Here is a 144,179-nt window from a genome sequence, read left to right as displayed (position 1 = left end):
GATAGATAGATAGATGTGAAAGGCACTATATAATGGATAGATAGATATGAAAGGCACTATATAATGAATAGATAGATAGATAGATGTGAAAGGCACTATATAATGAATAGATAGATAGATAGATAGATAGATAGATAGATAGATAGATAGATAGATAGATATGAAAGGCACTATATAATGAATAGATAGATAGATAGATGTGAAAGGCACTATATAATGGATAGATAGATAGATATGAAAGGCACTATATAATGAATAGATAGATAGATAGATAGATAGATAGATAGATAGATAGATAGATAGATAGATAGATAGATAATGAAAGGCACTATGTAATAGATAGATAGATAGATAGATAGATAGATAGATAGATAGATAGATAGATAGATAGATAGATAGATAGATAGATAGATAGATAGATAGATGTGAAAGGCACGTCTTGGGCCGGAAATAAAAGACAAAGAGTAGATGACAAAGTAGAACGTCGTAAAGAATTCAAAAACGTTGGTGTGATACACATGCAGAGCAGGTTAGAGAAAATGAAAGTACTAAAATTCAAAAGTCTCAAAAAAATTATAGTAAAGATAAGTAAGAGCACATTAGCGGAAACAAATGGAAATTATTACTAGTGAAATACAATTCACTACAATTAGTGAAATAACAGAACAGTGAAAAAGAGATCAAATATATCGTTCAGATTTACAGTTTTAGTTGGAGACTTGTAGATCGTTTAATTCGTGTTGCCATCAGGGAAAAAAAAGTAGTGCTTCTTCCCAATGAAGAGGCGCATCTGCAAGAATTAAAAGATTTGTTGTTTGGTGAAAGTGAAATCCACATACGCAAGCGGCAGAGAAACAAAGTGGCTGGTGTGTAGCGAGGGCACAGGGGTTGGTGAGTGAAGCCCCCTAGTAATATAATATAATATAACTTGTCATTTGGCCCGTTACAATAACGGGCGCTAGAACAGTAGTGCATAAACATTAGTAGGAACAGTCTATATTAAATGGCAAGGGACTTTGACCTCATTCTTTTTGTTGGTCGTATTTTTCTTTCTTTCAGCCTTTCTTTTCTTGATGTTTACTTGCTGAGCTGACCGTTCTTCATGGGCTGCCGCCGTGTATTGTGTGTCTTTAATTTTCTGTGACAGTAATACTGTCTTGTACGGCTCTATTCAATAAGGGCGCGAACAAAAAGGCGAGCTTCAAAAGGGCGACCTCAATTGAGCGCGGCGAATAAAGCCGTTCGTAGATAATTTAGTTCAAATGGCTCTGGAATATGTGAAGAGAAAGGTGCAGATCTTTATTTACACGCGCCTTTATTCGTTGCGCCCAATTGAGGTCGCCCTTTTGAAGCTCGCCTTTTTGTGCGCGCCCTTATTGAAGGATACCGTCTTGTACGTCCGCTGGCTTGTACGTCCGTAATATACCTTTAATTTTCTCTGGCGGTAATACAGGCGTGCGCGTCGGTAATATGCCTTTAATCTCCTCTGACAGTAATACTGGCTTGTATGTGGCTGTAATATGTTTCACTGTATTATGTACCTTTAATTTCCTCTCGCAGTAATACTGGGTTGTATTTCCGTAAAACGCCTCTAACTTTCTCTGACAGTAATATCGCACATCGCAATGTGCCCCGCGCATGCGCACTTCACCAGAAGACACACACACAGACACCTGGACACACATAGGGATTTTATATATATATAATATAATATAATATAATATAAAATATATAATATAATATAATATAAAATATATAATATAAAATATATAATATAATATAATATAAAATATATAATATAATATAATATAATATAATATAGCCTCCCAACAAGTCTTGTTGATCCCTGTGTGCAGGAGTTTGCATGTTCTCCACATGTCTGCTTGGGTTTCCTGCGGATGCTTCAGTTCCCCCCCACTGTCCACAGACATGCTGTTCAGGAGGAGTTGCGATGCTAACTTGTTCCCCGGTGTGTTCGGTTCCCACCTCCACCTCACTGCATTACCCTGACCGAGCCAATTAACCAATCTGTGCTCTAACTGTAGGCATTATCTGTGAAAATGTATAACATATTCTGAACTTGTAAGTTTCATTAGTAAACGTAGCTACCGCATACACGATACCCCAGCAGCGCTAGGAGTGAGACAGGAGTAAATTCTAGATAGGGTACCAGCCCACTACTGGGCAGACTCACACCGTAGCTTCTGTTAAGATGGAAATCTGCAGTCCATACTGGTCTAGATGAACAATTCAACATTAAGACACTCTTTAAAGTTAACATTTATATTTTTTATAATGGTTGTGTGGAGCACTCCTGTAGTTCAGGGTCCTGGCTTTAAACCACTGCCATGTGCAGTCTGTATGAGGGTCAGGTTGGGCAGCATGCACTGGTACAGCACTTTAGGGCAACCACTGCATGACAAAACAGCTCAGGATCCTGGTTAGCAACGCCCCCGGGCAGACACGCAGTCCAGTCCCACTCCATCTATCTGCTGCTGCCAGGTGTTACATTGGCGTCCCCTTGGCCTGGTCCAGCTTCTCGGTTGGGCCCAAGTGCTGCTGTGTAGCGGGTGACGCCTCAGCACCACACCAGTTCCGATCCCCAACAGTCAGAATGAGATTAGTACCGATTCCAATGCAGCCACTGACGTAAATTGAATGCTGAGGTGGAGAATTTTAACTGTAAACTGAAAGCAGCAGCCAACAAAGCAGCCCCAGAAAAAAAACATAAGTGAGTGGCAATGCGATAAGACATTGAGAGAGAAAAGGAAAGAAGAGAACAATAACGGCACACCATGAAATTCTACAGGATAGTATAACGTAACATACAAAAGGGGTGCAGCATGACAGACAATCTTATTTTCTAAACTCATAAATGAAAAAAATGGGGTACCGGCCCCCCTGATAAGGACTGTTCAGTCCCTGTACGATCGGTGCCAGAGCTTGGTCCGCATTGCCGGCAGTAAGTCGAACCCGTTTCCAGTGAGAGTTGGACTCCGCCAGGGCTGCCCTTTGTCACCGATTTTGTTCATAACTTTTATGGACATAATTTCTAGGCGCAGCCAGGGCGTTGAGGGGGTCCGGTTTGGTGGGCTCAGGATTGGGTCACTGCTTTTTGCAGATGATGTTGTCCTGTTTGCTTCATCAGACCGTGATCTTCAGCTCTCTCTGGATCGGTTCGCAGCCGAGTGTGAAGCGGCTGGGATGAGAATCAGCACCTCCAAATACGAGACCATGGTCCTCAGCCAGAAAATATAATGAATAGATAGATAGATATGAAAGGCACTATAGATAGATAGATAGATAGATAGATAGATAGATAGATAGATAGATAGATAGATAGATAGATAGATAGATAGATAGATAGATGTGAAAGGCACTATATAATGAATAGATAGATAGATATGAAAGGCACTATAGATAGATAGATAGATAGATAGATAGATAGATAGATAGATAGATAGATAGATAGATAGATAGATAGATAGATAGATAGATAGAAAAGGGTGGAGTGCCCTCTCAGGGTTGGTAGCGAGATCCTGCCCCAAGTGGAGGAGTTCAAGTATCTCGGGGTCTTGTTCACGAGTGAGGGAAGAATGGAGCGTGAGATCGACAGGCGGATCGGTGCGGTGTCCACAGTGATGCGGGCTCTGCATCGGTCTGTCGTGGTGAAAAAGGAGCTGAGCCGCAAGGCGAAGCTCTCAGTTTACCAGTCGATCTATGTTCCTACCCTCACCTATGGTCATGAGCTATGGGTAGTGACCGAAAGAACGAGATCGCGAATACAAGCGGCTGAAATGAGTTTCCTCTGCAGGGTGTCTGGGCTTTCCCTTAAAGATAGGGTGAGAAGCTCAGTCATCCGGGAGGGGCTCAGAGTAGAGCCGCTGCTCCTCCGCATCGAGAGGAGTCAGATGAGGTGGCTCGGGCATCTGATCAGGATGCCTCCTGGACGCCTCCCTGGTGAGGCCCCGGGGAAGACCCAGGACACGCTGGAGGGACTATGTGTCTCGACTGGCCTGGGAACGCCTTGGGATTCTCCCGGAAGAGCTACAAGAAGTGGCCGGGGAGAGGGAAGTCTGGGCATCTCTGCTCAAGCTGCTGCCCCCGCGACCCGACCTCGGATAAGCGGGAGACAATGGATGGATGGATGGATGGATAAATGAAAATTCAAGTAAATCCAAGAGGATTATTTTCTAACATCGATCATCTTTTAAACCCAGCTCCTACTTTAGAGACATCAAAAGCCAATGGTGATGCTTTGAGAGTATTTTTTAAGAATAAAGTTCATCAGAATAAAAAGTAGAGAAAATAATCCTTGTGTAAACCACAGCCTTTTCATTTCAATCAGGCAGACAGCTTTGCTTTAATAAATTAATAATGATAATAATAATAATAATACATTTTATTTATTTGTAGGCACCTTTCTAAACACTCAAGGACACCGAACAATAGATAAAACACAGATTATAAACAAAACTAAAATATAAAAATTAAAATCAGACAGAGCAATTGTAATCAAAGAGAAAAAGCTGTCTTAAACAAATGAGTTTTAGGTTTAGATTTGAAAAGTGAAAATGATTCAATATTTCTAAGCTCAGGTGGTCGTGAGTTCCAAAGCAACTGAATGCTCTGCTCCCCATGGTGGTAAGACGGACGAAGGGGACAGTCAAGTGGATGGAGGAAGAGGATCTAAGGGTACGGGAGGGAATGTCAACATGGAGGAGGTCAGACAGATATGAAGGGGCGAGGGTGTGGAGAGCCTTAAAAGTTAACAGCAGAATTTTGAATTGAATGCAGAACTGAACTGGAAGACAATGAAGCTGCTGCAAGACAGGAGTGATATGGTGAGTAGAGGGGGTTCTAGTAATGATGTGGGTGGGCAGCTGAATTCTGGACCAGTTGAAGCTTATAAAGAGATTTGTGAGAAAGACCAAAGAAAAAGGGAATTGCAATAATCCAGACGAGAGGTGACAGGGCTATGAAGAAGGATAGCAGGGGAGTGGGGAGTGAGGAGTGACGGAGGGGCGAATACGATTAACGTTACGCAAGTGGAAATATGCAGACCAGGAGATGTGGGACTGAAAAGATAAGAGTACTGTCAAGGATGACACCCAGACTCTTAACCTGTGGGGAAGGGGAGACGGAGGAATCATCAATAACAAAGGAAAAATGATCAGTTTTGGATAATGTTGATTTTGTACCAATGAGGAGGACCTCAGTTTTGTTACTATTTAATTTAAGAAAATTTGAAGAAAACCAGGATTTGATTTCTGCTGTGCAATCAATAAGTGAGGAGGATGGAAAGGAAAAAGTACGTTTACTAGTGAGAAAGAGCTGGGTGTCATCAGCATAACAGTGGAAGCTAATGTTATATTTACTAAAGATATTACCAAGGGAAAGAAGGAGATAAATAATGAAAAGAAGAGGCCCCAGGAAAGAGCCCACCAGAAGTAACAGCGGTGGGTTGGGATGTGAAAGTTTTAAGCTGAACAAACTGAGTGCGGCCTGAGAGGTAGAATCATTATTCATATGAAATGCAGAAAATAGCTACCCGACTTAAGTCGTCTACCTGTGCGCTTGACCCAATTCCTACAAGATTCTATTAAAGAAGGTCAGGAGGTGTTCATTGACTTTGGATATTTTTCACAGCTCTTTAGATCCTGGTATTTTTGCAGCTTCTTTAAAAGACAGCGTTAGTTAAACTTTTTCTTAAAAAAGAACACTTAGACTGCTCTGATGTGATACATTTCAGACCAAGCTCCAACCTGATGTGGTCAATGAAGGAACTGCATGTCCACAAGTAGAAATGTTGGAGCGCCAACACAGTCATCCCCATTTAATCAAATGAAACATACAAACAAAATAGGCACATGATGGCGTTAAAATGAACAACAAAAAAAAAGAATCTCTCTCAGATTATAATATATATACTGTATATGGCTAGGAGCTCCATGACACCTCCTGTCCAGGAACTGCGGGGTATCAGCTTTTAAATCCCGGCTGAAGACTCACTACTTCAGTTTAGCACACCCTGACTAGAGCTGCTGATTAACTGTACAGACTGCATCTCTGTTGTTAGTCATTAGCACTTAAACATAAGTAACATGACAGTTATAATTGTATACTAACCCTCATTTATTCTGTTTTTCTTCTCGGTACTCAAATGTGGCACTTGGTGCCACGGCCCACCTGCCAAGTTGTTTTGCCTGCCTAAGGTAAAGTCATCCCAGATGGAGGATCACAGGAATCGTGGGAGAGAGGGGTCCTTTCATCGGATTGGCTGGCCCAGCACTGTTTCAGCCGTGGAATGGCCAAATGGGGGAGGCAGCTTGAAGGATGAGGTCTCCAGGACTCTACACAAATCCAAATCTTATTATGGGATATATCATCTACTGTTAAATTCTGCTCTGTACTTCTAAAATTTATATTTTTTATTTTTTACTATATTGAGGATTTGTTCTGTTCCGTGTATTGTATTGTATTCTATTGACCTCCTTCTTTTGACACCCACTGCACGCCCAGCCTACCTGGAAAGGGGTCTCTCTTTGAACGGCCTTTCCCAAGGTTTCTTCCATTTTTTCCCTACAAGGTTTTTTTGGGAGTTTTTCCTTGTCTTCTTAGAGAGTCAAAGCTGGGGGCCGTCAAGAGGCAGGGCCTGTTAAAGCCCATTGCGGCACTTCTTGTGTGATTTTGGGCTATACAAAAATAAACTGTATTGTATTGTATTGTATTGTATTGTATATAGCTGGGAGACCGGAAGGGGCGGAGTCAAATGGCCAGCCTCATTTGGCGTCTTCTCAGCACTGGGAAGGGAACACAGGGAACACTCATCTGGAGTCCTGGGTGCAGTTTTGGGCTCCAGGCTACAAAAAAGGACATAGCAGCGCTAGAAAAGGTCCAGAGAAGAGCGACTAAGGTGAGTCCAGGGCTACAGGGGATGAATTATGAGGAAAGATGAAAAGAGCTGAGCCTTTAAAGAGATAAAGATGAGACCTGACTGAAGTGTTTAAAATTATGAAGGGAATTAGTGCACTGCATCAAGACGGTGATTTTAAAATGAGTTCATCAAGAACACGGGGACACAGCTGGAAACTTGTGAAGGGGAAATTTCAACACAAACATTAGGAGGTTTTTCTTTACAGAGAGAACCACAGACACCTGGAATAAGTGACCAAGTAGTGTGGTAGACAATAAGACTTTAAGGACTTTCAAAACTCAACTTGATGTTATTCTGAAGAATGAAGTGGACAGGACTGGCGAGCTGTGTTGGGATGAATGGCCAGTTCTCGTCTCAAGTGTTGTAATCAGAATACACAAGTCCACCTTATAAGAAGGATTTAGGAGTCATAGTGGACTCGACACTATCATCTGACCGACGGTGTTCAGAAGCCATTAAGAAGGCTAACAGAATGTCAGGTTATATAGCGCCTTGATGTGTGAAGTACAAGTCACAGGAGGTTCTGCTCAAGCTTTATAACACACTGGTGAGGCTTCATCTGGAGTCCTGGGTGCAGTTTTGGTCTCCAGGCTACAAAAAGGACACAGCAGCACTGGAGAAGGTCCGGAGAAGAGCAACTAGGCTGAGTCCAGGGCTACAGGGGATGAGTTAGGAGGAAAAATTAAAAGAGCTGAGCCTATTGAGACAAAAGATGATTAAGAGGAGACCTGACTGAAGTGTTTAAAATTAGGATGAGAATTAGTGCAGTGGATCGAGACGGTGAATTTAAAATGAGATCATCAAGAACACGGGGACACAGTTGGAAACTTCTTAAGGGGAAATTTCACACAAAAATTAGGACATTTATCTTTACACAAAGAACCACAGATACTTTGAATAAGTGACCAAGTAATGCAGTAGACAGTTGGACTTCAGCAACCTTCAAAACTTGACTTGATGTTATTTCAGAAGAATTAAGTGAACAGGAACGGCGGGCTTCGTTGGACTGAATGCCCTGTTCTCGTCTAGCTTGTTCGGACACTTGCAGTCATTCCAGACCCGTTTTGGGTCGCTAGTTTTCCTAACAGACATATCTTTAGGGATAAGGGAGGAAAAAATGGTCAGATGTGTCAATAAGAATTTCACCGTATGCCGTACACAAGACGATAAACGTGAATCTAACTGATCGTTTGGTCTCAGGCCTGTAACAAATAGTAGGGTGTGATAGAAACAGCACATGGGAATTGTTCAAACAGGTACATACTGTATTTACTTTGAAGTGCACAAATATATTATAGCATACAGGAGCTTGAAATCACCGGTTTTGCAGTCCCTTCCCCAGGGTCATGTAAAGTCTGCAACATTTTGGAAAGAGCTCAAGACACTGTGGTAAAAGAGGATGCCAGTCGGTGAGCACCGTTCATCAGGGTAAACATAATTAAGTCACACAAGAAACCAAAAGAATGCAAACGGGCAACTTTCTTCTCATCTGTTACACTGCCGCAAACCACAAAAAGAAACGTACCTCGGGGCTCACAGATTGCATTTTTCTTTTATCTGGTTTTGGGGTGGGGGGAGGCGGGGAGTCCAAGAGGGGCCGCCTGGCGTAGTGGCTGAGCAGTCCGGCCATAAAAAATGTAGAATTGCATTAAGTGATGAAAAGAAATAAGGGTAGAGACTCGAAGACCTTTGTGCTCTCCAGGCAGCACCACGTCACTCATGTCACCTGTGTGGGGAGAAATGGGACACAACATGATAAGGTGTTGAGGGTCTCCCCGAGATTCACATTTATTAGCTGTAACACTAATAAAGAAAACATCTGAATTAGCGTAAGCCGTCCCAATTTGGGGTGTTCGTAAGAAATGTAATAATATACTTTATTAGGTGGAAGTACATTACAAACAAGAATAGTTGTGTCATACATTTAAAAGCGCTAAAACATGGGTTTCATTTTAAATGTCCATCCATCCATCCATTCATTATCCAACCTGCTACATCCTAACTACAGGGTCATGGGGGTCTGCTGGAGCCAATCCCAGCCAACAAGGCAGGAAACAAACCCCGGGCAGGGTGCCAGCCCACTGCAGGGCACACACACACACACACACACACCAGGGCCAATTTAGGATCGCCAATGCACCTAACCTGCATGTCTTTGGACTGTGGGAGGAAACCCACGCAGACACGGGGAGAACATGCAAACTCCACGCAGGGAGGACCCGGCAAGCGAACCCGGGTCTCCTAACAGGTCCTCACAGGTGGCGCAGTGGTAGTGCTGCTGCTTTGCAGTAAGGAGACTGTGAAAGATTGTGGGTTCGCTTCCTGGCCCCTCCCTGTGTGGATAGCGCTTTGAGTACTGAGAAAAGCGCTATATAAATGTAATGAATTATTATTATTAATGAATTATTATTATTAACTGTGAGGCAGCAGCGATACACACTGTGCCACCGTGCCACCCATTTTAAATGTTTCAAGTCCGTCGATTAGGTCACTACTCAAAAAAGGAATTCATTACATAATCGGAAAACTTTTAACCTGATTGGTTACACCCAGTTGCTAACGGGTAATGACAAGCATTGATACCTTAAATCACCACAAGTTAACCTCGTCCACTGGGTTGATTGATAGTCCTGTTAGCTTAGGGTGTACGTGACTTTTTAAATGTATTATTTTAATTCTTATTTTAGGAGACGTGTGAGTTCCCCTACAGGTTTATCCTGTTTTGAATGAAAAGGACAATGCTCTATTTTTTTATGATCCAATCTAGGTACAAAAAATATGGAAACTTAGTACCAAGTAAAATATAGAAGAATAATTACCGTATTTACTCGTATATAAGTCGGGTCTTGAAACCTGAAAAATCGATCATAAAATCAGACCCCGACTTATACGCCCGTTCAAAAACGCGGCACTTAATTTTTTTTTTTTTTACATCTTCTTGCCTCCTCTAATCTCACATCAGTTTGTCAGACACATCGAATTTTGTTGCAGCAGCGCAGTCACCAATTTGTTTCGCCACTTCAACGACGTTTAATTTAAAACCAGCTTCATATTTTCTTCTGATCGAACGCTCCATTGTAGATTAGGGATGCTCTTACGATAAAGGTGTATGAGGGGGTGAGATACATAAATCAGTGCAAACATTGCTCCGGAATAGTTTGGGTATTACCGTGTGGTCACGTAGTCACAATAGAGACAGAGAGAGGTGAGGAGCACACGCTGATATAGCGCAATGACGCACCCACATAGAAAACAAAGGCCGTGTGCTCGGTGGTTACTCTCTCAGGTGGGCATTAGCATATCGTAATCTCTTGGACCAATAGTGGGAGTTTTTTCTCATTTGACTTATACGACCGACATTATAAAATACCAGAAATTATACTGTAAAATCAAGTCCCGACTTATCCACGGGAGAACTTATTGATATAACATGAAATATAACATTTTCTATTAGGGATTATATAAAATAATAAGAAATGCATTTATCACAGTGAATAATAAAATAACAGCATCAGACTTTAAGCATACTACAACTGAACACCAGCAAAACCAAGGAGCTGGTGGTGGATTTTAGGAGGCCCAGACCCCTCCTGGACCCCGTGATCATCAGAGGTGACTGTGAGCAGAGGGTGCAGACCTATAAATACCTGGGAGTGCAGCTGGATGATAAATTGGACTGGACTGCCAATACTGATTCTCTGTGCAAGAGAGGACAGAGCCGGTTATACTACCTTAAAGGCTGGCGTCCTTCAACATCTGCAATAAGATGCTGCAGATGTTCTACCAGGCGGTTGTGGCGAGCGCCCTCTTCTATGCGGTAGTGTGCTGGGGAGGCAGCATAAAGAAGAGGGACGCCTCACGCCTGGACAAACTGGTGAGGAAGGCAGGCTCTATTGTTGGCATGGAGCTGGACAGTTTGACATCTGTGGCAGAGCGACGGGCGCTGAGCAGGTTCCTGTCAATCATGGAGAATCCACTGCATCTACTAAACAGGATCATCTCCAGACAGAGGAGCAGCTTCAGCGACAGACTGCTGTTACCGTCCTGCTCCACTGACAGACTGAGGAGATCGTTCCTCCCCCACACTATGCGACTCTTCAATTCCACCGGGGGGGTAAACGTTAACATTATACAAAGTTACTGTCTGTTTGTATACCTGCATTGTTATTACTCTTTAATTTAATATTGTTTTTTATCAGTATGCTGCTGCTGGAGTATGTGAATTTCCCCTTGGGATTAATAAAGTATCTATCTATCTATCTATCTATCTATCTATCTATCTATCTATCTATCTATCTATCTGTTATATAGTGCCTTTCACATCTATCTATCTATCTGTTATATAGTGCCTTTCACATCTATCTATCTGATATATAGTGCCTTTCACATCTATCTGATATATAGTGCCTTTCATATCTATCTATCTATCTATCTGTTATATAGTGCCTTTCACATCTATCTATCTGATATATAGTGCCTTTCATATCTATCTATCTGATATATAGTGCCTTTCATATCTATCTATCTATCTGTTATATAGTGCCTTTCACATCTATCTATCTGATATATAGTGCCTTTCATATCTATCTGTTATATAGTGCCTTTCACATCTATCTATCATACGCTCAGAAGGATATGCTAGGTGCACATGTTCAAATTCAGCTCTTACAGCGCACATGGGAGGCACGTCCGGTTCCAACCTCACTAATGTCACTTCTTCTGCTTGCCCTTAAAACCGCCATCTTTACCTCAGCAATTCAGTTCTGTTTTAGACTCCAGCCTGTACACATCTATACATCAGTTCTATCCATTTTGCAGCCGGGAACAATATACGGGTGGATGCCCCAAACCTTTTTGTTTGTCTTTGACAATTGGAATAGTCGGGGCCTGAACCAGAAGTGATGTCGTCAGGCCCGGAAGTGGAAGCGATGCCATCAGGGCCAGGCCGAATTTCCCGTAAGTGGTCTGTAGTTTAAAGAGAGAACGGATTAGTACACTTTGCCACCCCCTGGTTTTGGCATAGAATTGCCCTCATTCAGGCCCTTTAGCTGCCTCCCATGCGCACGTGTGTGACAGTGTCACGATCAAGTATTCACAATGCGTCAGAGGAGTTTGTGCAAAAGCCTGTAGGTATGCTTTGTAGATTTTAAACAGGCTTACAATTCAGTATGAAGAGAGGGACTGTGGGTGATAATGAGAAGATAGGGAATACCAGAGGAGATCGTTAAGATGGTAATCAGACTGTACGAGAACACAGAAGCATGTTGAGACATGGAGTGAGACAAGGATGAATTCTGTCGCCATGATTGTTCAAGTTGCACCATGTCCTGAGATGAGGTTGCTGAAACAGATACTTGTAATAGCGGCGGACTAGATATCGACGGAGTACCGGTGAGAGATCTTCTCGTAGTAGAATTAATAGAACTGTTGAAAGTACTTGGATTGGAATCAGAGAAGCTTTGATTAACTATAAGCATAGCAAAAAAACAAAAGTGTATGAAGATTGGACAGCAAGAAGAAACTAACAGATTGGAAGATAAAGGTCAAGAGCTGCAAAGAGTAGAGAGACTTAAATATTTGGGAAGGCGGCTGTGAGATGGACGTGACAAAGTGGTTAGGTTTGACAGGAACAACATTTGTTAAGTTTAGAAAGGGGACTTTAAGGTGGGTGGTGCAGTGCTAGCACTCCAGCCTCACAGTGAGGAGACCAGAGTTTGTATCCAAGGACCTCCCTGTGTGGAGTTAGCATGTTCTCGACATATCTGCGTGGGTTTCCTCCGTGTGCTCCGGTTTCTTCCCACAGTCCAAAGACATGCTGGTTAGGTGTGTACAAAAAGTGTGTACTTGGGGTGTGTACCATCGATAGTCTTGTGTGGAGCTGAAAGCTGGAAATTTACCCAGACTGGACATGTTTGACCAAAGATGCTTGAGATGGATTGTGGGAATAAGATGGCCAAGAACAATTAGTAACGAGGGTTTGAGAGAAAAGGCTGGTCAGATGGAGCTGAATGAAATTGGCATATCGAGAATGATAAGATGGGCAGGACCTGGTACAACACATGGACGAGTCAAGGACAGCAAGATGGATTTCTTTTTTTTTTATATTTTTATTTTATTAATTTTCATTGTAATCATTCCATACAAACAGATCCATTTATAACCCAACAAATTTGAAAACAAATCAAACCCCATCCCTGAGAAGGAGAGCTTAGCTAAAGGAAAATTTCTTTAAGCTTTTTAATAAGGCAACATTAGACAAAAGAAGGGGAGAAGTAAATATCTATATAAATAAGAGATGGAGAAGGGAGTTAAATACAATAATAGTTAATTCTCTTATTCTAAAATAATATTGATTAAATCCTGCCAAGTTTTGAAAAAATTTTGTACAGATCCTCTAACTGAAAATTTGATTTTTTCCAATTTCAAATAATATAAAACATCGGTTTCCCACTGACTTATAAGAGGAGAATTAGGATTCTTCCAATTTAACAAAATAAGTCTGCGTGCCAAGAGTGTAGTGAATGCAATCACCGTTTGCTTGTCCTTCTCCAATTCAAGTCCATCTGGAAGGACACCAAACACAGCTGTTAGTGGGTTAGGAGGGATTGTGATACTAAGGCTGTCTGAGAGGCACTTAAAAATCTTTGTCCAAAATGATGTTAGTTTGGTGCAGGCCCAGAACATGTGACCCAGTGAGGCAGGAGCTTGGTTGCAGCGCTCGCAGGTCGGATCCTGGCCTGGAAACATTTTGGACAGTTTTAAGCGAGACAGATGGGCTCGATATATAATTTTTAGTTGAATAATTCTATGCTTTGCGCATATAGAACTCGAGTGAATTCTCTGCTTTGCTACCTTCCACTCCTTTTCTGATATATTGATTAAGAGATCTTCCTCCCAATGTCCTCTTGGATCTTTGAAAGGTAGGGACTCTAATAAGATTTTATATATTGCGGAAATAGTGTTTGTTTCCTCGGAATTGAGCAGTATTTTTTCCAGCATTGTGGAGGGTGCAAGGTGGGGGAAATCGGGCAATTTCTGTTTAACAAAATTTCTAATTTGAAGATAGTAAAAGAAATGTGTAGCTGGGAGGTTAAATTTTGAACGTAATTGTTCAAAAGATGTAAATATGTTGTCTATATAAAGATCTCTGAGCATTTTAATCCCAAAACTTTTCCAGGTATTAAAAACTGGATATACTTGCGAAGGTTGAAAGAGGTGGTTCCCTTGCAAAGGTGCCACTGATAAAAGATTTTCCATCTTAAAATGCTTCCTAATTTGGTTCCATATTCTGAGTGAGTAAAGCACAATTGGGTTATTAGTATATTTGCGATAACTTTCATTTATTGGAGAGCAAAGCAGGGAATATAAAGAAGTACTACAGGATTTTACTTCTATTGCAGACCAAGCCTGTGTATGTGCATTTATTTGTGTCCAGGTTTTTATGGCTTGTATGTTTGCTGCCCAGTAATAAAACTGAAAATTAGGTAAAGCCATGCCACCTTCTGCCTGAGGTCTTTGTAGGGTCGCTCTTCGGATACGTGGGTGTTTTGAGTTCCAAATGAATGAGGTTATTATTGAATCTAACTGTTTAAAAAACGATTTATTGATATATATTGAAATGTTTTGAAATAAAAAGAGAAGTTTAGGAAGGATATTCATCTTAACAATGTTAATTCTTCCGGCTAGAGTGAGATGAAGGGTTGACCATCTATGCAAGTCTTGCTTAATTTTTTCCATACAGACGCCAAAATTTTGTTGATAAAGAGCTTTATGTTTACTAGTGATATTTACCCCTAGGTATTTAAACTGATCTGCTATGGTAAAAGGTAGGGTGTCTAATTTAATATTATATGCTTGTGAGTTCACTGGAAAGAGTATACTTTTATTCAGATTAATTCTAAGACCAGATATCTTTTGAAATTCTGTTAGTGCTGTTAAAACAGCAGGGACAGTGTTTTCTGGGTCCGATATATATAAGACCATATCATCTGCATATAGAGAAATTTTCTGTTCCAGTCCTTCTCTGACAATCCCCTTTATCTGATGAGAATTTCGGCAGTGAACCGCCAGTGGTTCAATAGCGATTGCAAACAACAGTGGCGACAAGGGACATCCTTGTCTGGTACCACGTTCTAGTTTAAAGTAGTCTGAGCAAATTTTATTAATACAAACTGAAGCTTCTGGACTGGTATACAGTAGTTTAATCCAAGCACAAATATTCGGGCCAAACCCAAATTTCTCCAATGCAGTGAAAAGGTAATTCCATTCGATCATGTCAAATGCCTTTTCTGCGTCTAATGATAGTAATATCTCTGGGGTGTTTGATTTTGCTGGTGAATATATAACATTAAACAAGCGTCGGAGATTTGAAGATAGATGTCGGCCTTTAATAAATCCAGTTTGATCTTGTGATATTACCGAGGGCAGCACTTTCTCCATCCTTCTAGCTAGGATTTTTGAGAGTATCTTAACATCATTATTCAGGAGTGAAATTGGTCTATATGATGCACATTGTAACAAGTCCTTATTTTGTTTAGGAAAGACGGTGATTAATGCTTGTCGAAATGTTTGAGGTAGTATTTGGTGGTCTTTAGCTTCTGTAAATGTTACCAATAAGAGTGGAGCTAGCTGAGTGGAGAATTTCTTATAAAACTCTACGGGGTAACCATCAGGGCCTGATGATTTCCCGCTTTGTAGTGACTTTATAGCGTCTAGTAATTCTGTTAGCGTTAGAGGTTTATCTAGTTCCTCAGCACTTAAAGCATCTATTTGTGGTATTTGTGAATTATCCAGAAATGCATTAGATTGCGTGTTGTTTTCTTTGGGCTCAGTGGAATATAAAGACTTATAGTAATCTCTAAATGTGTGCATTATTTTATTATGGTCGATGATTTCTTCTCCATTCTTGTTGGTGATTACTGGTATTGCATTGTGAACTTCTTGTTTATGAATTTGTTGAGCTAAAAGCTTATTAGCTTTTTCTCCGTGTTCATAGTAATGCTGTCTAGACTTATAAATAAGTTGTTCAGTTTCTTTAGTTGTTAAGATGTTAAGTTCTGTATGCAAGGCCTGCCTTTTCCTGTGAAGAGCTTCACTTGGACGCCTGGCTTGTTCTTCATCTATTCTAGTAATTTCATTTCTTAGCTCTGACACTTTCTTGGTTTCTAATTTATTTCTATGGGAAAGATATGAAATAATCTGGCCTCTTAGGAAGGCCTTTAGAGTTTCCCAGAGTGTTCCTGCAGAAACCTCTGTAGACATGTTTGTCTCTAGGAAGAAGCTGATTTGTTTGGATATAAATTCTGTGCAGTTCTCGTCTGCCAATAAAAGAGGGTTAAGACGCCATCTGCGAGGTGAGTACGAGGGGCTTATTGATTTTAGCTCCAAGACTAGAGGGGCATGGTCAGAGATAACAATTGTGTCATATTTGCATAATTTAATTGTAGGCAGGAAATTATTATCTATAAAAAAATAATCAATTCTTGAGTAGCTATAATGCACTGGTGAGTAGAACGAATATGTTCTTGAGTTTGGGTTAAGAAACCTCCAGATGGATTTCAATTGGAAGGGCAAGAAGAAGGTAAAAAGATGTGGTGATAGATAAAGCAAGAGACAGAGGAGCAAGAGGAATAAACCTGGAATAACGTTGACCCCACGTATCCCATTAGGGGGTTCGGTTGATATGGCAGGCACAGCTTCAAATCCTTCCGATTCTTTTTCTGATGACACCTCTTGGTGTACTCAGTCGAGTAAAAGTGTAAGGTCCTGCATAAAATATGGGCCAAAAATACTTGTAATAAATGGGATGGTACCCTAAAAAGTCAATGTCTTACAACAACAACAACATTCAGTTCTACAGCATGTTTCCATACAAATGATGGAGCTGAAAGTGCTTTAGATAGATAGATAGATAGATAGATAGATAGATAGATAGATAGATAGATAGATAGATAGATAGATAGATAGATAGATACTATAGATAGATAGATAGATAGATAGATAGATAGATAGATAGATAGATAGATAGATAGACATGAAATGCACTATAGATAGATAGATAGATAGACAGACAGACATGAAAGGCACTATAGATAGATAGATAGATAGATAGGCACTATATAATAGATAGATAGATAGATCCAAGTTCAGTTCCCGTGGTCCCCAAAGCCACCAGGATGGTCGCCCCCTTGTGGTTTGGAGGAGGCGTAAGCTCTCCTCCAGTCCTTCTGGGCATCCCGGCTGGGTACCACCCCCAGCCACCTGCCACAATAGATAGATATGAAAGGCACTATATAACAGACAATAACAAACCCACCCCTACTCCCACACACAATACACCCAAGAGTAACACAACTGAAGTAGCAGAGAAGAGAATGAAGACAAAACTGAGTGCCATTATGACCAATGCTGCACACCCTCTCTGTGACGCAATAACACTGAGGACTTTCAGCTAATGAATTATTCAGCAGAAGTGTGTCAAGAAAGGAGACTGGGGTAGATAGATAGATAGATAGATAGATAGATAGATAGATAGATAGATAGATAGATAGATAGATAGATAGATAGCACTATATATCTATCTATCTATCTAAGATCTATCCATCTTTATACCAGCAGCAATGCCCCTGTATAGCACCTCACTGGGACTGTGGCTGCACTATGCCATCATTATTCAGCTCTCCACATTCTTTTTGCAGTCATGCTGATAGGTGTACCATCTGTTGGAATGACAGAGACATAGACATTTATCCTTGTATTCAAGGAGAAATGTTATCTCGCCCCAGCGGTTTGTTTGTGTGATCTCACTCTACTGTACGTTGACACACTGAAGAAGTTACCAAGTAGCGGAGCTCAAAGTGTTCCTTTAGGGACTTTCAAGTTTCAGTTCAGTTTCATTTGAAACATTTTTTGGTGAGTATGATATGATGGAGAGTTACAGCCTTAGTGGTGTGTTTTGGAAAATTACGTATTATTATTCTCCAGCCTGCTTACTCTGTTTCAGGGTCATAATGGAGCTAGAGCCCACCTCAGAAGCACTGGGTTCAAGATCGGGAACAACCTTGGACATCAGTTCATATTGAATTGCCAGATAATTTAATCTTTATGTCTTCAGCAATGAGGGGGGAAATCCTTACGCAGTGTGAACATTTAAACTCCATACACGTAACATCATGTGAAGGACAGCAGGAGCAGCATGAATCACCGCATGTCTGTGCCACCTTCTCAATAAATGTGTTTCTTGTAAAGTTCTAACGGCCCAACGGTGGAGCAGCTGCAGTGTCCTGGACTTGAATCAGGACCTGTGTGGAGTTTGCATGTTCTCCCCATGTCTGTGTAGGTTTGTCTCCCACCCCACACCCCCCATATTCACCTTCTGTGAAGTGCCTCACTGTCCAGGGCTGGGTCACACTTTGCACCCTGGATAGGCAGGAGTGTCCCGTGACACTCTAGTGGAGAAGCAGACTGAAGGATGGATGGATGGACCCTGCAGATCGTCCTCCAGCCAAGCACCAGGTTTCCATTTTTTTTGTGCAGCCGTCCGACTCATCTTTGGGATTACGAAACTCACATGCAGGTGCTGAGCTTGAAGGAACAGGAATGACGCGGCAGGACATGCAGGTTCCTTCATGTTGTGTTGTGGAAGCTGAAGCCCAATTATGTTTAATACCAAAGGGCATGTTGGGTGAACGCCATACCAGACAGCAACGAGACAAACAGGAGGCGGCACATGCCAACTGCGCAGCTTGCTCTGCCCACATAAAGTCACAGGGGTCTTTGTGTGAGTGCTTGGATGATATTTGCTGCTTCTTTCCTTCCACCTCATACTTCACTTGCACCACCGAGTCTTTTCAGCAACAGAAGTTCTCTGACGATACAACAATATTGGGGTCTTTTACCACCATTGACGGTGACGCGGCATAGCTGGCTGAGGACCTTTAAGCAACCAGAGGAGCAAACTGGAGTGGACCACCATTACCGGGGCTCTCTACAGAAGGGGTCGGCGTCACCTCTGTATTTTGAGGCGGTTCAGGTGTGTTGGAGCAGATGGGAGGTTTCTGGTTTACGTTTTCTATCAGTTTGTAGTAGCAGGTACAATCTGCTATGTCTGCTGTGGACAATGCCATTAAGAATGGAGTGGCCAGTACATTGATGAGTAGAGCTGACTCTGTCCTGTGTGACCTGTAGGGGGGGGACGCCACTGAGCCCTCAAACCTTCAAGCACACTAGCACTAACACAAGTCCCATGTTTAAGAACAATACCTTGACAAATGTCTTTCTCTCAGCGATAGAGTCATCCGAGTACAATTATTGTCCTTCTCTCCATCTCCTTCTTCTTCTCCTCCTCCAGGTGAGCTTCATCCTCCACTTCCCGACTCTGACCCCCCTGAGGTGAGACGTCTTGGCCCTTTTATGCCAGACCTGGGAGGACTTCCGGTGTTACTGCACCACACGTTGGAAAAACTTCCGGGTCAGGCAGATGGTCTGTCCCAGCAGCTCCCCTTGGCAGCCTAACGGGGCTGCAATTCCCAGCCCACCCTGCGGGTATCCATGCAGGCACCGTAGCCGACTCCCACCTATTGTATCTGGGGAGGAAGTGGTCCACGTGAGTGGTCTCTTCCTGTCCTTCTGTTAAACTGGCCTCCCAGCCGGGTAAGGGAGCCTTACTCCATCCCACCCAGAAGGCCATCTCCATGCCCGGGGTCCATGACACCTGCAAGTCAGTTTGAGAGAACTTGAGATTAAGTGACCCTTAATAAAACATCGGCCACCGAGGACAATGACACTGACACTGACTGTCTGCAAGTCAGTCAGGCTAAAGTACTTGGACCCTCGTTACTTTTTCTGATGTACATTAATGGCACGGATTCTGGTGCAGTTAGTGAACTTGTCAAATTCACAGATGACACAGAAACTGGAAGAATGGCAGACACTGAGGAGGAGGCAGCAAAAAGAACTCAGAAGGACCTGAGGAAGCTTCAGAACGGGGCGAACGCGAGGAGAATGGAGTTTAATGTAGAAAAGTGCAAAGTGCTACATAAAGAAACGTCAATTAGAAACACAAGACGGGAGACACGGAGCTACAGGAAGAGACCTCTGAGAAGGACTTAGGGGCTAAACAAAGCACAGAAGCAACTAAAAAGGCAAATAAAATATTAGATGATATCATAAAAACTGATGAATGCAAGTCCAGGGATGTTATGCTCAACAGGGACGTGCGGTCAGAGGAGGCACAGGAGGCAGAGACTCACCTGTCATCATCATCTTCTTCTTCTTCTGGCTGCTCCCATTAGGGGTCACCACAGCGGATCATCTTCTTCCATATCTTCCTGTCCTCGTCATCTTGCTCTGTTACACCCATCACCTGCATGTCCTCTCTCACCACATCCATAAACCTTCTCTTAGGCCTTCCTCTTCTCTTCTTCCCTGGCAGCTCTATCCTTAGCATCCTTCTCCCAATATACTCAGCATCTCTCCTCTGCACAGGTCCAAACCAACACAATCTCGCCTCTCTGACTTTGTCTCCCAACCATCCAACTTGAGCTGACCCTCTAATGTCCTCATTTCTAATTCTGTCCATCCTCATCACACCCAATGCAAATCTTAGCATCTTTAACTCTGCCACCTCCAGCTCTGTCTCCTGCTTTTTGGTCAGTGCCACCGTCTCCAACCCATATAACATAGCTGGTCTCACTACCGTCCTGGAGGGCCGCAGTGGCTGCAGGTTTCCATTCTAACCCTTTTCCTAATCAGTGACCAATTTTCGCTGCTAATTAACTCCTTTTCCCTTCATTTTAATAGCCCTGTTTTTAAGGAGTCAGTCCTCTGAATTGATTCTTTTCTTCATTACATGGCAGCCAAACAGAAATGAGACATGAAACAAGCCAACAGATGACCAGCTAAACTGGGATTTCAAACTTCAACCAATTTCACTCCAACCAGTCTCCTAATGAGAAGCCGATTCTTGCTGTTAATTAAACTTGTTATTTAATTCCATGGTTTGTTGCTGCTCTCATTCTGCCACAGCAGACATTTCCAAACTGTATTCTGTTTTTTTCTAAGAACAACATCAAAATGTTTTTGTGACCTGAGAGATCAGCCTTACTGAGACCTTCACCTTTGTTTATTTTCAGATATTGTGTGATGGGCACACGTGATCTGGTCATATGGTGGCTTGTTTGATGTCTCATTATTGTTTAGCTACTAATTAAGGAAAAAGAGACAATTAAGGGGCCTGAGTCAAGTTAATTAAAACTAAAGCAAAAGTTAATTAGCAGTAAAAACGGCTCACTAATGAAGAAGATGGTTAGAATGAAAACATGCAGCCACTGCGGCCCTCCAGGACTGGAGTTCGACACCTGTGATATAGATCTTCTCTTTCACTATTTCTGATACCCATCTGTCATAAATCACTTCTGACACTCTTCACCCATTCCACCCTGCCTGCACTCTCTTTTTCACTTCTCTTCCACAATCCCCGTTACTCTGTACTGTTGATCCCAAGTATTTAAACTCATCCACCTTCGCCAGCTCTACTCCCTGCATCCTCACCATTCCACTGACCTCCCTCTCATTTACACACATGTATTCTGTCTTGGTGGTCCTACCGACCTTCATTCCTCTCCTCTCATATCTCCACCTCTCCAGGGTCTCCTCAACCTGCTCCCTACTCTCGCTACAGATCACAATGTCATCAGCAAACATCATAGTACTGGTCTGTGCTATAAATTTGTTTTCTGTGTGATTCCAATCATTTTGATCGTTTTTACAGTCAAAATCGCTGACTTTGCTCATTTCCTGATAAGATACAGAGGAGAAACGCAAGGTGTGACAGTGACGAGCCTCACCTCCCCTCGGACTGCGCTGTCCCTCACACACTGACGGGGCTGATTGTCACCTGCCTGTCGCTGTCTCTCTGTGTGTCGCCAATATAAGGTTTGCAGACACGTTTATTACACACTCTGACTTTCTAATATCTTTAGTGAATGTGTGTGACATATTTAGTCTGCTGATCGGACATAAAACCGCACACGGTGAGTGAGGCAGACAGTACGGTGTCTCCCTGAAGGGGGCGCCTGTGAGCCCAACAGGTGCTCGTTGCTGCTGTTCTTCTCCGCAGAGGCGCCAATAAGTTAGTGACATCAGAAAGTCAAGGGCACTGCAGCGGTCCATTTATTTTTATTTTTTATTCTGACTGACTGCTAAAATGAAAGATTAAGACTTAAAACTAAAGGAAAATGAGGAGGACCTTTACAAGAAAGTGACGGAGATTTTCATGGGGAAGGACAGGCGCATGGACTTCATTTACAGATAAAGGTAAGACCATACTGCGGTGGGCTGGCGCCCTGCCTGGGGTTTGTTTCCTGCCTTGCGCCCTGTGTTAGCAGGGATTGGCTCCAGCAGACCCCCGTGACCCTGTCGTTAGGATATAGCGGGTTGGTTAATGGATGGATGGATGGTAAGACCATAAACGCTTTTCAATTTTATAAAAAATGGGATCAGATTAAGAAAAAAAAAACAATCCAATATTTAAAAACTAAATTTTGACCTTAAATAAAATATTCCTTTGGTTTTCTTGTTCTCCTTTTGTTGAACAGTCTGTATTAACTCTTTCAGGGTGGATGTCGACTTTTGTCAAAAGGAGGAGTTGACGATGGTAATCAACTGTAAACTGTGACAAAACCAGCCGTTATGTTTTAGTTGGACTTTGATTGCTAGAAGGCATAGGCCACACTAGCACTGAGACAGCCCTTTTGATCACACTTTTTAAAAATTTTGAAAACGCTGACACCTGAAATTTCCTGAAATGGTTCTGAAATTTCCGGTTTGTGGTCTTATCTGTGGGGACAGGGGCAAGCCCAATGTCCGCCTGGGACAAGTAGACTGGTACACTGTGAAAAATGTGTGGCAAAGGCGCTATAGAGGCGTCGACCCAACACAGACTGACAGCAGAGGCACGTATAAAATGGACCAAAGAGATTTATTTTCTTCAGCTTTTTCTTCTGATTGAACGCTCCATCGTAGGTAAGGGATGCTCTGACGATAAAGGTATGTGAGGGGGTGAGATACTAAAAGCACAAAATATGGCAATCATCACTTCGGAATAGTTTGGGTATTACCGTGTGGTCACTTAGGCACAATACATAGAAAATAAAGGCCATGTGTCCCGTGGTTACTCTCTCAGGTGGGCGTTCGCATGTCATAATCTCTTGGACCAATAGCGTGAGTTTTCCACATTTGACTTATATGACCAACATTATAAAATACCAGAAATTAAACGGTAAAATCAAGCACCAACTTATCTGCCGGAGAACTTAAACGCGAGTATATACGGTATGTCAGTTAAATAACACTGGACGGTCACACTGAAAAATGTTTGGCCATTATGACAGACACCTTCAAGCTGAACGAACACAAATATAACCTCAGATTGACCGTTTCACAAAGGAATTTGGAGAAATGTCAAACAAACGTGTATTGAGTTTAGTGTGTTTATCCACTTAATGATGCTAACATGTTGTATGTCTTCAACTGAGCTGAAAATGTTTCGCTGCTGATTTCCATTTGTTCTTGGGGTCTGACGCTGCTTGTTTCAGTGTCCAGTGACAGTCAGCCAACTGATGGATTCCATTTGCCCTGATGCTGCGTTTCCGCCATTAGTGAAGTCTTTCCCCATGTACGTCACTGACTGCACCAAGATTAGCAGGGATCAAGACCCAAGCGTGAATGCAGAACACGAATCTTCAGCGACACGTTGCACTTCATGCTCTTGGATGCCTGAAGCGTGTTGTCAACCAGCTGGACGTGTTCTGGTGGAATTGCCAAGGAAATTCTTGACAACATCCTTGAATGCCTTTCCTGTGGTCCCACTAGCAAACCTTTGAACCGCATTCTTCATTGATGACGTGTCTCATCTGTGGACCTTCCTTAATCTTGGCTATCAGTTATTCATGGAATGATCGAATATCGAAATCCTTCACCTTCCTTGTTCATCACTTTCACAGAATTGCTAATCAGCCCAAGTTTTATATGAATGGGTGGCAAATATTTGTGTGTTGGGTCGACAAGCGGTTTATGGGCCACCTGGAGTGTCCAGTTTGTTTTTAACGTAACGAGACTGTTTTGCACAACTCTCCCATTTGCAGTTCTTGGTCAATCCGAGATGCACTCCTAGTCGCAGTGCCACGACTTTTAGATCAGCACAGATGTTCCAGCTGTAGATGTTGTAGTTGGGTCAACTTAGCTATGAGCTAAACAAATGGGCTATATGGACTGAGTGGTCTTGTCTTATTTGCCAAATTTCATATCCTTCTTCCCCATAACTCTGGAATTCTCTTTCTCAGTCTCTGAGAGTTTATTCCTCTTTCTCGACCTTTAAATCTCAACTCAAAACTTTCCTCTTCGAGAAACTTTTGTCTTCTGTGTGATTTTTATTTTTTTCGTCTGTATGTAAACCGAACCTGGGTCTTTTAATATTAATAATACGTACGTACGGTATATGTTTACTTAGAAAATGAGAGGAAATCACAAAACCAGGCAACTGCAATAAAACGGTACATGACAGAAAAATTTAAAGGTGACTTTTTTGTGATCAACGGGCCACGAGAAACACCCCAAGGTGTTCAGGAAGCATTATCTTGTTTGTCCAGTGTGATCAAACACTTACTGTAAATTAAAGAGAACTGCATCTTGGAAACAACTTGTACATGTAAAGAGAGACAGGAATCTGAGGAAACCACCAAGTCATTCAGCCAGAACTGGGACTGTCACGATGTGACGAGATGCTAGAGGATGTTCAGGTAAGCAAGCAAGCTTAATGGACTGGATGATCACTTTCTGTATTTTCTGGAAAAAATAAATAAATCTGAAGCATCTACTAAATACGCTATCAAAAACATCTGCAGTGTGGTGAGCACACAGTGAAGGCTTCCTACGCTTCCGGTCAATTCAAACCTTGCGTTGTGGAAGAAGATTAAAAAAGAAAAAAAGTGCGACGACCACCACGCACGGTCATCCTGACTCCGTAAAAACATCGGCTACCCGGCTCTCCGACTACGCAGTCACAGACAGCACTCACTGAAATCAATACGACGAGCAAAGATGTATGGAAAACAAATCCTTTTTTTGGGTTCTTTGAAACTTCTTGACATGTGTGCCCCATGTTACTGTACAATAACTTCACATTTTTTGTTCACAGTCACATGAAAAGGTGATCAGCGTCTGAATGCCCGGCTCTCTTCTGGACCTGCCATCTGCTCCGCTGTACTTGAAGTGATCTTCTTCAGGAGGGGCGTTCAAGCACTTCCACCATTTTGGACCATTTCCAGGTACTCCTTGTACAGTTTGTCCTGAGCTTCATAGAGTTTCTTCAGCTTTTTGGTTTGACCCTTGCTTATCTCTTTGCCCTCTGCGTCATGGGTGGGAAAACCCTAGAAAAAAAAATATAAATATCAAAATGAATCCCTGGTAATTTTTCAGCATTGTCTTATTTAATTCTTTACTTCAGTGGTCACCAAAATGTCAAAGATCACATGAAGGTCAACCATGACATAACATTTTCAAACAGACTTAATGCAATTTAGAGTCATGTGAGAGCCTGAGCCCACCCTTTCAGTAGGGTGTCAGTCCACTGCAAGGCCCAGTCACGTATGTACACACCCTCACCGGCTTATCTGCCACATGCACGTTCTGAACAGGGAGGACAACTGGAGCCCCCAAAGGAAAAGCCATGTAGACCACAGGAGAATGTGCAAACTCCACATAGGTGAGGCCTGGTTGGGAAGTGCCAACACAGTAAGGCTCAAATGAATCAATCAGAATTAAAAAAAAAATTAAACGCACGATAACAAGTAATAAAATGTATGCATCACATATGTGCATTCACTGAACTGTTTTGAAACACATCAGATTTTTATTTATGAAATATTTCCCATAATAAAAGTCAACAGTTTGACATCTGTAGCAGAGCGACGGGCGCTGAGCAGGCTCCTGTCAATAATAGAGAATCCACTGCATCCACTGAACAGGATCATCTCCAGACAGAGGAGCAGCTTCAGCGACAGACTGCTGTCACCGTCCTGCTCCACTGACAGACTGAGGAGATCATTCCTCCCCCACACTATGCGACTCTTCAATTCCACCCGTGGGGGTAAACGTTAACATTATACAAAGTTATTGTCTGTCTGTTATACTTGCATTGTTATCACTCTTTAATTTAACTCTGTTAGGGCTGAATATTTTTTCCAAAAAACATAGTTTCTGAAAAGCAATGGTTTCACACAGAAATCAACATTAAACGTCTGTTGCTGCATGCTGTGGCTGCCAGTTTGACAAAAATGGGCGACAGGCTTGTCTTCACGAGGCTGGGGTAGCAGCAGCAGCAGCGATCACAGTCTCGGTGCATTGCAATGTCGTTTCTATCTCTTATCATTGTTAAGTGGCAGTTCTATCTGGTGAACATTGTCAGCACCACAACTAGCTGGGGACCAGTCAGCTGAAGCTGGAACCTCACATTCGTTTTTGGTCACTTGTATCAAAATCGGAGTCCAGCAAGTCATAGTTCAGTTCAGAGATAACAAGCAAAATGTCGTTTGCTTCGCATTCGCTTTGATCTCTTGCCATTATGTCAGTGCCATTTTTGCCATTGTTTGCGCCTTACTACTCACACGAGCGCAGGAAATCTCAGTCAAACCAATGAAGCTAACTTTCCTTCTAGCAATGAGAGTCCAACTGAAACGTAACGGTGGGTTTTGTCACAGTTTACAGTTGATTACCATCGTCAACTCCTCCTTTTGACAAAAGTCGACATCAGCCCTGAAAGAGTTAATATTGTTCTTTATCAGTATGCTGCTGCTGAAGTATGGGAATTTCCCCTTGGGTTTAATAAAGTATCTATCTATCTATCATATAGTGCCTTTCTATCTATCTATCTATCTATCTATCCATCTAAGAGCTTCACACTTCCACTTCTTGAACGATAAAAGCCAACTTTCTAGAAAAAAAAGTCTTAAAAACTCACTAACGAAACCTACACTCATTTAATGAAGACTTGTGCACTGATAATAAATGTCAAGGCTAAACACCGTTTTTGTGACAGTGGGACATACTTAGCCAAAGTGTGGCAGTAAGATCAGCCTGGCAACTGTTGTCCAAAAGAAGGGACCAGTGACCTAAGCAGTAGAGCGGGGATTGCCAGGGACTAAGAAGGCAGACACAGTAAACATCTCAAACCTCAAGCCTTGGTTCGGCCATACACCACAGCCAGGGGGTGGGGATTGTAGCAGTACTACTAATAGTGAGAACTGCATCTCCCAGCAGTCCCTGCAGGGGCTGTTGAGGTCAAAGGTGGTCAGAGGGGTTTAAAAGGAGGGCAGGTGTCCGAAAGAAAAAAAAAAAAGGCGTTTTTTGTTGTTGTATTTTGTGTTTCGTTTACCTGTCGGACTGCCTTCTGTTGATTAAGCCGTATTTAGTTTTTGTGTCCTGGATTGTATCGTTGTTGGGGTTTGGGTTGTCTTCTGTCCACCGGTGTGCTGAGGACTGATTGTGGATTCACTGGCTTCCCCGCAAGAAAAGGAGCGCTCCTGAACCATCCATCCGTCTTCATCCTTACAGTGTTTACCGATAGGACTGTTTTTTCATTCCCTTACAACATACAGATCTCTGGACTTACTCGCGTCATCTCTCATTACATGCGGTGTGATATTCCATGGACTTTGCTGTGTGGAGTTGTGTTTTTGTGTTTAATGTAATATCGCTGTAGGGCTACTGGGGGTGGTATTATTTATACAGTATTATTTAATTAATTTCATTACATTCTTTAATTGTTAGTTCCCAGTGTGCTTCATTTTGTCTCTGTTTGTGAGTGTGTGCGGGTCAAGCCAAGGCTGGGTGCGTCCCTGGGATCCTCTATAAAAATAAATAAATCACCGTCATCTTGACGGTGTGAATCTTAGCAGCACCGAACTGCTACAAGCTGACAGATGGGAGCCACACATTCAGCCAAGTCAAACTACAGTCCCAGAAAGGTCAACAAATTAATTTCTGCCGTTCACTGAAGACACACACCCATCATTGAGATATCGATGTTTTCGATATCAGGGGACCCAAAAACGCTGAGATCATTTGAAAACCAGAGATCAAAATTTTGGACAAATCTAAACCTTTCGCTGCTCCACCATAGACGATAAATTATGGTTGGGGAGGGCAACAAAGCAAAGCAGACAAAAAAATACAACAATGTCTCCGTATTCGTGGGGGTTATGTGTCAATACCACTTGCGAAAAATGAAATCTTTGAATATTAGGGTTTTCACTTAAATAAGCAAGTTTGAATGTTTTTCATGTAAGTGAATCCAACTAGTGTACAGTATTTAAAAGAGAAAAATGAGATCTTTAATGTTATGATAAAGAGATATCGATCTGTAATTAATAGGTAAATTTTAAATTATACATTTACATACTTGTATGCATTTTATAAACCAAAAAACAAATAAAAATTCTGCTAAACACTCTTAACAAGTACACATATAAAACTTAAATAAATGGAGGGAAAAAAAAGTTTAACACAAGCTTAGTTGCTTGCTGTTGGTGTTTCTGCTCCCTCAGATGAAGAAGGATCAGTTGAGGCTGAGATTTCTGGTTGTGGGGTCGGCGTGTTTTTACATTGAAGTAACATTGTGATAGGAAGTTGAATTTTTATTTTTAACTTATTCGGTAGCAGCGCTATATGAAAAGGACTTCAATTCCCAGCAGCCTTGGGATCACTATGCCACTAGGCAACTTCTGCTGTTCACACTCTTGGGCTGCTGGGAGAAAGAAGATGAGGTGCTGGATTTAAAAAGAAAGCTGTAAGAACATTAGACGAGAACAGGTCATTCAGCCTAGCAAAGCTTTCCATTCCAATCCACTTAATTCTTCTAAAATCACATCAAGTTCAGTTGTGAAAGTCCCAAAAGTCCTCCTGTCTACCACACTACTTGGTCACTTATTCCAAGCATCTGTGGTTCTCCGTGTGAAGAAAAACTTTGTAATGTTTGAGTGAAATTTACCCTTAAGTTTCCAACTATGTCCTCATGTTCTTGATGAACTCATTTTAAAGTCACCGTCTCGATCCACTGGACTAATTCCCGTCATAATTTTAAACACTTCAGTCAGATCTCCTCTTAATCTTTTTTTTCTTAAACTGTAAAGGCTCAGCTTTTTTAATCTTTCCTCGTAACTCATCCCCTGTAGCCCTGGACTCAGCCTATTCACTCTTCTCTGGACCTTTTCTAGTGCTGCTGTGTCTTTTTTGTAGCCTGGAGACCAAAACTGCACCAAGTACTCCAGATGAGGCCTCGCCAGTGTGTTATAAAGCTTGAGCAGAACCTCCTGTGACTTGTACTCCACACATCAAGGCGCTATATAACCTGACATTCTGTTAGCCTTCTTAATGGCTTCTGAACACTGTCTGGCAGTTGATAGCGTTGAGTCCATTACGACTCCTAAATCCCTCTCATAACGCGTACTTTTGATTTTCACACCTCCCATTGTGTATTCATCAGGGTCGGGAGGATTGTGATCGTTTGGTGTGACTGTTACTGTATCATTTTCACAGCTATGGCCACCCCATTCATTTGGATTACAGTTCCCACTACCCTAAATGATTACAGGTTTTGTCCTGGATTTGTGTTCTGTGTCCTGTGCCTGGCTTGTTCGTGTGGAAGTAGTTGTCTGACTAAGAGATGTCAACTCGGCAATTGCCATCCACGAATACTCGAATCCATGAAAAATGGAGAACCCAACTGTAGAAACTGAAAAGGTTTAATGGCAGTGACACAGTGTGTGTTAAGAGCACTCCTCACTAACACCAAACAATGCATATTATCACCTGACTAAACCCAAAAAAATGAAGATCATCCATCCAGCATTCGACTTACATTTTCATCAAAGCTGGAATACTTGTCGCTTTCTGATTTGAACATTTCACTAGGTGGGATTTTCATCTTTGCCAACTTTGCCATCTGTGTAGAAAAAAAAAAGAAAATTTTGAAAAGTTCATTTTATTTTGGTATTAGAAACTGGCACACATTGTATCTTTATTTTATCTCCTCGTGTCATGGTCTTCAGGCTACAGGATTTTCAATGAAAGCGAGAAACAACCAAGACCACCTAAAGCAGTTTGGCTCTCATTTTTATCAGTTAAAACTATAATGGGAAGTAAACTTTGTGAAAAAAAGAATTAAACCAAAAATTTGAAACAGCAGAGTGCATTGCAAACAGACACAGCATTTCATTAGATAGACTTTCCTTTTCAAAACAGATAAGGCACAGCGTAGCTGGCATAGATCAATCAGTTGACGTGCTGTTAAAGTTAGCAGAGGAGTCAGAAAAGCCGTCTGGTCTTTAATCAGGTTCTCACAACGCGGTGTTTTAACAGATAAACTCTCACTTACTTCCTGTTCTTGTTTCTTTTTAGCAGCTTCTTCTTTCTTTCTTCTTTTCTCCTCTTCCACCTGTATGGGAAAAAAAAACAACTTAACAGGGAGGAAGACTAATTATACACTAAAACATGGACTATGGCATAATTTTAGATTAAAAAAAATTAGCATTTCATAACTTTTGATTTTACAGATGTGGAAGTAGAAAAATGCCAATTTGTATTGACATAAATACGAGGGACGTTCAGAAAGTTTCTGCACTTCTGTATTTTCGTTGGAAATGATGAAGGTGGGACGAGAAGTAATTGGGCATTAAAAATTTGGCACGACGCTGGGAAAATTGCATCACAAATGAAGGTGACTGTGTAGAAAAATGATGTCATTGGTTTTTGAAATTTTTAATAAATAGAGTTAAAAAAAGTGTGCAAACTTTTTTAACGTCCCTCATACAAAAGTAGCATCAATTATCCATTAACACTAGAATCCCTGAAGCCTACGAAAAAAATCGTAATTTATTTGAAAAACAGCAATGTCAGATCAGGGGGAGCGTGAACGTGACCAAGAGAGCAAAACATCATGTCATGTCAAGTTGGGGAGCATGCACTGGTACAGTGCGTTGCCGCACCCACTATATGTCGAAACAGCTCGGGATCCCGGTTGGCAAGCCCCCAGGCAGACACATGGTCAGGTCCCACCCTCCGGAAATGACCCTCTTTTTGCCGCAGCCAGCTGTTACGTGGGCGACCCCTTGGGCTGATACAGCCAGTTGGGTCCCCAACAATGAGGATCTTATGAGCCAGATCACCCTCGGGGAAATGCACCACATGGGACAGCATGGGGGGGTCATGAGGTCGCTGGAAAGGGGTGTGTGGCGCTGGTGCTTCCTGTCTTGCTATACGGTTGCGAGACATGGATGCTATCCAGTGACCTGAGATGAAGACTGGACTCCTTCTGTATTGTGTCCTTTCAGAGAATTTTTGGGTACCCCTGGTTTGACTTTGTGTCAAATTAGCAATTGCTCATGGAGTCCCGAATGAGGCACATTACCTGCATTGTGAGGGAGCGTCAGTTATGGCACTACGGTCATGTGGCACAATTCCTTGGCTCACAGGATCCTCATTGTTGAGGACCACAGGGGCTGGACCAGGGCCAAGGGGATGCTCACATAACACCTGGCTGTGGCAGATAGACAGTCATTTCCAGAGGGTGGGACTAGATTGTGCGTCTGCCTTGGGGGTTGACAATCAGGATCCCGAGCTGTTTCGTGTTGTGTGGTGTACCAGTGCATGCTTCCCAACCCATCCTGACCTGACACCTGGCATTTGCAACATGTCTCTTTATGCCATATGCTGAACAAACTTCTCCCTCAGGAGACTCAAAATGTTTAAATTATATTTACCTGCTAATGAACGATTCACTCTACTTTTAAAGTCATTTGGATGAAAGAAAAAAAAATTCCCATGAAAGAAAACAACACTCAAGTCAGAGCTGTTCTACTGAAATAACAACACAAGGCAAAAACAAACTGGCAGCAAGATAGGACTTGCATGAAACGGATGGCATGTCTAAGATGTAATGTCAGTAACCAAGTATATAGCAGTTGTCACTAAAGAGATGGGACAGCACATTCCTCTGAAGTCACCCGACAAGATTCCAGAAGCTCGGAGATGATTGCCAGCAGATCTGACCTTTGACCAATCAGCTTGAGCTCAGTCAAAAAAAAAAATATCAGGAGAAGGAGAAAGTGAAATACGCAAGGGAGGTGGAATTAAAGTTAAGAGTTGAGCAAATTGAGGAGATGCCAACTGTGCATTTATATTTGATGTCCACAAGACTTTCGAGAAGAGATTTATTTAACAATGTCCACGTACACTTCTAACAAAGATCTGAATGAGAAGCAGCAACTCGACTGACATTTCCTTCCCAGTCCTTGCACCCCACTGGTGAAACACATGACCTCTGCTTACACAACTAGAAATGGATTTGTATCAAGTTTTTGGAAGAGCGAACATCTTTAGAATTTATTTAATACCGAGACAAGACACCTCTACTGTGAATAATTTTGCAATATCACAATGATTATACACTACCACCCTTAGAGCAGCAGCAATAATAACTGGAGAAATGGCTGACCAACGCTACTTCCAAGTGGTCCCTCACAGTAAATAACACAAAAGACAGTAAATGACAAGGACTATATATACAGACACTGACAAATGTTCTGGTACACCTGCATGGAAAAAGAAGAACCCAGAATTTTTCTTTCTTTTGAATTTTCTTGCTTTATAGTCATTCAAATGTGTGTTTAGATCAAAGTGTGTGTGTATATTTAATTACTTACTTATCTCTGTTTGTTTAAATAGCTTCTGTAAAAAGCCAGACTGCCCACTGGGGACAAACAATGTCTGTCTATCTATCTATCTACTGTATCTGTCCATCTGTCTATCTCTGAAACAACTTGAAACTGACAAACATAATGCCCCCCCATCCTTGGTTATTTTGTATTTAATGCAAATCAGAGTTTGCTTTAGAGTTTTGATTCAACAGAATATTTCAAATAATAGCATAAATGAAAACGGTGTGGACAAAAATGATGGGACCCTTAACCTCAGATTTTGTTGCACAACCTTTAGAGTTTGCAATCACTGCACACAACTAATTCCTCAAGGTCTTCACGAGACTTCTTTTCCTGTCCACAGGTTGTTCGGCCCACTCATCCTGAGCAAACTGCTCCAGCAGTGTCAGGCCCCTTCAGAATAGTCCAGTGTTTTGTTCTTCGCCATTCTTGGGTCTTTTTGTTGTGGGTTTTAGCTCCTTATCCTGTTGGAGAATCCATGACCTACGACTGACAGAGCGCTTTCTGACACTGGCAGGACATTTCACTCCAGAATGTTTTGATAATCTTGAGATTTCATTTTTCCCTGCAGACTCAAGGCAGCAATGCAGCCCCACAACATCAACGAGCTTCCGCCATGTTTCACTGTTGGTCTGGTGTCCTTTTCTTTCAAAGCTTCATTTTTTCGTCTGCGGACACAGAGCTGATGTGACTTGCCAATAAGCTCCAGTTTTGTCTCATCTGTCCAAAGGACATTCTCCCAGGAGCACTGTGGTTTGTCAAGGAGCATTTTAGCAAATTCTAGTCTGGCTTTTGTATGATTTTCTTTCAACAGTGGAGTCCTCCTGAGTGTTTTTTCATGGAGCCCACTGTCACTCAAAAAGAGATGGATGGTTTGATCTGATGGACCTCGACCTTGAAGTTCAGCTTGTATCGCTTTGGAAGTCGTCCTTAGCTTTTCTAACTTATCCTTCTGCCCATTCTGAGGTCGATTTTCCTCCTGCGACCACGTCCAGGGAGGTTGGCTACAGTCCTATGGACCTTAAACGTCTTAACTGTTGTCACAAGAACATCAGGCTGCTTGGAGATGATCTTCTAGCCTTTGCCTTTCACATGCTTAGCCGTCATTTTCTTTCTGATCTCCTCTGACAACTCTCTGCTTTGCTTTCTCTGGTCCATGTTCAGTGTGGGATACACGATGACATCCAACAGCAGACTGATGGCTTGTCTCAATTTAAAGAAGCTGAATGATTGACTGCACGACTGGAGACGTGTGGGACACAAATTCAAGAAAACTTGTAGTTTGAAAAATCACTCCAATTCAATAATTTAGGATCTTTTCTAGGGGCCACAACGAAAGTGTCCAGGTCATTTTGGAAGACCTGTGTAGAATAAGCAATACTTGATGCCTTGTCACACTTGTGTTGCTTTTCTTGATGCCACATCTACAGCATGCAGGTACACAGGGGACAATTGCTTTTCATTTCATCACTTTGATGAGACACACAGTACTTTTTCAATGAGCTATAATGGGGAGGGCAACAAATTTGTCCACATCCATATCAGAAGATAGAAAAATAATTCTAATACATTTAACTATTTACGGACCCAACCAAGACATTAATCCAAATAGAAACATACATTACCCCTGATGATTAATTCAAAAATAATAATAAAAAGAAACAAACAAAAGTGCAGCAAACACAGTTTTAAATGATTTTAGTTCTTACAAATGTCCCAGTAGAATAATATTTCGATTTAAGATTGATGAAGAATGGAAAGGATAGTAGAGACCATTTTCAACAGTGATAAACACCGCTTGAATGGCCTACCAGTACACGTCTTCAGGCACCACTGAAGCCCACTCTCCGCACTGTATCCCTTGACAAAGATGGCAGATTTGAGGTCACCTGGATGTGCTGAAGTTGTCATCACAGACTAAATACTCACGCCTCCCGTGCCTCTGGCTAGACTCCACCCCTTTGTACCCTTGACTGTATGGACACTCCCCCATCACGTCTTTCACACAGCCAACAAGACTGTAAGTTCTCACTTAGTCAGTTAGAGATAGCGTTACAGAAACAGCACAGATATTTGGTACACCGCATTAGAGTTAGATATTATAAAACATGAGGCACTTGTTACAATTTGTGTACTATAATATAAACACTTCACCTGCACTTTAAATCGTAACTTGTGCTGAAAAGAATGTTTGACCCCATGTAGTTTATAGTAATGGCGAAGGAAAATGTTTAATCTCGAGTTTCATGCAGAATGGAGATAACAAAGCTTCAGATAGATAGATAGATAGATAGATAGATAGATAGATAGATAGATAGATAGATAGATAGATAGATAGATAGATAGATAGATAGATAGATAGATAGATAGATAGATAGATAGATAGATAGATAGATAGATAGATAGATAGATAGATAGATAGATAGATAGATAGATAGATAGATAGATAGGCTGAACAGGACCGGAGAAAGTACAGTCCCCTGTGGCGCTCCTGTGTTGCTGACCACAATGTCAGATGTGTAGTTCCCAAGATGCACATACTGAGGTCTGTCTGTAAGATAGTCCACGATCCATGCCACCAGGTATGAATCTACTCCCATCTCTGTCAGCTTGTCCCTAAGGAGCAGAGGAGAGGTTGGTTTGAAGGTGCTAGACAAGGCCAGGAACATAATTCTTACAGCACCACTGCCTCTGTCCAAGTGGTAGAGGGATCGGTGTAGCATATAGATGATGGCATCCTCTGCTCCCACCTTCTCCTGATATGCAAACTGCAGAGGGTTGAGGGCGTGTTGAACCTGTGGTCTCAGGTGGTGAAACAGCAGCCTCTCCATGGACTTCATCACATGTGATGTCAGAGCAACAGGCCGGAAGTCATTCCGTTCACTAGGACGTGATACCTTTGGGACTGGGGTGATGCAAGATGTTTTCCAAAGCCTCGGGACTCTGCCCTGTTCCAGGCTCAGGTTGAAGATGCACTGTAGAGGACTCCCCAGCTCCGATGCACAGACCTTCAGCAGTCGTGGCGATACTCCATCTGGACCCGCTGCTTTGCTGGCACGAAGTCTCCTCATCTATGCTGATGAATACTTGACAACAACAAACTGTATCAGAAATGTCCATGAAAAAGTCGTGTTTCATAATCCACACACACACACCAATGTGATGACTGGGTTTCCCACAGCTGGCATACTCCTCTTCCACCGGGGGCAACAGAAGGATGGACTGGGCAATGAGGACACACACACACACAGCAAGAGATGGAGCAAAGAGCGTATATTTTTAAACAAAATGTTCAAAATGTACAGTGCAATCTTTCCAAATAAATAATCCTCTTTAATAAAACCCCTGTTTTTCGTCCATGTGTCCGTGTGTGTGTCTTCTGGTGAAGTGCGCATGCGCGGGGCACTCTTTAATAAAGCACATCATTGCTGGGGAGAGTGCTGATTGGGTAGTCGTGGTCGCGCACATAAAATCCATTGCTGGGGAGACGCCACACATACAATAATCAGTTGCACGCCAGCACAGATTCAAATACTTGCTGGGGAACTGCACAGTACTTGCTGGAGAGACACTACAGCCACGATTATCAGCTGCACGCCACACATTATATCAGTTCCTGGGGAGACTCTGCTGATTGCCCACTGTTGGGACAGAAAATTAAATGCATATTACGGACAAGGCGGAAGTACAGGGAAGGGCGGAATGAGTGGCAGAGTCACCGGCCTCTAGCAGATGCTTCAAAGGCCGCCTGACGCGTCACACAAGACAGAGAGGGCGGGACCTATAAAATATCGCGCGGCTGATCCAATCGGATTTCGGTAAATGAGGTAAGACCTAAAACATAAGGCACGAAAAAACCAATTGGGTACTGAGACGCAGAGACCAGCTCCCCCAAAGAGGTGGGATTAGTGATTGTTGCTGTGCAAGTGTTCACTCCGACGATGTCAGATTTACAATTAAGAAGCTTGGCCCAGTAAAGTGTAAAGTGTCAGTCGTTGAAGGGGTTTTCCTAAATATACAAATTTTCATGATATTACAATATGACTTTTAAAAGTACATTTATTTTCGCACACATAAAATCCGTTGCTGGGGAGACGCCACACATACAATAATCAGCTGCACGCCAGCACACATTAAAATACTTGCTGGGGAACTGCACAATACTTGCTGGAGAGACGCCACAGGCACGATTATCAGCTGCACGCCACACAGTACATCAGTTGCTGGGGAGACTCTGCTGATTGCCCACTGTTGTGACAGAAAATTAAACGCATATTACGGACATCAAAGCCAGTATTACTGCGAGAGAAAATTAAAGGCACACAATACAGTGACGCAGAGAAACAGAATGAGGTCAAGGTCCCTTGCCATTTAATATAGACTGTTCCTACTAATGTTTATGCACTACTGTTCTAGCGCCCGTTATTGTAACAGGCTTAATGTCTAGTCCCAAATAAAATCAGTGCATTTGTGGAGGTTAAAATGAGTAACAGATAATCCCATAAATGCACTAAAATGCAAGGTTAAAACAGTTTGGAGTTGTACCTTTAAAATCACTTATAAGCTTTGGTGGCTCCATTTAAAATCACATCCCTGCTGCTCTACCCTCCTCTGGTCAGTCCACCTTCTGACTAACTTGTGCCACCGCTGTTCGGTGGGGTATCCTGCGAGCCCTGCTCCCTTCTCCCACAGCCATCCCTTGGCATTCTGTGGGATTGTGACTGGTCATTCTGCTCCTTGGGCGCTCAGGAAGAGTGACCCTTGCCCCATGAGCGCCGTTTGCTCGCTCCACCCGGAGCCATCACCCACCCTGTGTCCTCACTCCACAGCATCAGCTCAGCCATGATCCCGCCTCACCTCCTCTGTTCCTTATTTTTTCCCCTAACCACCATCTTTTCATTTCTTGTTTGTTCGTTCTTTCTGTCTTATTTTCCCGATCTACTCAGGCTCTCTATGATACTCCAGTGGATGCGCCTTCCTAATGACTATCTGCGGAGTGCCGATGTGGAACAGCTGACCAAGCGATCAGCTCACCTCCACACTGAACACTCCGCAGTTGCTCCCACTGAACCTGAGAGGCACTGTTTTTTTATTTAAAACCCACACACTGCCAGAGACCCCCAAAATGAGTGTTATCACAGGCAAGTTATCTGGTCATATGATCGCAACACTCCAAACACATGTATGTTTGCTAAAATATTGTTAAATAAACCACTTCTGCAAAACACTCCAAAGAACAAAACCAGAACACACTAAAATGCGAACAAGTATTTGAATTGCAGACCCGCCTCTCGTTGTTACATTAACATTGATGGACACAAATGGAGTACTTTGGGGTTATTAAGTGGTGGTTTGTGAAGCTGCACAGGTGAACTGACTTTCTGCTCACTGAGGCATCTTTGATTTGAATTCTCGTCCTTAGAACAGCTTAGTTATTAGCTAAATATCTGAGCTTCATGGACTGAATGGTCTCCTCTCTTGTCTCTCTGATAATGTTTAATTGGCTTTTCTTTAACTTTTAACCTTTATTTGTACTTGTTGATATCACATGAAGCAGAATATTAGCCAATAAATAAGCTGTGCTGGACCCCTGACCAATAAATGAGGTGGGAGGCAGGTCTTCAGTTCAAATGCCCATTTGTGTCTGAACGTGTTCCTAATCAGTTCACAAGAGCACTTTCCCAGAAGAGGTTTATTTAAAAATATTTTTGTACAAATCCATGTGCTTGGGACATTGTGAGCATATGACCGGATGACGTCATGTAGATTACGTGACACTAGTAACACCTGATTTTTTTTTCATGGATGTTGACATTAGAACAATCTACACGAGAACAGGTAATTTCACTCAATAAATCTTAGCAGTCTTGTCTGCTTCATTCTTCTAAAATAACATAAAGTCAAGGTTTGAAAGTCCCAAAAGTCCTACTGTCTACCACACTACTTGATCGCTTATTCCACATGTCTGTGGTTTTCTGTGTGAAGGTAAACTTCCTAATATTTGTGTGAAATTTCCCCTTAACAAGTTTCCAACTGTGTCCCCGTGTTCTTGATAAACTCATTTTAAAGTCAACAGTCTCCGTCCACTGCACTAATTCCTTTTATAATAATTAATTGTCATGTCTCCTGTTAATCTCCTTTTGATCTTTTATCTTTCCTCATAACTCATCCCCTGTAGCCCTGAACTCAGCCTAGTTGCTCTTCTCTGGACCTTCTCTAGTGCTGCTGTGTCCTTTTTGTAGCCTGGAGACCAAAACTGTACCCAGTACTCCAGATGAGGCCTCACCAGTGTGTAGTAAAGCTTGAGCAGAACCTCCTGTGACTTGTACTCCACACATCAAGGCGCTATATAACCTGACATTCTGTTAGCCTTCTTAATGGCTTCTGAACACTGTCGGGAAGTCAATAGCTTAGAGTCCACTACGACTTCTAAGCCCTTCTCATAAGGTGTACTCTCAATTTTCAGACCACCCATTGTGTATTCAAACCTTTCATTTTGCTTCCAATGTGTAATACTTACGTGTAATTTCATCTGCCACAAATCTTCCCAAGCTTGTCTGCTGTCTAAGTCCCTCTGTGATGATTCGTTGGAACATTAAAGCAATCTGGACAAGAAGAGGCCATTCAGCCCAACAAAGCTAGCCAGTCCTATCCACTTAATTCTTCCAAACAACATCAAGTCGAGTTTTGAAAATCCCTAAAGTCCTCCTGTCTACCACACTACTTGGTCACTTATTCCACGTGATTCTCTGTGTAAGGAAAACACTCTAATGTTTGTGTGAAATTTACCCTTAACAAGTTTCCAACTGTGTCCCCGTGTTCTTGATAAACTCATTTTAAAGTCAACAGTCTCCGTCCACTGCACTAATTCCTTTTATAATAATTAATTGTCATGTCTCCTGTTAATCTCCTTTTGATCTTTTATCTTTCCTCATAACTCATCCCCTGTAGCCCTGAACTCAGCCTAGTTGCTCTTCTCTGGACCTTCTCTAGTGCTGCTGTGTCCTTTTTGTAGCCTGGAGACCAAAACTGTACCCAGTACTCCAGATGAGGCCTCACCAGTGTGTAGTAAAGCTTGAGCAGAACCTCCTGTGACTTGTACTCCACACATCAAGGCGCTATATAACCTGACATTCTGTTAGCCTTCTTAATGGCTTCTGAACACTGTCGGGAAGTCAATAGCTTAGAGTCCACTACGACTTCTAAGCCCTTCTCATAAGGTGTACTCTCAATTTTCAGACCACCCATTGTGTATTCAAACCTTTCATTTTGCTTCCAATGTGTAATACTTACGTGTAATTTCATCTGCCACAAATCTTCCCAAGCTTGTCTGCTGTCTAAGTCCCTCTGTGATGATTCGTTGGAACATTAAAGCAATCTGGACAAGAAGAGGCCATTCAGCCCAACAAAGCTAGCCAGTCCTATCCACTTAATTCTTCCAAACAACATCAAGTCGAGTTTTGAAAATCCCTAAAGTCCTCCTGTCTACCACACTACTTGGTCACTTATTCCACGTGATTCTCTGTGTAAGGAAAACACTCTAATGTTTGTGTGAAATTTACCCTTAACAAGTTTCCAACTGTGTCCCCGTGTTCTTGATAAACTCATTTTAAAGTCAACAGTCTCCGTCCACTGCACTAATTCCTTTTATAATAATTAATTGTCATGTCTCCTGTTAATCTCCTTTTGATCTTTTATCTTTCCTCATAACTCATCCCCTGTAGCCCTGAACTCAGCCTAGTTGCTCTTCTCTGGACCTTCTCTAGTGCTGCTGTGTCCTTTTTGTAGCCTGGAGACCAAAACTGTACCCAGTACTCCAGATGAGGCCTCACCAGTGTGTAGTAAAGCTTGAGCAGAACCTCCTGTGACTTGTACTCCACACATCAAGGCGCTATATAACCTGACATTCTGTTAGCCTTCTTAATGGCTTCTGAACACTGTCGGGAAGTCAATAGCTTAGAGTCCACTACGACTTCTAAGCCCTTCTCATAAGGTGTACTCTCAATTTTCAGACCACCCATTGTGTATTCAAACCTTTCATTTTGCTTCCAATGTGTAATACTTACGTGTAATTTCATCTGCAACAAATCTTCCCAAGCTTGTCTGCTGTCTAAGTCCCTCTGTGATGATTCGTTGGAACATTAAAGCAATCTGGACAAGAAGAGGCCATTCAGCCCAACAAAGCTAGCCAGTCCTATCCACTTAATTCTTCCAAACAACATCAAGTCGAGTTTTGAAAATCCCTAAAGTCCTCCTGTCTACCACACTACTTGGTCACTTATTCCACATGATTCTCTGTGTAAGGAAAACACTCTAATGTTTGTGTGAAATTTACCCTTAACAAGTTTCCAACTGTGTCCCCGTGTTCTTGATGAACTCATTTTAAAGTCAACAGTCACCATCCACTGGACTAATTCCTTTTATAATTTTTAATTGTCATGTCTCCTGTTAATCTCCTTTTGATCTTTTAATCTTTCCTCATAACTCATCCCCTGTAGCCCTGGACTCAGCTTAGTCGCTCTTCTCTGGACCTTTTCTAGTGCTGCTGTGTCCTTTTTGTAGCCTGGAGACCAACACTGCACCCAGTACTCCAGATGAGGCCTCACCAGTGTGTTATAAATAATAATAAATAAGAAAAAACATGAGACATTGGGAAAATGTCAGCAAATTTACTCCTCAAATCCAAAAAAAAAAAAATCAATGGGCAAAATGCACATCGGCAGTACCTGACAAAAGGAGAAAAAGATTTAGATGTATGGATTGTTTCTGAAGCATACTGCTGCACTTGCTATAGTTAGTGACATTCGTTTCAGTTGTGTTCTTATAAAAAATAAAAGTGTGAACTGTTGAAATAGCTGGTGCATAACCAGAAACTCAATCAATAAATAATATTTTAGCTTTAATACTAGGGTGTTGTACCGTGTTAGCCATTATGAATGTAGAGAAAAGCCAAGCAAAATGACAACTTTTATTGGCTAACTAAAAAGATTACAATATGCAAGCTTTCGAGGCAACTCAGGCCCCTTCTTCAGGCAAGATGGAATCAATTGATTACATCTTGCCTGAAGAAGGGGCCTGAGTTGCCTCGAAAGCTTGCATATTGCAATCTTTTTAGTTAGCCGATAAAAGGTGTCATTTTGCTTGATTTTAGCTTTAGCAAATACTAAATGACTCTTTCCTCTAATGCCCACCCTAACAGCCACAGCTGCTCTGCTGTACTTCTTAAAGCCACACAATTCAAACAGGATGGGCTCCACGCTATCATCAGTGTGAAACCCAACCCAGCCTAAGCAATGAATGGGTGGAAGAAGAATCCTCCCAAGTGTCTCCTCGACAAAGAGACGGACAACGACGAGGCATTAGAGCGACAAAAAGGCTCCCATTCATTTTTAATATCTGTCTGCTAATCACATTCTTTTCCTTTGTGTTTCCCACCTCTCCTCTGTTTGGTTTTAGCAAGAAAAGAAGGGATCAGCTTACCGCACAGAAGGAAGTTTCTCAATGGAGTATCTCTAAGGACAATAGGTAAGTGCAATCTAAGGGCCAGGCCCTGCTTTTGATAACTTTAATGAAAGGCGTGGCATACGCACCTTCTTCTTTTCATCTCTCTCCTTTAGGAGTGTCTCACGATCAACTAATTTCACAACTGTGGGCAGTCCTGTAAAGAGATGGGATAAAATACTTGACAGCTTATAAAAAATGTATTTACTCACCACAAACAAATAGAAGCTGCACTGTCAGTCTGCAGAGCTTTCTGAAGAAATTTGGGATGTGAATGAGTCATGACAGCAAATATAACTAATATGATTGAACTGTGAAGTCAGAACTTTTCTTTCTTTTAAGGCATTCTTTATGTGTTTGTTATAATACAAGAATATTTATTATTTGTCAAACTTCTGTAAATAGCCAAACTTACCTCTACAGTAAAGATATGTAAACTGATATCTATCTATGTAAGAATTTGACAGTACTCTATTGTTATATAGTGCCTTTTCTATCTATCTATCTATCCATCCATCCATCCATCCATCCATCCATCCATCCAACTGCTGCTACTTCTATTATTACTACCATCACCACCTGGCGAGGCACCCGCTTTGAAAGGAAAACATCAGGGGTGAACAGGACCACTTTATTAGCCAAATACATTTAAACATACAAGGTATTTGAAGAGGGTCTGACGTGCTTATTAACACTGGGCCAGTTCACCAGCACCCTAACATCAAACCAGCCATGTCTCTTCCAACCATTTCCACAGTAAGAGACGTGTATGGCCCAGTGTATGGCTTCTGAAAAGAACTTTTTCTCTGCTGTTGCCCCATTGCACCAACATGATGGCAGCTTTTATTGGAACTAACTAGAGATCTCTGTAGGGAGTTATTTCTATTTATGGCCCAGACCTCAATTTCTGGAACTGCCCAGCACCATTGGTGGACCACTCCAAAGGACCTGTCCATCAAAGTTAGAATTCTGGACAAAAAAACATTTTGAGCTGATATGTTTCCAGTGCGTTATTCATAAAGGTTGTGCTGTCTGTAACAACACACAAGAAAATGAAGAAAACTAAAACTGTATTATGTTGGTTATTTGTGTTCTTAATTCAAATGTACTTTATTTTGATATTTATTAACAAATTTTATTTTGTTTGTTTAGTGTGCTAATAACAATAATACAAATTTGAATTCTTCTACAAACACATTTTGAAAACAGTGCTCAACTTTCCTCCCAACGTCTAAAGACATGAAAGCTAATTGGATTGGCAAAGCTAAAATTGGTCCCAGCTCTGTGTGTATGTGTGTGTGTCACCCAGCAGCCATACCACATGCATTTTAGAAGAGGACATCCACCTGCAGCTAAGCACTTCAGGCCTGGCCAGTACTTGGATGGGAGACCATGCAGGAAAAGCTTAGGTTGCTGCTGGAAGAGATATTGTTGAGGCCAGCAGGGGGCGCTTACCCTGTGGTCTAAATGTGGATCCCAATGTCCCAGTGCAGTGATGGGGACACTCCATCTGATGAGATGTAAAACCAAGGTCCTGACTCTCTGTGGTCATTAAAGATTCCTGGGCATCCTTTGTAAAAAAAAAAAAACAAAAAAAACATGGTGTTTCCTGATGTCCAGGCTAAACTGCCCACCACGGTCTGGTCATTCTGGCCCCCCTAATCATCCCCTGTCTCTAATTGGCAATCTCTCTCACCACTTCACCGCCTAATAGCTCACAGGTGCAAAAACGGCTGTCATCGCATCATGCAGGTGGGTGCTACTCATTAGTGGTAAAGCACTTTGAGTAGTGAGAAAAAAAAATTATTATTATTATTACTAGCTGTGTAAGCCCGTGCTGTAAAATGCCCAGGCTCCCAGAAACCATGGATTCTGGCACTTCAATCAATCGCCACGCTTGTGTATTAGCGGTTAAGCGAGTTTCTCTTTTCTTGGCGGTTTCACTTTGGCAACAGAGCCTCTTTGTTTGAGCTTCATGCTGAAGCCTCGCACTTCCGGGCCGGACAGACAGACACACACTTCCACACATAAACGTTTATATATAAGATTACTATTATTATTAATTGCCTGGTGCTCTGTCCAGGGACAGTTCCTGCCTTGCATTGAGTCCTTGCTGGGATAGACTCCAGATTCCCTTCAACCCTACTCTGTATAAACCAGTTAAAAAAAAATGGATGACCTGATGTTTTAAAGTCATATTTACTAAAATTTTATGTTTTTCATTTACCGTTTTTGTAAGAAATGCTATTTATATATTTCTTTGCACATAACTTCCACTACATGAGGTGATACTGACAACACAACAATAAAAAGAAATGGAGCAGCACCAGTATAGCCTCTCAGGAATAAACATGAAAGCATTCAAATATGATCTGAAAGGACATTCCTACAATGGATCTTCTTCAAAATAAATGGGTGCAGTAAAACTAACAATGACTCTGAATTTTCCAAGTTATTTGGAAGATGGCTTATATTTTGTAACATCATTTCATGTGTATTTTCCTCTGATTGTGGGTCTCCTGTAATTGAAACTTTGCAGTTTTATGTTGTCCTTTCACTTTAAGGTTTCTGTTACTCTGAAGTGGTGGTGTGTATTGAAAAGGAAATGAGTGCAAGAAAAGTGAACACACCATAAAACTTGTATCAGTAACAAACAAACAGAAATAAAAAAATACTGTAAGGGATAAACACGCCGAGAGATAGTAGGAGGGCTGATAAATATTTTGGAAGTTGAACAATGGCAAGAATTATAATTGATTTATATTTACCTTCATGGTCTTCAAAACGCACTCCAAGTTCTGGGAGGATGTCATCACGCAAAGCATCACAAAGCTGCAGGACTTCTGTCACTACATACAAATTAGAACATAAAACAATATTAAGATTAGAAAAGGGAACTCAAGTTCAGTTCATATATATCTTCTTCTTTTTCCACTTCTAAGTGGGGTCAAAGTGCTTGATCTGCCTTCTTCATACAACTAATTCCAGCACCACCTCCTCAGTCAAGCCCTTCTACTTCAGATCTTCTTTTACTTCACCCATCCACCTCTGCTTTGGCAGAGCAACACCTGCACCAGGAGGACTGGTCTTTTATCCCATGACTTAACACATCCATAACCAGATTAAAGAGGTGAGGACTTCAAGAAGATTCCTGGTGTAGACTTCCTCTAACTGAGATCTTGCCTGTTATTCCAACACTGCTTTGAACTCGATTCCTCACTCCCTCATATATATATCCTGGACAATCCTCACACACTTCTCTGGTCTTCATTTCTCTCTCATGCACCTCCAGACCTCTTGATATGACCCTCTATCATAAGCCTTCTCCAAATCACTAAACACCATATGCAGTCCTTTCTGTTTTTCTCAAAGCTTCTCTATCAGCTGTCTCAAAGCAAAGACTACATCAGTTGCTCCCTGGCATAAAACCAAACTGCTCCTCCCCCATGGTGGTCTCTTCCCTAAGCGTTCTCTCTATAACCATTTGACAGATTTTCATTGTGTGTGACATCAGGTTTGCCCCACTATAGTTTCCATGATCCTGAATATCACCCTTCTCCTTATAAATGGGTACAATCACACTGTTCCTTTTTCTCGGTATGATGCACACTTTATGACATGGCACAGTTTTCCTGTTGGAGGTATTTGTGTGAAAACATGGCTAGCAACAATGCTCAGGTGTACTGTGGCGTTCAAATTAAACTTATTTGATATTAAATGAGCTAAGAAAGCATTGTTCATTCTTTTTTGTGTCTAGACTTGTGGATAAAGCAACACATGCGGAGCCGTACTGCGTCTCCTTGAATGAGAACTGCACATCTGGTGCAGACTGTACTGTAAGTGTGGAGCTCTGACTGTTTGAAGTTGATGCTTAACATTACTCTGTACTATGTAGAGACAACGTGAAAGTGTTTTGCACTGTCTGTTCAACTCATTATTTTTGTCTTTGGCAAAGTTACATGTTACAGTACCAGTGATAAGTTAAATCATTAACCACAGGAAACTTCAAGCACAGGCAGTTTTATGGCTTCACTAAGGTTACATCCACACTACTGCATTTTTGTTTAAAAAAATGTTGTTCAACTAAAATGACCTCCGTCCATATTAGTGTTTTCATATCATTAAAAAAAGTATCTGTGTTCACATTAAAACGACCGAAAACACGTATGATGTACACGTTTGCCTACGCTGGGCATGTGTGCATCAGTGGAAAAATCTCTAAAGGGAAAGTGATAGCCCGCCACAGGATTTATTACAAAACTCTAGCAATTGGTAAATTATTTGCCTTTTGTGCATGTAAGCGGCATTCAAACTACACAAAATACAATTTGAGTGCTTGCAGGTAAGCAACACAACGGGCGCCATGGAAAGCAACACTTTTATGCCTGCTATGTTGGAATCCGTCTTTCTTCCATAAAGGGTGACCAGTCAGGTAATGGAACACTGTAATGAGCAGGACTCAATCAGGAAAGGGCTATGAAATTAGCACAAACCAATCAAAACCGCGTAATGAGCCCCAACCAATCAGAGCTAATAATAAGCCCCAACCAATCACAGCCAAATAATAAACCCAAACCAAACAGAGCCATGTTATAAGCCCAAACCAATTAGAATAAATAATAAGCCCCAACCAATCAGAGCCAAATAATAAGCTCCAACCAATCAGAGCCACGTTATAAGCCCCAACCAATCAGAGCCAAGTTATAAGCCCAAACCAATCAGAGCCAAATAACAAGCCCCAACCAATCAGAGCCACATTATAAGCCCAAACCAATCAGAGCCAAGTAATAAGCCAAAGCCAATCAGAGCCACGTTATGTGAATGTGAATTTCCCATTGGGATTAATAAAGTATCTATCTATCTATCTATCTTATAAGCCCAAGCCAATCATAGTATGAGTCTGCGTTTTCAGACCACAAAGAAACTCTGAGCTGCCGTTTTCAGAAATATACGGCTGTGGACAGCGTTTTTAAAAGCCTTTCTTTCATGGGTTGAAAACACAAGGGTAGTGGGGACAAAAAACAGAAACAGACTGTGCACTTTTAAATGAAAATAGTTGTGTGAATGGGGCCTAATGGTCCTGTACAATCTGAATTTCCCATTGGGATTAATAAAGTATCTATCTATCTATCTATCTATCTATCTATCTAATCCGTTTTGAAAGTAAAAGCATAAAATACACAAGCGGCTTTTGTAAAAGTGGCGTTAAATAGGCTTGTATGGATGTGCAATGATCTGCTTGAAAGCTGTTCGGGAAATGGATGGATGAGGCTAAGAAAGAAGTAAGGAAAAAAAAAGATACTGACAACAGGGTTTTGAGGTGACACAAAATGAATGGGTCTTGGTCCTGTGGATAACCATGTCTGAAGTAGCTGGAGGAAGACAAGCCAGTTTTTAATTTTTCAGTGCCTATGACAGGGCCTGAGACCCCGACTCTTATAGGACTGTACAGCGTCACACATGTGTGCCTAGAAGACGGTTTACAGGCTCAAAGACTGTTCTTTCCCAGTCGGACCAGGGGTTGTCGCCATTACCTGATTCTTTCTCTTTTTGTCCCTCTGAAGACCAGCCAAAAAACCTGCCTCCCAATGACATCACCACCAGTCCAACCCCTGTTGATGTCACTTCTGGCACCTTTTGATGACACCATATCCGGTACCCAGAGCCACTCTTCCTGCCACGTCAGTTCCTGTTCCGGCCTCCCTGACTCCATTTCTTCCTCCGTTCAGCCATATTTATAGAACAGCTGTTCTGCCTGTTAGCCAGTTCTGTGGACTCCTGTCTGTAAAGACGTGTTTATTTTTGCCAGTTTTTTCAAGTATATGGGGTGGCCATACACAAATCTTTTTGTGACTCCAATCATCCTTATTAGAACAGATAAACAACTATGGTCCTGCAAAGCGCCCTGATGTATGGAGTCCAAGTCCAAGGAGGTTCTGCTCAAGCTTTATAACACAGTGGTGAGGCCTCATCTGGAGTACGGTGTGCAGTTTTGGTGATTATGAGGTGACATTATTGAAGTGTTTAAAATAATGAAGGGAATTAGTCCAGTGGATCGAGACAGTGACTTTAAAATGAGTTCATCAAGAACACGGGGACACAATTGGAAACTTGTTAAGGGTAAATTTCACACAAACATTTAGCCGTTTATCTTTACAAAGACAACCACAGACACTTGGAATAAGCGACCAAGTAGTGTGGTGGACAAGTTGGACTTCAGCAGCCTTCAAAATTCGACTTAATGTTGTTTGGAAGAATTCAGTAGATAGGACTGGTGAGCTTTGTTGGGCTGAATGGCCTGCTCTCGCCTCGACTGTTCCATCGTTCTAATACAGGATGTCGGTTCACTAATCCCACATCCACATTTACAACACTGTCTGAATTCTTTAGAAGCTTTGCTCTGGAGAAAGCTATTTGTGCAGAAGTAGTGCTGATGTTTACTGAAGCTGAGCCTGCCACAAATTTCTGAGCTCAATCTCATTGTCTTTACATATAGAGGGAGATTACATAGTGGTTGAAATCATTTAACAGTGTAAAACTCAGAATGTGCTGGATGATTGCACTTCTCTTGGGGAATGTTGTGTCTCGGTGAATATAGTAGTGTAATAGATCTTCATTTTCAATAATATAAAATGCGTGAAACAATATCAGATTAATAGGTTTATTAACGATGATTTCCCAAATGGGTCATGGTTATGAAAATCCCTGATTTTTAATACAGAGCACATTTCAAATAATATAACTTAAGATAAGATGTCTAGAGGGTCCTACCTTTTTTTTCTCTTGCGATCCTCCTCACACCTTCCCTGAATTCTGACAGAACATTTAAATATGGCAACACAGTGGCCTCCAGCTTAAAAAAAAGTAAGAAAACAGAAATCAGTTGTGATGGAGCCTACAATGAGTCATGCATCTAGAAAGCAATCTGTCAGTTATGTTGGCAAAGGCTCATAGTCAAATCGAGCAGTACAAGCAATCACAAGCCATTTGTCTACAATTTTTATGTGAGGAATGTTTAAAGAAACTTTCAGCGCACATGTCCTGCTGACCTTGTCGGTGCACATTTCTATGTTGACCCCATGAAAACAGCATGCAAACAAAGCTGAACCTCCAGCTGGCATTTTACAGGTCCCAACTAAAAGTATTAAATGAAGGAATCTGTCACTGATTTGCCAGGATCCAATTAGTACTGTCGCAGATGGCTGGAAATCTTACCCAGCCGGGACACCTCTTCGCTGGAAGGATCGGGGGACTAAGCCTGGTCAGAGCGTTACCTCCCCCGGGATGCTAGAGGGCAGCCCCCATGGCTTGCAGTGGTGCCTCAGACACCCGCAGGGCTTCATGGGAGATGGGAGTTGTCTATAGCCCTGTTGGGATCTGGAGGTGCCGCCAGGGGGCGCTGCAGCTGTTCCTGAGTGTGCTGCCGGAAGTGGGGCAATGAGCACCTGGAGCACTTCCGGGTGCCTTATATAAGGGGCCAGCGGACAGTACTCGGTGAGCCAGAGTCGGGTGGACGAAGCTTGTTGAGGAAGAGTGTAGGTGAAAAGAGAGAAAGAGAAAGAAAAGAAGGTAAAGAGGAATATTGTGCTTGTGGACTCGTGGGAACAGGGAAGACGTTCTCCATGAGTGAAGAAAAATAAAAGCACTCATGTTTTTATAAGTATGCCTCCCCTGTCTGTCTGTGTTGGGTTGGGTGGCTGGCACGCCCCCTAGTGGTTCTGTCACAGTACGTATCTGGGCTTGCTTTTCTGTAGCGTCACTGTAGTTATTTTGTGATTGATGGAATTAGGAACAAACTACCAAAGCATATGTGTTGAAGCAAAATCCGTGACAACCTTCAAGAAGCATCTGGTGAGATACTGGGATAGCTTTGTCATTAGTTAAACAAATTAGTCTGATGCCCTGGATGGTCTCCTCTCGTTTGACAGTTCTCTAATTACTAGTTATGATCCAATTTGAATGTGTCAGGGTTTGTTCTATTTAATTTGATTTATTTCAATCAAATTTCATTTGAATATTGTTATTTTTGTCGTTTTAGGTTGTCTTCCTTTTTGTGAACACTGCTGTGTTGTTGACAGCAATGGCACTGTTCTTAAACCAAGAGAGACTGGAGCTCAATTACAGTGTGGCACATTAAATCTTTAGTTTCATTCAAATCAGTAGCTTCATTCCCATTTTTCCACTCACATCTGATCTTTCTAGAGATGTGTGATCCACAAAAAATGATATGGAAGCATGTTTGTTCATCCAAATCCTTGACATGTTACAACTGCCTGTCCAGGTTTGTCTGTCGTGTCCGCAGGTTTTCACGCACAGATAAGGTAGTGATAACTGCACACAACCCAACAGCTACGATCTTTTGTTTCCCATTTCTCTTCCTTACCATCATGAGCTGATGAATTCTCAAACATTCCACACTGAAAACACTGAAGTAGCACAGCAACCAGCATTCGTCCATTAGTTCGCATCTGTCGTGATGAAATTGTTTTTATTCGGCTAGGTACTGATTCTATACACACTCGTATCAGAGTTGGATCACTTGCAAAATGAATTTGAATAGTCAAACAAGTAAAAAAAAATATCAAAAACGAGATAGAAATCTAAATAGCAGTGGTGTGAACATTACAGTAAAATACAGGTGCTTCTTCATACAATAGCATACAGAGATCAAGGAAGAATTTGTTTTTCGCTTCAGTGTCTCCTAACATTATGTTGGTCCTTCCACATCTCTGGTCCAGCAGGTTTCTCTTACTATCCTCGGCTGTAGTGTGACTTCCAGGCTCTCTTCATTAATACCTCAGGCATTCTCATTTCATCGGATTGGCCGGCCCAGCACTGACTCAGTTGTGGAATGGCCAATAGGGGGAGGCAGCTTAACGGCCGAGGTCTCCAGGACACTGAACAAATCCAAATCGTATTATAGGATATCATCTACTGTTGAACTCTGCTCTGTACTTGTAATATTTCTATTACACTATTATATTGTATTGAAGATGACTTGTGTTCTGCTCTGTGTATTGTGTTTTATTGACCCCCTTCTTTATGACACCCACTGCACGCCCGACCTACCTAGAAAGGGGTCTCTCTTTGAACTGCCTTTCCTAATGTTTCTTCCATTTTTTGCCCTACAAGGTTTTTTTTTTTTTTTTGGAAGTTCTTCCTTCTCTTCTTAGAGAGCCAAGCCGGGGGGCTGTCAGGCATGGTCAGTTAAAGCCCATTGCAGCACTTCTTGTGTGATTTTGGGATCTACAAAAATAAATTGTATTTTATTGTATTTCAAGCCAGTGACACATGCAAACTTCTGAACTCATTACAAGGTTGTGGACAGTTGGAGTCTATTCTAAAATCACACGGCTGATCCACAGCAGTCTGTGTGATAAGGTCCCACATGAGAGGTTGGGCAACACACCAAAAGAGGTGGGTGCTCAGGGTGTTGTGTGTGGATGAGTGCAGAATTAGATATAAAAATAAAAAAAAAAAAAGTAGAAGGTGATGGGTGCGGGGAACCCTATCAGAACTGGGTGATGTTAAATGTGGCATAAAGAAGGGGACAGTGCTAGAGTTGTTAATATGAATAAATGATTTGGATAGGAATATTGTGACTCAAAGATCACTGACAGGCTCTCTTCATTTATAACTTAAGACATTCTCATTTCATACCATATCTTCTCCTACTGCTTCTGCACTGACGAGACACACTGATCTTCATTTTATGTATTTATTTATCTATCCTTGATATCCAGCTACCTTCAGATATGCCATAACAGGTAGGTGAACACAACCTGAAACTTAAGCTTCTTCAAGTCTGAGATCTTATATTTGCTTTCTGGTTTTAATTTGTATCCTCATATGTGGTTGATGATCCTGACATGACACTGGCTTAAACACAATTGTACCAATGACATCACAAGTCATAACTTGCAGAGGGCAGATCCCTAGCAACGAGAGGGGCACTTTGACAACAGTAACTTAAAATGGTACCATAAATAAATGTCAATGTCGTTGTTGTGGAAAAACTTTGTTGGCAATGATCTGTCCTGGTCTTGGATGTTTCCATCCAGTTGCTGATTGTATTTAGTACAAGGACACCAGCAGATGCGTCAGCCTCAACTACAGTGGTCAGAATGCTGGAACTCTCCGTGTATGTGACAGCAATTCAAACAGGATCAGATATGCATTTATTTAAGGTCAAACTACGCTAAACCATGTGACCTGACTGGTACTTACATCTGTAGTTTCTCCACTTCCTCCAACTGGGAATCCAATTTGCTCTGTTCCATTTATTGCCCCAAAGATCTGAAATAAGGCAAATACATTTGAGGGGAAAGATAAAAAATCAAAACAAAGACAACAGGAAAACAAAAAATAACACCAAAAGACAAAAATGAGTGGAATCATATGCAAAATGATTTTGTGCAGATACAGTTGTGCTTGAAAGTTTGTGAACCCTTTAGAATTTTCTATATTTCTGCATAAATATTGATCTAAAACATCATCAGATTTTCACACAAGTCCTAAAAGTAGATAAAGAGAAACCAGTTAAACAAATGAGACAAAAATATTATACTTGGTCATTTATTTATTAAGGGAAATGATCGAATATCATTCATTGTCTATTGATTTTTAAAGTTTGTCCTCTTTCACAACTATGTGGGCGCAGCCGCAAGGGACAGCTAGTATATATAATATATAAATAAAACGATAATTCATTACATTTATATAGTGCTTTTCTCAGTACTCAAAGCACTATCCACACAGGGAAGCGAACCCACAATATATACTGATGTCCTGACCTCGATGGATGATATTCTTGCTCCTGGGCAGGACTATAAAATGGATGGTGAGGGGGGGGAGACAGGTTTCCAAGACTTTATGCTTCCTAGATATGCTAGGTGGCAGCATTCGAGGGCCGGTACGTCCAGGAATACTGGGAACTACAGTTCAGTTGAACAGCCCTGCTGGGTTCCGTGGGTGCTGGAAATGGCTGTCCCTACTTTGAGGGGCTTTTGCCTGACCTGGGTGCTTCCATTGTGCAGTGTCCTGGCACCAGAAAGTACTTCAGGGCCTAGCATAAAAAGGGCCTCCTACTAAGACAGACAAAAAGACAGCAAGAAGAAAGAACAAACAAAGAAACTGATGAAAGAAGAATTGTGTTTTTGCAGAAAACCCATGAAGGTATTGCTGTGAATATATTTTACATATTATACTATTCCATAACAATTTCAAGCTTGGATTCATAAATGATTTTCACAATAGGCCCTAATTCTTAAGCAGATTTGTGACTTCTTGATTTAATATCTTTACCCCATCGTAGCTTGCTGGTGAGTAAAGCAGCTCAAACGCCTGCTGAAAGAAATCTCTCAGTCCAAAAGTTCGTTTGAAAAGATTTAGTGAAAATTCAAAGCAAACAGTCCACACAAGAATAAAGAACAAGGAATGTTACACACATCGAATAAATGGCAAAAAAAAAAAGGGAAAAAATGTTTCTTCTATAAACTTAGCATTCTTGTGAAACCTGTTGTTTCTATACTTAAAGATGCTTTACTTCACCTTCAGTACGCTCTAAATGTACAGAACTGCACGTTTAATAGAGCTTGTTAACTTTCATACTATTGGGCACGTTAAGGCACAGTTTAAAACTGTGTGCCCTCCATGCCTTACACACAGCAAGGCAGGTCACTAACTGAGACTTTCTATAGTCAGAGAGACAAGAAATAGTTAGAATATACCAATTCAATTCAACTTACGCAGGATGTAAGAACCTCCCATAGAAAAAGCACTAATATATAGGCAAAAATTTAATATAACTTAAATAACTAGCAAATGGCTCTTGCACCCATTTCAATAATGCTCCATTATATTTCCATGGTGTTTATCTAACTTGTTGCTCGGTTTACACATCTAACCACATCACTGTTGACCCTTACCTGAAAAGTTTGACAGGGTTTTATTGAAAATAAAAACTAGATAGAGGTCTGGGGATTTTCACAGAGACACAGTAATAACAAGTCTGTGATAAAAAATTTTGAACCTGAACTAGAAAAATGGTATTCAATGGCACCGACTCTGCAAAAGGGCCAAGATTAGCTCCCGAGTTCAACAATATGTGACTCGCAAGTGTCCTGCATTTGCGGATTAACAGTGAATGTTGTCATTTTCATTCACAGTTTAAGTTGTTATTTCCCAGTTTCTGTGTTTTGGTGTCAATCCACAAATTACAAAACTGAGGTTGTTACATTTTTATTTATGTTGTTGTACAAATATAATTAAGTATTTTTGTCTCACTTTTTATTATCATGTTGACTTTCACTCCATTTTTCTATCTGTTGTGGTTATTTAAGTCTTTATTTACTAGTGTAGGACAAAGTGGGCATTGCCCATTCCGCTAGGCTTTAGTGGCACACCAGGCCTGTTAAGAAAGCCCATTTAACAGGGTTCACCCAGCTTGTGTTCCAAAGTGACTGAACTCTTCGTATGAAGAGACCATGCCGTACTTCATCTGATAACCAAAGATGTACATCAGAGTTGCACAAACATCTTGGCAGAGGCTTCTTTGCAGAAACTTTTTGCATCAGAAAGTGTAAAATGGACTCAAGCAAGAACAAAGACCTACAATTCAAAGAATGACAACTTCCTGTTGAGTGAAAGTTGGGGCTACTGGATGCCTTTGTTTAGTTTTTATTTTATTAGTTAAGTTTATTTAAGTAATCTGCTGTCTAGTCTAATTGACAGTAGTTGTTACTGTGTCGTTATCTGTTGGAAGTTCGTTTTGTTGGTTTTTTATGACATCTGAAAAATCCGGTGTTTATCTGGTTGCTGACGATCTGCCTTCTCTAGCTGGCAGCTTTCTGCAATGCAGATTAACCGACTGCTTCTTTGGAGCATGTTTATCTGGATTATCCTGTTTTTCATACTTCATCCAATTACATCGATATTCCAAAAATGTAGCGACATTTCTTGAACTTTGGTTTCACCCCTTTGAGCCACCAATGGCACTATATCAGCACCTGGATATTCTCCGTCATTCTCGTCATTCACAGCGGGTCTCGATGGAACTTCAACTATCATGACCAAAAGCCGATATGATCTTTCTTCTTTGCTTTTCCTCGACCTTCACGGAGATCTACACAAGCTGTTGACCACAGTGTTCTAGTGAACCTGGTGAGGTTGGCTACGGCAACACCTGGTAAAAACAAACGTGCCTTTGTGCCGTTTAAGTCCGTTCACTCACCAATAAGGGTCCCCTACTGTAAGATCTGCTAAATGGCTATAAGCTTGATTTTCTTGGACTAAGAACTGGCAACAAGCCAATGATTTGTCACAGCTTAATCAAGCTGTTCCTCTGGGGTTTGTTCATCTGTGTCAATCCCCGTGCCTCTAGTCGGGGTGGCAGCCTTGCGATACTCTACAATGAGAAGTGGGGAGTATCCTTGAAGACTAGGCTTCATTTGAGTCCATTAATAATAATATTTTTCTCATCAATGGACCTACTTCCACTATACTTGTCACTGTTTACTGAGCTGAATAAGGACTTTTTAAATGAATTGTCGGAGTTTGCAAATTCCCTTTATTCCATACCCTCTAATGTTATTTTTCTGGGTGATTTTAATATACATACAGTTAGGTCCATAAATATTTGGACAGAGACAACTTTTTTCTAGTTTTGGTTCTGTACATTACCACAATGAATTTGAAATGAAACAACTCAGATGCAGTTGAAGTGCAGACTTTCAGCTTTAATTCAGTGGGGTGAACAAAACGATTGCATAAAAATGTGAGGCAACTAAAGCATTTTTTGAACACAATCCCTTCATTTCAGGGGCTCAAAAGTAATTGGACAATTGACTCAAAGGCTATTTCATGGGCAGGTGTGGGCAAGTCCGTCGTTATGTCATTATCAATTAAGCAGATAAAAGGCCTGGAGTTGATTTGAGGTGTGGTGCTTGCATGTGGAAGATTTTGCTGTGAAAAGACAACATGCGGTCAAAGGAGCTCTCCATGCAGGTGAAAGAAGCCATCCTTAAGCAGCGAAAACAGAAAAAACTCATCCAAGAAACTGCTACAATATTACGAGTGGCAAAATCTACAGTTTGGTACATCCTGAGAAAGAAAGCAAAAACTGGTGAACTCAGCAATGCAAAAAGACCTGGACGTCCACGGAAGACAGCAGTGGTGGATGATCGCAGAATCATTTCCATGGTGAAGAGAAACCCCTTCACAACAGCCAACCAAGTGAACAACACTCTCCAGGGGGTAGGCATATCGATATCCAAGTCTACCATACAGAGAAGACTGCATGAAAGTAAATACAGAGGGTGCACTGCAAGGTGCAAGCCACTTATAAGCCTCAAGAATAGAAAGGCTGGATTGGACTTTGCTAAAGAACATCTAAAAAAGCCAGCACAGTTCTGGAAAAACATTCTTTGGACAGATGAAACCAAGATCAACCTCTACCAGAATGATGGCAAGAAAAAAGTATGGAGAAGGCGTGGAACAGCTCATTATCCAAAGCATACCACATCATCTGTAAAACACGGTGGAGGCAGTGTGATGGCTGCCAGTGGCACTGGGACACTAGTGTTTATTGATGATGTGACACAGGACAGAAGCAGCCAAATGAATTCTGAGGTGTTCAGAGACATACTGTCTGCTCAAATCCAGCTAAATGCAGTCAAATTGATTGGGTGGCGTTTCATGATACAGATGGACAATGACCCAAAACATACAGCCAAAGCAACCCAGGAGTTTATAATTGATTAAAGCAAAGAAGTGGAAAATTCTTGAATGGCCAAGTCAGTCACCTGATCTTAACCCAATTGAGCAGGCATTTCACTTGTTGAAGACTAAACTTCAGACAGAAAGGCCCACAAACAAACAGCAACTGAAAGCCGCTGCAGTAAAGGCCTGGCAGAGCATTAAAAAGGAGGAAACCCAGCATCTGGTGATGTCGATGAGCTCAAGACTTCAGGCTGTCATTGCCAGCAAAGGGTTTTCAACCAAGTATTAGAAATGAACATTTTATTTCCAGTTATTTAATTTGTCCAATTACTTTTGAGCCCCTGAAATGAAGGGACTGTGTTCAAAAAATGCTTTAGTTGCCTCACATTTTTATGCAATCGTTTTGTTCACCCCACTGAATTAAAGCTGAAAGTCTGCACTTCAACTGCATCTGAGTTGTTTCATTTCAAATTCATTGTGGTAATGTACAGAACCTAAATTAGAAAAAAGTTGTATCTGTCCAAATATTTATGGACCTAACTGTATGGACACCGTTACTAACACTTTTATTAGGAGTTTTATATCATTTTCTCGGTAGTATTGGTTTGCAGCAATTTATAGATTTTTCCCACTCACTCTGAAGGCTATATTCTTGATCTTATCTGTTGCTCTGGTGTTATTTCTTATAACTGTACAGCATCTGACCTGTTGAACTGGTGTCCTTTAATGTCAACTTAATATTATTTAAATCAAACCTACTCTGTTCTATTGATTTAATGGCCTTCTCTGATGGAGTTGACAGCCTGCCCAGCAGCTACACTTTATTTAACCCCAGATGAAATGGTTTCCCACTGCAGTGATGGACTATACAGTCTTTTAGATAACTCTGCTCCTTTGAAAACCCGGACTCTCTTTCACCCACTCTGTCCCCTGGTTTACCCTACAATGACTCTGTCTTAAAGCTAAAGGTTGGAAGGCCTTTATATAAAGACGGGCCTTGCTATCCATAAGAATATGTATGATGAACACAGGTGCTATTATAAGGGTGCTCTGTCTGCAGCAATAACTGCATGTTATGCAACACTAATTAGGTCTCGTGAAGGGAATACTCAGACTTTATTTTCTACTGTCAACAACATCCAAAGCCTACCTAACAATCCTCCACCTCAATTCTATTGCACTGATCAATGTAGCTCTTTCATGACCTTTTTATTTTTTCTCATATAGGGAAAGTATTGTAATCATCCAAAGATTCGATGTCGATATTTTGATGAATCTCGACGTTTTAGATCTCCCTGACTTTCTCGTATGCGAAGAATAGGGAAAGTATTGGAATCCTACAAAAATTCCATTTGAGTATGAAAATACCATTTTTGGAATTATGTCTGTGTGTGTATACGTAAACACGATTAACTTGAGTACACTTTCATTTAGGTTAACCAAATTTTGCATACAAGTATTAGGTAGAAAACATAGTATTCTATCAACTTTTGGGCTATTTCTCTTAACTGGAAGTGGTACTTTACCTTTTGTTCATGCTGCTGCAGAGTCCGATTTATTCAACTTTACCTTTATAATAAATGTTCACTATATTATTAATTTGATTTGTTGTTGATGGTTCTTTAATGTATATAATACAAAAATATAATCATTGTCTTGCGGTTTACTCCTCAAACATCCATCCCCATATCTGAGTATACGAGAATGTCAAGGGGAGACCAGTCCTGATTTATTTAATAATACAGTTGGAAACATCCACCAGAGGCTGACCTCTTTATGAAACTCTGCACATGGAACATTTTATGATCCCCCTTCTTCTTTTCTTTCTAATTTTAAACTCCAAACTGTGGAGGAAATATTATAAAATCTAAACCCTCTACCTGTCAGATGGATCCACTTCCTACTCATGTGGTTAAATCCTGTTTGCCTTCTCTTTCTTCTTTAATAACTAGCTTCACACAATCTCTGGTCTTGTTCCTTTATCTTTCTAAATGGCTGTGACATCTCCAATCCCAAAGAAATCTGGTGCAGATCCCTACAACGTAAATAATTATCGTCTGATTTCAAATTTACTATTTCTTTCAAAAACACTTGAAAAAACTGCTGCCATGCAAGTTCATTTTCACCTTACTGACAACTAGGGAATCCATTCCCGAGAACTTGGGAATCCCGCATGTCATTCCCGGGAATGACACAGTGCACGGGCATCTCACATGTGAACGGCTTTAGAACGACTGACACTCATTTTTAATAAAACTACTGCAATATGTTGACACAAATAAAAGACTAACCTCATCTACAAGCAGTTCATCCTGTCATATAAGTACATGTATCTTTAGTTGCGGTAATAAGAGCGTAGAAAGCACAATGTGTCCAGCATGTGGTCGTCCAGGCGAGAGCGCACCTTCATGCAGAGTACGCCAGCCGCTGACAAAGCACGCTCTGCCTCCACTGAAGTAGCTGGCACAGTCATCAGATACTGATACACTTGTTCTAAACAACGCCTGCGTTTGCCATTTGCTCTGAAACACCGCCATTTCAGCTTTTACTGATGCATCCAGTTTCTTGTCATCACTCTGTGATGGCAAGTTTCTTGGCATAGATAATGTGGATGCAACAGACTGACGCATTGCAATTTCAAGTTGCTGTTCAAAGCTGTTGTGTGATGAAGTACAAGCTGCAGCAATGGTGGCACCTTAATTATTTTCAACTATAACTCTGTTATTTCTTGATCGATTTTTACACTTTTACACGCTATATATGCGAGCTTGGTCGTTCCCCTTTTTCCGAGAATGAAAAATGTCCGGGAATGGATTCCCTACTGACAACCATTTGTTTTCTCGTCTGTTTCACAGTACAGAGACAGCCCTTGTTAAAATCACCAATGACTCTGGGCTGTTAACCATTCTTGTATTCCTTGATCTGAGCCCTGTGTTTGACACAATCTCTCACGATATTCTCCTAGAGAGATTAGAATCAATTGGAATCACTGGCACTCCACATGCCTGGTTTAAATCTTATTTCTTGGATTGTACTCAGGTTGCACATTTAAAAAAAAATCACAACTCTGCTCAATTTTTAGTGGTATACCTCAAATCTCCATCTTAGGCCCCTTCTATTTATTATTTACCTTTTGGTCATATTTTTAGGAAATCTGACATTCATTTCCACTGTTATGCTGAAAACACCCAGCTTTATCTGGCCGGATTCCACTCTTCCCCTCTCTTCCCTGTTTGACTGCTTGCAGGAAGTTAAGTCATGGTTGTCTACTAACTTTCTCAAATTAAACAGTGATAAAACAGAGGTTCTTCTGGCAGGAACTAAAACTGTTTTGGCCAAAGGTGACAATATTTCTGTGACTATTGATAATTCTGTAATCTTTTCTTCCTCTCTGGTTAACAGTTTAAGTGTCACTCTCGATAGTACCTTAACATTTGAAGCACATATTAATATTACTCAGTCTGCACATTTCCATCTACGCCATTTCTTTCAGCTAATAGCACTGCCATTCTTGTACATGCTCTGGTTACATCTCGTATTGATTATTGTAATTCTGTGGTCTTTACTCACAAACTCGTCCATGGTTCAGAATGCTCCTGCTCATATCACTACCAGAACCCCTTCTATAGAATACTGTACATCACTCTTGTCCTTGCAGATAGATAGATAGATAGATAGATAGACAGACAGACAGACAGACAGACAGACAGACAGACAGACAGACAGACAGACAGACAGACAGATAGATAGAGACTTTATTAATCCCAAGGGGAAATTCAAAATATGTTTAATCAATTACCAGCATTGCCGAATGCAAAACAAATGATTGGATTAACCAAGTTAAATCTTTCCTCCTTCCCACCTTATTATGACTGTCCCTGGGTGGGCAAGTTAAAATTCATTTTCATCGTCCTACACTAGTGACCCAGCCATTCAGCATCATTTGCCCGGGAGTCTTCAGTGCCCATCATATCATTATTAGGATGCAAAAATGGAGAAATCTCCACAAAAAAAGGCAAATTAATAGTACAAACAGCAAAATGAATTAAACTTTAAAAGCTACTGCAATAATACAATTATTTATAATTTTTTAATGTAAATTTCACACTGCTGTACTTTTCTGAATGTACAAACATGAAGTTAGCAAAAAATTAGCTAACTAAACAATAAAATGAATTAGAGATAAAAGGATGGGGTCCCCCAGGACTCCTATGGTGGTAGATATGAGTCCAATCTTCATGAACAGTCAAACATGCGTGAAGTTTGTGCATGTCAGTTGCCCAGAACCATAACGTCTTAAATGAAACCATCACCCTGACTCTTCAGGTAATGTATATAGACCAAGAAAAATTTTAAAAAGTGTTTCATAAATGGGGATGAATCGTGGGTTCAACACTATAGCCCAAATAACGACTGAATCAACAGAAGTAGGTCGATTCTTCAACACCAAGGTCCAAGCCAGGGCCAGCAAGCATATGATGTTGAGGGTTTAGCTCATATCGACGACATAATTTACTTTGAGCTTTGCCACAATGAATGTGTGAAACGTGTCGATAAAACCAGTCAGACGCCCACTCCTTCTGCTTCACGACAAAGCCTGGGCTCTCACAGCGTGGATTACAAAGGCTGCTCTGCAAAACTAAGGTTATGAGGAGGTGTTACACTTACCGTCTGCTGCAAAACAGGCCGACCCTATGAGACTCCCATTAAGTCCTCAATCTGAAGAGCAGCCTTTGTGGGACATGTTGTGTCAATTATGAAGTCAGCTACTGAAGAGCGAGTGCACAAGCGAGACAAGATGAGTGACATATAAAGTGTAGTGAATGTTAAAAAAAGTTGGTTTACTCGCGTGTCTCTTAATAGGCCATGCCCAGAACTTTTGCATCACCCCTCATAGTTCTAACTGATGTCCGAATTGCTTTTGAATCCCCCTCTCCCAAACCTACTAACCTTCAACATGTCTGTCAGATAGGTGGCAATGCTCTTCAGCACCATTCTGTTGGGATTTTGCTTAGTGTTCTTCTTTGCTGCAATGTAGTAATTGGACTGGCTCACCAAAGCTCTCATCTCTTCCATGGCACTACGGGTGTCAATGTTGTCACACAGGGCTGCATGTACTGAAGCTTTTTTGTCATAAAAGCTGGCAAAATAATCAAAAAACAGAAGAAATTAAAATGGGAGGCTATGCCGGCAGTGCAGCACATGACTTACTACAATCAACCCGACCATGATCATTTTCATCAGGGCTCGTGTGTCTGCAGCATCAAGATATGAGCCCACCAAACTTCACCAGTATGGAAAATGAAAAGTCAAGCAAAATGACGCCTTTTATTGGCTAACTAGAAAGATTCCAATATGCAAGCTTTCAAGGCAACTCAGGCCCCTTCTTCAGGCAGGATGTAATCTATGTAATGACATCTTTTCTGAAGATGGGGCCTGAGTTGCCTCAAAAGCTTGCATATTGGAATCTTTCTAGTTAGCCAATAAAAGGCGTCATTTTGCTTCACTTCTCATTACATCCATAACGGTACAACACCCTATTACTACCAGTAAGGAAAACAAATAATTTAACAAGTACAAGTCTAAGTAATATGGTAAATAGCGCTGTAGCTATACTCCACAAATCTTCTGGGGGCATTTTGACTTCCACCCATGTTGCAGTCACACCCATTATTACTAAGTGTTTTGGGAAGCTGGTCCTGGCCCTAACACCCCCACAGAGAAGCTCAACCCTGCTGAGGCCTGTGACCACTGCCAGGAAGGCGCATGGACATTTGTGGGGCTCTATTTGGCAGTACTTCTGCCACACCCGGAAGTGCTGCCGGAAGAAGCTCGTTGGACACCTGCGAGTCCTTCCGTGTGTCCTATAAAAAGGAGCCAGCATCCAAGAGCCAGAATCGTGAGGTGGAGGACTGAAGGCAGCAGCAAGGTGCTTTAGTGCACTGTGTGAGGTGTGTTGTCAAACTTTATCGGGGTGCATTCGGGGTCTTGTGGTGTACCATCACTTGTAGGTCACTTATTAGTTTGTGCTCTTGTTCTATGATATGAAAAGAATCATGGATTGTGCGCACAATGGTCACCTGTGAATGAGCCGCAGAAATGCCCGTTCTTGCTGCAGGCATAGCTTTAATAAAAGACAAAAAACTATATATTTTTTTTTTTTTGAGAATAGAATTTGATAGATAGAGAAAGACAAGGTCTCATATTGATTTCTGTACAAGCCTCAATCATGAAACGTCACTGATTTTGAGGTTTGATTGACATTTTTGCCAAGATGTGGGGGTGCAAGGTGGGGCTGAATTGGATACACCACCTGCTGCTTACTCTCAGCCCATCTCTCCTGCTGGCAGTCCTGGCAGTAGTGCAGCAATTTGAACTGTGCGGCACATCTGTTTTTGAACTGCAGTACAGGTGTTAATGGGGGACAAAGCTCATCGACTGGGTTTCGTTACTTACAGTAGCGGTATGGATTTTTGGGGCAAATGCAAAGCTGTTACTGATTTACTACTCAATCTAAATAAAAAAGCATCTGAAGACCACCTCTAATATATTTTTGTGAAAATAAAAAGCAAATGAACTGCAGTACATCATTCCAAACAGAACACAACTGAACTGGTCTTTATTTTTATTCTAACTGTTAAATTGAGGTGAGGGCAATGTGTCACAACTATGCAAACGCTGCCACCAAAGTTGTCTCTAAATTGTCCCTTTGGGGGTCTACTACATGAAAAAATGTTCACATAACCTTTTCCAACTGATAGATGTAATATTGGAAATACAAGCAATGTGATATTATTTTATACATGAAGTGCCTTCACTTTACAGTTTCAGCTTTCTATAACCTGTGACAAACCAGCATTTTATTCACTTTGATTTTGTCACTGCTTGGTGGGCTTAGTGCCCATCATAACATATTTTGTGTTGCACTATACTCTGATTTAAGTATCGTGTGTCACAAACCACTGATCTACACAAGAGCAGCTGCACAGCACTTTACAAGCGTGTCATTATTTACACAAAGCACTTTTCTCTGAGGTCTTGAGATTAGCTGCTTGCTGCAAAGAAATAATCATTAACTCCACTAATAGACATTCAACAAGTCATAGTGTCCTTAAGACAAGTGCTCCAGCAAAATGCCTTTCATGCATCAGATAGCAAGAAAATACACTTTGCACAGATGGCTGCTACTTGTCTAGAGGAGATAAAGAGGCACTGGGATAGCACTGACCTGAACAGGAAAGGCTGACTGCGGCACTAATGCTCTCTAAATTATAAACACTTTCTGCACACTTTAATTCTAAAAGATAAAATTGCCAATTTTACCCAATAATCTAAACACAGTACAGTAATCCCTCACCTATCGCGGGGGTTACATTCCAGAGCCCCCCACGATAGGTGAAAATCCGCGAAGTAGCGACCTATATTTATTTGATTATTTATACATATTTTAAGGCTTTATAAACCCTTCCCACACTCTTATAAATCTTTCTCACTCTCTTGTTAACCCTTCCCACACTCTTATAAATCTTTCTCACTCTCTTGTTAACCTTTCCCACGCTCTTATAAATACTTCCTATGCTCTTAAACACTTTCTACATTCTTAAACACCTCAGACCAACACTGCACACTGCACGCAGCGATCAGACGTCAATGTGTCTGCACTCGCTTTGTGAAGGGGGGCAGCTGAACTCACTCTGAGCAGAAATGGACTTTGTGCTGCTTCTGCCAAAATGCCTGCTTGTCGCTCTGCGCGTTTAGAAGGAGGAGGAGTGTGTGTGTGTGTGTGTGTGGGTGTGTGAGAGCTGAACGCACCTTCGCTCAAACCCCCCCTCCCCGGAAGCGCAGTACGCTCCTGCCACTTCGCATTGTCAAGGGGGTGGGGAGCTGAATGAACGCTAAGGAGAAGTGGACTTTGTGCTGCTTGTCGCTCTGCGTGTCAATAATTTAAAAGCCTGTACATCACCAATTTTCCTGTCTCACTGTCTTGTCTTGCGTGAAGCTAAAATGTTTTATAATAGTGAGATGTTACTCATATCCTTAGCCCGACATCCACATATCATATGTGTTAACAAAGTGTGTTTTATAAGTTTATATGTGTTTAAAGCATGTGGGATGGGTATTTTAAGGCTTAAACTATAAAAATGTTTATTTATATGGTCTTTCTATATCGCGGATTTTCTCCTGTTGCTGATGGGTCTGGAACATAACTTCCGCGATAGGCAGGCAATCACTTGTATTTAAAAACCCGCGAAGTCGTGAATCCGCGAAAAGTGAACCGCGAAGTAGCGAGGGATTACTGTAACTCATAATGACAAAGTAAAAGCATGTTTTCAGAAAGGTTTACAAATTCATTAAACATCAAAAAGATCATTCCTAGAAGTATTCAGACCCTTACGTCAGTACTTTTTAGAAACTTCTTTGGCAGCAATTCCAGCTTCAAATCGTCTTGGGGAGGTCTGTACGAGCTGCGCACACCTGAAGCTGGGTAGTTGATCCCATCCTTCCTGGCAGATCCTCTCAAGGTTTGTTAGATTGGTTAGGAAGCGACTGTGAACTGCCATCTTCAGGTCTCTCCACAGATGTTCTATGGGGCCACTCAAGGACAGTCATACATTTGTCCTGAAGCTACTCCAGTGTTGTCTTGGCTGTATGCTTTGGGTCATTGTGATGTTGAAAGGTGAGCCATTGCCCCAGTCTGATGTGGTGTGCACTTTGGAGCAAGTCATCTTCAAGGATCTCTCTGTATTTGGCTTCATTCACCCTTCCCTCAATTCTGACCAGTCTTCATGTTACTGCTGCTGAGAAGTACTCCCATAGCTTGACTGTTTCGCCACTACATTTCACCATAGTGTTGGCATTAGGCAGGAGATGAGCAGTGCCTGGTCTTCACCAGACATAAGGCTGGGAGTTCTGCCCTATGTTTTGTTCATCAGACCAGAGAATCTTTTTCCTCCTCCACTCAAAAGTCTTTTATCACGAGGTATGAGTTAAGTCGTATCTCACTGAGCCTGTCAAGGTGTGATGTACGAGAGAAGCCATGTCTCAGTATACAGCCTCTACAGAAGCAGCCAGCTTCCTGGTAAGCTTTGCTGCCAAATCTCAGTGATCTACTAATGTGCTGCCATCTAGTGGATAGCAATAGTTGTTATTTTTTTTTTTTTTTGGTGGGAACAGTTTGCAGAAAATAGTGTTATCTACTCTCTATATAAAAAATCCTAAGCCTAAAAGTGAAACAATTTTGTGCAGTGATTTTATGTGATGTTTTTTGTCACGCCTTAAATCTGGCTTATTTTAAAACCTACATACCTATATATGTTTGGTATCATTCTTTTCAGGATTTATCGAACTTTAATGTGATGATGTTAGCTTTTCAGATTTCTTATTCTGTTTTTAAATTATAAACTAAAAAATATCAAGAACTCACATCTCGCGAGATGAGACTTAACCAAGAGTGCCAAGAGATTTAACCATGCCCGGGGCCCAAAATAAAAGACAAAGAGTAGGACAGCTGCTGTACTGGCTTTTAAATGTTCAAAGCGCCGCACGAGGTGCAGATCACGTGGCACGGCACCAGCAGCAGCAAGCCAGCACCTGATCGAGCAAAGTGGAGGTAAAAAAAAACTATTTGTTTCCCAGTGTATCACCATTTAAGAGGGGGTTTCGAAGGATGACTGCGCCTCTTTGGGGTACGCTCAGCCACCCTCTTCAGAACAACAGCGGCAGACTGGCCGCAACAGGGGGTTGGGCACTGAAGGCACCAGGAGGGATTGCCCCCATAGTAAATAATAATAATTATTCTTTACATTTAATAGCATTAGAGCTGAACACGATCAGATACAGTGCCAACATTTGACTTTGAAGCATACCTACCTTCTACTTGGCCAGAGATACCTTGGAAACTGTTTACATTTTTGGCAAACAGATCACAGCTACATTCTCGCCCCTGAGAGCAAAACCAAAAATATTGTATATCAAGAGGCCCTTGGATACGAAAGTTATCAATATAAATTCTTCTCAATACAAATTATTACATTTAAAAATTTATTTATTTTTTTTTAACTGATTTTTAAAGTTTGTCCTGTTTCACTACTACGTGGGAGGAGCCGTGGGGGACAGCTAGTTTATTATAAATGCATAGACCTACAGTGCAGTGCCCTGTTAATAAATGGACAAGCAGTAAATGTGTTAAATGGCTGTCTGGCAAACTCCAAATGGAATCTACGCTACCAGAGACACCTGATTGATGGACCGCTGCTGAGATGGCTGTTTTTCCTACAGGTTCTCCCATCTCAAAAGAAGACTTCTGCAGCTCTGTCAGAGTGACAATTGGGTTCTTAGTCATTTTCTTTTAGAGTAGTCATTGGGTTCTTCATCAAGGCCCCTCTTGCCCAGGTACTCAGCTTGTCTGAACAGCCAAGTCTGAGAAGAGACCTGTTGGTCCCAAACTTTTCCATTTCACAATTATTGAGGCCACAGTGCTGGGAACACTCAAAGCTTTACAAATGGCTTCATCCCCTCGCCCCTCACCACTGCTTGTTTGCAGAGACTTCCTTGGACTTCATGGCTTTATTTTTTGTCCTGACATGGAGTGTGAATTATGGACCTTCTATACAAAGGGACATGTGTGCCTTTCTAAATGATGTCTAATCAATTCAGTTTGCCACAGGTGAACACCAACCAAGTTCGCAACACATCTCAAGGAGAATTAAAGCAACCAGAATACACCTGACCACAATTTGGAGTGTCACAGCAAAGGGTCTGAATGAATACTTCCAGGAACGAGAGATTTCAGTTTTTCATATTAATAAATATGCAAATCTTTCTGTAAACCTGTTTTCTCTTTGTCATTATGGACTATTGAGTGTAGATTGATGAGTAAAATTAGGCACATTTGTGTACTGAAAATGAAATCTACAATACAATAGTGTGCAGAAATATATGCAGAATACTTTCTGAATCAAGCATATGCCTCCCATTAATTAGCAATAACTTTTATTATTCTGTGTGGGATTAGTTATAATTAATACATTTAACTTGTAGTACGAGGGGCAGTCAAGCTAAAGTTAGAAAATGGGATTTACCAGAAAATGGAACAAAACTGATGCTGTCATTTCTCAATGTTGTCTCCACCCTTCTCAATGCACTTGAGCCACCTGCCTGGAAGTGCCAGCAGAACAAAAGGTTTCATCTCGTCCTCTCAGCCACTTGTGCACCCGAGTTATTGTCGAACACTTCATGCCGACGGGTACTCCAGTCACTAGTGCGAGTTACTGTGACTTGCTGGAAACCACTGTGAAGCCTGCTATTCGATCCAAGCGGCAGAGACTACTGTCTCAAGGGGTCCTTTTGCTGCCAGATAATGACACACACTGTTAAGAACACCAAGGCTTGTCTGGAGAAACTGAAGTCTGAGGTATTGCCACATCCTCCTTATTCGCCAGATTTGGCACCGTGTGATTTCCTTCTTTTTGGACTGCTAAAAACATCTGGGTGGTCGTTGATTCAAGACAAATGACAACGTGAAGAAAGCGGTGCATGAGTGGTGGCGAGGACGAGACAAAACCTTTTATTCTGCTGGTACTTCCACACAGGTGGCGCAAGTGCATTGAGAAGGGTGGAGACTCCATTAAGAAATGACCTGATCAGTTGTGTTAAGGTTAGTTCCCTGTGTAAATGATAGGGAGGTCAGTGGAATGGTGAGGATGCAGGGAGGAGAGTTGGCCAAGGTGGATGAGTTTAAATACTTGGGATCAACAGTACAAAGTAACGGGGATTGTGGAAGAGAGGTGAAGAAGAGAGTGCAGGCAGGGTGGAATGGGTGGAGAAGAGTGTCAGGAGTAATTTGTGACAGACGGGTATCAGCAAGAGTGAAAGGGAAGGTCTACAGGACGGTAGTGAGACCAGCTATGTTATATGGGTTGGAGACGGTGGCACTGACCAGAAAGCAGGAGACAGAGCTGGAGGTGGCAGAGTTAAAGATGCTAAGATTTGCACTGGGTGTGACGAGGATGGATAGGATTGGAAATGAGGACATTAGAGGGTCAGCTCAAGTTGGACGGTTGGAATATGGAAGAAGATGATCCGCTGTGGCAACTCCTAACGGGAGCAGCTGAAAGAAGAAGAAGAAGCCTGACTCCCCCTCGTACTTGGATGTTGTACCGTGTTAGCCATTATGGATGTAGTGAGAAGTTAAGCAAAATGACACCTTTTATTGGCTAACTAGAAAGAGTACAATATGCAAGCTTTAGAGGCAACTCAGGCCCCTTCTTCAGGCAGGTCATAATTATGTGATTACATCTTGCCTGAAGAAGGGGCCCGAGTTGCCTCTAAAGCTTGCATATTGTACTCTTTCTAGTTAGCCAATAAAAGAGGGTCATTTTGCTTAACTTCTCAATACACTTAACTTGAATAATTTTCAAATCTTAATCCAAAACCTCCTGCAACTCCGGACATACTCAATGAAGACTGTGACAGCCAAGAAAGGAATATTTGCAAGCATGTTTTAATACCCAGAGAGCACAAAGACAATTAAATTGCCCACCAGTTAATGTCCCATAATAAGCAGTTTGTAATTTCAATTAATTTTAAGTGAATTCCGTTCATCAATACTTTTTTTGATTATTTTTTATTATTTTGATTATGTTAAAAAAAAAATGACAGAACGGTCTTGGACCAACCCGTCGACTAAACCCCTCTTTATTTGAAAAGTCACTTACCTCTTGTTCAGTTCAATTTCTGGAGCTTCCCACTTTTCAAATTGCCCAGTGATATCAGTGGGAGCCCTTAAAATATCCTTCACATTCAGAAAGAACTCCTAAGACAGAGGAGAACATGAATGCAAAGTTGGTGGTCTTCATATCTCAGACATTGAAAGCAACACAAATTGTTGGTAACATTTTAATTGAGCAAATGAGGAAAATAAAATTGTATTTGATATACCAGATGGCCACCTCCGCCATTGTAAACTTTTGCAGCATCAAAGAGCAAATTTGCCGACATATTTAATTCCCCTTCATAGAAGAGAATGCATCATAACAGTCGTGACAATGTTTTCTTTTAAATGTGAAATGTAACCCCCTGGAGTCCACACCCAATGAGCCACAAGAGCTAAACTGTCAAGTCTCATAACTCTACTCCCAAATTTGAATGCAAGATACAGCAAATAAAAATCAAATCATTTAATCCTTGGGTGGGGGTTGAACTGAATTTAGTTTTGTTAAGTTTGACTTGATTGTATGGAATGTTACATGCTTTAAAAAAAAATCAGTAAAAGTTAAAAAAAAAAAAAAAAAAAAAAAAATCATTTACAGTAATCCCTCGCTACTTCGCGGTTCACTTTTCGCGGATTCACGACTTCGCGGATTTTATATGTAAGCATATCTAAATATATAACGCGGATTTTTCGCTGCTTCACAGGTTTCTGCGGACAATGGGTCTTTTTACTTCTGGTATTTGCTTCCTCAGTTGGTTTGCCCAGTTGATTTCATACAAGAGATGCTATTGGTGGATGGCTGAGAAGCTACCCAATCAGAGCATGCGGTTAAGTTCCTGTGTGCTGCTGATTGGCTCAGCGACGGAGTGCTGCATTAACCAGGAAGTCTCATCTCACTCATTCAGCATTAACGTGCTCTTGCTACTGCATTCAGGGGATTATCACCTTCATCGTCATCATTTTTACTGCGCAGCATATTCATCACCATCATCACGTCATATATAGCTACGTGTACTTCGCTATACAGTAAGTGAAAACTTATCTACCGATTTCATATTGCTTAGCAGTTGTCCCTGTTATTAATAGAGTAAAGGGTGGGTTGTAAACAATACAGGGACGGTTTAAAAACGTCCAAATACACGTTATATAATTAAATAAATATGGTGTCCCTACTTTGCGGAAATTCAGTTATCGTGGTCAGCCTTGGAACCTATCTCCCGCGATAAGTGAGGGATTACTGTAATCTTTTACAGATTTTTGTATTGGCTTAAAAGCAGAAGTTTAACTACCGTCCAAAAGGAAGTATTATTCTGCTCTATCTGATATTGCCTCTCTGCTTCAGGGAATTGCCAGGTTTTAATGGATAGGGCACTCCTGTAGTAAAGTGTATTTAGGGGTCCGTGGCAGTGTGCAGTTTTTATTAAAAACAGTGTGCTCAGACTTGGGGGCAGACTAGGTGTTGTACGGTAGTGTGGTGGAGAAGCCCCATGGTGTTGAAGAGGGAATTGGTGGAGCAAGCGTTCACGTGCAGACATACGCAGTTCAGCTGATTTCCTCATTAATGCTCTGGGGTCTGTAATTAAGGCACCTGAGCCCACATGCATAAATGTAGCCTAAGCAGAATAGAGAAGGCGGAGCAGGAAAAAAGAAAATACGAGAAAGTAAAAGACAGAATCTACAAAAAAAAAAAAAAAAAAGGCGTGGAGGTTAAACGAAAGGAAGAATGTCAGAATTGTGGCCCAGCCGGTGCTGCTACAGAGAGGAGGCATGTGGCCCCCAGACAGGGCAGCGGCATTCCGGGGTAGGGTTGTTCCAGTTGAGCATCTGAAGTAGCAGGAGTGACCAACCGCTTTGAGAGACTCCCACAGAAGTAAAGGGATGGCGGCTGGAGAAGGAAGCAGGGCTAGCGGGGTTCACCCAGACGCCAAGGTATGGCAGCAGGGACACAAGTTGGATATAAAAGGCTTGGCACCTGCCAGGAGACCCAAGACCTTTCCTCTTTGCTAAGGAGACTATAACCAGCAAACAGAGGAGACATCTATTGTTAGAATGCAGCACAGAGGCTCAAAGGATTTTTATGGACAGATCCTGTGTTTTTTAAATTTTGAGTGGAGGTACAAATGATCCAAAAATGTATAACATCAAACAGTTTTTTATGGTTTTTACACCATTCCTTGCTGTATGTGTGTGTCTTCATTGCCCAGTCCATCCTCATTCTAGGACTACTGATGTCCTGGGTTCAAGGAAGAAATCCCTGCTGTAGGTAACTTGAGCATTACAACTCACAGAATGGCAACACTCAGGGTGAAATTCTGGAAGAAACCTGCAGGAGAATGACATAACCAGCGTACCAGTAGAAGACGTCAATGTTCTCAGTGCAGGGGCTTCTGGGGGTCAAGTAAACCCTTGTGTGCACGGTGACTCAGAAGGACAAAAGACAGGTACAAAAAGGAGATAAACATGTAATGTTCACAAATGATGTTAGACAGTATGGGTCTTCAGCAAGAACCAGTAATGTCTGACCCTCTGAAGTGTGCTGCCTCTTTAACAACAGGAACCAGAAAAGCTATCCCATTAAATGTATCTCAGAACACAAGGAGCATTAAGGGGAATTCAGCCTGTTAATATTTCCTTTCGAGAAATTGCAAAGGAAGACAAGGTGTCAATAAATACAGCTTTCTACACCACCAAACAGACCCTGGCAACTGAAGGAAACTCTGATAGGAACAGGTCTGGCAGATCTGGAACCACAGCAGAATCAGAACACAAGTTTCTGAGTGTCAGTAGCTTACATGATAAACAAATATCCGTGTAAACTTGATTGACTGCTTCAGACATCTAAAGGACTGGGAACACATTATTATTTTTCTCCATTTAAATTAATGGGAAATAGTCTTTCGATGTCCAACATATTTTCAGGAACAGCTTAGAATCAGATAACAAGGGATGGCTGTGTATCTGCTGGTTATATTCATTCATTTTCTAAGCCTTCTTATCCTGTGCTGTGTCACAGAGAAGCTGGAGCCTATCCCAGCAAGCACTGGCCATAAGGCAGGAGCAAGTCCTGGACAGGGTGAACACACACACACACACACACGCACAGAGCAAGGGTCAATTTAGCATTGCCAGCTCACCTAACCTGCATGTCTTTGGACTGTGGGAACAAAGTTGAACACCTGGAGGAAACCCAGGCAGACATGAGGAAAAACACCAGGGAACATCTCGGACACCAACACCAATGTCCTTATTGCAAGGCAGCAGTGATACCAGTGTGCCCAACCCATACGTGTGTTCGCATATACAGTGATCCCCCGCTATATCATGGTTCAGCTATTGCGCCCCCGCTACATCGCGGACTTATTATTATTATTATTATTATTATTACTAAGGGGCTCCGCCCCCTGCTCGCTTCACTCGGGTTTGGTTTACCGGATAAACAATTTAAAGAGATTGTTATTTTCATGGGAGTTGTTACATATGCATTATTTTCATTTTTACTTTAAAACTTTGTAAAAACAGTATTTGTCCTTTATTTCCTGTCCCGTGCATGGTTAAATCTCTTTCTCACAGGACTTATAATGCTGCTCGCGTTATGAAGGGCGGGTCTGAATGCATGCTAAACAGATGCGATCGATCGGTTCAGCTGATGTCTTGCTGCTGCTGGCCAGCTCTGTGTTCTACTTGTCGTGCCTTGTGTCAATCATTTAAAAACCTGTACAGCAGCTGTCCTTTTGCCACTTTGCGTCTCTGCTTCTAGCGTTCTGAAGGAGGGTGGGGGGCACTGTCTCACGGGTTTTGCTTCCTAAGGTTGTAATATCTCGTCAAAGTGTCTCTCCGAGATGATCTGTTTTTTTTTTTTTTCCTCTATATAACAGAGAGATGTTACTCATATCCTTAGCCCGACATCCACATATCATATGTGTTTATAAAGTGTGTTTTAAAAAGTTTATATGTGTTTAAAGAGAGTGAGAGGGCTGTTTTAAGGCTTAAACTATAAAAAAAACGTTTATTTATATTGTCTTTCTATATCGCGGATGGGTCTGGAACGTAACTTCTGCGATAGGCGGGGGATCACTGTATGTGCAAGTTGGTATATGCACAGTATGTATTCTATATACATATACATATATTTACATATATATATACACACATATACATACGTATAAACATATACATTGTAAGAGATGGCTGGCAGGATGCCCGAGATGGAAGGATGGGGGAAGGCAGCTTTTTTAGGACACTGCCTCCCCCAAGATGCTAGATGGCAGCTTCCCTGGTCTGCACGGTGCCCCAGATTCCTGCAGGGCACTATGGGAAATGGAGTTTGGCAACACAGCCCTGCTGGGTACAGTGGGTGCCGCCAGGGGATGCTGTGGGATGATGGTGGGAAACAAACTTCTCATCTAGCCTGGAAGTACTAGTGGATCACAAGGACAAAAACCCCGAAGTACTTCTAGGCTGTTTGAAAACTTGACTTCTCCATCGGACAATATATAAAGGACTGCTGTGAACCCAGCAGGGAGCCTGAGTCGGGTGGAGGTGGACAAAGCTTGCTGGGAAGTGTGGAGGAGAAGGAGAGAAGAATATTGTGTATTTGTGATCTATTTGCCTGTTTATTGAGGCTGTAGTGTCTGGAGGGCACTGTGGAGGAAAGAAAGGCATTAAAAATACTTCTTGGTGCTTTTACCCTGTGTCCTGCGTGTCTGTCAGTTGGGTTTAAGGGGCAACGGTGAACCCTAGCGTCCACAACATATGCATACATATAAACATATACAGTACATATACACACACACACACACATTTACATACTGTACATGCATAAACACTGTGAATATAACCAATAGCTAATAAATATCATTACAGAGTGATTATACTAACAAGTCCAAAGACATTAAGGACTAAAATGTCATATACTTACATTAAGAAACTTCTCGTACTGGATGGCGGATTCCATAGTGTTATTCGAATAGTCTAAAGTGTCCTTCCAGGAGTGCATGAGGAATGCTAGACGAAGCTGTCGTGCTAAAAATCAGCAGGGAATTAGAGAGAAACAGACAGACAGACAGAGGTAAAGTCCTGCACATGGATACAATAATGAAGAAGAGTAATTGAAATAATTCATTTATGATCATAAAAAACATTAGAAGAACATAAGCCTGCTCACCTGTGTGTTTTGACAAGGCTTCTTTTATGGTAATGAAATTCTTCAGAGATTTGGACATCTTGCATCCGGCAATGGTTAGGTGGCCCGTATGCAAGAAATAACGGACCCAGTGGTCATTTTCAAAATATGCCTGTTAAATGATGTACAATATAATGAAATTATTAAAAAAAAAAAGCAAGGTATGTTAAAGATAACAAATGATACATGAAAACAGAACACCTGATTATAAAATCTGCCCTGCTATTGACTGTTACAGTGAGAATGACATTAAAAGCAAAGTTAAGGGATACTTTCAGTAATTCTAAATTTACCCTCCCGTTTCTGAAGCAACATCAAAAGATGTCTCAGGATTAGCAGAAATACTGTTTTGATTTTATCTTTAATATAATTTAATTCTTCAAATTTCAATTATAGGGATTCATGTTTTGCTGCAGTGTTACATAAAATGATAAAGACTTTAACCTTACACCAGCTTAAATTAATTCTAGGTGGTGCTGGAGCCGAGACTAATCCAGTAGTACTGGGCACAAAGTAAGAACCAGCACTGAATGGGGCACCAGACCTTGGCAGCACCACGTAATGCACACACTCACAGTCACTTAACACAGAGACAGGAACAGCCTGGGAATCGGCAGTTAACCCAACAGGGATGCTTTCCAGCTGCTGCATTTCTTCAAGGCGACTTATGGAGTCAGCGTTCATTACAACAGTTTACATACATTTCTTTTACAATTGGATCTTAGACAAGTTAAGTGGGCTCCATCTATGTCACACAAAGGAGTCAGAGACTGGAGTCAAAGGAGGAGCCACTTTGTGATTTAAAGCACAATGTCTGCCTAAAAGTTAGAACCATTCTATCGTCTAGCCCTACACTTTATTACAAAGTAACAAACATTTTTAAACCTAATTAGTCCAGTTCAGGGTCACAGGAGACCACAAATCTAAGCTGGGAACATTTAGGAAAGAATGAAGTCTTAAATGGTATGTTATTCAATTACAGGGACCACTCATAAACACTAGCACATAAATTCATAAATTTTGGATTAAACACACATTGCCATGGCCAGAAATAAAGTTAATTAGTTGACTGTAATATCAAATGAGAATCGTTGATCCATATATAGCAACACACAGTAAAATTAGGCCATGACTGACAAATATAAGGAGAACTTGGAGTTAATGCTTCCAGTGGTTGACAGACAGCCCTAAATGATAAAGTCCTCAAAGTGTGAAAGTTTAAAATGTAAATCTTCTTAAAGACAAGACTGCATATTTCATCTCAGCCCATTGGATTTGCTTTAACCAACTTAAACTGGTATTCTCTAAAAAGTACAACCATGTAATACCTCAGACTGGGCTAACTCATTGTCATGATGGGGAAAGCGGAGGTCAAACCCTCCACCATGGATGTCCATAGATTCTCCCAATATGGACCCGGCCATTGCAGAACATTCAATGTGCCAGCCTGGTCGCCCCTGTCCAAAAAAAAAAAAACAAAACAATTAAAAGGAAGTAAATAGATTTTATGAGCAAATTCAAAGAATAATAGTTTACATAACATATGTCACCAAGAAAACGGTACTTTAAATCAGTCGTGTAGCAAACACTATTTTTTTTTTCTGGAGGTAAGCCGTCTAGTGGAAGTGAGATATAGGCATAAAATTAACTTATTTTGTGCTTTCAGATCCCCAGGGCATCAGGCATTAGGCTATAACATATACTTTGAAAATGGTAAATATTCACATCTTTACCGTATATTGTCACCCTGTTTTCTTCAACACAGGGGATCCTGAGTGAGCAGCACCAGGAATAAGCCCGGCACCAATCATGCCAGTCCGTTAAAGACACACTCGCTCACGCATACTTTCTAATTTATTTATTAAGTATTGTATTATGTCAACTGACCTGAGGAGACATGCAAGTTTGAATTTTTGTTTTTAGTATTTGGTATACTGTATTAAAGGAGAAACTGCCTGCCTTCTCCCCATGACTTTTGGGTGTCGAAGCACAAGGTCAGCCATTGTACACACTCCCTAGAGCAATTTTCAGGTTAAGTAGGATCCCTTGTGGCAGTAATGGGATTTGAACTGGCAGTCTTCCTGATACCAGCGCAGATCCTTAGCCATAAAGCCACCACTCCGCCTTTAATTGTATGGTGGACTAGGCTTGAGCCGATAGGCAATATCATCAACAATCAAAAACTGCTTACTTATGTTTCTTTGCCAGTGATTTGAATCATGTGATTAACACCACGCTTCCACAGGGCACTAAGGATCCCAATTATATTTGGATATGCAGCAAATGCATTGCATTTAAATTAGAAACATTTAGCAGAAAGGTACAATTCTGATTACATCTTTTTCTTTCAAAATCCAAATTATCAATCCAACACCCTCCTCTGTTGTGGGGATTAACATGGTGGGCTGCATGTTTTGGACACTATACATTTTTACTGATAACTGAAGACAAGCAGAAGAAGCCATTTGCTGCAATCAATATAGCTCTGGCCAAAGCGGCAGCTCTGCTGCAGTCAGTCTGAATTCATGGATTAAGAGTGGCAAGATAAAATTCTGCTTAGATCATTCAATGATCTTTACTGCTGACTAATCTTAGCATGCATCGCCTTACATTTTTCTATATAAGTGAAAGACTGCAGGCTCATAGGCGGCTGAGAAGAAAAGACGTGGGATCGGGAAAATATATACCTGTCAAAAACTGTGTCGCAGCCAGAGTTATGGTAAACTGCCACTAATACTGGCTGTGACAACTTATGCAGTCTTTTAGGAATAAATAAACCATCAGTCAGTAAGGCTGTGCGTTTAAAAATAGGATCAGCTCTGCAGGAAAGGTACACCAGGCCTCCTTAAGGGACATGACTCCATGTGGCGGTGCAGTTGGTGGTTCACATATCCCCATCACTGCCCCAAAAAGAATTACACATGGACTATTACAACCATAAGGTATGCCACTTAATTAACTCCAACATATAACTTACCATTTGTACTGTACTGGTGTGGCATTTTGGAGGAGTTGGAAGTTTGATGTTTGCAGCTTATGCTGTGTTCCATTTGAAGGAGGAAGTCAGAATTTCTGAGTTCCTAGTTCTGGAGTTCCTTAAGTCGGATTTCCAACTCGGAAACTCAAGGCTGGTCTGTCAAGCCTGAGTTTGTCCGACTTCAGACCATGATGATAATCCAAAATGGCGATGTACACCGTGAGCTTTAGTGAAAGCTGCAGTATTATACTGTTTATAAGCACTTGTGTCTCATTAAATCAGTTGTACACACAGTCCTGTCCAACTTCTATGTGTGGACATGTTGTTATGGTGTTTAGATGTGCAAAATACCAGGTATTGTGTTGTTATCAACTGCTGTTTATTCTGATTAAGGAAACGCAACAAAGGTTTTCCTGGACACGTCCATATTTATTTTCTAAATATTTAACTGGAACATGATCAACTCTAGTATGCCATCATTCCTAGCTCCAGCATCCAACTTCTGAGATAAATGGAATGCAGCATTAGCAAGAAAATTACTTATTCGTTAAAACAATACTTTGGAAAAAAATGCATAAACACAAATAATTCATTCACATAAATAATATGAAATGGCTGTGGTCCCATTGTGCTCATCTCACACTACCCTGCTTATTAATAATGATTCTTCTAAATCCAGATGCACTAACATCCAGTGAGACAAGTCTTGTACTAGAAGCACTGGCTAAACTTGCACAATCTACTGGATGGTGTCTGTACAAATGCCAGTTTGTTGTTTGCTAATTTTTCACAACAACGTCAACCTAACTGCTAAGTCAAGTGCTTTGAAGCCAAAATGTTGCCAAAGAAGTGAGGCTGGTTTCTTAGACACCCATTAGCCCATCTTGTCTTTCCAATATTAAATGAGGTATTTTTGTACCTTGTCACAGGGCATGGCTTTCAACAATGATGACACCCAGTGGCTAAATCGAAAACTGTACAAACTACAGAAAAGTAAATGTCACATTAAGCGACTTTTTGTCGAGGGGCACGTCAGATTTGCTGATCACAGTCGCTGATCTCGTCACTGCACCATGTCAAATCACACGACTAGAAACTGTAGCCTGTGCCACATTTACTGACTGAGCGTGATCTTCCAGCACAGTCGTGCTCACCCCTTTTTCTGACGGCCAACTGCATGCTGCCTGACAGAGCGGTGCTTTATAAAGGGCTAACAGCTGCGAGACTTGTGCAGCAATCCCTACTCTTTAGTTTTTTAGTCCATTCTGTTATGGTACACAAGACATCAGACAGACGAAATTCTCTTCTATTCAAAACACCATGTTCTTTATTTCTTGTTGCTACATTCCATGCATTGCAACTTCTGAATGAGCATTCATTGGTTGTCAGGTCTCTGACGTACACGGCCCACCCATCTGACTAACGAGAAAATCAAACCTGATTTCACATCCTAGCCGGTCGCAGACTAGTTGGTCTCAATCATTGGGAATATCACATTGGACGATTGGCTTCACAGGAGTGCGCTGCTGACCGCCTCAGACTGCTTAAGGTTACGTAAATGAGGGATATGAATGAAAATCACTAGAAAAAGTCATCTATTGTGACATGGGCTTTGCTCAGCTAAAATGGTGACATCTTTCATACTCCCCATTCCCAGAAGATAAAATTATCAATTGGTGAAATTTAAGGGGACAATCGATCAACTAGAAAATGTTACATATCATCTAACCCTACCGAGTACACCTGACAGTAAACCTGACTTGACACCATGACTGTACCACTCAATGCACACAATGCCCAGGATGTTAAAATGTAGACATTGCAACTGTGTACTGTATGGAAGCAGCTGCCATCTCTGCACTACCATTCTACCCAAACATTACACATAATGCAGTTGTACCCCTATTCTGCCAGGTGGCCACTCACTGCCAGGGTTAAAGACCAACAAAACACCAGAATAGTACCAGGCAGCACCAATTCTGGAGAGACAATGGTTAATGGTTAAAGCAATCAGCAAGTGAGGTGAAATTCATCATTTGTAATGTTACAGGCCATTTGTTAAAAGACACAGGCATATAATATATATGATGTTAAAGCAAAATTAAATAAGACCTGGAGTTATGAATGAGCGTCATTGGCAACAATCCATAACATGGTATAATCAGTATAACGTATTTGTTATCTAACTGAAACATTTTTCGTTAAATAAACTTGCTTCGTTCGCCAACCCCTTTCCCCCCCTGCCAGTGGCCACCTCCTGCATGCACAGATGTGCATGCTTTGTGACAGAATTGTTTTTAAATGTGCTCCACTAATTTTTCCTAATACAGTGGAACCTCGGTTTGTGAGCATAATTCGTTCCAGAAACTTGCTCGCAGTCCAAAGCACTCGTATATCAAAGTGAATTTCCCCATAAGAAATAATGGAAACTCAGATGATTCATTCCACAACCCAAAACTATTCATATAAAAATGATTAATACAAAATATAAAGTAAAAATACATAAAACAAATTAACTTGCACTTTACCTTTGAAAAGAATCATGGCTGGTGTGAGTGAGTTTCTAAACTCTTGTGGGATTCCAACCAACAGGACAACATGCGGAAGAGCGTCCCAAAGCAATCACAGTCTCCCAGCTCTGTAGCAGTTCGCCGTAAAAGCGAATCCGAAAAGATCGCGGACATGCTATAAGCGCCTGCCGTCAATGGTGATACAAGGAACAAGGAATGTTATAAATGCGCAGGGCACAGTACTACTTGGCCATGAACCTGCCTGACTGCTGTGTCTGTGTATAGGAGAGTGGCAGATCCCGCTACAATAAATAACCGCGCTGTTCCTGTATCAAGCTGAATAAAGCTGATGTTGCTAAAGTACTGAGACTCAGCTTCGTGTTTTGGGGTGCAAGACGGGGACTCGCACGGCACAGCGCGTGCGCACACACACACACACACAGTCACAATGCTGTAGTAAACAGTATACGCGCGTATGGATGTTGACTATATGAGTGAGGCACGCTGAATAAGACGGAGAATAGGAGACAATTGCCCACAATCCCGCAGCAAGAGAGAGAGAAGAACCATCAGCTCAATTGTGATCACATGACGCTCAGCAGACAAAGCGTATATGTACTACTCGTATTGCAATACCCCGCTCGTTTATCAAGTTTAAATTTATTAAAAATTTTAGCTTGTCTTGCAAAACACTCATAAACCAAGTTCAGTTTCCACTATAATTTGTTTTTGGTTAACAAATCCATACTGCAAAAAAAAAAAAAAAAAAAAATTATCTTGTACATTGGACCATCCAGCTTAGTCCTTACATACCTGAACATATCAGATACAAAGCAGGAGTCAACCCTGGAGGGGACGCCAGCCCATTACAGTGCCGCTCACAGAGATCACTCGGAGTCAATAACTGGACGCGTGTGCGTCTGAGACAACAAGGATACCCGGAAAAAGAAATGGAAATCAAACACAGGTACCCCAAAGCTACTAGAAATGAGTGCTAACCATTGTCATATTTTATAATTTGTAGCGTTATCAGATGTGTGCTGTACACTAAAAGGCTAATGTCTACATTTAAATAAACATACGTTAAAATACATGACAGTCCATCTGGAAAATATGACTACATTTGCAAAGTTCATAAACAACTTGAGTATGTACTGTGTTTTTATTAAAACATCAAGCATACCACCTGAATTGTACACAAGGAGTGTGGGTGCAGTAACTACAGTATGCGTTAAGTCACTAAAATAACAGATGGTTCCATTAACAAATATGAATTTAATGATTTAATCATTTTGACACCACTTCCCATCTTATTAGAAGCTGTTGGTACCTTCCAAAAATGCATCAGTCATGCTGAAGTCTTAAAACCGTGCTAATTAAAATATATTTGCATGCTGAGAACTTGAAACTGAAAATGCAAAGTGGAAAATGAAAATTCAATGAGCAGCCGGTGGCGCCAGTGCTTATTTGTGTTTGGCTTCACATTTTTGAAGCTTCATTGCTGTTCAGGTAGAAAACGAAACTCCAAATGAGGACTTTTAGACTGATTTATGCATTTTGAGTGTTGTTTAAATTTTGTCACATTTGTACTGCAAACCTAAAGGAAAAGAAAATATTAGGTAATATTAAATTTTCATTTTCATTTAGCAGTTATTATGCATGTCATGAAGAAAATACAAATCTGAAGTGGGGATTGCATTTTCATTTTCATTATGACACTGACACACCAAAGACGATTATGGAAAATGAAATGACAAAAGGATGATCTAATTTTATTTTTAAATTTTTCACAAATGACTCTAATGTGCGTGGAAAATTAAAGTGATGGTGTTACTTTGTTTTATTTTATTTTGTACAGCATCTGAGTACACAGACTGGAAAAACAAATGGAAAACAAAGATTGCATTTTCATTTTATAATTTTAATTTGAATATCCTTTTTTGCAGAAAATACCTTCCATACAGTAACCACCTCACATAAAACTTAAAATGGCAACCTCTGTCTGAAGAACAGCTTTGGAAAGAAAACATATCTGTCCATATTGTCCACAGAAATATTTCCACTTGTAAAATATAAATACATTCTTATTCTTCTTTCCTACCTTTCCCCAGGGAGAATCCCAAGATGGTTCTCCAGGCTTGGAAGCCTTCCACAGTGCAAAATCATTAGGAGACCTCTTCTCACTCAGACGATCGGCTGAAATACTAAGATCACCTGCATTAAGAAAAACAAAGAAATTTTACTTTATACTGCACACCGCTCTTCTGTGGTGGAATCCATTCTAATGCATTTTAGGAATGATTGTGCACTTAAATTCGATTTCAGTTTATGATTTTTTTAAACTTGCAAACCTTTCTGCAAACATGTTTTCACTTTGTCATTATGGGTTACTGATTAAAGATTGATGGGTAAAAATGGCAAATTTATCCATTTCAAATTAAATAAACAACACGAAAAGTGCAGAAAGTGATGGGGTCTGAATACTTTCTGAATCAACTGTATGTTACTTAGCCCATGTAATTTGAGGTTACAGCAGAGAACAATATTTAATCTCATGCTTTCATACAGAACAGAGATAAAATTTCTGATATAACAGAAGTATATAAAGTGCAAAATGCATGCAAAGAAAATTAAGGGGTTCTAATTCACACATATACACAAACATACACACACACACACACACACACTCCACACTACCAGTCAAAAGTTTTAGAAAACCTCAGTTTTTCCAGTTATTTCTTCAAATTTAATTATTTATCAGTTAAAATGCAATGAATGACCTAAAATGGTGAAAAGGTAAGCAGTAAACTGCCAGAGGTTCAAATTTAAAGTTTAGGTTAGCAAAAACTGAAAACAAAAGATTATTTCAGAGTATTACAAAATGGGCCTTAAATGAAGCCTTGCAAGTTGAACCAAACAATTTGCACAGGTGTCCCAACTTCTACTGATTACTTAAAAACCCTCTGTGTGTCTTAAAGCAGAGTTGGAACAGACAGAGTTACTTACTATACCCGCTGAAAAACTACTTAGACAATATATACACACACATCATTTTTTTATATATACACACACACACACACACTGCCATATCTAAATCTTGTCTGGAGTGACTTTCACATGTATATTCTCCCCATTCACACTCAGGTTTGTTCTAGCTAGTTTGATTTCCTCTATCAGTCTAAAGACATTCTGTCAGTTGAGCCAGCAAGTGCAAAATGAAGATGTGCAAAGCAACAAGGTGGCTTACTATCTAGAGCAGCGTTTCTAAACCACCAGGCCACTGCCAGTGGGTCGCGAGTTTCTGCTGGTTTAAATCGGTAGTGAGATGAAAAGTGGGTCTCCGTGCTGCCAATTGTGCTCGCTTCACTAAGGGCGACACCAATTTGACGATCACACTTAACACCCCCCGCCCCCCCTAGAGAGGTTTATCCTTACTTCACTAATGGGGATCCCAACCCACCCTTTTGACGTCATGAAGACACCTGCATGGGGTAAAAAGAGTGTCACAACGCCAAACATGCTAGGGGAATTCTGATTTAGAGTAGGTTTTTATGTTGTGTTGTCCTGTATTATTTTACTCAAGTACAGAAAATGAAATTATTCCAAAACTCCTGTAATTACCTGAGTTATTGCTAAAGGTATTTTTTATTTTAATTGATAGAAACAAACATTTATTACCACTCAAAGGTTTATTTCTATGTACAAAGCTAACTTTAAGTTATAGTATGGAGTCTTAGTTTGAGTTATTAATTAGGTTCACCTTTTATAACCTTAACCAAAAACAGGTTTATTCCAATTAAAAAATGCTCATCATTTTAGCATTTCAAGCAATGCCAACACATTACAACCAAATGATTAACCAATCACCACTCATCAACAAGTCTCATTGCTTCTTGGATTCCCCGCTGGGCTGGCTTTAGAAGGCAGCAGCAGTAGTTTAAATATTGTCATGAGTATAGATGGAGTACAGTAACAGTCTTCCTGCACCAAGGTAAACAAGCATAATAAATTACAAAACAGACTTTGATTTTATTAAAAGTACAGGCTCGATAAGGATTTCTTACTTTCTACTACATTAATTTAGTGGTTGTCTTCAGTATGCACAAATTACACACTACAGAAAAAATAATTGCCTTTATGTCATCTATTATACGTTTAAAGTCCAATTAGCTGGTACTCATAAAATAAACTAAAATTACAGTTAGAAGAAAACTAGTCAAAATAGAGAAGGGAAAAAATTTAACATAAACTTACTTTATTATAATTACAGTGCATCCGGAAAGTATTCACAGCGTATCACTTTTTCCATATTTTGTTATGTTACAGCCTTATTCCAAAATGGATTACATTGATTTTTTTCCTCAGAATTCTACACACAACACCCCATAATGACAACGTGAAAAAAATTTACTTGAGGTTTTTGCAAATTTATTAAAAATAAATTTAATAATGATTAAAATAATGGGTGTGATTGGGAGGAACCGATCTGAACCCGAGTGGAGTTTTGTTATTGGACTTCTGTGCTCGTCACAGATTGTCCATAACAAACACCATGTTCAAGCATAAAGGTGTTCATATGTGCACTTGGCACTGGGACACCCTAGGCCTCAGTTCGTTGATCGACTTTGTGGTCGTGTCATCGGACTTCCATTGGTGGACACCGGCGGTGATGGATGCGGTCAAGCTGAAGAAGGAGTCCTACCGGTCCCTTTTGTCCTGTGGGACTCTGGAGGCAGCTAATAGGTACCGGCAGGCCAAGCGGAATGCGGCTTCAGTGGTTGCTGAGGCAAAAACTCGGGTATCGGAGGAGTTTGGGGAGGCCATGGAGAACGACTTTTGGACGGCTTCGAGGAGATTCTGGTCCACCGTCCGGCGTCTCAGGAGGGGGAAGCAGTGCAGTGTCAACACTGTATATGGTGGGGATGGTGCGCTGCTGACCTCGACTCGGGACATTGTGGGTCGGTGGGGGAAGTACTTCGAAGACCTCCTCAATCCCACTAACATGCTTTCCAATGAGGAAGCAGAGCCTCGGGACTCGGAGGTGGGCTTCCCCATCTCTGGGACTGAGGTCACTGAGGTGGTCAAAAAACTCCTTGGAGGCAGGGCCCCGGGGGTGGATGAGATACGCCCGGAGTTCCTCAAGGCTCTGGATGTTGTAGGGCTGTCTTGATTGACACGTCTCTGCAACATCGCCTGGACATAACAGACAGTGCCTCTGGATTGGAAGACCGGGGTGGTGGTCCCCCTCTTTAAGAAGGGGGACCGGAGGGTGTGTTCCAACTACAGAATTTGTAGAATCACAGAATCACACTCCACGGCCTCCCTGGAAAAGTCTATTCGGTGGTTCTGGAGAGGAGGGTCCGAAGGATAGTTGAACCTCGGATTCAGGAGGAACAGTGTGGTTTTCGTCCTGGTCGCGGAGCAGTGGACCAGCTCTACACCCTTAGCAGAGTCCTGGAGGGTGCATGGGAGTTCACCCAACCAGTCTACATGTGTTTTGTGGACTTGGAAAAGGCATTCCACTGTGTCCCTCGGGGAATCCTGTGGGGGGTGCTCCGGGAGTATGGGGTACCGGACCCCCTGATAAGGTGTCAGAGCTTGGTCCACATTGCCGGCAGTAAGTCAAACCCGTTTTCAGTGAGAGTTGGATTCCGCCAGGGCTGCCCTTTGTCACAGATTCTGTTCATAACTTTTATGGACAGAATTTCTAGGCGCAGCCAGGGTGTTGAGGGGGTCTGGTTTGGTGGACTCAGGATTGGGTCACTGCTTTTTGCAGATGATGTTGTCCTGTTTGCTTCATCAGGCCGTGGTCTTCAGCTCTCTCTGGATTGGTTCGCAGCTGAGTGTGAAGCGGCTGGGATGGGAATCAGCACCTCCAAATCCAAGACCATGGTCCTCAGCCGGAAAAGGGTGGAGTGCCCTCTCAGAGTTGGGAGCGAGATCCTGCCTCAAGTGGAGGAGTTCAAGAATCTTGGGGTCTTGTTCACGAGTGAGGGAAGAATGGAGCGTGAGATCGACAGGCGGATCGGTGCGGCATCCGCAGTGATGAGGGCTCTGCATCGGTCTGTCGTGGTGAAAAAGGAGCTGAGCCGTAAGGCAAAGCTCTCAATTTACCAGTCGATCTACAGGTGCTGGTCATATAATTAGAATATCATGACAAAGTTGATTTATTTCAGTAATTTCATTCAAAATGTGAAACTTGTATATTAGATTCATTCATTACACACAGACTGATGTATTTCAAATGTTTATTTCTTTTAATGTTGATGATTATAACTGACAACTAATGAAAGTCCCAAATTCAGTATCTCGGAAAATTAGAATATCAATTAAGACCAATGCAAAAAAAGGATTTTTAGAAATGTTGGCCAACTGAAAGGTATGAACATGAGAAGTATGAGCATGTACAGCACTCAATATTTAGTTGGGGCTCCTTTGGCCTGGATTACTGCAGCAATGCGGCGTGGCATGGAGTCGATCAGTCTGTGGCACTGCTCAGGTGTTATGAGAGCCCATGTTGCTCTGATAGTGGCCTTCAGCTCTTCTGAATTGTTGGGTCTGGTGTATTGCATCTTCCTCTTCACAATACCCCATAGATTTTCTATGGGGTTAAGGTCAGGCGAGTTTGCTGGCCAATCAAGAACAGGGATACCATGGTCCTTAAACCAGGTACTGGTAGCTTTGGCACTGTGTGCAGATGCCAGGTCCTGTTGGAAAATGAAATCTGCATCTCCATAATGTTCGTCAGCAGCAGGGAGCATGAAGTGCTCTAAAACTTCCTGGTAGATGGCTGCGTTGACCTTGGACCTCAGAAAACACAATGGACCAACACCAGCAGATGCCATGGCACCCCAAACCATCACTAACTGTGGAAACTTTACACTAGACCTCAAGCAACATGGATTCTGTGCCTCTCCTCTCTTCCTCCAGACTCTGGGACCTTGATTTCCAAAGGAAATGCAAAATTTACTTTCATCAGAGAATATAACTTTGGACCACTCAGCAGCAGTCCAAAGGCGAGACGCTTCTGACGCTGTCTCTTGTTCAAGAGTGGCTTGACACAAGGAATGCGACAGCTGAAACCCATGTCTTGCATACGTCTGTGCGTGGTGGTTCTTGAAGCACTGACTCCAGCTGCAGTCCACTCTTTGTGAATCTCCCCCACATTTTTGAATGGCTTTTGTTTCACAATGTTCTCCAGGGTGCGGTTATCCCTATTGCTTGTACACTTTTTTCTACCACATCTTGTCCTTCCCTTCCCCTCTTTATTAATGTGCTTGGACACAGAGCTCTGTGAACAGCCAGCCTCGTTAGCAATGACCTTTTGTGTCTTGCCCTCCTTGTGCAAGGTGTCAATGGTCGTCTTTTGGACAACTGTCAAGTCAGCAGTCTTCACCATGATTGTGTAGCCTACAGAACTAGACTGAGAGACCATTTAAAGGCTTTTGCAGGTGTTTTGAGTTAATTAGCTGATTAGAGTGTGGCACCAGGTGTCTTCAATATTGAACCTTTTCACAATATTCTAATTTTACGAGATACTGAATTTGGGACTTTCATTAGTTGTCAGTTATAATCATCAAAATTAAAAGAAATAAACATTTGAAATACATCAGTCTGTGTGTAACGAATGAATCTAATATACAAGTTTCACTTTTTGAATGGAATTACTTAAATAAATCAACTTTGTCCTGATATTCTAATTTTATGACCAACACCTGTATGTTCCTACCCTCACCTATGGTCTTGAGTTATGGGTAGTGACCGAAAGAACGAGATTGCAAATACAAGCGGCTGAAATTAGTTTCCTCCGCAGGGTGTCTGGGCTCTCCCTTAAAGATAGGGTGAGAAGCTCAGTCATCCGGGAGGGGCTCAGAGTAGAGCCGCTGCTCCTCCGCATCGAGAGGAGTCAGATGAGGTGGCTCGGGCATCTGATCAGGATGCCTCCTAGACGCCTCCCTGGTGAGGTGTTCCGGGCACGTCCAACCGGGAGGAGGCCCCGGGGAAGACCCAGGACACACTGGAGGGACTATGTCTCTCGGCTGGCCTGGGAATGCCTAGGGATTCTCCCGGAAGAGCTAGAAGAAGTGGCTGGAGAGAGGGAAGTCTGGGCATCTCTGCTCAAGCTGCTGCCCCAGCGACCCGACCTCAGATAAGCGGAAGAGGATGGATGGATGGATGGATTAAAAATAAAAAAATTGAGAAAGCACATGTACATAAGTATTCACAGCCTTTGCCATGAAGCTCAAAATTGGGCTCAGGTGCATCCTGTTTCCCCTGATCATCCTTGAGATGTTTCTGCAGCTTAATTGAAGTCCACCTGTGGTAAATTCAGTTGATTGGACATGATTTGGAAAGGCACACACCTGTCTATATAAGGTCCCACAGTTGACAGTTCATGTCAGAGCACAAACCATGTATGAAGTCAAAGGAATTGTCTGTAGACCTCCGAGACAGGATTGTCTCGAGGCACAAATCTGGGGAAGGTTACAGAAAAATTTCTGCTGCTTTGAAGATCCCAATGAGCACAGTGGCCTCCATCATCCGTAATTGGAAGAAGTTCAAAACCACCAGGACTCTTCCTAGAGCTGGCCGGCCATCTAAACTGAGCGATCGGGGGAGAAGGGCCTTAGTCAGGGAGGTGACCAAGAACCTGATGGTCACTCTGTCAGAGCTCCAGAGGTCCTCTGTGGAGAGAGGAGAACCTTCCAGAAGGACAACCATCTCTGCAGCAATCCACCAATCAGGCCTGTATGGTAGAGTGGCCAGACGGAAGCCACTCCTTAGTAAAAGGCACATGGCAGCCCGCCTGGAGTTTGCCAAAAGGCACCTGAAGGACTCTCAGACCATGAGAAAGAAAATTCTCTGGTCTGATGAGACAAAGATTGAACTCTTTGGTGTGAATGCCAGGCATCACGTTTGGAGGAAACCAGGTACCGCTCATCACCAGGCCAATACCATCCCTACAGTGAAGCACGGTGGTGGCGGCATCATGCTGTGGGGATGTTTTTCAGCAGCAGGGACTGGGAGACTAGTCAGGACAAAGGGAAAGATGACTGCAGCAATGTACAGAGACATCCTGGATGAAAACCTGCTCCAGAGCGCTCTTGACCTCAGACTGGGGCGACGGTTCATCTTTCAGCAGGCCAACGACCCTAAGCACACAGCCAAGACATCAAAGGAGTGGCTTCAGGACAACTCTGTGAATGTCCTTGAGTGGCCCAGCCAGAGCCCAGACTTGAATCCCATTGAACATCTCTGGAGAGATCTTAAAATGGCTGTGCACCGACATTTCCCATACAACCTGATGGAGCTTGAGAGGTGCTGCAAAGAGGAATGGGCGAAACTGGCCAAGGATAGGTGTGCCAAGCTTGTGGCATCATATTCAAAAAGACTTGAGGCTGTAATTGGTGCCAAAGGTGCATCGACAAAGTATTGAGCAAAGGCTGTGAATACTTATGTACATGGGATTTCTCAGTTTTTTTATTTTTAATAAATTTGCGAAAACCTCAAGTAAACTTTTTTCACGTTGTCATTATGGGGTGTTGTGTGTAGAATTCTGAGGGAAAAAAACTAATTTAATCCATTTTGGAATAAGGCTGTAACATAAAATGTGGAAAAAGTGATGCGCTGTGAATACTTTCCAGATGCACTGTACATTTAATATCCAGCAGAGGATTTAACTTTCAACAGACATTATCCAAGGATGATAAAATAACAAAAGTACAACAAATCAGGAATATATAACAGCGTTTGGTATAAAACTGAATTTGCTCTTTGACAAATATCCTCTTATTAATTTTTATTACAGTTAACCTGCTTACCACTTACATTGCCCCCTAACACTTTGAACGCGAGGTATGAGTTAAGTCGTATCTCACTGAGCCTGTCAAGAGGTAACTTACGATACAACTCGTATGTATTTAAGTACTCAGCCACTATAGGCACAGCTAGCTTGCTGGTGAGCTTTGCTGCCATGTCTCAGTTATCTACTATAGTGCTGTCATCTAGTGAATAGTAATATAATTTATTTATTTTTAAGATGGAACAGCTTCCTGAAAATAGTGCTATAAATAGACAGTCTATAGTTATGTTGCCATAAAAAAGGGATAAGTCTGTTGATGTTTTCAAACAATTAGATTTGTTGCAAGATGAATATTTTAATGATAATGACACCGATCAGGATAGTGGCAATTAATTGGATGATGTGGAACTTGTACTATAGGCTCTGGCACTGATGCAGATTGCTGCCCTGGAGGCATTTCTTCATCATAAGACGTCCGTCTTGTCATGACAGCACTACATGGACATTCTTCTGCCCACCAAGTGCAAAAAGTCACCAACTACCAATGTGTTGTGTGTAAAAAGTGTGGACAGCGCAAAGAAATGTGTTATATTTATGGCACGTGCTTCTAAGCCCGCACTGTGCATGGTGCCATGCTTCTAGGACTATCATTGAAATGGAGACTTTTAGTCATGTTGTTGGTCAAAATAAAGTAATTAAGTTTCTTTACATTTTTGACAATTACTGTTGATAATAAAACCATTGCTTTCTAAAACATTTCTTTGTTTGTTTTTTTGTTAAGTATTTTGATAGAGTTCATTATTCTTCATATATGAGAGAGATTAGACCTTGTCACACACACACGCGCGCATGGGAGGCAGCTAGAAGAACCAAAAGAAGGTAATTCCACACTAGGACAGAGGGTGGCAGAGTGCAGTAAACCTTTCTCTTTTATCTCTGCAGACCAAACATGGGAAATTCCAACCAATTCCAACAACGAAACTTCCAGTTCTGGCCCAATGACGTCACTTCTGGTTTTGCAACCCAGAATGTCACTTCCGGTTCCGGGCCCAGATGATGTCACTTCTGCCAACATGTTTTAAAAGCCAGTCATCCTCTATTTGCACTCAGTTCTGTTGTTGGGCTCAACCTGTACACTTCGGTGTTACCAAATCTTCATATTTACAACCTTACTCAATTATACATGTGGCTGCCGCAAACCTCCTTTTGGTGTCAAGGTCTATTCATTTCACAACCTACAGTATATTGCAGCGTGCTAGTAATAAATGGTCCAGCAGTCAATATGTTAATCGAGCAGTGGCTGTAATTCCCATTCAGTTAAACAGTGCATAATGCTGGCTCAAATAGTATTTGGACAGCAGGACTGGTGAATGCTGCTTGACTATAAAGATACTGGATGAGATGCTAAAAACATCCCTGCTGACTGCAAAATAAGAAGGAAAACCTAAAGCTTCAGAATATTATAAGCATCACATTGGCAAGTATTAGCCTCTCCATACCTTCACCCTCCTGAAGTGCTTTTTGATCTCCTACAGCCTCTGGAACCAGTTTGGCATAGGAATGTTTTTCACTAGCATCAAATTTCACCGTGTCAAAATAGACAGAACCATTTGAGACGTATCTGTAAAAAGAGAAATCAAAGGAGGAAACAGAAAAGGCAAATGAAAAAAGTAAAAGCTCAGACGCTTCAAACAAACAGGAGCATCCAAGCAACTTTGTCTCATGGAGATTGACAAAAGAAATCAGCGAAATTGATTTTTTATGTGAAAACAATTATGTACAGTAAGTATTATCAAACTTTTATTTTAATGATATACACTTGCAGTCTAAGTCAGTGCGTTTACACTGACACACATAATCAGGTTAGGGTGAATAACCCAGTTGAGGCAGAAACCTGACTTCTCGATAATCCGCATTTATAAGCGCAAGGAATCTTCTGGAGTTCTCCTTTGGCAACCCACTGCAATGTCATTAAACTACACATAAAAGAGTTAAATGTTGTCATTGGCCACCGTGAATCTGAAAATAAGCTTGGCGTCTGTGATCATTTCCTTGTGTTTTATATACTGTACATATCTAGTCAAACTGACGCTTTGTTTATAGGTTTCTGTTACCAGATTGCACACAGCAAACTCGTTTCTACTTGGCTGTGCGATTGAACCTTGCTTAGGACCGGCATGTGTGCTTCTAGACTTACATTCAATGTTATGGGAATAATAATAATAATAATACAGGTATTTTTAAATTCAATAAGCATTGAGCTAGGTTAGTCATTGCTTTAAAAAATAAAACACACATTAAATTTAACATGTTACCCTACTGCTCTCGAGACTATGTTGCCAAGTTAACCTTTGTACATTCAGCTCATCGACATAAATTTAGCAATTTCTGAAATAATGAGAGAGATTATTTTAGCCAAGAGAAGGAATAAAGTGATTGTCCAAACATTAGCCTCTGAAATTGCTTTTTGTGGACAGTTCTACCTATGGCTGCTGAAAGCACGAGCAAAGCAAAAACACACACAAGCTGATGGTGCAACAGACCTGCGCCGACTACAAAATCCTTAACAATAACCCAGTTGTGGGTTAACATGGCCATATAATCAGATTATTCATGGAGAAATCTACCTCTGCTAATCCGGATACTCAGAAGAACCTAATTTTACATGCCATTTTAGAAATCAGATTTCTGTGAATAGCCAGGTTATTTAAGTGCAAGTAAACGTGCTAAATGATAGATTGGTAACACTTTAGTTTAGGTACTTCAAAAATGTATCTGTTATTCATTTACTCTTATGTATCAAGAGCTTAGCAATGGCCTCTTTTGGTCTTTAATACACTTATAAAACATCAGTAGAAGGGTTATTCATCTCTGAACATTTTGGCATAATAAGATTCTTTGGTATGCTGGCAAAATTACTTGTTAATATGAAGGATTTGCAGGTTTTATAATGAAGTATGCAGTATCAAGAGAAATGTCTCACTTAAGGTACCTCTGACTGTTCCAAAGTGAAGTTATTTTAGTAGGTCGCCTTGCGTAGGTGAATAACTGCTTTACTGATGCTTTGTAAGTGTTGTTAACACCAGAAGAAGCCCTTGTTAAGGTCTTGTTATTTAAGGGTAAACGAGTAATATATGCATTTGTACAGTACCTAAACTATAAGTGTTACCGATTTATTTTCTAATTAATATAACATGTGCTGTGCTGGTAACATCACTTCAAGGGAGAACCCCTGAATCAACAAGCTAAGTGAAAGGGCAGCCTCTGTTATGGGATACACTCTGGACCCCTCCGAGACAGTAGTGATGGACAGGATTAAAAGAAAACTGAGTGTCACTATGAACAATGCTGCACATCATCTCTCTGACACACTAACACTGAGGATTTTCAGCCAACGAATCATTCAGTAGAAGTGTGACAAGAAACGTGACGGGGGCTTCTTTATACCAACAGTGATACGTCTGCATAGCGCCTCACTGGGACTGGGACTGCCAAGTCACAACTTTTCTTTGTTTTTAATTTGTCCTGTTTTATAGTTATTCTGGTGTATGTGTATATTTAATTTATTTATTTATCTACCTATTTCTGTATTTATTTATTTATTTAAAGAGCTTCTATAAAAAGCCAGATTTCCTCCTGGGGACAAATAAAGTTTGTTTGTTAGTTTGATCTGTTGATCTATATATCCCTCCCAAATTCTGTTGGAGTAAATGAAGTAAGCCTGGCCCACCCTCAAATCATCAATTATGGTAAAAGTGGCCATTTCTCTCCTTATATTTTTGTATATTTTAGAAACTGAAGATGCAAGCTCATGTGTAACATAACACTAAACATCAGTATGACAGTGGGCTTTGGTAACAGGTACAGTATAATAAACCCTTTACTTAAACCCAGATAGGAATGTATAGGAAAATCCACATCACCACAGATGATGTGCAATAAAAATTTATTTAGTTAGCTGTAATAAAATCCCTATTACTGGCTAATCTGGGAAATTTACCTGAAAAAGCGGGCAGACATGATGACAACACTTAATTACTGATTGTAATTAATTACAATTTGAATGAAGCCTAACTGACCTAATGGCATTTACTCTTAAGCACGGAAGTTAAGACAAAAACATTAAACAAGACATAGTAACAATAAGTACAAAGTGGTTTAGACTTTGTTCACAACATCCTGAAAGACGAATTCTGCTAAATATTTTTATATGAAGAACAGATGTTTTGCTTTCTGCTTTACACGGGGGCTAGTACCAGACACATGTTTTAATGGCATTATACCCTCTAAAAAAACTAGGAACAAAAATCAACTACAAAAATTCAAGACTCAATTATAAATTACCCTAAGAGTTAAATATCTCATTGGGTTTAAGCACCGACTTACCCATAACCGTTTTCCATCACCTTCTTGACAAAATCCACAATTTCTGGAACATATTCACTGACTCTGGTTAGAACATCTGGGGGCAGAACCTGAACACAAATAATGAAACAGTTCAGTAAGTGTAGTGGTGGGAGACTTTACTTAATTTCAGACTTTGGGGGTCTGTTGGTAAGGGGCTATCAACTATGGATCAAAAGTATGTGTTCATTCAGTGTCAAGCTACCAATAAATAGCTTTTGATTCCACACATTGCTAACTTAAAACTTTAAAACTTAAAATAAATTAAATAACAGATTACATAAACAAACTTTACATGAAAAATTGATGAATTTCTTTAAAAGGTTAAAATATTCTTAATGTACCTTAATATAGAGATTTATTTATATTATCAGTATTAAAACCAAAAATTTTAAAAAAGAAAGGCTACATATTGTTTTTTGGTATGTACCTGGTGCATGGCATCTGTTTTATCACAATTTGCTTTGAATTTTATGGAATGTAATTTTGTGTTTCATTTAAGTGTTTTTGTAAATTCTTACACTCATTACACAATTCTTACACGTTCTTATACTCTAAGGTAGTCAGTGAGACTATTTATATAAATAGACTTATTGTCTATTTAAGGACCATCTCGGTCCGTGTACTTTTTGGTATTTGAAATTTCATTTTAGAAGCAAAAACGAAAAAACGAAAATGAAAGGAGTTTTCAGATTTTGATTTTTGATTAAAGAATAAAATGATGGAAAATAAGGTATTTTTTAATTCTGTGGTAACAAATAGCAGTCATAAACTTAAAATTACACATACTTTTCTCGATTTATTTGTGATTCAAATAATGAAAGTGTAATAGCTCAAAAACAACAAAACAGACGCATTTTCATTGTCTGGCACCAGAGGTACTTCTTCTTCTGCGCGATTTTTGATGACAGCTGCACAAAAACCTAAGATCCACTATGCACAATGGCAAGTGTCAACCAGAATGTAAAGCACACCACCATTGGACTCAGTGGAGCAGTGGAAATGTATTATCTGGAATGATTAATCGCGCTTTACTATCTGGCAGTCTGATGGAAAAATCTGAGTTTGACACTTGCTAGGAGTAAGATACCTTTTGGACTGGATAGTTTGGTGGAGAAAGGATAATGACAGGGTTTAGGCTACAGCATAAAAAGGCACTTTAGACAATCGTGTGCAACTTATTGGTAACAGTTTTTGGGGAAGGCCCTTTTATGGTCCAGCATAATTGTGCACAAAGCCATGTCCATAAAGACATGGAGGAACTTGAGTTGCCCATGGAAAGCTCTGACCTCTACCCTACTGAACAGTTTTGGGATTAACTGGCATGTCGATTGTGAGCCAGGTCTTCTCGTCCAGCATTAGTACCTCACCTCACAAATGGTCTTTTGGCTGAATGGGCATAAATTCACACAAACACACTGAAGACTGGAGGCTGTTATAGCCACAAAGGAGAGGCCAACTCTGTATTCATGCTCATGGCTTTGGAATGGGATGTCCAACAAGCTAATACGATGGTCAGGTGTCCAAACTTTTGGCCATATAGTGCATGTTAATAGTTCAGACTGAACTACATGTATGTAGTGTACACCCGATTGCACCTCCTGATTCAGCATGCTCTGGGACAAGACATGGCATCCCTACCCAGAATTAAATGCTTTTGGGTTATAGACTGAGGAAAATAAATGTATGTTATTAACAAATGTTTTTGTAATTATAGTGTCTGATAAGCATAACTTACATTAAGTGCTTCCATGTCTTTGTGGTATTCGGCTTCCCAGTATTTGGGCAAAATGGAAAAAATGGAGTTGTCAGTCACTTGGCTTCCATTCTGGTGATCTAGCCAGTCAGAGAGCAGGTCTTTTGCTTCATCCAGCAATTTCTGAAAACAGAGAAATGCAGAGAGTATAGCCATAATCATTAAACCATCTAAAATAAATACATATAAAATATTAATAGGTACGACCTTTGAAAAACAGGACTACCTTACTGAAATCAATTATGTTGATCTTATCCTGTAATTTCAAAGAAATCTCCATACACTTAGTAATCATTTAAAATGAAAAGCATATACTCTTTAAATCATGCATTGTTTTTGTCATGAGTATCCATACACCTACTGTGCCATTTTGGTTTATGTGTTTTACTTTTGTAAACTTTCCAGTACTGATATTAAATAAAGTCAAAATTATACATGCCAAAGCAAAAGGTACAAAATAAACGCCGGTAAATGAGAATTACACTGATACTTCCTTGACAAAACTAGTTTTAAAAGGTGAAAACCATAAAGAATCTGTTCACTGAACAGTCACAATTTGCTGCTCTTAGTTTTAAACTAGGGCGGCACGGTGGCGCAGTGGGTAGCGCTGCTGCCTCGCAGTTGGGAGACCTGGGTTCACTTCCCGGGTCCTCCCTGCGTGGAGTTTGCATGTTCTCCCCGTGTCTGCGTGGGTTTCCTCCGGGTGCTCCGGTTTCCTCCCACAGTCCAAAGACATGCAGGTCAGGTGGATTGGCAATTCTAAATTGGCCCTAGTGTGTGCTTGGTGTGTGGGTGTGTTTGTGTGTGTCCTGCGGTGGGCTGGGATTGGCTCCAGCAGACCCCCGTGACCCTGTGTTCGGATTCAGCGGGTTGGATAATGGATGGATAGATGGATAGTCTTAAACTAATTTTTATTTCATCAAGCGTCGCTGACATAACAGACCATCACCAGATGAATTAGAAAGAAAACAATTACAGCACAACTCAGATTTTGTATTTAGCTAAAAGTAAATACTTCATGCACCCCCATGGTGCTTATATTTTGAATACATATTTTGAAGAGTCTACATTAATGTCCTACATACTTTGATTTAAAAAGATCATTGATTAAGTTACTAAAAATTTAAAATCATTCCTAGCAGTCACTCACCTTTGACTTTTTGGTAATGCTATTCAGCACTTTAAAACTCAATTAAATCCACACCTATCTCATTTAACAGTTGTCAGGCAGACATTTTTAAGTCTCTGCAACAATGGCGACAATGTTCTTGTTCCAAAGAAGGCAGACACCTCTTCACCTCATGACTACAGACCAATGGCTCTTAGGTCTCGCACCATGAAGAACTTTAAGAGGCTGGTCCTGGAGTCCTTCTGTGGTAGACCACCTGAAACCTCTGCAGTTTGCCTACCAGACAAAGATTGGAGTGGAGGATATGATTATATATCTGCTCCACAAGGCTTATGCTCACCTGGACACAGAACTGTGAGGATTATATTTTCTGATTTCTCCAGTGTTCTCAATAGCACCACATCAACCCTGTTAAGGGGTATACTCAGTGATGTGCAGGAGGATAAGCCTATGGTGTCCTCAATAATGAAAGATCTGTTGGGCAGACCACAGTTTGTTAGACTCAAGGACTGTGTGAGCAACACTGTAGCACCACAAGGAACAGTCCTGTCTCCCCCTCTCTTTAACTCTGTGCAGCTCCAACTATAAATATAATAGCAGGTCATGTCACTTGTAGAAATTCTCAGATGACTCTGCATTTATGGGGTGTATTGATAAGGGGGGGCGTGTGAGACAGAGTCAGGTGGAGAGCTTTCTATCTTGGTTTAAAGAGAATTGTCTAGATCTTAATGTCAGCAAAACCAAGGAACTGGTTATTTACTTTAATCACACCAAAGAGCCTCAATGGGCAGTCACTATTTAGGGAGTGAATATAAAGGTGTCACATTCCTACAAGTACTTGGGGGTCCACATTAATGACAGATTACACTTGTCTCAGAACACAAAGAAAACACAGAAGGGCAGAGCAGGTACTTCTTCCTTAGGAGATTGTGTCCCTTTAATGTGGGAAGTAATGTTCTTCACGTTTTCTACAATCCTGTGATGGTCAGTGCAGTTTTCTACACCTGGTCATTTCACTTCAAGAGGGGCCAACTGAATCAATAAGCTAATTAAAAGGGCAGGCACAGTTATTTGATATATTCTGGACCCACCTGAGATAGTAGTGACGGACAGGATTAAAAAAAAATCTGAGTGCCTCTATGAACAATGCTACACATCCTCTCTCTCTTACATACTAACACTGAGGACTTTCAGCCAACGAATGATTCAGTAGAAGTGTGACAAGCAATGTGACGGGGGCTCCTTTATACCAGCAGCAATATGCCTGCTAAATGCTGACAGTCTAGTCAGAAGTTTTCTTTTCTTTATAAATCTATCATTTTAGTTATTCTGGTGTGGGTTCAGAGCATAGTGGAACCCCTGGAAATAGTAGTTAAGGAGAGAATTAAAACAAAACTCAGTGCCATTGTGAATTTTGTTGCACATCCTCTCTCCGACTCATCAACACTGAGGACTTTTAGTGAACAAATTATTCAGTGGAAGTGTGACCAGAAATGCTACAGGGGGATCCTTTACACCAACAGCAATATGCCTGCTAAATGCTGACAGTCTAGTCTTAAGTTTTCTTTTCTTTATAAATCTATATTTATAAAGCTATTCTGGTGTGGGTTCAGAGCATAGTGTGTGTATATATACCTAATTTTGTATTTATTTATTTAAAGAGCCGCTGTAAAAAGCCAAATTTCCCCCTTGGGGTAAAAAAGTTGACCGACCGACCGACCGACCGACCTACCGACCTACCTACCACAGCATATGGAGTCATGGAACTAATTGTCATTGTGCAAACAAGAAGGATGAATGGGGTCACCAAGCTTTATGACAGACAGGACTTCCTTTCCTGCTAAAGGGGATGCGGCAGTTCACAAGACATGTCCAATTTCTTTACTTACATTTTTATATAAATGGATGGCTCCTTGCAATTAAGCCACTATGGATAAGCACAGTTTCTTAACACAGCCATCTTCCAGGCATAAGATGCATACATTTTCTTTATCAAATAAACTTCTTATAACAGATTCTCTTCAGTTCACAGGATGGTTTCTAAAAAATGCAGTGGAGTGCCGTGTCATCTGCAAGAAGATGAACCATATTTGGCATGGCCTGAAGCCTTTTCCTCTCTTTCCTTGATTTTGTACCTACAGAAGGGTGACCAAGAGCTGGTGTGAAGGGGGTTTTAGACAGGTTTGTGCTGGTTTGTCCACCATATTCAAGAAGCAGGATTTTGGGACGGAAGCAGTGTTAACCTTTTGTTAACCCCTACAACACCACATCTCATACCTTATTTATAAATTTGCTTAGAACCCTATCTTTTTATAAATATGACAAATAAAAGCTACAAAGTTTGCAGATGCAAACAAAATGTGAAAAGAGTCAACCATTTTTTTCTCCTTCTACATTGCTATAGTACGACAGACAAACAAGTTGGGGATGCACCTGAAAAGCAGACTCATACATCTATCTATTCATCTCAGCTGTTGAGTCCCAAGATAACCGGGTCCACCACAGCAACATCAGGCAAAAGGAAAGTAATAAGCCTGGGTGGACAGCCCTGGGCACGCTTACATTAAGAACATAAGAAAATTCACAAACAAGAGTACCCCCATTCAGTCCATCAGGCTTGTTTGTTTGGCTAATAGCTAAGCTGTCCCAATCTTCTCAACCAGATACGACTTAAAGGTTGTCCAGGTTTCTATTTCTACTGCACGACTCCCATAACTCTGCATAAAGAAGTGATTCCTGGCTTCAAAAATGCACGTCACCAAATTTTCCACTGACGTCCCCGAGTATACTATTTGCTGTTTGCTGCTGGATCTACTTTAGCGATGACTTTGAGCATTTTGAAGACCCGGATTAGGTCCCCATGAAGCCTTCTCTGCTCAAACTAAACAGGTGTCATTCTCAAAGATTGTCACAATAGGACGTATCCTTAAATCCTGGGATGCATTTGGTTGCTCTCTTCTACACAGGTTCAGGGGCTGCTACATCTTTCTTGTAGTCTGTATACCAGAACTGCAAACAATATATATATATATATATATATATATATATATATATATATATATAAAAAAAAATGTTTTTTAAACAGTTAGATTCAACAAAAACCTCATTTATTTGGAACTCAAAACACCCACGTATCCGAAGAGCGACCCTACAAAGACCTCAGGCAGAAGGTGGCATGGCTTTACCTAATTTTCAGTTTTATTACTGGGCAGCAAACATACAAGCCATAAAAACCTGGACACAAAAAAATGAACATACACAGGCTTGGTTCACAATAGAAGTAAAATCCTGTAGTACTTCTTTATACTCCCTGCTCTGCGCTCCAATAAATGCAAGTTATCACCAATATACTAATAACCCAATTGTGTTTTACTCACTCAGAATATGGAACCAACTTAGAAAGCATTTTAAGATGGAAAATCTTTTATCCGCAGCACCTCTGCAAGAGAACCACCTCTTTCAACCCTCGCAAACATATCCAGTTTTTAATACCTGGAAAAGTTTTGGGATTAAAATGCTCAGAGATCTTTATATAGACAACATATTTCCATCTTTTGAACAATTACGCTCAAAATTCAACCTCCCAGCTACACATTTCTTTCACTATCTTCAAATTAGAAATTTTGTTAAACAGAAATTGCGCGATTTCCCCCACCTCGCACCCTCCACCATGCTGGAAAAAATACTGCTCAAATTTGGGGAATTAAACACCATTTCTGCATTATATAAAATCTTATTAGAGTCCCTACCTTTCAAAGATCCAAGAGGATATTGGGAAGAAGATCTCTTAATCAATATATCAGAAAAGGAGTGGAAGGTAGCAAAGCAGAGAATTCACTTGAGCTCCATATACGCAAGGCATAGAATTATTCAACTAAAAATTATATATCGAGCACATCTGTCTCGCTTAAAACTGTCCAAAATATTTCCAGGGCAAGATCCAACCTGCGAACGCTGCAACCAAGCTCCTGCCTCACTGGGTCACATATTCTGGGCCTGCACCAAATTAACATCATTTTGGACCAAAATTTTTAAGTGCCTTTCAGACAGCCTTGGGGTCACAATCCCTCCTAACCCATTAACAGCTGTGTTCTGTGTTCTTCCAGACGAACTTGAAGTGAAGAAGGACAAGCAAACGGTGATTGCATTCACTACACTTTTGGCACGCAGACTTATTCTGTTAAATTGGAAGAATCCTAAATCTCCTCTGATAAGTCAGTGGGAAACCGATGTTTTATATTATTTGAAATTGGAAAAAATCAAATTCTCAGTTAGAGGATCTGTACAAAATTTTTTCAAAACCTGGCAGGATCTAATCAATATTATTTTAGAATATGAGAAATAACTATTACCGCATTTAATTCCCTTCTCCATCTATTATTTACCTATATATTTATTTCTCCTTTTCTTTTATTTATTGTTGCCTTATTAAAAAGCCCTAAGCAATTCTCCTTTGGCTTAGCTCTCCTTCTCATGGGTGGGGTTTGATTTGTCTTCAATTTTGTTTGGTTATAAATTGATCTATTTGTATGGATTGATTACAATAAAAATTAATAAAAAAAAAAAGAATTGCAAACAGTATTCCAGATTACTTTACATATTTGACTTTTATCTTCAACAGTTTTTAGAAGATAACCTACCATTTTATTTGCCTTTTAATAACTTCTGGGCATTGCACAGATGATGAAAAAGTTGTTAAACACACATCCATCCACTGATATGGGCTGAATCAACCTTATAGGTACATCTTTAGGATATGAGAGAAAACCCTGCCCAGGCAGAAAGGACAACTCCACACATGGAGTGACAAGTTTTTATTATACTAACCCATTTTTTGGTGTAAAGGATGCTGACAAAAAAACCACACACACCATACACACTCACTTCCTAAAGCTGGTACTATGATGACAAAAAGGATGATGGTGTTTCACTTTGAATTCAAGTCCAGTGACTCAACCATAGTTCTAGAACGTCTGCAAATTATCTCAAGGACTGTAATTGTACATGAAAGACTGGTACTTTCAGTGTGGGCCACCTATGATACCATGACACTGTTCCAGAAACATTTAAAACACTGCAGGAAAGGATGCCCTGGACTTACCTTAGCCTTGCTCACCACATCACTGTCTGCTGCTCCTTTCTGCAAAGTCTCCTGCAGTGGTCCAATAGCTGCATCCACTGCCACCTTTAGACGACCCAGCATTTGCTTCTTATCTAAATCTGTTGTTTCGTTAAACTTTGCAGTAAAAGGCTGAGTAAAAGGTGGAAAGAAAAAGAAAAAATGAGTTACATGAACAGAATACATGGTAGAAACTTGCATGGACATGCAGGGATTTTTCCCGAAAATTCCCTTTAAAAAATGCTAATATCGATGAATAAATCTCTTAATTTGTAAAATTAAGTTTATCATAAAAAAAATCTTTTCCTGACTTTTAGACTTAAACATTATAAAATGGAAACAAAATTGGGAGACATCCTGTTTTTTTATTCATTTACGGTAAATGAAATATTCCACCCAAAGTGACATCTATATCGATATAAACCAAAAATCCAACGTCTGTCTGTCTGTCCGCTTTTCACGAGAGAACTACTTAATGGATTTAGATCAGGTTTTTTCTATAATTTGCTTGAACATTCTGGTTGATTTTGCGACTTCTCTCATCATGCTAAGTATCACAGTTCTCTTGCGGTACCAATTTATTTGAGAGAATCCGAGGGAGAGCCTGTGGGGCCCTCCTCACTCGCGCTCCAGCCTCTGTTCAAGTCAGTCTACCTCTCGTCACGTGTGGCAGTGTACCTTGCCTCAGCTTAGCTAGTGATACCTGTTTGTTCAGCAGACATCATCATCTAGAGATTGTTGAAGAGTAACGTAGGACATTTTTGATAGAGAGATCACAGCTACGTGTGTTTTAGAGAGTAGCTGATCACTGGCAGAGATATCACGGCCATGTGCTCTTCTCTCCACGTAGGGGACGCTCTCCCATTATAGCTAAACACGATCAGATACAGTGGCAACGTTTGACGTTTTCACTACTACGTGGGTGGAGCCACAGGAGACAGCTAGTTTTCTATAAAGTGGATTCAGAATGTATTCAGAGCCCTTCACTTTCTGCACACTTAATTATGTTGTAGCTTTAATTTTTAATGAATGAATTTGCTCAATCTACACTCAATAGACAATCATAAAAAACTGAAAACATTTTCAGAAAAATCTGCAAATTTTTTAAAAATCAAAAACTGAAGCCTCTGATTTCTAAAGGTATTCAAATCCTTTACTGCGGCATTCCTAATTGCGGTCAGGGGCACCTGGTTTGCTCGATTCTTCTTGAGATTTGCCTAGATTTTGACTGGAGTCCACCTGTGGCAAACTGAATTGATTGGACATCGTTTGAAAGGCATACAGTGCATCCAGAAAGTATTCACAGCTCATCACTTTTTCCACATTTTGTTATGTTACAGCCTTATTCCAAAATGGATTAAATTCATTTTTTTCCTCAGAATTCTACACACAACACCCCATAATGACAACGTGAAAAAAGTTTACTTGAGGTTTTTGCAAATTTATTAAAAATAAAAAAAACTGAGAAATGTACATAAGTATTCACAGCCTTTGCTCAATACTTTGTCGATGCACCTTTGGCAGCAATTCCAGCCTCAAGTCTTTTTGAATATGATGCCACAAGCTTGGCACACCTATCCTTGGCCAGTTTCGCCCATTCCTCTTTGCAGCACCTCTCAAGCTCCATCAGGTTGGATGGGAAGCGTCGGTGCACAGCCATTTTAAGATCTCTCCAGAGATGTTCAATCGGATTCAAGTCTGGGCTCTGGCTGGGCCACTCAAGGACATTCACAGAGTTGTCCTGAAGCCACTCCTTTGATATCTTGGCTGCGTGCTTAGGGTTGTTGTCCTGCTGAAAGATGAACCGTCGCCCCAGTCTGAGGTCAAGAGCGCTCTGGAGCAGGTTTTCATCCAGGATGTCTCTGTACATTGCTGCAGTCATCTTTCCCTTTATCCTGACTAGTCTCCCAGTCCCTGCCGCTGAAAAACATCCCCACAGCATGATGCTGCCACCACCATGCTTCATTGTAGGGATGGTGCCAGGTTTCCTCCAAACGTGACGCCTGGCATTCACACCAAAGAGTTCAATCTTTGTCTCATCAGACCAGAGAATTTTCTTTCTCATGGTCTGAGAGTCCTTCAGGTGCCCTTTGGCAAACTCCAGGCAGACTGCCATGTGCTTTTTACTAAGGAGTGGCTTCCGTCTGGCCACTCTACCATACAGGCCTGATTGGTGGATTGCTGCAGAGATGATTGTCCTTCTGGAAGGTTCTCCTCTCTCCACAGAGGACCTCTGGAGCTCTGACAGAGTGACCATCGGGTTCTTGGTCACCTCCTTGACTAAGGCCCTTCTCCCCCGATCGCTCAGTTTAGATGGCCGGCCAGCTCTAGGAAGAGTCCTGGTGGTTTCGAACTTCTTCCATTTATGGATGATGGAGGCCACTGTGCTCATTGGGACCTTCAAAGCAGCAGAAATTTTTCTGTAACCTTCCCCAGATTTGTGCCTCGAGACAATCCTGTCTCGGAGGTCTACAGGCAATTCCTATGACTTCATGCTTGGTTTGTGCTCTGACATGAACTGTCAACTGTGGGACCTTATATAGACAGGTGTGTGCCTTTCCAAATCATGTCCAATCAACTGAATTTACCACAGGTGGACTCCAATTAAGCTGCAGAAACATCTCAAGGATGATCAGGGGAAACAGGATACACCTGAGCTCAATTTTGAGCTTCATGGCAAAGGCTGTGAATACTTATGCACATGTGCTTTCTCAATTTTTTTATTTTTTATAAATTTACAAAAATCTCAAGTAAACTTTTTACACGTTGTCATTATGGGGTGTTGTGTGTAGAATTTTGAGGAAAAAAATGAATTTAATCCATTTTGGAATAAGACTGTAACATTAAAAAATGTGGAAAAAGTGATGTGCTGTGAATACTTTCCGGATGCACTGTATGTGCCTCTGTGTATGGAAGGCTCCACAATTCATTGTGCATGTCAGGATAAAAACAAACGCATGAAGTTCAAGGAACTCACTGTAGACCTCTGTGGTAAAAAAATGTGATGAGGCAAGAAGAGCCTTGGTCAGGGAAGTAACTAAGAACCCAATGGTCACACTAACAGTGCCCTATCAGTCAGATGTTTCTGGTAATATGGTTAGACGAAAGCTGCTTTTGAGTAAAAGGCATGGCAGCTGAAAGGACTCTAAAAGCATGAAAAAAAGATTTTTTGGCCTGATGAGACAAAAAAGCGAATTCTCTGGGCAGAACTCCAATGCCTATATCTGATGAAGACTGGGCACTGCTCATGATATGCCTAATACATCATCCCTATGGTGAAGTATGGTGGTGGCAGCATCATGCTGTGGGGCTGCCTTCCAGCCACAGGGAAAGGAAGACTATAGTCGGAATGGAAGGAGGAAGGAACACAGCCAAATACAAGAGGTGGAAGAAAACCTGCTCCAGAGCACACGTCACCTCAGAGTGGGGCAACAGTTCACCTTTCAGAATGACAATCACCTGAGGGCCAACACAACTCTGGAGTGGCTTCAGGACAAGTCCCTGAGTGTCCTTAAGTGGACCAGACTTTAACCCCATAGAACATCAGTGGAGGGACCTGAAGATGGCAGGTATCTAACAGAAGTTGAGAGGATCTGCCCGGAATTATGGGATAAACTGCTCAAATCCAGGTATGCAAAGCTTTTAGATACTTACCTAAGAAAACTCGAAGATGCCAAAGGGGTTTCTACAAAGCACTAAATTAAGGGTCTGAATACTTCTAGAAATTATAAATTTCAGTTTTTGATTTTTAATAAATTTGCACAACTTTATTTTGAAAACATGTTTTCACTTTGTCATTATGGATTATTGAGTGTAGATTGATGAGCAAAAATGGTAAATGTATCTATTTAAAATTAAATCTACAACACGATCAAGTGTTCAGAAAGTGAAAGGAACTGAATACTTTCTGAATCCACTGCATGCTACTTACCTTTTGTGGTCTGTAGTTATGGCAGAGAACAATATTTCATTTCAAATTTTCATGGAGAACAGACATCACAGCATTTAAGATATAACAGAAGCCTATAATGTGCAAAACGCATGCATTTTTACCTAAAATACTGCTAAATAAACACTCCTGGAAAATCAGCAGTACACACATAGGGAGTGCATTCACATAGGATCGACCTACTGAATTGAAGACCAGGGACTTCGCCTCATTTCATTGGTCAAGAGTTCTGTTCTCAATTCAAAAGCTCAAAAGTGGTATTTAACAATATTTTAGCAACAAATTTGTGCGTTTTGAATGTTGTGAGGCTACAAATGGATTACTTGACATACGAATTATGTGACAGAAGTAATGTGAGATTTTTTTCATGGATGGTTTTTATACAGTTTACTATAGTTCAGTGTTGGTCTCCATGGACATCCATCCCATCAGAAAGTTTACTATCTCTGTACTCCATGAAAACCTGAAATTAAAAATTATGGGGTAACATATAAAAAAATGGCGGCATGGTGGCGCAGTGGGTAGCACTGCTGCCTCGCAGTTGGGAGACCTGGGTTCGCTTCCCGGGTCCTCCCTGCGTGGAGTTTGCATGTTCTCCCCGTGTCTGCGTGGGTTTCCTCCGGGCGCTCCGGTTTCCTCCCACAGTCCAAAGACATGCAGGTTAGGTGGATTGGAGATTCTACATTGGCCCTAGTGTGTGCTTGGTGTGTGGGTGTGTTTGTGTGTGTCCTGCGGTGGGTTGGCACCCTGCCCAGGTTTGGTTCCTGCCTTGTGCCCTGTGTTGGCTGGGATTGGCTCCAGCAGACCCCCGTGACCCTGTGTTTGGATTCAGCGGGTTGGAAAATGGATGGATGGATGGATATAAAAAAATTAATATTGTGATGGACAGCCTATATGTGCGGGTGTCATGGCCAGGACTGAACAGGAATCTTTACCTTGGTCTAGAGGCTATTATAGGGCAGGGGAAGGCAGCTTACTTGGTTCCTTCTCTAAGACACTGGATAGCAGCGAGCCCAGACTGGGATTCCCGCATGGACACCCGTATCCATGCTAGGAACTGTAGTCTCAGAGGGCAGCTTTGTTGGATTCTGTAGGGTTTGCTGGGGGAGCTGATGGGATTGGGAATCCCAACTCTGGGGCTTTACCCTCCCCGGAAGTGCCTCAGACCCACAGTTCCAAGTCACTGAAAGTACTACCAGGCATGGGATAAAAGGAGTAGCCCCACTTCAATTGGGGAGCCAGAGTCAGGAGGAAGAGAGCAAAGTTTTCTGGATAAACAGGGGGATCTGCAAGAAGAGATGACAGAAGTTTATTGGCTGCTGTACGTTTGGTATTGCAGTGTGGGGAATGATTCCCTGTAAGAGTTTCTCATCAGTAAAATCCTATGTTCATTGAAGAACTTGTGACTGAGCCTTTGTGTTGAGTGTTTGATGAGCTGCAGTGCCCCCTGGTGGCCACAAGATATATATTTTTGGGTGGAGTATTCTTTAAAGGTCACTGTAGTACCAAGAGAGTAAAGCATTAAGGTATGCTCCACTCAAAAATTATTATTTATATATATATATATATATATATATATATATATATATATATATATATATATATATATATATATATATATATATATATATATATATATAATATAATGTTACACATCTTGAATTGTTTGTAGTGATTGGTGAGAACATTTTTTACATTCATTTTTTCATGGAGAAGGGAGGCGACAAAACTGACCAACAGCAAACAATATCAAAACATTTTTTGAAAAAATTCCATATTATTTGTGTTGCACAATTCAAATATTAAATACCCAATCATATCATCACAATATCCTCAACACATACATTTTTACTAAAATACTGTAAAATAAACCATACCTAGAAAATCTTCTCATGCACAATACTGAAACGATGTTCAAATGACATTAGGCTTTTGAAATGAAGACTCATCTCTCCCCTTCTAGTGTCTGTACAGATTTTCCTTCAAGCACACCGGCTTTGTACTCACATCCCCAAAGATGGGTGCACATTAGGTTACTTGGAAATACTGAGCTTGTGTGTATGTGTGTGTGTGTGTGTGTAAGGAGACCTCACAATAGACTGATGTCCTGTTCAGGGCTGTTTCCTACCCCAAGTCCACTGCTGCTGGAATAGGCTTTGTCATACTATGACCCTTAACTGGATTAAGCCAGTTTCACATTGCTTGCATAAAAGCAGCACATTCTGAATTCACAATGGGTTTGAAAGAATATTCAGTTCCTAACCCGACCACAAATTTCCCGTAAGACCTTGAATGAGTTATTCTGTTGGATGCAACCCCAAATGTAGAAATATATTCATTAGTATAAGACACATGTCCAATAAATAAACAGAATGTTATGCAAGAATACTCACCTTTAAAGCAGTTTGAACATCGTCAAGTAACTGAGCTGGGCTGTTTTTCTTTTCTTTGTATTGTTCAAACAGGTAGTTCTGCCGGGCCCTTTTGATGATCTGAGATAAACAAATTTAACATAAGTATTGAGTTTCCCACATTGAATTTAATTCCCACATTGAATTTAAGTTTGCGCACTCCACCAATCATTCTGTCTGTTAATCAAGTTACCAGTAGTCTTTATGTCACTCTTCGCTGTCAACTTTCCAACAGTGTTCAGAAGTCATTAAGAAGGCAAATAGAATATTAGATTACATAACATGATGTGTGGAGTACAAGTCACAGGAGGTTCTGCTCAAGCTTTATAACACACTGGCGAGGCCTCATCTGGAGTACTGGGTGCAGTTTTGGTCTCCAGGCTACAAAAGGATACAGCAGCACTAGAAAAGGTCCAGAGAAGAGCAACTAGGCTGAGTCCAGGGCTACAGGGGATGAATTATGAGGAAAAATTAAAAGTGCTGAGCCTTTACAGTTTAAGCAAAAGATTAAGAAGTGACATGACTTAAGTCTTTAAGATTATGAAGGGAATTAGTTCAGTGGATCGAGACTGTTATTTTAAAATGAGATCATCAAGAACACGGGGACACAGTTGGAAACTTGTTAAGGATAAATTAGAAAGTTTTTCTTTACACAGAGAACCACAGAAACATTGAATAAGTGACCAAGTAGTATGGTGGACAGTAGGACTTTAGGAACTTTCAAAACTAGACTTGATGTTCTTTTAGAAGAATTAAGTGGATAGAACTGGCAAGCTTTGTTTAGCTGAATGGCCTGCTCCCATCTAGATTGTTCTAATGTTCTAATGGACTGTTGTTTCAGGAATGCTTTACAGTACTAGTCAAAAGTCTGGACAGACTCAGAAATGTTCATTCTTTTGATAGAAACTTAAACCTTTTCTGAACATACCATTAAAATTGATTTAAAAATACAGCCAAGGCATTATTAGTGTGTACTGTATAAAGGCTATTACTCCTTGAAATGATTATTCACATATGGCTTTAGAGCCCCATTTTCAGCAGCTACTCCTTCGATGTCCTAATGGCATACTCACTCAGCTTATCCTTAATTAATCATATGTTAATGCTAATTGGTTATTAGAGAAACGTTTGCAATTGCATTAGCACTGCTGAAACTTGTTATTCTGATCACTTGGGTTGTAAGACACTGCAATTCCTAAAGTTCAGTTCTAGGTTAAAAAATGGCCAAAATAACAGCTTTCTCAATAAACAAGTCAGTCAATTGTTTTTTTTTCCCAGAAATAATCTTATTCCATGTGCCAGTGTGCCAAGAAACTGAAGATTTCATATAAAGGGGTCTATTACTGTCCTAAGAGAAGAGGGTGAACTGGGTCTGTCCAGGATAGAAGAACAAAGAGAAGACCCAGAGGGTAGGGATGGGAATCGAAAACCGGTTCTTGTTGAGAACCGGTTCCCACTGTTTCAATTCCTTGGAATTGTTTGCCATTTTTGCAAACGATTCCCCTATCGATTCCAGTCGCCTCGAATGACGTCACCACGTTGCGTAGCGTCATTTACCCAGCAGGAAACATGGCGCCTAAGCGGCACAAACGTTCAAAAGTTTGGTTATACTTTACGAGAAAGGATGACAACAGGGCAACTTGCAATACTTGGAAAGTAGATATTTCATCAAAGGGAGGAAACACTACGAATATGCAAAAGCATTTGCTCACAAAACACGCGATAACCTTAAATGAATGTCGTGTTTTTGATCAGACTAGTGAATCTCAACCCAGCAGCAGCGGTAATGTTTGCACGTCCCCTCCCGTTAATACGGCAGGTAACTAATCAACTAACATTGTATATTATGTTAGCGCAATTTGCCTTATTGCAAAGCCTGCTATTACTGTGCATTGCATTTAGATGACCATGACGAGAGAGACAGACAGAGTCTGGCTGTCTCAGATGCTGGCAGTTCTCGCTGCAGTCTACCGGTAGCTTCTCCTTTCACAGAGGCAGGGAAAAGTAAAATGACACAGGCCAGGATAGACGAATGTCACCGAGCAGTGACTAAGTTTGTGGTAAAAGGCTTGCACCCATTTGCCACAGTAGATGCCCCCGATTTTCGGTAAGTGAATGTGTTTAATTGTAGGCTAAGTCAGGGAATGTCAAAGTTGCATGTTCTCCTCTTACCAGATGTTTCATCCGTTTCCATTTATATATCTTTTAGAGAAATGACAAAGACTCTGAACCCTAAGTACAAAGCCCCAAACAGAGACAGTTTAACCAACCACTTGATCCCTGTTTGGTATGCGGTCGAAAAGGCAAATCTGATTTCTGAGCTGAAACATGTGTTGAAGGCAGCCATCACTGCAGATGGATGGACAAGTTTTAGACAAGATCATTACCTCACAGTAACGCTGCATTATGTCAGGAATGGCCAGGCTCAAGAAAAAGTCCTCAAAACCAAACCAGTGTACCAGGCACAGACAGGGACAGCTGTAGCAGAGGAGACTGATGAGATCTTGGAGGAGTATGGTATCAAAGACAAGGTTGTGGCAGCCACTGTTGATAATGCGGCCAACATGGATGTAGCTGTCAAAAAGCTACAAATTCTCAAGTTTCCATGCTTTGCACACACCCTGAACCTTGGAGCTCAGAAGCTCTACAACTGTCCTGCCATTTCCAACTGGGCAGCAAGAATTCGCTCTGTGATTGTATGGATGAAGAGGTCCCACATGGCAAAAGTGGTCCTGAAGGAGAAGCAAGAATTGCTCAGTAAACATAGTAAATAGTTTTTTAAGATTGTGTACATGTAAATCATTAGATCATGATCAAATTAAATTCATAAACTAAGATAAGGAATATTACATTAGCATTTAAGTTGTGGATGTGTTACCCCTCAGAGCTGCCCAAGCATATGCTCCTCCTAGATGTAAAGACCAGATGGAACTCTCTGTATTTGATGATGGAGAGATTCTGCGAGCAGTTTCCTGCCATCCAGGCTGCAGCCATCGATCCACGGATAAGAAAGTCCATGGAAAAGGAAAGGTGAGTAGTATTGAAAAATAATGATAATATGGCTTAACTTGGACTCAGGTTTTATTTTTGTTTGTTTTATGCAACATATCTGTTGTATTTTTGTTTTGTTGATATTGCAGACTGGCTAAAATGGGCAATGATGACTTAAGAAAAGCAGAGGAGTTTGGGCTGCTCATGTGGAAGCACTACACCTCCACACTAGCAGTCTCCAGCGACAAAAGTCCGACCTGTGGTGAGATTTTGCCCATCCTGCAAAAGCTACAGCAACACTACACCATACAAGAAGATGACTCTGCCTTCACAAGGAGCATAAAGGAGAACATTTGGAAAGATCTTTCCAAACGATACCAGGTACAATTGATGATTTATTTATCATAAATAAAATGACAGTTATAAATACTTAAGGATAGTCATGATGTCACATTTTCCTCCCTTTTAAAAATTTAAGGACGCTGATATCCAGAGATTCCTGGAGGAGGCCACCATCTTGGACCCCCGATTTAAATCCAAAGTGGATAAGGATTAAGTCTGGGACAGGATCAGGGAAGCAACAATTGCAGCAAACACAGAGGCAGGAGCAGATGAGGTATTTCAATATGACAGTGTCTTTCATTGTAGCACATTTCCATTGTGAGAGTGAGACCTTTCATCTATGGATCTGTGGTACTTAGTTTGATTTGTTTGTTTATTTGTCACTTTCTACTCAAGCACTTGGAGCAAGGAGACACACAGGGAGAGTTGTTCGAAGATGAAGATGAGGATGAAGAAGACTATGTAAGTCTACCTCATTGTGATGATAATTTAGATGTCATGGATTGTTCATTTTTTGCTTAATTTTTTATTATGTCCATTTCATTTCAGGCGCCACCAGTAAAGCAAAAAAAAAAAACAGCCTTGGAGGAACTCTTTGAAGAGGAGGACAATGAGTTGCAATCATTCCAACAACGGCAGCCCGTTCTTTCCCTGGCCCAGAGAGTGGATCAGGAGATCCAGCTGTATGGAAGCCTAACCCCCATCCCCTGCAAGAATAACGCCACCCTATGGTGGTGGAGAAAGAGAGAGACTCTGCCCCTGCTGTCAGGACTGGCTGAAAGCTTTCTGTGTGTGCAGGCATCCTCCACCCCGTCGGAGAGGGTGCTCTCCACAGCTGGAGAGATCATAAGTCCAGAAAGATCATGTATCCTTCCTAAAAAAGCAGATATGCTTATATTTCTGCAAAAGAATTGTTAATTCTCCATAGTTGATGGTTGCAGAATTGCACAGTGCACAGTTCCATTGGACTTGAGTTGACTGTATTTGTTGCTGGCTGATGTAGTTTTATTTTTGAGTGCTCAGCTCATATATACTTTTAAAAAGGAGAGTGTCAATGTTACTGGACATTCTTGTGTAATTGCCACAGAATAATTTATGTTATACTTTGTTATTGCTACAGAAGAATATTTATTTTATTATTATTTTACATTTACAAATTTTTTTCTGGGGACCCCGTGGCTCCCCTTCGAGGAGCCGTAGGCTGTGGATCTCTTAAGATCTCACTGTTGGGTTTGTAAGGTCATGCTACTCCTAAATTTCTATCTTGTTCAAAGATAAGATATAAAACAAAGTTCTAAGCTAATCGACCTGTGTGTTCTCCTTTTTTAAAAATAAGAATCGATAGGAGAATCGATAAAGAATCGAATTGTTAAACAGAATCGAAAATGGAATCGGAATCGTGAAAATCTTATCAATTCCCATCCCTACCAGAGGGACAACCAAATTAGACAATAAGGACATCAGAGTGTGTAGTTTGAGAAGCAAATGACTTACAGGTCCTCAGTTGGCCTCTTTCTGAAATATACTGCAAATAGCAGTGTGATCTACAACAAAGAAAAGACGACTCCGGGATGCTGGCCTAAAAAACAGAGTTTCAAAGAAAAGGCCATATCTGAAACTCGCAGATAAGAAGAAAAGGTAAAATGGACAAAAAACACAGACATTGGAAGGAAGATGAGTGGAAAAGCATATTACTGTCAACATCCTGAAGTCATCTTTGCTCTGTTACAGATGACAGTGGCATTTGATGTGTATTGAATGAAGAAGCCAACTGAGGACCTGTAACAGGTTTAACAAGTCTGCAAGCAAAACAGTCTGACTTGGCTCTTAAGCTAACCAGCTTATTGTTTACTAAGCACAAAAGAGAAGATTCTTCTTTATCAATATGATCACCTCCGTATTATTGAAGACTATCTGGTCTTCTTCTAAATCAAAAGGTGATCTGCTGTACTTAACAAAAGCTCACTTGGGGTCATCACTCATTCAAAGAGCATCTGCCGATATTAAATTAATGACAAAGTGAAAAGCCCAAAATCATTATAGCAGCTTCTCTCTTATTTTCAGTCTGTCCGCATTCTTTTCTCTGTCAGTTGCAGGTCCCCTTTTTTCCACTCTGCATTCAGCATGTCAACATATTCATCTGCTTTTCCTTTCCACGCATAAAGAGGACTACTCCGATTCCTGCACTTCAGTTTATTACGCCACTTTGTTTAATGTGAAAGACATTATTTCAATTTGGACAGCAATTAGGAGAGAAACCTACAGGCAATCTTTCCGGGAACAAAACTACATTACATGTGCATTTCCTCAAGTCCTGTCATACTTTGCTTAGATGAGCACAACTAATTTAATCACCATAATATTTGGGACAGCAGAGGCAATTCGAGGACTTTCAGAATCATCTCGAGTGAAAATCAACTGTTCTATTGGAGCATTAAGAAAATTTTCACATAGTTAAACTTGAAAAGCTTTATCAACTTTAATTAATTCTCACAGATTGCACCTTTCATCCCCAGTATCCTCTCTACTCTGGGCATTTCCAGTTGTTTATATGCTTTTGTAATTTAGAGTTCAAAACACCATGGGTACTAAAAAACATAACACCCTAATAGTGTTCTTCATGTGGACAGTGTCATGGTCTGCCCAGAATCAAACTGTGAGATTTCCGCCTTGCTTTTTATTTTCTCAGATTTTCAGGATTTGAATTAGCTTTAATCTTTCTAACTGATTTATAATTGTGATTTTCTGCTTTTCAGTTCATTACTAAGTTTAGTAATTCCCTGGAGTATAAGCTAATCATGCCTTTTTTTCTCTTGTTTTGTTTTTAGGTACCATTCGGCTTTAAGAAAGCATAGTGGGGGTGGGGTTGTTCTATGTTCTAGTTGCCACAGACTAGCTGTTCCCATATTTGCAGAGTGAGAGTTACCAAGTACAGACAGTGATCTGAAAGGAATGGACTCTGCCAAGGCTGCATCCTCTCCTGTTCTTGATTTCCATGGTGAGGATATCAAGGCACAGTTCAGATCTGGAGGGTTCACAGTTTGAGAACCTAATGGTCACTGTTTGCAACTAATGTTAGTTCTTCTTGGCCTCATCAGATCTAAAGTGCACCCTAACGTGGTTGACAGATGATGACATTTTGGATGAGCGTTAACACCTTCAAATCAGAAGTCATGATGCTTCCTAAAAAACAGTTGTTTTGCTCCATGCAGGTAAGCTTTAAACAAATGCCTCAATTTGAGGTAGTTTGGGATAGTTTTTCCCAAATAGTTTGGGATCTTTTTCCAAAGTGAGGGTAGATATGATTCTGTGACTGACAAAAAAATTGGTGGCGTTTCACCAGATTTATGAATATTGTACCACACTGTGGTGTTGAAGTGGGTGTTAAGACCATGGATCTATCAGTTTGGTAGTCAGTCAACATTCCATTCACTTCGTCATAATGAGCTCCAAGAAGCGAATAAAAGAGTGGAATTGCAAGTACAAGTAGCCAAAAAGAAGTTCCTGTATAGGATTGCTAGGGTCAACCTCCATGACTGGGTGAGGAGCTTGGCAATACGGAATGAATGCAGAATAAAGCTGCTGTTTTTCAGATTAGATCAGGTGTATAGACAGTTGAGGTGGTTTGGGCATGTAGTTAGGATACTACTGGACAACTCCATTGGACGGTGTACAAGATATGGCCTGGGACATGCTGGAGGCATTACCCTTCAGGACTGTGCTGGGACCATATACTGAAATGTAAGAGGTATGGTGACTAACATTAAGCACAGAGTAGTGGGTCCTGCACTTCTGGATGTCATACTTATTTATATGAACGTCACCCATTAATGTGATATTATTCACCATGAACTACAATGAACAGATATTAACTTAAAATGCATCACTATTATAAAACATTTTTAAGGACATGATAATTATACTTTTTTAAAATAAGATTGAAATACCTTACCTTATCATCAATGTCTGTGATGTTCATACAGTAAAATACATCATATTTGAAATAATTTAATAAAATTCTTCTGAGAATGTCAAAAGATATATATGACCTGAAAAAGAGATAAAAATGCCAAATACTATATGATAGGTCATTTCTTTTATTTACACAGATTACCACTCATACATTTTCTGGGCCAATCTATTCCTAAGGGGAAAGCTGGAATAAGCCCTGGCCCTACACATACACACTCACAGCCGGCCAATTTGAGCTGTATCAACACTACTAGGTTTTCATTTAAAAATGGTGTTTCAAAAAGGATTGGAACTCCGCCATACAGAGAATACACTCTCTCTCTATAAGCACCAAGCATTCCATAATTCAACTAAAGGACTATCATCAATCACATTTAAATGTACCCAGGGCAAGGTCCAATTTGTGAGCACTGCCGACTAGCTCATCTAAGTCATGTTTTTGATTTTTGTTTGTTTTAATTATTTCCTTTGTACTTATATTATTCTTTTGTTTTCTCTGTATTGCTTGTATATTTGCCAATCTTAGAAAGTAATGTTAATGTTAAATTCATTTAAGTGTTTGCTTAATTTCAATAGAATATCAGTTTCTCATAGTTACTTAGAATACAGTATCATATTTTTCTTCCTGTAAGTTAACATGAAATAGAACTTTCTTTGTTTTATCTGTAAAACTGAGTGTTCATTAAGCCAGTTGGGAAATTGCTTCATTGCTAGCATGGACTGTTAAAAATGTTTGCAAATGGGAGATTGCCATACAGTTTTCTGACCATTTTTAATATGAACAGTCCACTCGTAATATGACCATATGACCAAACTTAGAGAGAAATGAAACAAGATAAATAAGCATTTAACAGAACTTTTCATAAATAAGAACTTTTCTTTTCCTTTCTTTGGTATCATTTTTTTCTCTATTTTTGTGTGAATTGTTCTGCTTTGAATTTACTAAAACTTTTAAAATGAAGATATGTGGTCTGTGGAATTATTTGAGAAGGTGTCATACTATGGTCGGAACTGTCCTATGAAGCAAACGTAAAGCTGCAGAACTTTGGTAATTTCGAACAAACACAGCTAAATGGTTGCATCTGCTATGTTATTATTACTTGTTTGATTGAGCACCATGCTATTGTAATGTTCTAGTTTGCAAAAATGCAAAATATATAGTTTTTGAATGAAAATGATCTCCTTTCACATCAAAATGCACAGGATATAGCCATTTGCCTACACTGCATAGATCAGCTGAAAAAGGAAAAGGATGCGTCTGCCTTGAAGTTAATATGCCGGCTATGGGATTTATCACAAACCTGTATTGGTCGGTAAATTATTTGCCTTTTGCACATATATGCAGCAAACTGTGCAAAATGCAACTTTGCATTAGGCATGTAGGTAAGCAACACAACAAGCGCCATAGAGAGCAGGGTCTCTTTGTCCGCTGTGATGGAATGATTTCCTTTTATGAAGGGGGTGACAAATCAGGGAATGAGACATAGCAATGAGCAGGATCAAATGAGGGAAGCACTTCTTTGTAATCACCCTTCCAAGTGTTTTTAGAAATACATAGCTCTGGGGAGTGTTTTAAAAAATCCTCCATTCTTGCCGATTTAAAACCACAGTATAGGCAAAAAGTGAAAATGGAGAGTAATGTTTTCATTTTTAAACAAAAACATACTAGTGTCGATGTAGCCTTATTATTACCAATAAACAACTTTGTATTGTGGGGTGGAAACTCAGAACCCCTGGAAAACTCATTCAGACATGAGGAGAACATGTGAACTCCACGCAGTATTATAACCCACATGTTGTTGGCCGATACTTCACAGACACAATAACCTGAATTGCTTGGAGTCACAGTGTTATAGGAGTGAGATTTGAACCTGCAGTGTTCTTACTGATCTTCACTTGAGCAGAAAGGAGGCTACGCAGGACTATATCAGAAATTGCAAAGATTCAAACCCTCATTTTTGCATGCTTTATAGAAATGAGACCTTGCCGTGTAAGACTTCAGGAATAAAACAAGATGAGACTTAGAAATGAATCGAGGGTAGTATAGGTTACACAGTGGTTCTTTTTTGCACTTCTAGAAAAATATTAAAAATTAATTTCACATCTAAGAAAAAACCTAAAAGATGTCAAGCTTATTCTTTTCAGTAATTTCAGCTGTTCAAATCTCAATCCTATTTACTGTCATTATGAAGTCTGCCTGTTCTTTTAATCAAATACTACACAATTTCCTTGTGATTAGGTAAGTCTAATATGGCGTGGTTTGTGGGAGTGCAGAGGAGTGTAAATGTACCTGGATCTGTTGAGGTAAGCTTTGTTGCTCCCTGTAATTAGAACAAGATGATTATTACCATAAACTACATACTTGAGGCTATTGATAGGCTTATTGGATTCATTTTCTTAAGTAGTTATTCAGTAAAAAAAAATATCCCCACAATAATAAATTATCAAGTGAAACTTTGATATTAATTTTAGAATCTATCCGATTAAGTTTAACTACTACTACATCCATATCCATTTTCCAACCCAGAGTTTCAGGGTGCCTGTTCCTATCATGTCAGCCCTGGGTGGAAGCTGTGCAGTGATGATTGGTGGGGTAGCAGGCCACCAGAGGGCACACTCATATGTATTGTATGTCTTCACAGAAGGCTAAAAAACATGATTTCAGAATGTGGAAGGAAAACCCAGGAAGTAAATGTAAATTACACACAGAGACAGAGTTGGGCCTAGGAATGCAAAGCCAGTGTCTCAAAGGTGAGAGGAAGCAGCACTAGACACTAAGATGATGCACCTACTCAGATCAAATGTGTTTTATTTTTTTTAAATGTACAAGCATTTAGATTCACTTGGGTTGCACTGTAAATTTACATGCATACTGTACATGGCAAAGCTTTTCAAAGACCTTAAAATCATTGCATCATGCGACATTTACTCATAATACACTACATACACTAAACTGTCCTGCAGGATTTGAATCATTTCATTTATAAAAATACAGCATATGGAATTCTCCAGCTCTATATTATACCATTTTTATTTCCTAAAAAGGAACTGCCAGTGTCTAATATGCTTATGAGGTCATTACTCACCTAGCATGTCCCATGTGAGAGGCATCATAGACAGTGGGTCCGCAGCAGTACCACAATACTTGTTTCCCATTCTGGGGGATGAACTCCTCCTAAGGAGGACAAGAAACAAAACCAATTTAAATGTGGCACTGGCAGCACGATCCAATTATGAAGAAACAGCTACACAGAGCTAAAACCATAATGTGGAAGACAAAAGAATTTTTAATTTGATGATACAGTGTCTTTTAATGGCCAAGTATCAAGACTCCTAAACCTGGGTGCCACGAGATGCAGTATTTAAGCAGACATTTCAACAACTTTTAAAAGAATAGACTGTTCTGCCCAACATGTTTGCCAGTCCTATTCAACTAATGCTTCCAAAATAACATTAAGTCAGGTTTTCTATGTCCCTAAAGTCCCACTCTCTACGACACTACTGGGTTATTTATTTTATGTGTCTGTGGTTCTTTGTGTGAAGAAAAGCTTTCTAAGGGGTTAGGGTTTTCTAAGATATGTGTGAAATCTAACCTTAATAAGTTCCTTTCTGTGTCCCTGTGTTCTATTTGAGGAACTCATTTTAAAATAATAGTCAGGATCCACCATAATATTTCTTTATAAAATAAAGATCTTTATAATATATATCTTTTGCAGATTTTTTTTCTTTTCTTGAGGTTTTTTGTTTTTTCTGTCCTCTTGGCTATCGGACCTTATTTTATTCTTTATTACTTAGAATTTCCTAATCTTATTTTTTTTTTAATAAACTTTTCTTTCTAAATCTTCAAAAGCACTTTGAGCTACATCATTTGTAAGAAAATGTGCTATAGAAATAATTAATTTATTTATAAAGCACTTTAAAAACAACATCAAGGCAGACCAAAGTGCTGTACAATAAAACCCAACATATCAGACACACAATAACCAAAGGGTAAAAGAAACAGAAACACATACCAATAATTGAATTCATTGCTGTTGTTTTTTAAATTTTGAACATCACAATCATAGCTCCTTTTAACCACCATTTGTTTAAACTAAAAAGGCTCAATGCCTTAAATTTTCCTCATAGCTGATACCTCTCAGTAGTGCATTACTACAACTTTTTTTGTAATATGGAGACCAAAACTGTACCCAGTACTCCAGATAAAGGCCTCACTAGGGTGCTACAAAGCTTAAGATTAACCTCCCTTGATTTGTACACCACATGTTGGGAGGCTAGATAATCTAACCTTCTATTAGCCTTCTTAATCATGAGGTGTGGGCAGTGACCAGGCCACTATGATTCCTAGGTCCTGGCATCTCGTAAGGCAGTGATCTCAAACTCCGGTCCTGGAGGGCCGCAGTTTTTCATTCTAACCCTTTTCTTAATTAGTGACCTGTTTTGGCTCCTAATTAACTTCTCTTGAATTCATTTTAGTTGACTTGCTCTTGAAGACTTAGACCCCTTAATTGTTTCTTTTTTCTTAATTAGCTGCCAAACAACAACAAGATACAAAATGAGCTAAAACATGACCAGCAAACTGTGTCTGTCCATCATACAATATCTGAAAATAAAGAAAGATGAGGATCTCATGAATGTTGATCTGCTCAGGTCCACAAAACACTTTTAATAGTTCTCTTAGAAAAGAGAAAATCAAGAATTTTGGAAATGTCTGCTGTTGCACAATGACAGCAGCAAGAATCCATTGAATTAAAGAATGGGTTTAATTAACAACAAGAATCAGAGCCTAAAGAAACAACTGGTTGGAGTGAAATTGGTTGGAGTTTGAGACCCTGAGTTAGATGGCTCACTCAGTTGACGTTTCATTTCTGTTTGAGTGTCATTTAAGGAAATAAATGAAGCAATTCAGAGGAAGGATGAAGAAATTCAGGGGAACAAATCTTAAAAAACAAGTCAATTAAAATTAAAGGAAAAGCAGCAAAAAACTAGTCACCGATTAAGAAAAGGGTTAGAATGAAAGCCTGCAGTCACTGCTGCCCTGTAGGACCGGAGTTTGAGACCACGTTTGTAAGGTATACTTTAAATTTAACCAAACTTGCACTATGTATTCAGCAATTACATAAATTTGCTAAGCCTGTATTCTATCAGTTTCTATTTGTAATATGGAAAATAAAAATTTATGTATTAGCATAAATTGACATAAAAGTAATTAACAGCTTCTGAAGCATTAGATTTAGCATAAATTAGACATGACAAGCAAATAAGATATGTCAAGCAAATAGTTAAATAAAGACATTAGTCATATTGCATTTTTTAGTTAAGCTTGAAGCAAAATTACCAATATTGGGAAACTCAGAAAGATAGAGCAGGAAGAGAATGACATACAGAAACTACCCGAGGAGAAAAGAAGGGGGAATAAGAAGAACACCTGTTATTTGAAGGCCAGGAAGCAAGGAATGATACCAATAACAAAATATAGAAAATGTTGATGGTCATGGTAGGCACGTGAGAAGCCAGCTGGAGTAGTGAGTTAGAATAGACAGCAAAGGCATTGTTTCAAACGCGGTCAAGATGATAAGAAATGATTATATAAACTATGATTTTTTGCTTGTTCGGGGCTTAGCCCAATTTGGCCGTATTGGGTTGAGTCCATGTTATTGTTTTACCAGTAAGCCCGCAATTCTCGAAAGAATCGCAAATCCACGAATGGCAATTACTGTCTGTTCCCTCCGATATGTGGAGGGATGAAATATCATGGAGGGTGGGTGCGTCCGGGGTAATTTCATTTAATTAAATAAACATATCTGTACTAAGGTGGTTTCGTATTGTGGAGCCGTGATTCCTTTGCCTCTGCTGACACCGCCTGCTGGCACAGTGGATTATAGGACATTTAGTTTACAGGTTGTATTGTTCGGGTGCTACCTATTGACTCCGGGAAGCCGCCGGGTTTGACTCTGGGGCGCTGTGTGTATGCACCTCGGTGTGTCCTGCATCCGGAATGAAAAGTGATGGAGGGTGGGAGAGTCCTGGTAAAGTTTTCATTGAATTAAATATAGATATTTGTAGTAGCATTAAGCAATTTATTATAACAATTACAATTCCATTTTTGTTTTATCATGCAAGTCCAAAATGTCTGAGTTGTTGCACTTATAAGTAAAACCAATATCGGAGTGGAAAGGTTTAAATGAAGTAAATTGGAAAGCAAACATTCATAAAATGGTAAATACAAAATAGTTAATCAAATATCTCTTTATAAACAACATTTTGAGTAAAGATGGTTTGCTGTCCTTGAATTAGTTGTCCCTGGTATGGAGTAGTTACAACCTTTACTTTAACGTCACACGAACGCCGAACTCTTGAAAAGGCAACATACAGCTGTCCATGTGCAAATACAGGCTCAGATAGGTAAATGCCCACTTTGTCCATGGTTTGTCCTTGGGATTTGTTGATGGTCATGGCAAATGCAGCCTTAATGGGAAATTGCCTTCGTTTAAGTTTAAAGGGTAATTCCAGGTCAGAACTTGCAAGGTCAATTCTGGGAATCAAAGCAGTATTGGTAGTATGGGATCCCGTCAGCACTTGTGTCTCAATAACATGTTCTGTTATGATGTTTACGACTAACTGTGTACCGTTGCATAAACCATGTTTAGTATTAAGGTTTCTTAATAGCATGACTATTGTCCCCACTTTAAGGTTAAGATTGTGTTGTGGTAATCCGGCCGGGTTAATAGTGTTTAAATATTCTAATGGGAAATGAAGATGCTCAGTTTCGTCGTCAGAATCAACACTGTCAGTACTTAGAAAGTCGTGTCTTTCTCCAGGAAGTAATGCAATCACTTGGTTATTTATGTGATCAACGTCAATATTCTTGGGACATAATATAGCCCAGTGCGTCAAAAGTGGTATCTGGTCTAATGATATTGATTCACCAAAAACCTCCGTTACCAAGTTGTCGCAGATAAAGGCGTGAGGAATTTGAATAATATCTGGATGAAGCTGAACGTTGAGCTCTGTGTTTTTGGAGCCGTGACTCTTTTGCGTTTGCTGTTTCAGAGGCGCGTTGTAGGCGCCTTTGTTCATTGTTTTTATCCATATGGGCTTGTTTTTGTATTTCCGTTACTTGAGGTGTTTCGTTTTGGAGCCGTGACTTCTTTGCTTCTGGTGTTTGTGAAGCGCGTTGTAGGAGCCTCAGTTTATTGTCTTTATCCATGCAGTCTCTTGTTAGTTTCTGTGTTACTGAATTACCGTTATGTGATTCAAATATGCCACACAGACTGCTGGCAGAGTGGATTAGAGCAAGTTTAGTTTACAGGTGGTGTTGTGTGGGCGCCACCTACCGACTCTGGGAAGCCGCTGCGTTTGACTCTGGGGCGCCACGGCGCAGTGCGCATGCATCTCGGTGCGTCCGCCGTGCATAAATTAAACTGTGGTTTAGTAATATAGATTGCAATAAAGCCATATACTCTGTTTGCCTATCCTATGACTCCTAATAGCCTTCTTTTCAGGTAAAGCCTAGACAATTTTCACTTCGACAGTAATGACTGGGTTGATTCTACATTATCTACCTGTTCACCTAGTTTACAGTTAGGTACATAAATATTTGGCCAGAAACAACTTTTTTCTAATTTTGGTTCTGTACATTACCACAATGAATTTTAAATGAAACAACTCAGCTTTAATTCAGTGAGGTGAACAAAACGATTACATAAAAATGTGAGGCAACTAAAGCATTTTTTGAACACAATCCCTTCATTTCAGGGGCTCAAAAGTAATTGGACAATTGACTCGAAGGCAATTTCATAGGCAGGTGTGGGCAAGTCCGTCGTTATGTCATTATCAATTAAGCAGATAAAAGGCCTGGAGTTGATTTGATTTGAGGTGTGGTGCTTGCATGTGGAAGATTTTGCTGTGAACAGACAACATGCGGTCAAAGGAGCTCTCCATGCAGGTAAAAGAAGCCATCCTTAAGCTGCGAAAACAGAAAAAACCCATCCGAGAAATTGCTACAATATTACGAGTGACAAAATCTACAGTTTGGTACATCCTGAGAAAGAAAGCAAGCACTGGTGAACTCAGCAACGTAAAAAGACCTGGATGTCCACGGAAGACAACAGTGGTGGATGATCGCAGAATCATTTCCATGGTGAAGAGAAACCCCTTCACAACAGCCAACCAAGTAAACCACACTCTCCAGGGGGTAGGCGTATCAATATCCAAGTCTACCATAAAGAGACGACTGCATGAAAGTAAATACAGAGGGTGCACTGCAAGGTGCAAGCCACTCATAAGCCTCAAGAACAGAAAGGCTAGATTGGACTTTGCTAAAGAACATCTAAAAAAGCCAGCACAGTTCTGGAAAAACATTCTTTGGACAAATGAAACCAAGATCAACCTCTACCAGAATGATGGCAAGAAAAAAGTATGGAGAAGGTGTGGAACAGCTCATTATCCGAAGCATACCACATCATCTGTAAAACATGGTGGAGGGAGGCGGTGTGATGGCTTGGGCGTGCATGGCTGCCAGTGGCACTGGGACACTAGTGTTTATTGATGATGTGACACAGGACAGAAGCAGCCGAATGAATTCTGAGGTGTTCAGAGACAAACTATCTGCTCAAATCCAGCTAATTGCAGTCAAATTGATTGGACGGCGTTTCATGATACAGATGGGCAATGACTCAAAACGTACAGTCAAACCAACCCAGGAGTTTATTAAAGCAAAGAAGTGGAAAATTCTTGAATGGCCAAGTCAGTCACCTGATCTTAACCCAACTGAGCAGGCATTTCACTTGTTGAAGACTAAACTTCAGACAGAAAGGCCCACAAACAAACAGCAACTGAAAGCCACTGCAATAAAGGCCTGGCAGAGCATTAAAAGGAGGAAACCCAGCATCTGGTGATGTCCATGAGTTCAAGACTTCAGGCTGTCATTGCCAGCAAAGGGTTTTCAACCAAGTATTAGAAATGAACATTTTATTTCCAGTTATTTAATTTGTCCAATTACTTTTGAGCCCCTGAAATGAAGGGATTGTGTTCAAAAAATGCTTTAGTTGCCTCACATTTTTATGCAATCGTTTTGTTCACCCCACTGAATTAAAGCTGAAAGTCTGCACTTCAACTGCATCTGAGTTGTTTCATTTAAAATTCATTATGGTAATGTACAGAACCAAAATTAGAAAAAAAGTTGTCTCTGTCCAAATATTTATGGACCTAACTGTATATAATCTGGAAATTTAATCATTATATTCTGGTCAAGATAATGTACATATAATAAAAACAGCAGTGACCCAAACATCAACCGCTGAAGGACACCACTCTTAACCTCAACTAATTCTGATAAGGTTCTTAACACCATAACCCTTGGCATCCTGTGGTTAAGCCAGTTATGTGCCCAACTACACACAGCATCCTGCATTCCCACTTGCTTACGTCTGACCACAAGTCTCTCATGTGGGACCTTACCAAAAGCCTTCTGAACTCAAGAAAATTGTGCACAAAGAGAAAAATGAAGATCTCACCTTTCTACGAGTTAGACTGTTGTAAAGTCGCAGTTTTGGCAGTTGCACGCCTTCAGGAGGTGACCAGGCAGGTTGGACTCTTCTACCTTTGTCTAAAAAAGGAAAACATACAAAAGTTTGAACACTGAATATTGTTATAAAACATCTCATCAATCAATATTGCACAATGATTGTGTTAGGCTATAATAATACACAAAGATGAAGAAAGGGTGCTACTAATCTTTAGCAAAGCATGCTGTGGAATCCTAGCAGACCCACTTCCTATCTGACTTTAAAGATCTTAAGACATATCCAGAACTCTCACACCATAATATGATGACTCTAATGGTCACCATTATATGCATACGCAACTCAAAAAATGTTTATAATAAATAATAAATAAACTAAGTGGCACAGTAGCGATGCTGCCTCGCAGTTAGGAGACCTGGGTTCGCTTCCCGGGTCCTCCCTACGTGGCGTTTGCATGTTCTCCCCGTGTCTGCGTGGGTTTCCTCCCACAGTCCGAAGACATGCAGGTTAGGTGAATTGGCGATCCTAAATTGTCCTAAGTGTGTGCTTGGTGTGTGTGTGTGTACTCTGCAGTGGGCTGGTGCCCTGCCCGGGGATTTGTTCCTGCCTTGCGCCCTGTGCTGGCTGGGACTGGCTCCAGCAGACCCCCCATGACCCTGTGTTAGGATATAGCAGGTTGGAGACTGACTGACTGAATAAATCATTTACGGAAAACACTCTCATGAACAAAATGGAATGCATTGAAATACGAACGAGAACTTGAATTGTTGACCTGCCCCTGAATTGGAGCACCTCTGGATTATTTAGCAGTGGCAGGCTATAAAACTGCATGGGTGAAATGACCTTCTGCTTGTTGAAGTATCTCGCATATGCACAACTACAAGATGTAGTCTCCTGCTGATTATGTTCTCATTCATTTTTCGTTAACTTTTAATCCTAGTTGAACTTGTCTCTCGGTACACTTTGCAGTGCTGGTATCGCGTGAAGCACAATATCGGCCAATGAATAAGCTGTTACTGGGCTGTACTTGTGACCAACAAAAAAACAACGTGAGCATGTTCCATTTTCGCTTGAGAGTGTGTTCTGGAAGTGGTTTATTTAACAATAGTAAAAAAAAAAAAAATGATTTTGAGCCTCTTTTAGCAACATGTAGAGTATGGAATTCCACTTTGGGCAAAAACGAGAGACAGATAGACAGAGAGAGAGAAATGTATTTGTCCCCAAGGGGAAATTTGGCTTTTTACAGAAGCTCTTTAAATAAATACGGAGCTTATGGGAGGACGACCCAAAACGTTTGGTTCAAGTTAAACAATTTAAAGGCAATGCTACCAAGTATGAAGAAAAGTGCATGTGAACTTGTGACCCACTGGAATCGTGATATAGTCAATAAAAAGTGAACATTGTTGGAAAAAATTACTTTCGCCCTGCACAAGGTAGCAAATTCATAATTTGTTAGTATAAAATCTGTGGAGGGATTATAAAGAATTCACCCTAAGTGGACGGAAACTTCTGACTGTACAGTAGATTGCTGTACTTCTGCATGTAATTGATTAGTTCATAATTACCAATTTATTTATTTCATTTTGGCACAAAAGGTATTCCATGCTGAATGACTTGACATTTGGATTATGCAACATGAGTAATGCAAGATTTTTTTCATGGACGTTTTGGGATACCATTTGTTGTAGTCCACTGTTGGTCTCCTAGGACGCCTGTTCTATCACAAACTTTATTATCTCCGTTCTGCATGAAAACAGGAGATTGTGTTTTTCTCTGCCATCACTACAAATTAATATATAGGCAGAAGGTAGGCTGGCAGAAGGTGGCATGGCTTTACCTAATTTTCAGTTTTATTACTGGGCAGCAAACATACAAGCCATAAAAACCTGGACACAAAAAAACGAACACACACAGGCTTGGTCTGCAATAGAAGTAAAATCCTGTAGTACTTCTTTATACTCCCTGCTCTGCGCTCCAATAAATGCAAGTATTTTAAGATGGAAAATCTTTTATCCGTGGCACCTCTGCAAGAGAACCACCTCTTTCAACCCTCGCAAACATATCCAGTTTTTAATACCTGGATAAGATTTGGGATTAAAACGCTCAGAGATCTTTATATAGACAACATATTTGCATCTTTTGAACAATTACGTTCCAAATTCAACCTCCCAGCTACACATTTCTTTCACTATCTTCAAATTAGAAACTTTGTTAAACAGAAACTGCCCAATTTTCCTCACCTCGTACCCTCCACCATGCTGGAAAAACTACTGCTCAAATTTGAGGAATTAAACACCATTTCCGCATTATATAAAATCTTATTAGAGTCCCTACCTTTCAAAGACCCAAGAGGACATTGGGAAAAAGATCTCTTAATCAATATATCAGAAAAGGAGTGGAAGGTAGCAAAGCAGAGAATTCACTTGAGCTCCATATGTGCAAAGCATAAAATTATTCAACTAAAAATTATATATCGAACTCATCTGTCTTGCTTAAAACTGTCCAAAATTTTTCCAGGGCAAGATCCAACCTGCGAACACTGCAACCAAGCTCCTGCCTCACTGGGTCACATGTTTTGGGCCTGCACCAAACTAACATCATTTTGGGACCAAAATTGTGCCTTTCAGACAGCCTTGGGGTCACAATCCCTCCTAACCCATTAACAGCTGTGTTTGGTGTTCTTCCAGACGGACTTGAAGTGGAGAAGGACTTGAAGTGGAGAAGGACAAGCAAACAGTGATTGCATTCACTACACTTTTGGCACGCAGACTTATTTTGTTAAATTGGAAGAATCCTAATTCTCCTCTTATAAGTCAGTGGGAAACCGATGTTTTATATTATTTGAAATTGGAAAAAATCAAATTCTCAGTTAGAGGATCTGTACAGAATTTTTTCAAAACCTGGCAGGATCTAATCAATAATATTTTAGAATATGAGAAATAATTATTACCACTTTATTTCCCTTCTCCATTATTATTATTATTTTTTTTTTTTTTTATTTACCTATATATATTTCTTCCTTTCTTTTGTTTACTTTTGCCCTATTAAAAAGCCCTAAGCAATTCTCCTTTGGCTAAGCTCTCCTTCTCAAGGATGGGGTTTGAATTGTCTTTAATTCTTTTTTTTGTTATGAATTAATCTATATTGTATGGAATGATTACAATAAAATTAAATAAAAAAAATATATATATATTTTTTTTTTTGGATGAAGTATTCCTTTAACATTTACTGTTCAAATTTAACATCTGGCATCAGGACAACAAAAACAGTGAAAAGATTCGTTTTTTAAAAAGATTAAGCAAGCGCTCAAGGGCACCATCAAAACCTGCTCCCAGTGAAATTCAGTACATGCAAACAAAAGCAAAAGTGCAAAACAAACAAAATGAGGAACCTAACACAAAAAATGAGCAAAGAATCCAGGATTACACTAGAAACTCTAGAACAGGGGTCTCCAACTCCAGTCCTGGAGAGCTACTGTTGCTGCAGGTTTTCATTCTAACCCTTTTCTTAATTAGTCTTCTACATATATATCTTCTACAAATTGTGAAAACTTCCAAGGGAATGAATACTTTTTATAGGCACTATATATACACAAATAGAAGTCGTGACACTTTTCTCTACCCCTTGCAGCGACATAACAGAATGGGATTCAATTAATTCAGTTTTAAAAATGTATATGTATGCTGTTTTTGTGGGTTTAATGTTTTTGAATATTATTCAATTAACAGTTGTTATATATTTTTGGTGGGTATGCCTATTTTGATTGTAATTCAATGAAAGATTTGTATGCTTTACTTTGTGGGCATGTCTTTTGTGATTCAATAAAAAAAAAAATGGTACCACTTAGGTACTGCAGTTTATTTACTCTTATGTAACAAGATCTTAAAATAGGCTTCATTGTGCTTTTAAAACACCAGTAAACTTTTCAGCGTGGCATAAGAGTACACTTGGATGTGCTAGTAAAATTACTTGTTAATATGAAGGATTCACAGGTTTTAAAATTAAGTATGCAACATCATGAGAAATACATTGCCGTCCATAATGTTTAGGACAACTACATATTTTTCTTTGATTTTTCCCCTCTGCTCCACATTTTAAAATTACAAATCAAACAATTCAGATGTGATTAAAGTGCACCTTACAGACTTTCATTTAAGAGGATTTGCATACATTTCCGTCACACCATGTAGAAATGACAACACTTTTTACACACAGTCTTCATAATGTTTGGGACACAGCAATGGCAGGTCAATTAAAGCAGATGTCCTATTTAGTCCTCTCACATATCCCTGCCATACAATGTCACAGACATCAGCAGGTGCGGAGGACCTTCTCTGGTGATGCTCTGCCAAGCCTCTAATCCAGCCATCTTCAGCTCCTGCTTGTATTCTCTTCAGCATATGGAAGGCCTGTTCAATTGGATTGAAATTGGGTAACTGGCTTGACCATTCAGGAATTTTCCAAATTTAACTTTGAAAAACTTCTGTATTATCTTAGCAGTACGTTTGGATCATTCATTGTCTTGTTGTTGGATGAAGCGCCGTCCAATGAGTTTGGAGGCATTCACTGGTACTTGAGCAGATCAGATGTTTCTGTACACCTCAGAATTCATTGTGCCACTGACAGCAGCCGTTCCATCATCAATGAAGAGAAGTATGCCAGTCTGTACCTGTGGCAGTCATAAATGCCCAAGCTATAACACTCCCACCATCATATTTAACAGATGAGGTGGTCTGCTTTGGATCTCGGGCAGTTCCTTATCATCTCCACACTTTGCTCTTGCCGTCACTCTGATGCAGGTTTATGTTGGTCTCCTCTGTCCATGAGACCTTTTCCCAGAACTCTACAGGTTCTTTGAAATCTTTTTTTCACAAACTGTAATCTGGCCATCCTGTTTTTATGGTCTTCATCTCGCAGTGTGTCCTCTGTATTTCTGCTCATGAAGTCTTCTGCTGATAGTCGTCTCTGACACACACATCTACCCTCATGAAGTCTGTCTCTGATCTGTCAGACAGGCATTGGAGGATTTTTCTTGACCATAGTGAGGATTCTTCTGTCATCAGCAGTGGGGGTCTTCCTTGGCCTAGCAGTCCCTTTGCGATTACTGAGCTCACCAGTGCATTCTTTCGTATTCATGATAGTCCAGACAGTGGATTTCGGTCATCCTAAGGTTTTACAGATGTCTCCGATTCTTGTTTTTTTGGCCTCATAATGGCTTCTTTGACTTTCATTAGCACAGCTCTTGTCCTCGTGTTGAACAATGGCAACTGCAAACTCCAAAGGGTAGAAGCAAACCGAGGTGCCTTATGAAGCCATGAAACACACCTGAGGAACCACAAACACCTGTGACGCCAATTGTCTCAAACATTATGGTGTCCTAAAATGGGGGGGAGGGGACCAGAAAAAGTGATGTCATTTGTACATGGTGGGACTGAAATATATGCAAATCCCCTTAAATGAAAGTCTGAAATGTGCACTTTAATCACATCTGAATTGTTGGATTTGTAATCTTAAAATGTGGAGCAGAGGGGAAAAATCAAGGAAAAATGTATATTTATCCCAAACATTATGGAGGGCACTGTATGTCTCACTTATGCCACCTTTGACCATTCCAAAGTGAAGTTATTTTAGTAGGTAATGTTGAATAAGAGGAATAACTACTTTATCGATGCTTTGCAAGTGTTACAACACCAAAAGAAGCCTTGGTTAAGGACTTGTTACTTAAGAGTAAACATGTAATAGATAAATTTCTGCAGTACCTAAAGTATTGCCAAAAAAATTTTGTATTCCTTTTTTGTGTGTAAACAGATTTTCTTCACATTTTAGTTTCTTTTGTCGTTACTATTAATTACTTGTCGTTGCCACCTTTTTGAGAAGGAACAACCAAAGCTGCAACCGCCCCATTTTTCCCCAAAAAGTCAGCAAGTGGTCCCACTAACAAATTATTCTTGGGGACGACCTCCCTTGTGTCTGTTGCTTGCCACAACACCATGAAGTAAGAAGCAGGTTACCACATTGGCTATATGGATAAATACATTTTGGACTATTTGCAGCTTTTTGCATCATATGGAAAGCTAGATGACCGACATTCAATTTCACTTGTGCCCCCATATGGCGATAAGCATTGTACTCACTGCTGCAAGAACTGGCGTGCCGAGAATTGCTGCTCAAGATGGCGTCTGTGTGTCTGTACCACCGTAGTGCGTGAAAGTGCTGCTCAGGAGGCGGCGCCTGGAGAGTCTCAAAGACTTCTGCATCGGCCTGTGAAAACGTGAACCCTCCTATGTAACTGCGAGTGCTCAGGTACCCATTCAAGGCGACTACCCGGGAAGACTCATCTCTGATTTTCAAGATAAGGCCATAGTCAAAAGCTGTAAAACAGGCAAAGCACTAATTTAAGTTAGAAAGAGGAACAGGACATTGAGAGTTTTTTTTGCTAGATCCTAACTAAAAGAGTCATCACAACACAACAGTAAGAACAAACTGCAAAAGCAAATTATTAATAAAAAATTTTCAGCACTGTAAAATGTAATATTTTTCATGTTTATAACTTTTACCAGTGTAAGCAGCATGATGATTGGTGCTACTTTAAATCATTTCAGGGATGTGAATATCATTCTTAGCCCACCGACTGCCTGTGTAAAGTGAACTTGCCTACTACAATCCCGGGTTGTACCCTACTGGGTCACACAAATCTGTAAGGGAGTGCAAACAAACACTTAGGAGATTCCAGTGTCCCTCCACAAATTAAGCAATCGTGACTCCATATTGGCCTGGAATGAACGATGTGGGTGTGGGCCTACTATGGACTGGAGTCCAGTCCTGGATTAGGTCCTGCCCTTCATTCACATGTCCTGGCACCCTATGACCCTGAACTAATTGTGGAAAATGGATTAAATAGTAATACTGTTTTAAGTGAATACTTTGCAATAACATGTTTTACGTTTCAAAATACTGTACTGCATATTACAGTACCAAGCAATCAGACACACCGTTCAATAAGAGTCGCATTACAAAATAGGAGGATAAGACCATAATTATCCACACCGATGAGATCATTTGGTTTGGACTGGCTGTACAACTTTTTCCCGCAGGAGCAGGATTCCCATCCACGTCTACTACCAATGACAGCATTCAGCAAGTCTGTACCATGATCTTAATGAACTGACGTATAAGATGCCTTTCCCACAGACCACCAAAGAAGTGGTGCACATGTGTCTGAGGCCCAACCAAAAACTATTTTTGTTTTCTTTTTAATTTCTGAGGGCCTGAACAAACTTGTGGTGCGCTGGATCAAATGCACTGAAAAGTATGGGGACCACGGTGTAAAAAAATGACACATCACTCCGTATGTACTCTACTGCAGTTCTAATAAATTGTAGAAAGAGAGCACAGATAATCATTGACTTTCCCTCATAGAACGGAGAGTCAAATCAAGAATACAAGCTGTGCAACATTTCAAAAAGAGAAGTTAGAGAGAGAGAGTTAAAACACATTAAATTATATAATTCCTGTACTTATTCAGCCTAGAGCACGATTTAAATAAAATAAAACACGGGGCCCATTATATATTTCCTCAGAGACAGAATGGCAAACTTATCCTAACATTAATAAATTAGTGCAAAATTTTTAAACAATTCTGAACTCTTTCTTGTAAAAGAAATTTAATTTAGTCTAGTTTTAGATAAGCAACCTTTTTTATTTCATTTTTCTTGTTTTAGATAATATAATCAGTTCAGACTACTTTGTCTTCTTGTTTGTTTAAACAAATCTGTATCTATATACAGTACTGTGCAAAAGTTTTAGGCAGGTGTGAAAAAATGCTGTAAACAAAGAATGCTTTCACAAATGGAAGTGTTAATCATTTATTTTCATCAATCAACAAAATGCAGTGAATGAACAAAAGAGAAATCTAAATCAAATCAATAGTTGGTGTGACCACCCTTTGCCTTCAAAACAGCATCAATTCTTCTAGGTACACTTGCACACAATTTTTGAAGGAACTCGGCTGGTAGGTTGTTCCAAACATCTTGGAGAACTAACCACAGATCTTCTGTGGATGTAGGCTTCTTCACATCCTTCTGTCTCTTCATGTAATCCCAGACACACTCGATGATGTTGAGATCAGGGCTCTGTGGGGGCCATACCATCACTTCCAGGACTTCTTGTTCTTCTTTACGCTGAAGATAGTTCTTAATGACTTTGGCTGTATGTTTGGGGTCGTTGTCGTGCTGCAGAATAAATTTGGGGCCAATCATACGTCTCCTTGATGGAACTGCATGATGGATAAGTATCTGCCTGTATTTCTCAGCATTGAGAACACCATTAATCCTGACCAAATCTCCAACTCCATTTGCAGAAATGCAGCCCCAAACGTTCAAGGGACCTCCACCATGCTTCACTGTTGCCTGCTGACACTCATTATTGTACCACTCTCCAGCCCTTCGACGAACAAACTGCCTTCTGCTACAGCCAAATATTTCAAATTTTGACTCATCAGTCCAGAGCACCTGCTGCCATTTTTCTGCACCCCAGTTCCTATGTTTTAGTGCAGACTTGAGTCGCTTGGCCTTGTTTCCACGTCGGAGGTATGGCTTTTTGGCTGCAACTCTTCTGTGAAGACCACTTCTGGCCAGACTTCTCCAGACAGTAGATGGGTGTACCTGGGTCCCACTGGTTTCTGCCAGTTCTGAGCTGATGGCACTGCTGGACATCTTCCGATTTCGAAGGGTAATAAGCTTGATGTGTCTTTCATCTGCTGCACTAAGTTTCCTTGGCCGACCACTACGTCTACGATCCTCAACATTGCCCGTTTCTTTGTGCTTCTTCAAAAGAGCTTGAACAGCACATCTTGAAACCCCAGTCTGCTTTGAAATCTTTGTCTGGGAGAGACCTTGCTGATGCAGTAGAACTACCTTGTGTCTTGTTGCTGTGCTCAATCTTGCCATGACATGAAACTGTCTTCCACAACCTCACCTTGGTAGCAGAGTTTGGCTGTTCCTCACCCAGTTTTAAGCCTCCTACACAGCTGTTTCTGTTTCAGTTAATGACTGTGTTTCAACCTACGTGTGACATTGATGATCATTAGCACCTGTCTGGTAGAATTGGTTGATCAGACACCTGACTAGAATCCTACAAAATCCCTGACTTTGTGCAAGTGTACCTATAAGAATTGATGCTGGTTTGAAGGCAAAAGGTAGTAACACCAAATATTGATTTGATTTAGATTTTTCTTTTGTTCGCTCACTTTGCATTTTGTAAATTGATAACAATGAACAATCATTATTTATATTTCTGAAGGCATTCTTTGTTTACAGAATTTTTTTCACACCTGCCTACAACTTTTGCACAGTACTGTACGTGTATTCATTATGTAATTAGTAAAGTTTGTAATTGCATTTTCTTGGTACCACCCTTGTTACAGACAGAACTTTAAGCTTGCACTTAGTGGAGAGTGCTGTACAAAAATAAACTGAACTGAACTCCCCCATGGAATTATGGAGCGTGCATTATAGGATTCTTTCAAATAAGCAAAAATCAGCCGTTATACAACAAGTTAAGATTAAAAATACAGGTAGTCCCCAGGTTACAGACATCCGACCTACAACTTACGAACGAGGCCGCAGCTGTGACGCATGCACCTCACTAACTGCCGCTCCGACATCTTTGGCCGGAGGATGCTGCAAGTAGTGGCTGGAGGGGTGCGATTTCGCTGCTCGTGCAGTGTAGTGTCCCTGTGTCCCTCGGGCGGCTCCCGGCGTCAAGCGAGCGGTGACCTGTGGTCCATAGTCACGTGCTCATGTGCAGGACGGAGGCTTAATGGGGCAGTTCGCTGTCCGCACACTACGCCGCCGCAGCAACTGCTCCTGACTGGACGTAGGCTGGATGGAGTGGTGTAGGGCGTTTCACTGCCCACCCACTATACACGGCTTCGCCCAAATCGTTTTCGGTGGGCGGCTGGTAATGCTGCAAGCGGTGACCTGGTTGTGGCTGAACGGGGCGGCGGCCTGTTGAATGGGGGCGGTGGAGGGCGATTCACTACACGCCTTTGGCTGCACCGTGTTTGTTCTTGGTGGGCGGACGCACGCTGCAGGCTGCATACTGTAGTGGAGGTCACTGTGTGGTGGGTGGGTGGTGAACCGCCCGTCGCTACTCCCATTCATTCTCAATTGCAAGCCTGCTGGTATGGTTACGTACGTAGCAGGAAGTTGTTTTTCGTCAGTAAACCAGACGTGCTGATGAGGGATGCCTGCCTGTTGTGATAGCGTGGACAGTGCTGTGCAGAAGAGCTCATTGTCTTCACCCTTCAAGAATGTCTCTGAAACACAAATCTGATGCAAGTGCTGGTGATACAGTAAAGAACAGAAAACCCATCACCATGGAAAATAAAGTAGAAATAATAAAAAGGTCGGGGAGTGGTGAAACTCCATCATTCACTGGCAGAGCACTTGGTTACAGTTGGTCAACAATAACTTTTATTAAAATAATGTACCTGTTCCAACTTACACACAAATTCAACTTAAGTACAAACCTACAGTCCCTATCTTGTACGTCCACGGTTTTCAAACTTTTTTTGAACAAGTACCACTCCGCGAGGACCAGTAAACTGAAGTACCACTGTCAATGAATCGTTAATTTACGCCCGTGTTGTTTTGAAGAAAAAGTCACTATAATCACTATAATGACTATAATTATGACGTTAAAGTGATATTAAACTAATTAAGGAAATGGGTGCTATATGTGATTATATGCAACATATTGGCATTCTAGCAACATCAATTCGTGGAAAATAAAGGACCACATGAGTACCACTTGGCATGACTTGAACTACCACCAGTGGTACGCGTACCACAGTTTGAAAACCGTGGTTGTACGTAACCCAGGGACTGCCTGTAAGTGAGACTTATTTATATAAAATTGAGTCCCGCCTGATGTTACGCTACACCAGCGGTTCTCAAACTGTGGGGCGCGCCCCCCTAGTGAATGTTGCCATATGTGGCTTAATTTCGCTATTCGTAGGGAAATTTTAAACTTGTAGTGGTGTATCGGCAGCAAAAAATCTAGGAATAAATTTTATTAGGGTTTCAAAAAAACGTTAGGGGGGCGCGATTAGAACTGTTATGAAAACTCGGGTTGCAAATACTTAAAGGTTGAGAAACGCTGTGCTACACAATGCCATTATTTCAGTGTTTCCAAAACTTTCTTTTTTTCCCCTCGAGACTCAATCTTGCCCTTTATAGTATCTTCAAGGACCCAGTCCATGAATAGACAACTGGGGTTTTGGTCCTATTTGGAGAATCACCACCGACAATCAAAACAATGGGTGGGCAGGTATGACCTCCTTGGAGAACTGCCACCAACAGTCATAGCAGAGCAATGTCGATGGCCCCGGCGGCGACCCATCACGACACACTTAGCTGAATATACGCGACTTCTTTTCCGTTGAATACAATGGTGAGTCACGACCCAAAAGGAGAGATGCTCTCATCTACCGCCGCCAATCTAAATCAGCCGATTTTCACTAAAAATGACTTGATCGCCGATCTGTAAATTGGCCATTCACAAAAAAAAAAAAAACGAAAACAAAACCGATCTTTTCAGACCCTGATTTTCTAGGCTTTATGGTGATTTGTTTGCAGTGCTCCTTTATGCGAGGTATTATGGTAATTGAGCCAGCACGCAGCTTTTTTTTTTTCCCTTTTTGGTTTTTTTTTTTTTTTTTTGCAGAGAACTTCCTGTAGTGTAAAAAAGCAAATCAATGCTTGCTTTACAAGACAGCAGGAGGTCACTGGAATATTACCCTTTACAGTAATAATACACAATGTAACACAATTTTTGTTCCTGGCTTCCAAGAGTTATATTTCAACTGCTTATGTCTAAAGCCTATGGAAAAACTACTACATTCAGCACAAACTTTGATTTTATGACCACAGCCCAGAAAATTTCGTATTTATAGTGACAAAACAAGGGAATTTTTATCTTTTCGTTCATGCGGTCTGATAAAGAACAACACTTGCATGGTAAATAGACAAAGACAGTCAAAACCACTCAAAAAGGTTCAGAAATGAGTAGGTGTTCTAGATTTGCGACTGTACTGCAAATCGCTTTCTCGAAGAAGCCCCCAAATGTAGTCCCCCATCATGTTTTCGTTATACTGTCCTTGGTAACGACGTTCAAAGTCCAGTATATCCTGATGAAAGCGCTCGCCTTGCTCCTCTGAGTAAGCTCCCATGTTCTCCTTGAATTTGTCAAGATGAGCGTCAAGGATATCTGCAATATCTTCCTCGCTGTCTGACTTGCTGCTGTCTCCTGAAGATGGCTGATCCCTCTTCGGAGGAGTGGGAACGGGCAGCTCGGGGCAGTGTGGTACTGGGGCAATGGAAGAAGGAATGTCTGGATAAATGATTTGAGGCGCATTCTTGCCAGTGCAACGTTTGGTAGGATCCACCATGTAGAAGTAGCAGTTGCTTGAGTGGTCAGTCGGTTGCCGCCATATTCGCGGGATAGCAAACTTCATGGCTCTCTTTTCTCCCCTGTACCAACCTTCAAGAGTTTTCTTGCAATATTCGCATGTGAAATGAGGTGCCCAGGGCTTGTCTTGATCCCTGACAGGCATGCCGAAGTATGCCTTGTAGGCCTCGCACATCTTACGACATGCTTTCACGGAATACTTTCTCGCTCTTGTCTTTATAAATTGTCCACAGACGTAGCAAAATGCATCTGCTGGGTGCAAGCAACCTCTTGATGCCATCTAAATCAAATCAAAAAAATAACATAAACCGAATTGTTGGTTCGAGTCACCTGTGCTTCTATACTTGTATGACTGCTACTGGACAGTCCGAGAACGTTCTAAAAGTTTCTTGAAAGTTCTAGATAATTCCGGAAAATTCTAGAAACTTCTAGAATATTCTTGAACTGTTAGAATTGTCCAGAAGACTACTCAGTATTGAATGCGAATCGAGAATTTTCTTGAAAACAGACAAATTTCAAAATATCACTGTCCTGATCACAAAAGCAAAGTTTTTGTGGAACAACAGCTATTTTCTATTTTTTTTTAGGCATAACGGGTTAGGAAAACACACTTTGTACCCAGGAACAAAATAAAAATAAAAATTTGTTACATAGTGAATTCTTTGCATTTATATAGCACTTTTCTCACTACTCAAAGGGCTCAGCAAGTGCAGGTTAAGGGCCTTACTCAAGGGCCCAACAGGGATTTACGGGATTCGAACTGGCAACCTTCCGATTGCCAGTGCAGATCCTCAGCCTCAGAGCCACCACTCCGCCTAGTAAAGAAAGTGGAGTAATAAACGGAAAAAGGAACTGGAGAAGTCATCATGTGCAGTGAAACAAACAGAAAGAAAAACTACTTCAACAAATTCTAACCTTTTTATTTTGTCCTTTAATGGATACTGTTTGAGTTTGGACCGCGAGCTTGCTTTAAGTGCCTCAGCTTTTCAATTAGAAAAAGAAAAGATAAAGACAAGTTTGAAATTGCTGCCAAGTTAACAATAGTCTTGTTAGCGAAACAGCAAAATGTCTTTTACGTATAAACCTGACAAGCATGTTAGCCTTGCGTCTTCTTGATAAACAGCTTATGAACATTTGATACATTTGCAGCTTTTTTAAAGATTTGTTTATCATTTGTTGCTTTGTGTCATCTTATATATAAATTTCTATGTGTGAGCGTATCTGTGTGTGTCTGTCCAGCCCGGAAGTGAGAGGTGGAGTCGGGGTAAGAGCTCCGCCTCCAATGAAACAGAAAACTCACTAAGCCGCTAATAACACAAGTGAGGCCAGCATATCAGCAAAACCAAACCTCTGAAGAAAGACAAAGTCGCTTAGTTGCTAACATCAGCAAAACGCTATCCCTTTTACATTTCCTCCCGTCACTAATGCACAAGCGATGCAAGCACATCAGCAAAACTAAACCTCCTAGAAGAGAGACGGCCAGAGTAAATACAGTGCGGCAAAAAAGTATTTAGTCAGCCACCAATTGTGCAAGTTCTCCCACTTAAAAAGATGAGAGAGGCCTGTAATTTTCATCATAGGTATACTTCAACTATGAGAGACAAAATGAGAAAACAAAAAATCCAGAAAATCACTTTGTCTGATTTTTGAAGAATTTATTTGCAAATTATGGTGGAAAATAAGTATTTGGTCACCTACAAACAAGCAAGATTTCTGGCTCTCACAGACCTGTAACTTCTTCTGTAAGAGGCTCCTCTGTCCTCCACTCGTTACCTGTATTAATGGCACCTGTTTGAACTCGTTATCAATATAAAAGACACCTGTCCACAACCTCAAACAGTCACACTCCAAACTCCACTATGGCCAAGACCAAAGAGCTGTCAAAGGACACCAGAAACAAAATTGTAGACCTGCACCAGGCTGGGAAGACTGAATCTGCAATAGGTAAGCAGCTTGGTGTGAAGAAATCAACTGTGGGAGCAATTATTAGAAAATGGAAGACATACAAGACCACTGATAATCTCCCTCGATCTGGGGCTCCATGCAAGATCTCACCCCGTGGGGTCAAAATGATCACAAGAACAGTGAGCAAAAATCCCAGAATCACACGGGGGGACCTAGTGAATGACCTGCAGAGAGCTGGGACCAAAGTAACAAAGACTACCATCAGTAACACACTACGCCGCCAGGGACTCAAATCCTGCAGTGCCAGACATGTCCCCCTGCTTAAGCCAGTACATGTGCAGGCCCGTCTGAAGTTTGCTAGAGAGAATTTGGATGATCCAGAAGAGGACTGGGAGAATGTCATATGGACAGATGAAAAAACTCTACTCGTTGTGTTTGGAGGAAAAAGAATGCTGAGTTGTATCCAAAGAACACCATACCAACTGTAAAGCATGGGGGTGGAAACATCATGCTTTGGGGCTGTTTTCTGCAAAGGGACCAGGACAACTGATCTATGGAAAGGAAAGAATGAATGGGGCCATGTATCGTCAGATTTTGAGTGAAAACCTCCTTCCATCAGCAAGGGCATTGAAGATGAAACGTGGCCGGGTCTTTCAGCATGACAATGATCCCAAACACACTGCCCGGGTAACGAAGGAGTGGCTTCGTAAGAAGCATTTCAAGGTCCTGGAGTGGCCTAGCCAGTCTCCAGATCTCAACCCCATAGAAAATCTTTGGAGGGAGTTGAAAGTCCATGTTGCCCAGTGACAGCCCCAAAACATCACTGCTCTAGAGGAGATCTGCATGGAGGAATGGGCCAAAATACCAGCAACAGTGTGTGAAAACGTTGTGAAGACTTACAGAAAACGTTTGACCTCTGTCATTGCCAACAAAGGGTATATAAAAAAAAGTATTGAGATGAACTTTTGTTATTGACCAAATACTGACCAAATATTGACCAAATACTTTTTTTCCACCATAATTTGCAAATAAATTCTTCAAAAATCAGACAATGTGATTTTCTGGATTTTTTTTTCTCATTTTGTCTCTCATAGTTGAGGTGTACCTATGATGAAAATTACAGGCCTCTCTCATCTTTTTAAGTGGGAGAACTTGCACAATTGGTGGCTGACTAAATACTTTTTTGCCCCACTGTACTTTCAATTACCTGACATCTCTACATTTCAGTTTTTTTTTTCCTGACGATTTCAATAGTTTCTAAGACCCTGGGCTTTTTACAGCACGGGCTTACACAGTATATGTTTTGGTAAGAAATAAGTACTACATAATTAAAATGGTAATCCATACTTATAATTGCACCTCAAGAATTACGGATGTCTACCTGATGCACTGAAAATAAAAAACTAGGCTTCCCGTAGGCTAAGAGTCCAATGAAAAACGGAAGTTGGTCGGAACAAAACCCTGCAGCCACGGTGGTCCTCCAGGACCGGAAATGGCGAACCCTGCCATACACAGCAAGATGACCTTTCCAATATGGAGGAATATTTTGAACAAAATTAAATAAATAAATTCCCAAAAACAGTAAAAGTACTGTGAAATGTGACAATGAACAAATAATAGCAGCATGAAATGTTTAATAATTAAATATGTATAAAATAATGTGCTGTGAAATGTTTTCCTACTTTTTCTGCATTTCTTTAATTATTTCTTTGTTTTAGTGATACCACAAGCAACATTAAATAGATCCTGAAATGAAAACTGTCACCTTGACTCATCAAAGTTGGGAGGGTGGGCTCTAGCAAGTACTGCGTTTTGATTGGTGAATCATCTGCAGAGTGGACAGATGCGCTCTGCTTGGCTTTGGAAACCTGTGTGGCATAAAGCTGCGACTGTAGCGCGTCAGATACGTGCGCAAGAAAATGATGCTCAGTAAAACTGTGTGGCAACTGTAATTTAGGAAACTCCAAATTCGTCTTTAGAGTCACATCTTAAGTGTCTGCTGTAAATGTGGCACTTGCCACCCAAAGCTTTACCTGTCACTCTACTGACAATCCTCCAATCAAAAACAACTCTCACTAGGACCCGCCCTATCAAATTTGAAAGTGAAAGTAGTTTTCATTGCTGGGCTTATTTCATGCTGTGTGTGGTGCTATTCATGACACATTTAATTATTTATGATCACATTTCACTGTACTTTTATTATTTGCAGATTTATTTTATTTCGTCTGAAATATTCCTCCATCCTCCAAGGCTAACCAATCAGCTGCATTGTCATTACCTTTTACTTCTTTCCATTGTCATAAAGCACACACACTTGTAACCAAGTAGTAAGGCAGAGATACCATGGCATCCTTTACTTTCTGTTTCTGCAGTCTCACATTTTTTGCTATCCAGACTTTCTGAAAGATTGTAAATAAAAAAGCTCCATGACTACGGTATGGACCTGCGCTGCAACAAGGCACTAAATTAACGATCAGGATGTGTGGAATGCATTGTTGTACTAAATAATTGACGGTCACTACCGGCTTTAATTTTGTTGCTAGTAGATTCTATTACGTGTACTCCTTTAATCTGGGCAATGCCCGTTTATTTGCAAGTATGAAGCGCTGCAGAATAATCAAATTAATCGATTGATGTTTAACAGTCTGCCAGCGTTAATTTATTTATAACTGATATGTAACCGCAGAGTATAGGTACTTTGATATTTGCCAAATGGTTGTTACAAAGGAAGTTTACTATCTTTTAACTTAAACCAGCCGGGCTCTTGAAATCGCTCCTTACCTTAAGCGTTATATTTACGTGTTAAGCAAGACTCGCTAACATCGCACGGGTGCACGCAACCTTCTGCTAGGTTTTCAGCTCCCAGCTGTCAAAACTAAACATTACAGATTGAAACACTTAGGACCCTCGACACAAAGAGCGCAGAGTGTTCGACACTGCACACCAGTCTTGACTTAATCGACAATGAATTACTGCATACTACTTTGCTCTTTTAAATGTAAAGGCAATACGCTACAACACGAGCTTTTTTGTGATGATGCCTCTGCCCAGTAAAAACCCAAAATTATTAACAGAGAAGCAGATCACTTGTATCTGCTAAGCCAACAAAAAAAGCTCCACTATTATCTCGTGTCAGTTCACACTGTAGTCTTTACTGTACCGAAGAGGTTACAACGCACAAAAATTTGGACTAAAACTCACTCTGTTCCCCACTCGCTGCCATCCTGCTACCCGGATTCTGATGCAAGAACGTGTCCGGATGTGAGTATCGCCGGCACTTCCGCCACTCTGCGAGTAACTTCAAGTATGGCTAAGGGGGCGGGTGCTCCTAGCAGAGTCTGCCCAATCAAGATATAAATAGAAGCGAACCTCGACTAACTGTCCAATAACTGCCATATCTTGTCCAAGCAAAAACCACCCGTAGACCATTATTAAAAAAAAAATCCTTTGAGCTTCCGCCACACTTGATGGAACACGCGTTAAACTTTTGCCATCTTGGTAAGGTCACGTAACTGTAGTAACTCGATTACTAAGAACTGTACCGATATTTATCGCCCCCTGCTTTCAGGTTAGACCCTTGAGAAAACCCACATATTCTGAAAAGGATTTAAAACAACATTCCAAAAGTATTTAAGTCAATCTTAAAATAAAACTTGTTTGACTTTATAATCAGCTCATATTACAACACACACATATAAAAGGCAATCTTAAAATAAGATATGATCAACTTTATAATCAGCTCATATTAAGTAAAACAGACAAGATGCAAAAGACAATCTTAAAGTTGAATTTAGTTGACTTCATAATAAGTCAAAAGCTCCAACAAATACAAAATAGTGCTGCAAGGATCTTGATGAGGGTGCGGAAATATGAACACATTTCACCAATCCTTTGGTCACTTCATTGCCTCCCTATCCATCTCTGTATCGAATACAAACTCTGTTTGTTTACTCACCAGGGTATCCAAGGAAATGCTCCACAATATCTTAAGGAACTTCTTATACAGTACTACAATCCACTACAAGAAACCTCCGTTTTGCTAATACCTACCACCTTCGCCCCTCTTTGACCAAACTTCATACAATGGGAGAC

General features: G+C 40.7%; 1 protein-coding gene across 2 annotated transcripts; it reads right to left on the bottom strand.

The window, feature by feature from the left end:
• Positions 1–25,039: 25,039 nt before the first annotated feature.
• cars1 (cysteinyl-tRNA synthetase 1) lies at positions 25,040–143,374 on the bottom strand. Of its 2 annotated transcripts, XM_028796020.1 has the most exons (23): positions 143,289–143,374; positions 131,846–132,082; positions 125,703–125,794; positions 119,271–119,359; positions 116,165–116,261; positions 108,862–108,960; positions 102,502–102,651; positions 96,254–96,394; positions 94,498–94,586; positions 91,611–91,732; positions 82,411–82,523; positions 76,151–76,279; positions 74,805–74,934; positions 74,559–74,662; positions 69,645–69,742; positions 61,879–62,068; positions 52,438–52,506; positions 48,982–49,063; positions 44,979–45,059; positions 42,300–42,367; positions 30,369–30,428; positions 29,853–29,936; positions 25,040–25,365 (listed from the first exon to the last, which is right to left on the bottom strand). In XM_028796020.1, the coding sequence occupies exons 1-23, from the start codon at positions 143,308–143,310 to the stop codon at positions 25,231–25,233; spliced, it is 2,481 nt and encodes an 826-aa protein (XP_028651853.1). In that variant the 5' UTR covers positions 143,311–143,374; the 3' UTR covers positions 25,040–25,230. The 2 variants fall into 2 exon arrangements, with proteins under 2 accessions (XP_028651853.1, XP_051779414.1); XM_051923454.1 differs by lacking the exon at positions 131,846–132,082 and having other exon boundaries at positions 143,289–143,371.
• Positions 143,375–144,179: the final 805 nt, after the last annotated feature.

Source organism: Erpetoichthys calabaricus, chromosome 2 (assembly GCF_900747795.2).
Source record: "Erpetoichthys calabaricus chromosome 2, fErpCal1.3, whole genome shotgun sequence".
Lineage (NCBI taxonomy): Eukaryota > Metazoa > Chordata > Cladistia > Polypteriformes > Polypteridae > Erpetoichthys > Erpetoichthys calabaricus.
This window is presented reverse-complemented; position numbering and strand designations above follow the sequence as displayed.

Coding starts and splice junctions, on each gene's coding strand:
- cars1 (XM_028796020.1), bottom strand. CDS start 143,310: ATGGCAGCGAGTGGGGAACAGA. Junction 125,795..131,845: donor GCACGCCAGTTCTTGCAGCA/GTGAGTACAATG, acceptor TTCCTTTTTTAG/ACAAAGGTAGAAGAGTCCAA. Junction 82,524..91,610: donor AGCACTTCAGGAGGGTGAAG/GTATGGAGAGGC, acceptor TTCTTAATGCAG/GTGATCTTAGTATTTCAGCC.